At 31.1% G+C, this 143,779-nt stretch overlaps 14 protein-coding genes across 29 annotated transcripts; 5 read left to right on the plus strand and 9 right to left on the minus strand.

The window, feature by feature from the left end:
• Positions 1-2,291: 2,291 nt before the first annotated feature.
• LOC8281382 (probable disease resistance protein At1g61190) lies at positions 2,292-12,338 on the minus strand. Its single transcript, XM_002521743.4, has 6 exons — positions 12,133-12,338; positions 7,466-10,115; positions 6,855-7,337; positions 3,534-4,796; positions 3,205-3,399; positions 2,292-2,722 (listed from the first exon to the last, which is right to left on the minus strand). The coding sequence occupies exons 2-5, from the start codon at positions 10,088-10,090 to the stop codon at positions 3,310-3,312; spliced, it is 4,461 nt and encodes a 1,486-aa protein (XP_002521789.3). The 5' UTR covers positions 10,091-10,115; positions 12,133-12,338; the 3' UTR covers positions 2,292-2,722; positions 3,205-3,309.
• Positions 12,339-27,061: 14,723 nt separating this feature from the next.
• On the minus strand, positions 27,062-31,083 carry LOC125369346 (carboxymethylenebutenolidase homolog). 2 transcript variants are annotated; one of them, XM_048371367.1, is made up of 4 exons: positions 30,779-31,083; positions 29,688-29,751; positions 28,702-28,996; positions 27,062-27,854 (listed from the first exon to the last, which is right to left on the minus strand). In XM_048371367.1, exons 1-4 carry the CDS (start codon positions 30,896-30,898, stop codon positions 27,326-27,328), a joined length of 1,008 nt encoding a protein of 335 aa, XP_048227324.1. In that variant the 5' UTR covers positions 30,899-31,083; the 3' UTR covers positions 27,062-27,325. The 2 variants fall into 2 exon arrangements, with proteins under 2 accessions (XP_048227324.1, XP_048227325.1); XM_048371368.1 differs by lacking the exon at positions 29,688-29,751 and having other exon boundaries at positions 28,702-28,985; positions 30,779-31,080.
• A 643-nt stretch (positions 31,084-31,726) lies between these two features.
• On the minus strand, positions 31,727-35,270 carry LOC8281379 (putative disease resistance protein At1g50180). Its single transcript, XM_002521740.4, has 2 exons — positions 34,004-35,270; positions 31,727-33,577 (listed from the first exon to the last, which is right to left on the minus strand). The coding sequence occupies exons 1-2, from the start codon at positions 35,049-35,051 to the stop codon at positions 31,836-31,838; spliced, it is 2,790 nt and encodes a 929-aa protein (XP_002521786.3). The 5' UTR covers positions 35,052-35,270; the 3' UTR covers positions 31,727-31,835.
• Positions 35,271-35,948: 678 nt separating this feature from the next.
• On the minus strand, positions 35,949-40,265 carry LOC8281378 (probable serine/threonine-protein kinase PIX13). The gene is made up of 6 exons (XM_002521739.4): positions 39,677-40,265; positions 39,227-39,597; positions 37,946-38,081; positions 37,698-37,837; positions 37,317-37,440; positions 35,949-37,159 (listed from the first exon to the last, which is right to left on the minus strand). The coding sequence occupies exons 1-6, from the start codon at positions 39,756-39,758 to the stop codon at positions 36,831-36,833; spliced, it is 1,182 nt and encodes a 393-aa protein (XP_002521785.1). The 5' UTR covers positions 39,759-40,265; the 3' UTR covers positions 35,949-36,830.
• Positions 40,266-43,973: 3,708 nt separating this feature from the next.
• Positions 43,974-45,707, minus strand: LOC107261464. The gene has a single exon (XM_048371253.1). It carries the CDS (start codon positions 45,705-45,707, stop codon positions 43,974-43,976), a length of 1,734 nt encoding a protein of 577 aa, XP_048227210.1.
• Positions 45,708-47,594: 1,887 nt separating this feature from the next.
• LOC8281377 lies at positions 47,595-54,479 on the minus strand. 2 transcript variants are annotated; one of them, XM_015720949.3, is made up of 7 exons: positions 54,103-54,479; positions 53,915-53,983; positions 52,937-53,056; positions 52,779-52,853; positions 52,498-52,638; positions 48,816-48,957; positions 47,595-47,996 (listed from the first exon to the last, which is right to left on the minus strand). In XM_015720949.3, exons 1-7 carry the CDS (start codon positions 54,331-54,333, stop codon positions 47,839-47,841), a joined length of 936 nt encoding a protein of 311 aa, XP_015576435.1. In that variant the 5' UTR covers positions 54,334-54,479; the 3' UTR covers positions 47,595-47,838. The 2 variants fall into 2 exon arrangements, with proteins under 2 accessions (XP_015576435.1, XP_015576436.1); XM_015720950.3 differs by having other exon boundaries at positions 52,498-52,632; positions 54,103-54,478.
• Positions 54,480-56,239: 1,760 nt separating this feature from the next.
• LOC8281376 (DEAD-box ATP-dependent RNA helicase 21) lies at positions 56,240-60,046 on the plus strand. The gene is made up of 2 exons (XM_002521737.4): positions 56,240-58,690; positions 59,743-60,046. The coding sequence occupies exon 1, from the start codon at positions 56,398-56,400 to the stop codon at positions 58,540-58,542; it is 2,145 nt and encodes a 714-aa protein (XP_002521783.2). The 5' UTR covers positions 56,240-56,397; the 3' UTR covers positions 58,543-58,690; positions 59,743-60,046.
• Positions 59,779-64,333, plus strand: LOC8281375 (beta-amyrin 6-beta-monooxygenase). Of its 5 annotated transcripts, XM_015720933.3 has the most exons (5): positions 59,779-59,917; positions 62,314-62,488; positions 62,600-63,184; positions 63,587-63,774; positions 63,857-64,333. In XM_015720933.3, exons 2-5 carry the CDS (start codon positions 62,413-62,415, stop codon positions 64,160-64,162), a joined length of 1,155 nt encoding a protein of 384 aa, XP_015576419.1. In that variant the 5' UTR covers positions 59,779-59,917; positions 62,314-62,412; the 3' UTR covers positions 64,163-64,333. The 5 variants fall into 5 exon arrangements, with proteins under 5 accessions (XP_015576419.1, XP_048226632.1, XP_048226633.1 ...); XM_048370675.1 differs by having other exon boundaries at positions 62,314-63,184; XM_048370676.1 differs by having other exon boundaries at positions 59,789-59,917; positions 62,293-63,184.
• Positions 64,334-64,474: 141 nt separating this feature from the next.
• Positions 64,475-75,755, minus strand: LOC8281374 (DNA mismatch repair protein MLH1). Of its 5 annotated transcripts, none has more exons than XM_048370674.1 (16): positions 75,422-75,754; positions 75,157-75,329; positions 74,993-75,065; positions 74,573-74,707; positions 74,257-74,458; positions 73,201-73,349; positions 72,005-72,010; positions 70,963-71,032; positions 70,752-70,866; positions 68,206-68,300; positions 68,003-68,111; positions 67,410-67,575; positions 66,875-67,036; positions 66,068-66,239; positions 65,125-65,294; positions 64,475-64,756 (listed from the first exon to the last, which is right to left on the minus strand). In XM_048370674.1, exons 1-16 carry the CDS (start codon positions 75,671-75,673, stop codon positions 64,712-64,714), a joined length of 2,094 nt encoding a protein of 697 aa, XP_048226631.1. In that variant the 5' UTR covers positions 75,674-75,754; the 3' UTR covers positions 64,475-64,711. The 5 variants fall into 5 exon arrangements, 4 of the variants coding, with proteins under 4 accessions (XP_048226631.1, XP_015576417.1, XP_015576418.1 ...); XM_015720931.3 differs by having other exon boundaries at positions 72,005-72,103; XM_015720932.3 differs by having other exon boundaries at positions 65,125-65,285; positions 72,005-72,103; positions 75,422-75,753.
• Positions 75,756-76,463: 708 nt separating this feature from the next.
• On the plus strand, positions 76,464-82,994 carry LOC8281373. 4 transcript variants are annotated; one of them, XM_015720928.3, is made up of 9 exons: positions 76,464-76,881; positions 77,497-77,609; positions 77,893-78,661; positions 78,754-79,209; positions 79,511-79,702; positions 79,791-80,018; positions 81,523-81,835; positions 81,927-82,110; positions 82,227-82,994. In XM_015720928.3, the coding sequence occupies exons 1-9, from the start codon at positions 76,675-76,677 to the stop codon at positions 82,708-82,710; spliced, it is 2,946 nt and encodes a 981-aa protein (XP_015576414.2). In that variant the 5' UTR covers positions 76,464-76,674; the 3' UTR covers positions 82,711-82,994. The 4 variants fall into 4 exon arrangements, with proteins under 4 accessions (XP_015576414.2, XP_015576415.2, XP_002521780.2 ...); XM_015720929.3 differs by having other exon boundaries at positions 79,511-79,672; XM_002521734.4 differs by having other exon boundaries at positions 76,466-76,881; positions 79,511-79,699.
• A 3,593-nt stretch (positions 82,995-86,587) lies between these two features.
• Positions 86,588-90,034, minus strand: LOC8281372 (E3 ubiquitin-protein ligase RNF170). 2 transcript variants are annotated; one of them, XR_007214914.1, is made up of 6 exons: positions 89,582-90,034; positions 89,233-89,432; positions 88,652-88,753; positions 87,434-87,879; positions 86,973-87,024; positions 86,785-86,871 (listed from the first exon to the last, which is right to left on the minus strand). XR_007214914.1 is itself a non-coding variant. In XM_048371466.1 (5 exons), the coding sequence occupies exons 1-5, from the start codon at positions 89,670-89,672 to the stop codon at positions 86,756-86,758; spliced, it is 561 nt and encodes a 186-aa protein (XP_048227423.1). In that variant the 5' UTR covers positions 89,673-90,028; the 3' UTR covers positions 86,588-86,755. The 2 variants fall into 2 exon arrangements, 1 of the variants encoding a protein (XP_048227423.1); XM_048371466.1 differs by lacking the exon at positions 87,434-87,879 and having other exon boundaries at positions 86,588-86,871; positions 89,582-90,028.
• A 3,567-nt stretch (positions 90,035-93,601) lies between these two features.
• Positions 93,602-102,591, minus strand: LOC8281371 (beta-galactosidase 16). Its single transcript, XM_015720921.3, has 19 exons — positions 101,966-102,591; positions 99,906-100,001; positions 99,671-99,783; positions 99,505-99,571; positions 98,665-98,757; positions 98,403-98,546; positions 97,808-97,902; positions 97,356-97,464; positions 97,184-97,268; positions 96,311-96,429; positions 96,063-96,227; positions 95,721-95,902; positions 95,524-95,615; positions 95,298-95,407; positions 94,984-95,088; positions 94,715-94,822; positions 94,466-94,608; positions 94,045-94,393; positions 93,602-93,955 (listed from the first exon to the last, which is right to left on the minus strand). Exons 1-19 carry the CDS (start codon positions 102,122-102,124, stop codon positions 93,845-93,847), a joined length of 2,445 nt encoding a protein of 814 aa, XP_015576407.2. The 5' UTR covers positions 102,125-102,591; the 3' UTR covers positions 93,602-93,844.
• Positions 102,592-124,657: 22,066 nt separating this feature from the next.
• LOC8281370 (receptor protein-tyrosine kinase CEPR2) lies at positions 124,658-129,605 on the plus strand. 2 transcript variants are annotated; one of them, XM_048371001.1, is made up of 4 exons: positions 124,658-125,261; positions 125,390-125,456; positions 126,236-128,854; positions 129,054-129,605. In XM_048371001.1, the coding sequence occupies exons 3-4, from the start codon at positions 126,298-126,300 to the stop codon at positions 129,422-129,424; spliced, it is 2,928 nt and encodes a 975-aa protein (XP_048226958.1). In that variant the 5' UTR covers positions 124,658-125,261; positions 125,390-125,456; positions 126,236-126,297; the 3' UTR covers positions 129,425-129,605. The 2 variants fall into 2 exon arrangements, with proteins under 2 accessions (XP_048226958.1, XP_048226959.1); XM_048371002.1 differs by lacking the exons at positions 124,658-125,261; positions 125,390-125,456 and having other exon boundaries at positions 126,419-126,556; positions 126,660-128,854.
• Positions 129,606-137,442: 7,837 nt separating this feature from the next.
• LOC8281369 (serine/threonine-protein kinase-like protein CCR4) lies at positions 137,443-140,324 on the plus strand. Its single transcript, XM_048371431.1, has one exon. The coding sequence runs from the start codon at positions 137,708-137,710 to the stop codon at positions 140,045-140,047; it is 2,340 nt and encodes a 779-aa protein (XP_048227388.1). The 5' UTR covers positions 137,443-137,707; the 3' UTR covers positions 140,048-140,324.
• Positions 140,325-143,779: the final 3,455 nt, after the last annotated feature.

The following is a 143,779-nucleotide window of genomic DNA, read 5'->3' on the forward strand; positions in this document are numbered from 1 at the left end:
AGCTAATGTTTAAATAATTTAGTCCTCCATTTTTGTAAAAGATATTAATTATCTATATTTATGTTATTGTTATTTTAATTATAAATATTTTTAATATGTAAAATCTAAACTGATATTTCTTCAAAAGAAGTATTTATGTCACATTATAATAACTATGTTTCTATAACTAGCTAGAATAAATGGTTATATATCGTAAATGATGAAAACTTTTATTAATTTATTTACTAATATATTAATTATATTTATATAAATTAATATAAAAATATAAGTAATATATTATTTTTAGAATTGAAAATAGATATTTAGTTAGAAAAATAATTTATTAATAAATAAATAAATTTATATTATTTTAATTTAAAATTATTATTTAATTAGAAAATTGATATATTCTTAGTATATTAATAATTAATTGTATTAACATGTTATTTTTTTTAAATTGTGATAGCACTAGGCTTCCCCTCCTCATTTCTGAGATTCACTAAGCTTTGCTTGTGAGTTCTTTTCTTCATTTGTCTTTATTGATGAGATAAAAAGGGTCAGAATTTATTCTTAGTCTTCAGATGCGCGTAACCCTTGGATGATATTGCTATAATCATCATTTGTTGTCATCTAGGTGGCCTTGTTCTTGCACTGTGTGTTGAAATAGCAAGGATGCTGGTGTAAATTTCTTTATTCTTGGTGTAAGAGCTTTCTTATATAAATGCGATTATAACTGCTTAGCCTTGACCTAGCAAAGATGTGGGTGGATTCAACAAAGAATATTAATGAATCTATTAAGAGTATTTATAGTTGGTGGGGCCAATTTGGTGACTAAGATTAATGGATCTAGTCATTAAATAAATTATGTGTTAATATGGTGGTATGTTTATTTGTACAACGGGCTGCCAAATCAGTAAATTTTGATAGGATTTCTCTTTCTTATCGGCTGCCAAATAATAAGTTGATACTTGAAGGGAACATACATAATAAGTTGCAAGGTCGATTAGTATATTATACTATCATTTTCACTGTTTATTTTTGGACCATTATAAAAAATTCATATGATAATATTGTGATTTGGTTACCAGGATGGGCAGGAGTAAAGCTGATACTTGAAGGGAACAAGAGGAATTGATTACACATCAAAACTTTCTTGAAATTGAGATTGTTGCTGGTTTTTTAAAATGTAGTTAAAACATTGTTCTTGATGGATAAATAGCGAACTTGATGTACGTAAAATTTCCAATGTATACTTTCAGTTTGGGGGAGGAAAAAGAAATAACCAACTAGTTCATGGCTTTTCGGAATCTATCTGCCCATTCTTGGAACAAACAATAGTTGACAGATGGTAATCTTGCAGTCCAGCTGAAATCTCTTGCTTGACTGAGTATAAAAATAAATACAAATTTAAAGGTAAATCAATTTGCCCAACCTCGAGGTACAATAGTAGATGGAGGTTTTTATCTGGGAATAAGGTGCAAATAGATCTTTAAACTTTGCGGATGGGTTAAAAGGTTTTTTTTTTTTTAACCTTTTTAAACTATTTAAATTCAAAATTTATCACTTTTAGTTTGATTTAACTCTGTTTTAGGAGAATGAATTACATTCTCTATATTAAGAGAGTAAATTCAATAAAAATATAATAATAATTTATTATCTCAGATTAGATGATCTAGATTAATAACAATTTAACTAACAAATAATTATTAATTATTTTTTATTAACTCTAACTTTTTCTTTTATTCTTAAGGGAGAGCGCTATCTCTTCGAGAGATAGAGTGAGCTAAAATATTAAAATTTTGTATTAAAATTGCATAAAAAGATTAAAAGGGCCTATTTGGCCCTGCTTGTAAAATTTAAGAGTCAATTTGCATCTTATTCCTTTATCTAATATTATCTTTAGTCTGATTTTTGTACTACTCAAGTTCATTCTCTAATTTTTAATTTAATTTTCTGCTTTTGATCAATATATCAACTTCTGTAACTTAAATATTTAAAGAGCCAACGACACTTTTAATAATTTAAGGATTCAATTTTCTCTTTTTAATTAGATCAGTATTGATATTCAAACTAGTAAGCTCTTAACTCTGGAGATGAGGCTTACCATCATCAAGCCAATCACATTCAAGAAGTCATGGTTTAAATAGTAATTGCAAAATTGTGGTACTTAAGGATAAGAAAAAGATGGATAACTTAAGCATGAAATTCATTATTTTTCTTGTATATTTACTTCCAATTTTAATAATATAGATTACTTTCATTTTATTGTTTTAAGAACAATAACTTATAATTAATTAATAAATTACATATTATTTGATAAGCAATAACTCATTTTATTTTATAAAAATTAGGGGAAAAAAACCAACTTCCATAAAGAGTTCAAGTTGATGAAAAAAACCCCTTCTGGGATTACCCAAAACTTACAAAAATCTGTCGAAGTATGAGTGCCAAGAAGTATATAAAATCAGCCTGTGATCAGTAAAAGAAACCAGAATTGCAATGTAATCAGAAGATTTTACATCACTTAACCAGAATGGTAGTTTCACGTCAATCTATAACGGCTTCCACAATCAGTAACCATATCAACATATAATAGAACCATCCAATCGCATCAAATTGCACCAACATTAGCCGAAGGGTACTCCAATCAATCAATGAAATATCATGAAAGCCATAGATCACACCATAACAAAATGTTCCAGCATGTAGCATCTCTCAAGAATGGGAGGGTTTAGTAAAGATCCTGCAAAAGAACACAATTGCAATATATCCTAAGAGCACCACCATAGCCAAGTAGTCAGGTCCTCTGTGTTCAGATCATCATTTTTTGCTAAAGCATCATCCCCGTAGCAAATTTCCCACAAAAATGTGTCATTGAAAGTGTCATTTCTTACTCTTTTACGTAAAAGACCAATAGCTCTGAACTTATGTACCAGTTTTCAAAGGCTTTTTTCTGCTTTCTTTATAATCCACTCAATTGCATTTGATGAATCATTATAAATCATATATTAAAAACATACATTTAACTCTTATATATTATTTTAAAATTTTTTAGTTTAGCAATTTTATAATTTATAAATATGTCAATTACTTGCACTCCACATGCATGAAAAACTAGTATAACTTTAATGAAAAATAAGTCATTTTGTAGATATTATGTGTAACTTAAGATAAATTATTTAAATAATGTTTTATGAAAATATTATGCTACAATTAATAACTTACCTTATCTGTGGAAGTGATGTTTTTTTATCGGAGTATAATTTTCTTCATAATCAAGAAGATTGCACCTTTGCTCTTAGTTCTGAATTTTGGGATCCTGGAGAATTTCTATTTGCTCTTCACATCTACTTCATGCTTAAAAGGACCTGCCACATCCACTATATTGGCGTCCATTGCATCCTTTCCTCTTTTGGAACACTAGCACATGTTCATGAAACAAAAAGAAAACATCTTCAGAAATAAGAATATGAATGATGATGTTGTTACCACATAAATGACAAGTAAAGAATAGATCAATGATCCACAGAAGTTATTAAGAAAAAAGGTCTTACCATTTCTAGCAGAGTTGTATTAAGGTCTTTCTCTAATTGATAGTAGCGGGAATCTATTCTCATTGTCTTTAGTTTTGGTGTGATCACTGATCCATAAGAGAAAGTCCTTATTTGATGACAATGTACAAGTTTCAAGTCTTCTAACAGAGGCAATTCGACTGTGACAGAATTCTCAATGCAAAAACTCTTGAATTTGTGTAAAGATTGAAGTTCCAGGAACCTTAGTCGAGGGAATACAATTCTGTCACTTCTTGCTTCTGCTTCTAATTTCTCTTCTGCAACCATTGCTTCCACCATTTTGCACTCTATAATTCTTACTACTTCTAGCTTTACTAGAAGTTTGGCCACAGGAGGTGAAAAAAGATACTTCAAATGATCACAATATTCTATATTTATTTTTTTCAGGTTTTGAAAGGCTGAAATTTCTGGTGGTATCTTGAGCAACACATGCTTGAAATTTGGTAAAAAATCCAATCTCAGTTCTTCCAGATTATTAAAAAGTACTCCATCAGCATGGTTTTCCTCAAACAAATATATCACTTCCAACGATTGACAACTGCCCACCTCAAGTCTTTTAAGATTTCGTATCCTTTTAATGGATCTGATTGTAAATGGAGGACATGTCTCTGCGTGGCTGTAACTATGACCAAATTCACCCTTGTTCTGATATTGTACCTTTTCCTCCATCATTGCACCCACATTTTTCAATCTCAAATCTTCTAATAATGGAAATTCAACTGTTGTAGATCTATCACTGCAGAAACTCTTGAGCTTTGTTAAACTTGTAAGCTGCAAGAACCTTAATTGAGGGAAAATAATGTTTCTATGGCTTTCTTCTTCTTCTTCTTCTTCTTCTTCTTCTGCAACAATTGCTTCTATCCCATGGCACTCATCAACTATTACTTTTTCTAGTCTTACCAGAAGTTTAATCGCACAGGGTGAGAAAATATATTTTAAAGAAGAACAATCATATACATCCAACTCTTTTAGGTTTTGAAAGGCTGTGATTTCTGGTGGAATTTTGAACCATATGTGCGCTAATTTTGGTAAAAATGACAACTCCAGTTTCTCCAAAACACTGAGCATTACTCCATCAGAACGCCATTCTTCAAATGAAAATATTACCTCGAATTCATCATTCTTAAACAATGCAAGTTTATTGAGATTCCTAAGCGCTTCGATTGATTTGAATGAAAATGCACAACATGTGCCCGTGTGGTCGTAATTATGGCTAGAAGTGAACTTGTTCTTCAATAATGAAACCTATGTATAATCAAACAGTTGCCTTAATAAAATTATAATTTTATAAAATGTATTATTTACATGAAAGAAAAGAAAAAGTAAATAAAATAAAAGACACATTTCTATTATACAAGGATAGGAATATTTGCATTCCAACCCTTTATATCTATTTTTCATTTCTATTTTTGTTTTATTAAATTAATAGTTTTAGCCTTATTTAATATAGTTTCATGAAGATAATCCAAAGAGAAAACCCATTTTTATATCCCAAATTTAAAATAAAACCGAGATTCGAAGGCAAACTTACACATTAAAAACATAACCAACATGACCTTCTTCCAAGTGAATGTAATTCCTTGGAACAAAACCCACATACATGCCACCATTAACAAAAAAAAATGTGTTTGACAAAGCATTTTTTATTAGTTTAATTAATTTAAGAAACAAACATTAAGTTTTATTTAGTGATAATAATAAGTTTTAATTCCTTTGGTTGGACCTCTATTAAATGTAAGTATGCATTAGCCACATGTATATAATAATAAGAATAAATGAGAAATAACAAAGAAACTGTAGGAATTAGAGTCACATGTTTTATTTAGTGATAATCGTTTTATTAGTTACTAATGTTAATATAAAAACTATTAAAAATATTTATTATATAAATTAATACTATCATATAATTGATATTACTATATTTTAATATTAGAAATTATTATATAATTAATAAATAGTAAATATAATATTTTATAATATTATTTTCTAAAATTAGAGTCATTATTTAATTAGAAAATAATTGTGATATACTAAATAAAAAAATAATCAAAGGCATGCATTAAAGTTAAAAGTATTAATAAAAAAAATTAAAGTGATTAAAATTTTCATAAAAATTATTACTTTAAAGAACGTGGATATCAATTTCTTGTTAATTTAATAATATTAATAAATGCTTTCTATAAAAAATAAAATCATTTATATATATTTATACATGCACACAAGCACATAATGAAAGTAAAGAGCAATTTGTTAAAGTATTGTGATTACATGTCACAAAATTTATTTTTATAAAAGATTACTGTAGACAAATACATAATTAATAAAAGTAAATAAAAATTTATTTTTATTTTAATATAATATAATTAATCATTAAAATAAAACATAAAATATATGAACTAAAATGTACACCATAAAATTATCAATAATGGTACATTAATCTAGGCAAAATATTATAGATTCAAAATGTATCCACAAGAATGTTTAATATATTATATAATAAAATTTAAATAAAATCATCATTTACTAATGAAATAAACAACTATATGAAATTTATATTATTATTAATTCATTAATTATTTGTTTACCTACAAACTTAGGGCATATTTCAACACACTAAAGTTTCAAGTTAAGTTTCCTTCTTTTCATTTGTAACTCAAAATAATAAATAAAGAAAGAATATAAAAAGAGTATCTCGTGAATTGATAGTTTTATACTCAAAAGACTGTAGTTTTTTTTGTATGACTAAAATTATCATGTGATTTCATTTACTTATATTTTTACTATCTTACACATTAATATCTTTATTTCTATTATAATACTCATTTTTATAAGAAAATCACTTATTAAGTGATTTAATATATAACTAATTACATTAAACTCATAGTAATATATATATATATATATATATATATATATATATATAATATTTTAATTTTTTATTATTATTATTATTGTTGTTGTTATTATTAGAATATAAAAAAAAGTAAAACATATGGTATTTTTTATCATAAAAAAATGAATCTTCTAACTGCAAGATGCCTAACCATAATATGTGCTTTTATACTTTTTCAAAAAAGACAGTAATCATGTAGAGTCCGAGATAAAGCTAGTAAAGTAATATAGCAAAGTTCAAAAGGTAATTTATAAATTTTGAATAATTACAAATTATCGATATATATTAATTATATCGATATTAATTATATTTTTCTATTAACTCTAAAATTCTTTTTTTATCAAAAAAAGAAAAAAGAAGAAAAAAGGGTGAATACTCGCAATATATTGAAGGAAAATGCAAATACGTACCTCTGTGGGCTCTTGGCTTGACTGAAGCTGCTGATTAGAGCTTTGCCATTGAACAGTTGAGTCGACACTTGGATATATTGAAGGAAATGTCTTCATTTTGGGACAATTTCTTACCTTTAATTCATTTAGAGAGCCAAAGGAAGTATGACCGTCAGGATAGAAGGCCACTAGCTCTGGTAGTTCTGAGAAATAAATAGACATTAGCATAGGGAACACTATTTTGGTTTTTCTCTTATGGTCTTCTTCTCCTCCTGCAACTACATATTCAATTCTTTTACATCTCCGTAAAGTTAACTTTTTGAGTTGCATCAGTTGTCCTGCAATGGAAGTTGAGAAGACCACCTTCAGCAAACCACAATCCCGCAAATTGAGCTCTTGCAAATTTGGCAACTGTAGCCGATGCGATGAAAATAGTGATGGTCCGATCCTCGTCTTCTCATTTATGTGAGATGCACTTGATTGTTTAGAGATATCTGATAAAACCTGTTAAATATGATATTTCAATAACATAAAATAAATATATTTTCTATCTGTATTCATGATAATTTCAAAGGGATAAATTTAAATGGGAAGGATCTTGGTAACTTAATGAAAAGAAGATAAAGTCGTACCTTATCCTTGTGTATCCAAAAACCAATCAGCTTTGGAAGATTATACAGATACAACATTTTTAGTTGAGGAAACTCAATATCAGAATCGTCATCTTTGGAAATTATCTTCTCATCATCCTCTTCCTTTCCATAGAAAATTCCCTCAATCTCGTCGCAATACTTTATGTTTATGCTTTGGAGTTGCTTCAATCCTCTAGCCATGGACAGTGGAAAAACATATTTCATCTCATGAGATTCAAATATTCTTACATCTTTTAGTTTATAAAAGCACAGATCCTTATTCCGCAATTGTGAAGTTTCTTCTGAACCTTCATCTTCTAACTCCAAGAGACAATTCTTCAAATTGTTCACCTTTAGACCTAAAACTTCGGTGTTCCTCAGCAAAGCACTGAACCCACTTGCTAAAACATCATTCCCATCACCTTCGATGTACAACTCATTCATTGAATCTTTTCCATATGAATTGTATTTGAAATGTGTGCCTATAACAACTTTAAATCTACTTAGGTTGCTAATGACCCACTCTTTAGGAAAAACCAAGAAATTGAATACATAAATCTCCAATGCAGTTATTGGATGAGACTCCAGCTCCTTGAGGCTTGCATTTTCCTTTCCATCTTCTATCAATCCCCATGCCATGAATTTCGTACTTACATACAACTCTTCTAGATTTGACATTTTTGATAATACACCTAATGGGATGTATCTGAGGGATGACATTGAGCTCAAATTCAGTACCCTCAAATTTCTTAGTCTTCCTATTTCTATTGGCAACTCTTTTAAGTAAGAGTCCCAATCAGTTTCAATTCGAAGAATTTCTAAAGTAATTAGTGCTCCAATTGCAGATATCTCTCCATACTTCAAACGATAAAGATGCAAGGTTCGAAGTTTCTTCAAGACATCAAGTGGCTGTGGAAGTAATGGTATCTCCAAAGATAAAACTTTGAGTTCTTTCATACCTCCAAAAGAATTATTAGGTAAAGGTTGTGAATCATTCTCGCACCAGAGCTGTAAAAGTTGTAGCTTTGGACATTCCAAATCAACAAGGTGCTCGTCGATTTTTATTCGAACAAGTGAAATCGCAGTGAAATTTTTGTACCTATCCATCTCCGCAGGCCAGCTTTTCATATTAGAATTACAACACACTAGATATCCAGAGTTATCTTTGGCAATGACTATGGCGACATCACGTATCAGATCATGCATCTTGACGGATTCATATTCATCTGAATCGCCCTCAAGCAACAAAAACGATTCCTTGAGTTCATCAATAAGCGTACGAACTCTGTCTCTTGCCTGATACAAAAACTGCACGTTTTGAAACCACCCCAGGCCTATCCCATGACCAACCAAATGTTCTACAGGAACACTATAATCTTCAGGGAACAAGCAACAAAGGAAAAGTAGTGCCTTGGCTTGGTCACTTTCCAAAAGATCAATACTCAGTTTAAGTCTGGAATCCACCTCCCCCATTTCCAAGATGCCTTTCATGTTAGACGTCTTTAGCTGTAGGAGTGCATCATCCCATCTATGCTTTGGTTTGGATTTCAAAGCCTTAGCAAGAGCTACAATGGCAATAGGCAAGCCTCCACATCGATCCGCAATTTCACATGCTATGCCGACTAAATTTCCTTCAATGGAATTGCCTACCGTCACTTTGAAAAGACCTCGAGCTTCTTCTTCTTTTAAAATATCAATAAGGAAGTTCTTTTGACTTCCTATTTTAGTGCATAGATCATCCCTTCGTGAAGTTAACACAATTTTGTACCCCTTTCTGTCACCATTTAAAGGAAGTCCAATTGCTTCAAAATCCACCTTCTCCCAGACATCATCCAAGATCAAGAGCACTCTCTTGTCACACTTCATAATCCACTCATGCAGCTTACTTGCTCTTCCCACCAAAGTCTTCTCCTCAAATTGCAAACTGAACCGCTCTATAATCACATCTTGGATAGTCGAGTTTGGATTTTGAGAGACCACAGTCATTGCAACTACACCAAACAGATTTTCAGTTTCTATTCTTTTCACTAGTTTTTTAACCAGTGTGGTTTTCCCTACACCAGCCATTCCACAAATACCAATCATGCTCAGCTCATCATTCTTCAAAGCCTCCCAGACGTCATTCATAACTGATAGCCTAGACTCAAAGTCCTTGACACCTTCAAGGTTGAACGTAGATCCCAGATTTGGTTGAGGAGCATCATAGGCTACAATACCAAAATCTGGAGCGTCTCGAATCTTCTCACGAATATCCTCAGTCATCTTTGAAGCTTTCCTGCTTGATGAATAACGTGACCACGGATATTGACAACGCCCGTTCAAACACCTGTTGCTTGCTCCAGGAGTTTCCTTTTCAAAAAATTCACCGACCTTTTGGTTGAGCTTGTCTGCTTCCTCTTTCCAACGGGGTACACTAGGAATAGGAACTTTAAACTTCCGGTTAGCATCTTGCACAAATTGATCAGCTTCAACCATTTTATCATCCAGCTTCTTTCTTTCATCTTGCAGGTTCGTAATGTTACGATTGTAGTAAACCAAGTAGCCAATATGTCTTTTGATACTGATCGCCAATGATTTTCCAATTTCACTGGCACCAGAACTCACAATTGCTATAAGATACTCCATTTTTCTTTAATATCTAACTGGCCAACTGCAATACAAATAACAACAAAAATAATGATAAAATAGAGTTGAAGTAATTTCCGCTATTTATAAACATTGAAAATAATTGGTATAATATAAAAAAAAAAAATAGAAGACAAATATTAATTTCTTCTTATTTTATTAATATTTTTATCACATCGTATAATTACATTATTGCCACATTATTTAAAAGTGAAGATCTAATTAATAAAAATATAAAATCTTTCTCACACTATTAAAATCCCTAACCATAACTACATAATTCTATTATATCATAAGTAATAGGAAAGTATATGAATAATGGAAAATTTCTGAATCTTTTATTTTCGATGAATTCCGAATTATTTTTGGACATTGGTTCGACCAAATTCTACATGCGCCTTAGAATTTTGACACACACTTTTTTCTTTGAATTTATATTTATTAAAATCGATACTAAATGTTTATTATTCATTAAATATGTATTGAATATTTATTATTTAACGTTAAAAAAATATTTATATCATAATATAAATATTTGTACAATAAATTTAGTTTGACCTTTTTTTACTAACAGTAAAAAATGATTAATATTATATCTATATTATATAAATCCGTTTGAATAAATTAGTAAATATACATTAACAAAGTAATGAATATTGTGTCTACAAATAATGAATGCTTATATTAATCATAAAAATTTTAATTTTCATAAAGAATCAACATAATTCTCATATTGAAAATAGTTCATAGTAATCTAAGAAATATATAAAATTATAACTACTCAATTGACAAAAATAAATTAATGAACATATAGATTATAAATAATGAAAGGACAATTATATAATTAGTTTATATTAAAGAAAAGAAGAAAATATATCTTTTTCATTTTATAGGACCAATAAAATAGTTCAAGTTATTAATATTATTTAAATAGAAAATTAATTTTGTTGATTTGACCTGTAATTACAAATCATCAAATATATATATATATATATAGCACATGATTTCATAAAAGCATATGATTTTTCCGATCTAAATAAAGTAGGTTTTACATGAAGAAGATTTGGCTCACCATGTTCTATTCGATATATATATATATATATATATATATATATATATATATATATAACTGAAATAATATTAAAATTCTATACACATGCATGAATTTAAACTTAAATTTATAAAGATACTGATTAAATTGATTTGAAATCAATGATTTTTAAAAAAGTATTCGTATATTGTCAAAACAAAGTAATGGTCGATGTCACCACCAAAATGTGGAATCTGAAGAAGAAGAAGATGGTAGCAGAGCTTGGATCAGCTTGTAGGCTTTTGCCGCCTGCTCTTGTGACGATAAGTTTGGGCTGTAAACTATTAGTGGAATATCTTTATAATAATATTTTCTAGGTTCCGACATCTCTAGACGAGTTGTCTCTTTAATATTCTTTCTTATATTGTCTTATTTGTTTGTTAGATTAGTTTTTTTATTTATTTATGTAAATATTCTTGGTGTACAAAGAACGTTAGAATAGCTTTGTATAAATTCATGGCTTAGCCAAATTTAAGAAGACAGAATCATTCTACAAAATTTTATATAAACTCAAAACAAAAGTAAAGGATGAAAGCGAAGAACAAGAAAAAGAAAAAAAAAATAAAGAAAGAAAGAAGAGAATAAAAATTGATTCTGGTTGAAGAAGAAATGATTTAAATTACTGCATAGATGTTATTTCATATATAGTCTATTGGATCTTCATTAGAGTTCAAATCCATTTACATATGTATATCCAAACAAGAAATTTGACTCTGACCAAATCTGCATTTAAATGCAGCAAGTTTTGTTCAAACCAGATATATGCAAAAAATTCAGTTCAAAGATATATTAAGCCCTCCAACAAGTACAAAAAATAATAATAATAATAATAATAATAAAAAAAAAAAAACAATGGGGAGAACTATACATAAGTTTCACAGGGTAGAGTTAGCAGAAAATAATAAAAGGAATTTATCAAACAATAGTTATCAAGTATAGAACATAGACTTACTTGCAAAGAAAACTATTCAGACAAGATTATTGTACCGAATGGGAAATACTGAGAAAACAGAAAGCATAAGACTGTATTTGGGGAAGAAAGATGAAAGAGATCAACCACTAGAAAGAAAAGATTTTTAATGAAAATAATGAGAGTAACAAAGTCTCTTTTTAGTTTTATAATATCGAAGTCTTTGTTTATGTTTAACATTAAATAAATGTACAGCCAACTTACGTTATGATATTTCGGTTTGAAATTCCTTTTTTGCTCAACTTAAATATGATAAATCATGTTTGTTATTTTTGTTTTTAATTTTCAATAGAATGATTAATTTTTTTTAAATATTTAAAATTAAAGTTTAAAAATTAGACTATTATTTATTAAAAAAACAAATTTTAATGGTTGATAATATTTCAAATAAAATATTAAAATTTTATTTTTCCACTTAAACAAGCAAATTCTTCTCTCTTTTAGCCATTAAAATATATATATATATATATATATATAAGAGTTGGTCTGAAGTATGTTTATAATCTTTCATTTAGGAATAAAATGAGAGTAACTCGAACTTTTTTCAAATTAAGATATATATTGACCGTCTATAAATACAAAAATATGTTAGGGCAGCACTGAGGTTGGAACTGATTTCATCTGTTTGCATAGAATCAACCAATCTGATTTTTGTTTTGAAACTAAGTTATGTGAGATTAAAGAAAATACAAAGTTTAATTATTTTACTGGATTTTCTTAAAATTTTACTTAATTTCGATATTTATAATTCAAAATGAATTATATTATAATTTTAATATTATTATTTCGCTCAATTTACTCATGAAATAATTTTATTTGGTTTGTTAATTATATAGCACCACTAGACAATAATGCAAACTAACTTAATCTTCTTGTTAAATTAAAAATCGAATTAGCCTACTGGCTCATTGACTTTTTTTCTTAATAGAGAATTATGAAACCTTAATAAAACATACAATTACATTTTTAAACAATAATTGAAACAAGCAAAAATAGATTATAAAAGAAAAGAGAACATAAAATCAAAAAATATAAATGTGAAATATTATTTAGATATTGAAAATTTCATATTTATAATTCTGAACCGTGTTGATAAAAATATTTCAATTTATAAATTCGAATTTGAAAGAATTTTATTCGCTTTTTATTTTTAGTGATTTATTAACTTAAATCTCAAATTAAAAATATAATAAATTACAGTGACGCAATAATGACTGATATAAAATAGAATATAAAATAAATAAAAAAATCATGCGTTTTCATTGGTATTGAGTATTGACTTTGCATCATTGTTACGCGTAGCAGCTACATGATACTGACCACCCATAACTATAAAAATATTTATAATATTCAGCTTGATTTTTTTAGTTGCAGTATTTTAGATAAAAAAATAATTAATTATTAAAATTAATTATTAAAAATAAAAAAACTTGATATGACAAATTTCAAAAAATTAAAATATTTAACTTTAAATAAATAAGAAAAGAGAATTACATCCGAAGACTGTTCATATGAAATTTAAATTTAAATTTTTTTGTATAAAATATAAAAAATAGATAGTGGATGCAAATAACATCTATACAAAAATAAAATATAAATAAAATCATACGTTCCTCATTGTTGTTGACTTTGTATTATTTGAAACACTAGAAAATATTGAAAGAAGAAAAAAAAGGAATGTGTGGGAGGATATTACTCTGCATCAATATTATATAAATTGATTCTAAGTTTCAAGGTTGATTAGTATATTATACCGACATTTTCACTCTTTATTATCCAACCATTATAAGAAATCTCTAAAATAATAGGATAAGTTACAAATATGGTGTTTTAATTTTTTAATTTTTTTTATGTTAGCATCTAAATTATTTTTTATTTAATTAAGTGTTTAAATTTATTAAAAATATTCAATATAGTGTCTATGAATATGGTTTTTACACAGTAAATATGGTTTCTGTGATACTCTTCTTTTTTATTTTTTAAAATCTTAAGATGAATATGGAGAAACGCTAGAATATATTATAGAAAAAGATGAGATGAGAGGTCCAAAGGAACATACATGAAAGTAGAAATAATTAAGTAGTTGATTTAGATGGAAATAGTGGTAGAGTCAAGAATAAATTTAAAAAGCTAAGATTTTGCAACAAAATCAATTTTTTTTTAAATATATATATATATATTATCAATTTAAATGAATAATTGGCAAAAGGTATAGATATATTTTTGAATTTTTGGCCAAAATGTAATTAAACTTTTAAATTTTAAAGTAGTTTAATTACATCTTTAAAGTTTGAAAAATATAACAATAATATTATTAAAATTAACTCCTAATTTTAACTAATGATGATGGTGCTGATTCTTTTATTTTGTCAAAGTAAATAAAAATTATCATTATATATATATATATATATATATTATATTCCTCAAAAATTATGTTTGGTTTATAGAGTTGGAAATTGTTGGTTTCATTGTCATTTTTTAATTTGAACTATATGAATGACTTTTGCTTGACTATAATGTCTACAATATTAGAGAATTTTCAAGAGCAAGTAAAATCATTAGTTTCTTTTCAATTATATCAGTAAAATCTTATTTATCATTGATTACCGAGCATCATATGCTGAGTTATCATAATTGATAAATGACTAAGTTCAAATCCAAGAAAAACTAGAAGTCTCGAAGACCAAGTGATGATCATTCCTTTAATTGAGTAATCCGACCCGACTTAAGACTCTGTTATATGACCAAGAAGACTAATCCTAATAAAATTAAGGGATTTTACATTCATGAAGTCCTACTCTTTGTAGGATTAGGAGACTTCAATCCCTATATAAAGGATTATGGCACAACTTGACAGGTACATGCACTTTTATACACTCAATACATACTTTATCATTATAACACCTTTACTGACTTAGGCATCAGACTCGTCTGGTACTTTTTAACCATTGTTAAAGATACTCCGAAGCTCGGTCAAATCTCAAGATACTTGTTTAGAGTCGATTTCTTTGACCAAGTTATCAATTACTGCCATATGTGGGGAACATCTGAGCAAAAAAACTTTATTTTCCTACCTAATCAAGCCAAGCTAAATAACATCCAATCAGAATGAAGATCTTCTTCCTCTAGGAATTGGACATGTTGCTCCACCCCGAATTGATCTTCCTAGGATTAATCCGTTTCAAGCTTATCCTTCCCAAGTTGATCCCTTGCGAGTTAAACCTCCAGTACCAATTGGACCAGCATCATCTCAGCCTTGGAGAAGAAATCTATTCCCTAATTATTTTACTTAAAGATGTCCACCTCCTGTGAAAGACTTAGCAGTTGTATTGCAAAGCTAGATGGATCAAAAATCTCCAGCACTATTTTGCATATTACATGTCCCATGTATTTAGGAATTAGGTATGGGGTGGTTTTATTTTGCATATGTTCAATTTTCATTAACTTTCAACTTATTTTATTTACATTTATTGTAATGTTTGTGTCACGACCCCACCCGTGGGCCCGTGACCGGCACTAGGGAATGGGTAGGCGTTAGGCCACCGAAACCCGTAGTAAGCCTGACACTCACTGACTTAAACAAATCTCATCTCAAATTAATATTATTAAAGCCACAATTTATCTTAAATTACATTCTACATAAATACTTGATGCCGGAAAAACTAGGCGAGACTGGAAACTCGGAAAATTTACAACTGATACATCTACTATTATTACTCATGAGAATCTAAGATTTTACAACTTAACATACCAAATCAAATACATCACCCGATGATGAAGGAGTCAGTTCTTGAATAAGAGTCACGAGAGGACTATACGAATCAAGAAAATGAGATCACGAGAGTGAGTTAAAATCAAATAATCTAGAGACTATTGCTTCTTCTCGGAAAACATATATTATTCAAATCAGATATCAAACCATGCACGTAAATACAATCCACATTATAATCATACCATAATAAATAAATAAATAAAAATATATATTTACTTTTACGGGACGAGTGGCTCAAGAGAACCCTAACCCCAATTCTAATAGCCTTTCGGCTCTCTTAATCCAATGTGTCCGGGCGCCAGAGCAAGCTCGATCAGGGGCCTTACCTCCGACCGAACACTTGAATTCCAAATAAGCCAGAGAGCATCGCTCGATCGGGGACCTTAACTCCGGCAATCAATCGAACTCAGCCCAGAGCAATGCTCGATCAGGGCAAACAAATCCATAATAACCTTATGTCCATGATCATTACCGCAGACGCCGTCCCGATGCAACCCACCAGTGGCATGTTCTACGAAAGCCACATTTCCCAAAACGCAATCATCACATTTAATAAATATTATTATTTAATGAAATCATTCAACACATATCAAAATAAAGATTAAAAATTTAGGATAAGGCAACGTGCAATTCGTGTCGATAAAATAATAATATATGTATTATTATAACGTTACTAATAATAATATTTATATTATTTTCAATAATTAATAGTCCAGTTGAAATTATTTACGCTATGATACTAATAACCATATTATGCATAAACTTTCAAAATAGCATATTAAATCAGACTTAGCAATAGTGCAATGATTAAATGACTTTAACTCACAGGATTGGGCGACCTCCTAGCTCTGCTCCGGTGCCTCGGTTGCAGCGAGCCGAACAAACGGACAATCTAGTCACGGAAAATAATTTATTAAAACGCTGAAATAATCAGTCATTAATCCTAGGTCTAGACTCCTAGGACTGACTGTCTAAGAATCTCGACTTAGGAGAATTCTACCGAAAATTCGGCAGAACCTCCCCAACAACACGAACATTACCCCTCGTAAAAACGGGTCCAGGACCTGCCAGAAGAACACTTCAAATATCCAACAATTTAAACAACGAGAGTCGGGTCCCCAAACTTCACTATTTCCCGACTCCGCCACACAACACAAAATACGAGGCAGGCAAACTGACAAACAATTATTTTTGACTCACAAATATCATCAAATACTCAATATAATCCAATAAACATAAATTTAAAATCAAAGGATTTCCAAGATCAACGGCCAGAGAAAATTACCGAGACGCTCGGTCGACTCGCCTCCGGCTGCCGGAGTCCGATCGACGATCTGGACACACCATCGGACTCACAACGACGCGTTGATGACGATCCTTGCTTCCGATTTTTCGATCTGACACCCGATCATCCGGAGAAATTTGCGGACGATCACTGCCGTCGATTTGCAAACGGAGTCCGATCGCCACCAAACCGGTGCCATTTCGAAGCTTGAGCTGAGGAGAGTCGGGATACGTCCTCCGATCGTCCATCCTCCGCCGGAGCTCGCCGAGAAAACCAGAAAATACGGCTGCCACCACTTCGCCCGGAACTCTCCTCCCGGCCACTAAAACCGACAGCCGGCCAAAAGGAAGTTTCTCCAAGGGAGGCCGATCGCCACCGAGATCGGCCTGAAACGGCCGGAACGGCCTTCGAGAGCCGCTGCCACACGTCGCATGATTCTCACGCTTCTGGAGCTGCCAACAGACGCCGCCGGCCGGCCCGCCTCCCGGAGCTCGCCACCGACGCCTGCAGCTCACTCTCTCTCTCTCTCTCTCTCTCTTCCTCTCTTCTTCCCCGATTTTCTTTCCTTTCAATATCGACATTAGGCCCCCAAACTTTTTCTTATTACAATTTAGTCCCTCAACTTTCTTAATTACTTACAATTCCATCCATCAAAATTCCAATTTAACCCCATAAAAATAACATTATACTTTCAATCCTTATTCCAAAATAAATTTCCAATTTAGTCCTAACACACAATTAAATTAAATAATCAATTTCCAACTTAAAATTTAATACTACTAATCAATTATAATACCAATTTTTCCAAAATTCTTTTATAAAAACATCCTTTATAATTTCTTCCAAAATTTTTCAATATATAATTTTACTTATATAAATATGCATTTGGGAAAATTTTGAATAACCAAAATATAATCATTTCTCAAATAATTTACTTGAATAATTTCTTAAAATTTCAAACTAATTGGGTATAGAAAATAACTCATTTATTTTATCAATATTAAATTTTTCATTAAATCATTTCAAATTAAACCCAATAATAATGAAGCTAAAATTAACTTAAATAAAAACTCATTATTAAATATATAAAAATTTTGGGTGTTACATTCTCCCCCCCTTAAAAAAAATTCGTCCTCGAATTTTTAAAAGAAAGGGGCTACACTCTAAGACTGAAACTAATTAGGAACCTCTCATCTCCACTCGGCTTCTCGAGAACTTTTCCTTGGCAGAAACTAAACTTAATCACAAGACTCATCGACAAAACCCTTAAACAAAACTGGCGAACCTGAAAATCCGCGATCCTCACTTACTACTCCTCGGAAACCAAATCTTCACTTGCTTCCACACACTAAGGGTTCAACACGAGCAAAAGATCGCAAGTACTCTTCCTCAACTCAGACTTACAAACAACTGGATTTGACCTCAAAGAACATTACTAATACTTGGCGGCAAGTCCAACTTACATGCCACCTCACCAACCTGCCGACAAAACCAAGGGTCTCCATAACCTTATTTTCTTACCGAGCTACATCACTTATGACATAAAAGTCACCTTATGAATACATACTCTCTAAAACCAATCTCCACGTGCCCCCACTCGGGTTCGCACAAACCTTCGCCTTCACCGTCATGAGAAAAAGAACCTCCTTTTATAGACCTGGACCAACTCTAGTCTTGCCTACAATCTACTCGCCAACTTCCTTCCAAATGACATGCCCTTACACACGCAGAAAATTCTTAACATCCACATTACATCATCAACGACATAACATCCAAAAGCGTCCTTTATTATCTAACATGGGGCCTACTACGCCACAGATTCATTCTCACAGCAACTCAGCTCGTCATCCAGAGAATTCTCAAGCTAACACTATTTACTTTGAAAAATTTACTTATTTATTTACTTTATAATCATCACTGATAAAAGCTTTATTATCTTGGAAAAATACTTTTATAAAATCGTAAAACCCTTAGCCATTTCTTTATATAAAATTTTACAATATCGCGCGCCAGGGTGATGATGCCCCTATCACCAAGGGTTGCAATGCACGATGTATGATGCATGTCCTAAAATGAATTTATGCATGCTTAACAGTGAAATGTCATAATGCATTCTTACAGGACTGGGCGCAACATTGTATTTTAAAACACTTGTTCTACTTAGAAAAATAAATAATGTTCGCTTAAGTTTCTCTGGATTCTGAGCATCCGAAAACACTCCTGCCACCTTTCTTAAGCTTCTTACAATCACCAACTCAACCATAACAGCCGACATCCACTCGACTTCCCAGGCACTACCTTCGGCGCTACTCAATAAGACGATGCCTGATGCGATGACGAGGCAGTCCATGACACGACTGCAACCACGCTCTACACTAAAACTGACTGCGGTGCCCACCATCGAAACAACAATCAAAGCTTCTAAAGGCGGACTGCACTAATCACTTGAAGAAACAGCACGAGTCTATCACGCTTCAGATCTTCCCATCGCTACAAAGCTCATTCTCAGCACAGCATCCAGGACAAGCTCACAAGAAAGGGAATGACAAACTCTCTAACAGTGAAGGCTGAGACACTAGAGTCAATGAAAGCAACAAGACAAACTTGATCCTAACTCCGCAGTACCAAGAAAAATCTTAACTTAGGTCGAAGGAAATCTAAACCTAAGCTCTGATACCAACTTTGTCATGACCCCACCCGTGGGCCCGTGACCGGCACTAGGGAATGGGTAGGCGTTAGGCCACCGAAACCCGTAGTAAGCCTGACACTCACTGACTTAAACAAATCTCATCTCAAATTAATATTATTAAAGCCACAATTTATCTTAACAGCTACATTCTACATAAATACTTCGGTCTGCCAGAAAAACTAGGCGAGACCTGAAACTCAGAAAATTTACAACTGATACATCTACTATTATTACTGCGGAGAATCTAAGATTTTATAACTTAACATACCAAATCAAATACATCACCCGATGATGTAGGAGTCGGGTTACTGAATAAGAGTCGCGAGAGGACTAACAGTCACGAATCTGAAAAAACAGTAAAAATGAGACTGTCAGTCTCGAGAGTAAGTTAAAATCAAATAATCTAGAGACTATTGCTTCTTCTCAGAAAACATAGATTATTCAAATTAGTATATCAAACCATGCACGTAAATACAATCCACATTATAATCATACCATAATAAATAAATAAATAAAAATATATATTTACTTTTACGGGACGAGTGGCTCAGTAAAACCCTAACCCCAAATTCTAATAGCCTTTCACCTCTCTTAATCCAACAGGTCTGGCGCCCAGAGAGCAAGCTCGATCAGGGTCCTTACCTCCACCCTGAACACTTGAATTCCAAATAAGCCGGCCGAGAGCATCGCCGATCGGGACCTTAACTCCCAATCAATCGAACTCGGCCCTGCAGAGCAATGCTCGATCAGGGCAAACAAATCCATAATAACCTTATGTCCATGATCACTACCGGTGCGCAAGCGGTCCTGATGCAACCCACCAGGTGGCATGTTCTACGAAAGCCACATTTCCCAAAACGCAATCATCACATTTAATAAATATCATTGTTTAATGAAATCATTCAACACATATCGAAATAAAGATTAAAAATTTAGGATAAGGCAACGTGCAATTCGTGTCGATAAAATAATAATATATGTATTATTATAACGTTACTAATAATAATATTTATATTATTTTCAATAATTAATAGTCCAGTTGAAATTATTTACGCTATGATACTAATAACCATATTATGCATAAACTTTCAAAATAGCATATTAAATCAGACTTAGCAATAGTGCAATGATTAAATGACTTTAACTCACAGGATTGGGCGACCTCCTAGCTCTGCTCCGGTGCCTAGGTTGGAGCGAGCCGAACAAACGGACAATCTAGTCACGAAAAATAATTTATTAAAACGCTGAAACAATCGGTCATTAATCCTAGGTCTACACTACTAGGACTGACTGTCTAAGAATCTCGACTCAGGAGAATTCTACCGAAAATCCGGCAGAACCTCCCCAACAACACGAACATTACCCCCCGTAAAAATGGGTCCAGGACCTGCCAGAAGAACACTTCAAATATCCAACAATTTAAACAACGGGAGTCGGGTCCCCAAACTTCACTATTTCCCGACTCCGCCACACAACAATAAATACGAGGCAGGCAAATTGACAGACAATTATTTTTGACTCACAAATATCATCAAATACTCAATATAATCCAATAAACACAAATTTAAAATCAAAAGATTTCCAAGATCAACGGCCAGAGAAAATTACCGAGACGCTCAGTCGACTCGCCTCCGACTGCCGGAGTCCGATCGACGATCTGGACACACCATCGGACTCACAACGACGCGCTGATGACGATCCTTGCTTCCGATTTTTTGATCTGACACCCGATCATCCGAAGAAATTTGCGGATGATCACGGCCGTCGATTTGCAAACGGAGCCCGATCGCCACCAAACCGGTGCCATTTCGAAGCTTGAGCTGAGGAGAGTCGGGATACGTCCTCCGATCGTCCATCCTCCGCCGGAGCTCGCCGAAAAAACCAGAAAACACGGCCGCCACCACTTCGCGAACTCTCCTCCGGCCACTAAAACTGGCCGCCGCCAAAAGGAAGCTCTCTCCAAGGGGAGCTGATCGCCACCGAGATCGGAAGGCCGAACGGCCTTCGAGAGCCGGCCGCCACACGTCGCGTGATTCCGCCTCACGCCGGAGCCGCGCCCGAGCTCGCCACCGACGCTGCGTCCCTCTCTGCGACGCCCTCTCTCTCTCTCTCTCTCTCTTCCTCTCTTCTTCCCGATTTTCTTTCCTTTCAATATCGACATTAGGCCCCCGAACTTTTTCTTATTACAATTTAGTCCCTCAACTTTCTTAATTACTTACAATTCCATCCATCAAAATTCCAATTTAACCCCATAAAAATAACATTATACTTTCAATCCTTATTCCAAAATAAATTTCCAATTTAGTCCTAACACACAATTAAATTAAATAATCAATTTCCAACTTAAAATTTAATACTACTAATCAATTATAATACCAATTTTCCCAAAATTCTTTTATAAAAACATCCTTTATAATTTCTTCCAAAATTTTTCAATATATAATTTTACTTATATAAATATGCATTTGGGAAAATTTTGAATAACCAAAATATAATCATTTCTCAAATAATTTACTTGAATAATTTCTTAAAATTTCAAACTAATTGGGTATAGAAAATAACTCATTTATTTTATCAATATTAAATTTTTCATTAAATCATTTCAAATTAAACCCAATAATAATGAAGCTAAAATTAATTTAAATAAAAACTCATTATTAAATATATAAAAATTCCGGGTGTTACAGTTTGTCTTTAAAACCTTTGTATATGCGAAATTTAAAGCTCAATTATGATTAGAGAGCAATGATATATAAGTGTGCTTTTTGATTCAATTATCGAACTACTGAATGCATTATTAATTAAAATAGTTTAATATGGACTTCATGTATGAATAATTTAGTTTCTATGATTTAAGCTTAGCTAGGAGATTGAATTTGAGCTTGGTCTTGGGAGAGAATGCATCTTATTTTAATTCCTTACAATTATAAAAATATATCTTTTCTTATTAATAAGTGGAAAACTTAAAAGTCAAATTTTTATGCTCTAAATCTACTACAATGCTCTAATTAGAGTACGAGTGCAAAATGCAAAGAATTACTAAAAGTGAAAAATTTTGAGAGATAAAAAGGATGAGATGGAGTGCAAAACGCACTCATCAAGCAATTAAAGAAAAGACATGGTAAAAATGGAGCATAAAATGCATTCGCAATTAATTTTTTTTTCTAAAGGAATTATAATCTTCGATATTCTTCTTCTAAAGTTTTCTTCATTAGATTTTAAAGAGTTAAATGCTTAAGTTGTTATTAGTAAGTTATTCATATATAATGTACTTTTGTCCAATTACTTTCTTTAATAAATATTTCTTAATCTCGGTATTGTTAACTTGCATTACTTAGGCATTGTAACTTGGTTGTAATTGAGCTAGTTTTTAAATTTCTAAATTTGGTTTTTGCTTAAGGACAAGTAGAGCTCTAGTGTCGGGGAACTTTTTTTGTATAATTTTACGCATGTCTTTGAGTTAAGTTTTAATGAATTTTGAATAAATAGTTAGTATTAATTAGGAAGAATGTAGATTTACTTAGGAGTTTTATTTAAGTTGTACTTTTATTTTAGTATTCTATTTACTTAAGGTTAATTTAAGTATTTATATTTAATTTTAATAAATTTTTTTCCTTTTTTAGGAAATATTAAAAAGGAATCCTAAATGATCAAGGAAAGCTATGTCATGACTACACATGGGCGTGCTTGTGCCCATATTGCATGCTGGAAGAAGAATCGAGAAGCATGGCTTGTCATACGGTCATGCTAGAAGTCGTATCTACCTCTAAATTCTGAAGAGTATGACACACGGGTACACACGAGCGTACTTGGAATCGTGACCGTTTCTGCTCGAATCGAAAAAAATCATGAAAGCTTAGCATAGGATTACACATGGGCATGTGCCAAGCCGTGCCATAAAGTGAAGGACGTGACATGGCCGTGTTTGAAGCGGTGCTATAAAGTGAAGGAAGTGACATGGCCATGTTTGAAGCCGTGTCGAATAAAGGAGAGTTTTTTTTCAAATGAAACTTAAAAATTTAGGGCAAAATAGGGCTTTTTGAGTCTTAAATATAAAAGGGGGGATAAAATAGCTATTTTTAATAATCACCATCATAGAGATAAAATTTTTGAAGACACATTCAAGGAGATTAAGAAGATTTATGCAAAATTCAAGAGTTTGAATTAATTATTTATTTTTCTTCTTCGCTTTCTTTATTTATTGCCTCAATTATGTGACACTAAACTTTTCTTATGGTTTGGATTTGCATAGCTAGTCTATTACTTGTTTGGATCTTAATTTCCTTTAATTGAATTAATTTTTAGTCAATTTTATGAGTTGCTTTTAATTATTCTTATATTTGATTTTAAGCCTGATTAAATACATATTTGTTAGGTAAATTAGAGACAATGAAAGTTGGATGATTTTTCAGCTCATAGACTTGTAAAACTTAGGAACCTTGATCACAAAAGTAGATGAATCTTTCAGGGAGTAATAAATTGCTAAGGAAGTTAATGAACCCTAATTAATTGACGTGACCATGAAAACAGGTTGTAATTGACTTTGGTATTCTTAAATGAGCTCAAAAGAGACTTTTAGCAATTTGAGTGATTTACTCTTGATTGAGTTAATGATTTGAATTGTAAAAAAATTTTGTAATCCGAGAAATAGTTAGTAAAGCAAATCCGAGCACTAGTTTTTAATAATCAGATTCTTAAAAGAAATTATTCTAGTTTTAAGTTATCTTTTCTTGTTAGTTATTTATTCAATTACAATTATTAGATCTTGTTAGATTGTGGAAATATAATCAGGACTAGTACTTAATATCAATCTCCTCGTGGGAACGATACTTATATTCATTCTTTACTACTTGTTGCGATCGGTCCACTCCGACAATTTCATAAAACTGACCTTTGGGACTTTTTCCAAAGTCCTTGGCAACCAACTCCATAAGACATTGTCACCTTGTACAATTGGCAAGTGGACGAGATAAAAAAGCACTATGAGAGTATACTAGCTCAAACACTTGTAAGGCTCTTACAGCTACTAATTAGACCATCGAGATCGATCAGCCACCAGCAATACAAATATCGAGATAGATAAATACTCAGTCATAGAATAACCGATCTAAAAAAAGAATGGCATTCAAATCAGCATGATGAAATTGCACAATTACTAATAGGGTAAAATACTATGACCTCCCTGAGATTTATTGAAATACATGACTCGACTCCTCTAGATTGAAAAATACATTATGATACTTATATTATTTAATTCCATTAACAATTAGGCCCCTTCGTTAAAAATGAAAAGTATATTGTATTAGCATATTGTGTTTACTAACTGTATAAGGACAATTTACGTTATGTCTATGTTATATATGCTTATTTGAATGAATTAATGAATATGATTTCATTAATGATAAATATCTAATAATAAACTAATGAATATTATGCCTAAAAGTGATGAATGTTTAGATTAATCATAAAATTTTCTAATATGCATCACAAAAATAATAAAAACTTTCATAAATAATCAATATTTTCATTTAAAAATATTGAATTATATATATACAAATAATGAACATTGCAGTTTTAGATAATAAACATTAATATTAACACTAATGAATAAACATGAAATAAAATGAATATAAATATTAACTATAATGAATACTAAGTTGACAAATAATAAGTATTTAAATACAAAGAGAATTAATTATTATAGGATATTATATTTAATAGACATTATATATATAGAAAATAAATATTTTAGTAAATGAAAAAATTATTATCTATCTAGTCTAATAAAAAATTTCTAATGTGCATCACATGTACAAAAGAAATGATAATAAACATTTAATAAAATACTAATAAACATACAAAAATGGACATGCAAGATCATACTGATGAACATTTTAAAATAACATAACTCAAAATAAGATTTTTATTTAAAAATAAAGTTCAAATAAGCTCCTAAATTTTACAATCGGGGTCAAATATGCTACTTTGATATTTTTAGACTATTTTAATCGAAATTTTATCTTTTCTAATAGAAGAGTAATTTGCACTCTATGTATTAAGAAAATGAATTTAATAAAAATTAATTAAAAATAAGTTTTAAATTAAATTTAATAAACAAATAATTATTTATTAATATTAACACTAAAAATCATAAATTTCTAATGAATATTAATTATTTTTATTTTACTTTTAATCTTTTTTTATTTTAAAAGAGAAAAGTAAATTGAGTTAAAATATTAAAATTTTAAATTAAAATGATAAAAAAAAGTTAAAAATAGACCTATTTAATTCTATTTGTAAAGCTTAGGGACCTATTGAACCATTTTCCTTTTGTTTACCAAAAATATGCTACGTGTTATAAGTAGTGATAAACAGACACGTTTTTCACATTGGCCACCTCACATGCATTCCAAGTCTTGGTACTTCGGATTCATGATAGGCTTCCTTCGAGACCTCATCCCAAGTAGAATTCATTTTTACTCTAAATGACCGGGTCCAATCAGCTTTGCAAATTGTATCTAATTGCATTATATTAGAGATTTCGCGTAATTAAAAAAGGAAATATCAATAATTTATCAAATATTAATAATTTATAATAATAAATTCCAATCAATTAAGTGATTAGTTCTAGTCATTTTAGTATTAGTTAGATATTAATTTAATTCTATTAATTTAGCCCTACACTTTTTATAATTTTAAATTTTTTGATTTTATCTAAATGTTTAGTTCCAGCGCTGCAGTCCGTATTACTATTATATTTAATTAAATTTCAAAGTTTAGAATAAAGATTTCAATCTCAAGTACAATTAAGCGTCCAAATTAAATCTCAAATTGCACTTCAAAAAAAAAATATTTTCTCATTCATTTAACTTCCGCCTTAATTAAATCTATTCAATTTTTAATATATTCCTTTTACTAATGGTGCGGGGAATTTAGAAAACATCAAACTTCTCTATATATCTGTTGGCATCTTCCTCTTGCCACCAAAATAATGAATTTTTTTTTTATTGTGATTCAACATGTTCATAAACTCAATTAAAGAAAGATAACATCTTCCATGGATGATGAGATATTAAGTAAATCTTAATAGAAAATGTCTTCCTGTAAAATCAAATTACCAGTTTGCACTTGATATAAATTGACACTAACTAATAGCTTCACAAAATTAACGAATCTGATGCCTTTTATTGTTCTAAATGAACACAACATAAAAGAATTTACAGCTAGAATCCATAGAACTCTACAAGGCTGCACTTCTGCAGCCCGCCAAACTCTCCGACTCAGAGAAGACATCAGAAGCATCAAGCAGGAAATGATGGAACACTGAGGAGTACCTAAGAATGTCGCCTTCTTTGTCTGCAGTGGATACAGCAGCTCACAAGAACACCAAATAATAATAATAATAATAAACAGCTTTGTGAGCTTGCATTCAGTTTTCTAAGACCAAACCATCATACAGCCAATTTCTCATAATTACAAAAGCCTGCTCAGCATCTTTATCTTCTTCAGGGGAGTTAGGACGGTGCGCAAAGCCATGGCCTCTTCCCTGGAAAATAACTACCCTTGACCTCTGACCAATGTCCTTCTCAATATCTTTCAAGACATTGACAGAGCAAAGTGGATCACTGTTCCCTGAAATAAACAATACTGGAACCTTTATCTCAGAAGCCAGAGATGGATCCATCCTTGTCCCATAAAAAGAAACCCCAATCCCAAAACAAGCACCTTGATCTCTAGATAGCACCTCTATTACTCTGCCTCCACCAAAGCAAAACCCAATTATGCCAAGCTTCTTTGAAATCCCTGCAGCTAAAAATTCATCTGCCATCCATTTTGCTGCTGTTGCAATGTCCTTTGCAACTCTCTGGGGTTCTTGTTTTGCTATCCACTGTTCAAGCATAGCCTTTGGCCGGTCTTTTGTCCATGGATCTCCGCAAAATAAGTCAGGAACTAGAACACTGCAGTTTATTCAATACAAGTAAAATATTATGCAGGATTTGAGAGGCAGCTACAACTATAAGCATCAGGATTACAGTAATACTAATATATCTAGAGCCTCAACTAACTAGAAAACATATAAGATGTATCAACTCTTACACTACCCTGAAATAATCAAATTAATCAACCAACAGGGAAAAATACAAACTGTAATACAAGAGATCAAACAGATAAGAAAGATTCAAAACTGAGATTTTAGTGGTACTTCACTATATATGAGCGCTGAGAACGGCCTGAATAATGGCAAACAAACAATAAATACAAAATTAATCTAAAAGAAAAAAGCAAAAAGATTCTAACATGATACTAAGTTGAAAATGCAAATTTAACCAAGCAAGCAAAGAAAGATAAAAAAGAAAGGAAAAGAGGTATTACTTCTCTACTTGGTTATATTTTCCTTTCACCCATGTGGCATTACTTTCACAGGATTTCAATTTACTTTGAGTACAGTTTCTCAGCCTCATTGTGACATTATTATTTTCTCTCACCCTTTTGTTTTTTTTCTTTTCCTGCTCTGTCAAATTTCTGTTAAGCATTTTTATTTCCATTCCTCCAAAACAGTGTTGTACTCGTACATAATGAATTTGTTAATGTACTCATCCCAATCGAGTTTCCTAGTTGTTGGAAAATCTTAAACACAACTGAAGCAAATGAAACAAGTATTCTTCATTTTTAAAATTTCTGGGTAAAGCTGCCATAACTAGCATACTGAGAATCTGTGTTAAACATAGGGAAGCATAAAAAAAGTGTTAGAAGCATGGCCGGAGAATATAGATCTCCATCCATTAATCAATCAAGTAAACATACTTGTAACCATTGCAGGCAAGACGATATGCAAAGTCTCTCGTAGATGAGTCTTCAAACCCAAAAATATCAGACAAAAGAAGTACGCCAGTTCCATTATTATTTTTCACCGCCGTGAAGAGATAAGCACTGATGGTATCAACACCTTCCCCCAAAGACAGTTCCACTCCGTTGACCAATTCACATGCCTCATCATTTATGTCATCCTCAACTTTCAACAGATTACAAAAAACCTGACGGGCAACATTCTCTGTAGATGATCTCTGGGGACCCAAATTGTATTTTCTCTGTACATACACTGAAGCTTTACAGTCAAAATTTGCATACTTCCAACAAGAAGACTACGTCATTGGTAGCACTTACCAATATTTTGTAATAGCTCAAATATGAAAAGTTCCGAAAATTTCAGTAAGTAAAATCATCTAAACTGCTACCGGAAGTTACAAGTTTACCATACCATAGCAAAAATGTAAAACAATGACCAACGAAATACAATCAGTAAAATCACTATTTATATATCAATGAAAGAATAATTGCTCCACATAAAGAAGAGAAAATTGTACATTACACTGCCATTAACTTTAGATATAATTGGATTTCAAACTTGGTGTATCTAAGTAATTTCAAAATGCAATTGTGGGAAAAGAAATCAATATGGATTCACAAAAGCTTTTGAAAACAACAGCAAATGGTAGATTAGTGAAAATGTTATTTCATGATCCATTAAACTTTTAGGTTTACAGCAGCCAATAACGCACATCGCAAGTTGGTGGGAACCTAAAAGAGAGTAAATGCTTCAAGCACACTCTAGTCCACCCAAATAACATGGTCACCAGTTTCTTACTAAAATAAATCGACAAGTAGGTTAGTCTTGGAGTTCTATTGTGTTCTTATAGTGTGAAGAAGGGGAGCAGTAGATTCAACAAATGACACAGAGATTTGCATGATTAGGCAATCCTTATATCAGGAGAGCTCATCGAGATACAAACTTAAAATGCTGAGGCACCTTGCACATCCAGTAGCTTTGAGTGGCTTATAAGGTAACTTCAGACTCTACAGAAATATTTAAGAATAATTATAAGGTTTAATAGCAGAATTGTAAATTTGCATCATTCACAAAAATCATCGTTGGTAGTGAATGAATGGAATGCTATATGTGACTTCATTCACTGACGATACTTGTGTGTCTCTACATTTTGAGGATCAAATAGAGGCTCTGACCTTCTAAATTTGCAGCTCTTAGTTCTAAACAAAAGCAAATATTAAACCTCTCTCATGATGCAATTGAAGTCTTCCCTATGGAAATCATGTGGAGCCATAGAAGTCAACTTTGACCTAGAATATTAGAAGGTCAATCAACTGATAATGTTGATTCTTTCTCTATTTTTAGCATAGCACTTCTAATTTCATGGCTTGAGATACTTGATGTTTTTCCATGTATGTTCCATCTAGTAGGCAGTAATTCCTCTCAACCATTAAGCCTTCTTTAATTCCTTTCCTCCATTAGAGCATCTCTAGGCGAATGCTCCTCTACCTATTCTGTGTTACCGTTTCATTTTCAATTGGTTTTCTGTACCGTTTGAGGTATCTTTAGTTCTTTTTATGATCATTAAACGTACGAAAATCTACACTTTAGTTCTTTGCATTATCAACAAATAATCTAAGTGCTTAGTGCATACCACAGCATCACTCTATTCTCGAAAGCCATCACCTAAATCATTTGACTGTCCTACGCAATACCCAATTACAGAAACAAACTAATAATGTCTATTTCATGAACTCATAAGAAGAAAGCCTTAAAATTTGCATTTTCATTTCTATTTTATCAATAGGAGTGTGCTAAGATTGCACCTATGTTTTAAAACAATCTGAACTCTAATGTTTTTAGAAGTGGGTTTAAATTGAAGGGTTCCATTCCAGATTCAGAAATCAAATAAATAGCCAAGAAAAATTATGCCTATATAATTATATTAAAGATTAAGCTCAAAATGGGTCCAATTTTCAAGCACTAAAATCTAACTAACAGCATAAAGAAAGAATCAAACCCAAAACTGAATTTAAAAAAAGACAATGAACGTACAGAAGAAGGAAGCTGAGGAGTAAAAGAAGACGTTGAAACGAAGTGAAGACCACGGCGGTGAAGAGATGAGACGGGCCTTGTGGTGGTGGTGGTAGTAAAAGAACCGCTTATTGAACCCATACCACTTTTATTGTTATTTTCCTGTCTGAAATTAGTTTATTAGATATGGGAAGTAAGAATTTAGTTAGTAGTGGCAAAACAAAGGTAGAAACAGAAACAGAGGTCGGTTTGCAGTGCTCTGCAGGCCTCATCACCATCATCAAAATATCTTCCTCTTAATTTTTGGACATTTCTTCCAGGCCTCAGAAATAAATAAACAAATAAATAATTTGAGCATGATTATTATTATTATTAATATTCTTATTTAACAAGAATTTTATCAGGGGTTTTGAGTTAAGGATTTTTCTTTTCTAAAATCAATTAAAAAAATACTACATTTACATTTATATAGAATATTAGTATTTGTTTATATTATACATAATATATAAAAGTGTAAAATAGTAAAACTTGTATTTAAAAAGAAAATGCAATAATATGAACTTTGATTGAATGTAGAGATGCATGATGATATTTATTGTTCTTAATTAGCTTTGAAAAATGTGAATTATTCATAAGAATAGAATTCAAAGATCAATGATATTACAAATTTACGTTTATATTACTTTCTTTTATACAAAGGAAAATAATAAGAACAAATAAATTAAAATAATTATCAATAAATTAGAGTTGTCTGATATTTTTTATCAATTTTTATTCAAGCCCCTTTCCTTTTTTTCTATTTCTTTAGTTAATTATTTATTTATTTATTTATAAATAAACAAAAAAAAGTTAAATTTAAAATTTTATCTAAATTGAAATAGTTAATATGATTATACAGCTGCATTTTAAATCTCAAATTTGATATTTTAATTAAACTAAAAAAAAAAATTATTATCTCATCCGTATATATATTATAAAATATATATTTATCTATTCATCATATATGATTATTCTTGAATAAATGTAATAAGAATTTTACATGTAATTAATACCTCATTACCAATGAGAATTTCATATTCTAATAATCACAATACTGAAACAAAACAGAAGGTACGTGTTGGACTTTGTAGTAATCATCTCCTCCCTCCTCAAGTCTGGTTTTGAATGCTTTAAGCATCGATCGAATCTCCATTTCCTGAAGGCAAGTGATGAACCTTAGCCCATCAGGAACCATCTTCATAGATGTGCAATTCGAAATCTCTAAATGGCAAAGATTAGACATGGCTCCTTCTTCCACCTTCCAGTCCTCTAAGTTGGGCAAGTCACAAAGGAGCAAGGACTTCAGTTGAGGAAACCCTTTGTCAGAGCAAACCATCAATGTCCCCAGGAATGAATCCATTTGCAACCGGAGGATTCTTAAGTTCGGTAGCTTCTCCAGAGTCATCATTGGATCTTCCAGTAGCTTAGATCCTTGCAGGTTTAATTTGGCAAGGTTTGAAGAAAACTGATGGCACTCGGGTAGCTTCTCTATCTGCCCCTCAATATGCAGCTTATAAAGATTAGGACAGCCTGTTATAATTTGAACTAGTGTATAATCTTCATTGCTAACAAAGGATAGAGACTCCAAATGATTAAATGAAGTACCAGGAGATCTGAAGATCAGTCCGAAGTTCGGATCATCTATTACTAGTTTCCTGAGATTGGTCAAACTTAACAGATCTCTTATATCACATTTTTCTGCAGGAAAGTTCACTAGTGTCTGCAGGTTGCTCAAATTTGCCAACTGCCATCTATCAGAATCATCACCGCATGACTCAGGAAGATATAAATGCCTCAGTCTTTGCATCTTGCATATCACATTTGGGATTCGTACAGTAGAATTCCATGTCAAAAGGTCTAGAGTTTGCAAATACCTCAAGTTGCCTATTGCCAATGGCAGTTCATCTATATCAGTATCTCTCAGGCTCAAGAATCTCAAATGAATCAGCTTTCCAATACCCTTTGGTAATTTTCCGTTATGACCCTGAATTCCATCAAGATCTAAGACCCTGAGCAGCTGAAAGTTACTAAACAATGAATTTATTGATCCCCATTTCTCTACACGACATGCTTTTTCATGGAAATACAAAAGAGACCTGAGATGAGAATTCCTTCTGAATCTTGAGGGGACAAATCTTTTAAGGTCGCCATCAGAAAAGATAGCAAGCCTACGAAGTCTGCCAATAGACCTTTCTCCACTCAGCATAGATGAAGGAAAAGAGTAGACCGACTGATCATTTACATGCAAGTGATTAAAAATCTCAAGGAAATTTTCCTGCTTTGCTTTTGACAGGCATAGGCCTCGCATAAGATCATGCATTCGACAGGTTCTAATCCTTCCAGTTGAGCCTCTCTTTACTACCTCAACCATACACCTTTCAACCAACTCATCTAAGTAGCTCTGAGCCAGATCTTCCATAGTTTCCTCCTCCATTTCCTCATCGTGCGCACATGATATGAGTCCCTCAGCAACCCACATCCGAATCAGTTTCTTTGTGGGTATCTCATAATCTTCAGGGAAATGAGCCAAGTGAAGGAAGCATGGTTTCACCTGATATGGTAATTCATGGTAACTTACAGCTAAAACCTCAGATACACATGGTTCATGGCCTTTACCTCTCCTCAAATGTGAAACAATACTTCGGCGCACTGCATCCCACTCAAGGATGTTCTTTTTGTTAGCCAGCAGTCCTCCAAGCACAATGATGGCCAATGGCAAACCTGTACATTTGCCAACCATTTCCCTTCCCAACTTTTCCACCGGTGATCTAATTCTAAAGTCTGCAATAAGCATACATTGATGACATTATTAATTACTATCATAACAAGAATAAACAGTGAAAACAGTGAAAACAGTTCAATCAAATGACTGATGTAATGGGATAATCAATAAAAACTTCAGATTAATATACATGACAAATTAAAGAAAGAACCTAGAGAAAGAATGTATGAAAAGTTGAAGCATGATTTGTTTGGTATTGCTTTTACATTTGATTACTTGAGTAATGCTTCTAAGACTTGGCTATTTAATGTCAATGACAACCCTGCTCGAGTATGGCTTGGCTTCAAATTGTATTCTCTCATGAAAATTCAGTGGTAATTTTCTAAAATTCAGGCATCCAAATAGAAGAAAAGAGAAAATATAGCTAGAAGCTCAAATCAGTAACTTATCTGAAAGTGGAAGACTGGCTACAAACTAAAATATACCTGGATAATTACTGGCAAGAAATGCCTTCCGTTTGAACAGTTCCCAGCTCTCTTCATCATTTAAGTATCTTGGTTGGTGACGAAAACACGTCGGATCCGGAAGCAATGTAACATCTCTGATGCGAGTTGTGAGCAATATTTTGCTGCCAGACTTTCCAATTTCATATGGAAAAGCAGGACGCAGATTAGTCCAAGTCTCAGCAGTCCAAATATCATCCAAGATCACCAAACATTTCTTCTCTTGTTGGACATGATAAAGCTTCCTAGCAAGCTCGTCATCCCTTAGACTTGAAATTTCTTCCCTCTGCTCTTTTGATGGATTGATCAACTTAAACAAAATTCCTTCCCAGACATCCCTAATTTGACACTGCTGAGATATATAAGCCCAAGCAAAGGCATCAAAGTGATGCCTAACATCAGAATTATGATAAATCTTCTTAGCAAGAGTAGTCTTTCCGAGGCCGCCCATTCCGTAAATGAAAACAACATTTTTCTCACTAGCTACCAACTTCTCAACCAAAATTTCCACATCTTCTTCTAAGCCAACTGTATCTTCTTCAACAATATGTGAATATGACCGCCTTAAATTTTTCTGCCTTCCGCCCGGTAGAGAAGGACCTGAGCTTTCTCTAGGTTGTATCCCAAAAGTGTCCAAGCTTCTAGTCAGATCAGAAATCCTGGTTTTAATGTTTTGGATCTCAGAACCAACCTTGTAAAGCTCTACAGATTCTTTTGCAATAGTAGCATATCTCTTGATGACATTTACAACACCTGATCTTCCACTCCTCAAAGCAACTTTGAGAGCAAACTCTTCAATGAGATCTTCAACATCATAAGCAGCTTCTCTGATTTCAGCAACCCAATTGCGCAGAGTCTCTATATTTTCTTCATCTTGTCTTGTATCTGCATCTTTCAAGAATGATTGCATCCGTCTCAGTTCAAGCTGCATGCCAAGAACTTCTTCCGTCACTCCATCTAAGAAAGTTGCTTCTTGAATGAGCAAGTCAGTAAGTCTTAGCACTACTGTTGACACTACAGATTCAGCCATAATTCTTTTCTGTTTCTGATATGGAGAGAAGCTCTCTTGTAAGTTTGGTTAGATTCTGAAAATTTGAGGGTAGATGAGAGGAGAGTTCTACTTTGCAATTGTCAAGAAAGTATAGCAGAAAATAATCTACAGAAGAGGGAAGGAAACCTCCATAAGTCATAAAAGACAAAGCATGAGTATGAGGCCCACAATCCGTGTAGCAATAGACAGCCCAGCTCGAGTACGAGTTGGATGACAATATTGGTGGAAATATGGGGCTTTATTAATAGCAAACTTTGTTCACATTAAAGAAAAAAAATAAAGGAGAATATATGTATTATAATTAGGATTTAAATTTTTTAGCCCATCTCGAAATACAGGTCAAAAGTTCAAATCCTGACACTTTTTTTCTTGGAACTTTTGATCAAATCCTGACACCCTCTTTTTTGGGAACTTTTGATGAAAGTGCAAGGAAAAAAAGTGAGGCTCTTTGTTGATCTTTGCTCGGAAACAAGACGAAAGTGGAGGTCACAACATTTCAACACGCTTTACAGTAGAGCAAAAGAGATTTATAATAAGAAAAGTTCAATTTAAAAACCCTTTTTTTTTTTTTTTCAATTTTAAGTGCAGATACAAATGGAGATGTTTCTGAGAAACAGAATGGAAGAAATTCCGAATTTTCCCTGCCTGTTATGAGTGAGCATTTAGTTAAATTGTCACTCTTTCTTCCTTTATATTCCCCTGAATTAGGCATGACTAATTGACACAGCATATTTTGTTCATCAGTAATAGTAAGAGGACAATCACACATGTTGATCCCTATTGCTGTATATAACAAACTTTTGAGGAAAAGAAAATAAAATCTTTGCATATAGACATATTCCCATTCAATAAAAGTAAAATCAGAAGACAGCAGCATTAACAGCGCCAAATATGCATTCCATTCATAGAGTTCCTGGGAGAAATATTGGCTTGGAGGCAACTGCTTGATTGTTTAAACATATTAGAAATCTCAATCTTCCTGTCAAGCTACTTCCTTTCTTGAATCAAAACAAGCTATAGATATTTTTCTTATTAAGCAACAGCTTGTCTTTCCTTGTTGCTATCGAAAGAAATGTTAACCTAATCATCTCAATACAACAAAATGTTCACCATCCTGGGGAAGTTGCATCAGCAATGTAATGGACCGAAAGTATATGACAGTAAGACGCTATTGTATCACAATCACATACAGGTAGGAAATTCAGTAGTATTCTCAAGTCCAACGATTGTCATTCTTCGACCATGGAAGTGATCCGTTTGCATTGCTAGGTTCTCATCTCCAAGGCACAATCTATTTAGGAGGAATAAGGCAGACCCGCTAACGAATGAACAGAATTATTCATACAGACCATATATAACTTTCACCCGAGTTTATGTGGTTACATAAAACATTTCTTTTTGTATGTTTCACCTAAATAAGGAAAACTCCTAAAGTACCAAAAAACGTATTGACAATATAATTTACTATGAGTTCAATGGAACTATACGGATGTGAAACTGCACCTGGTGCTAAGTATAAAACCTAACATGTACCTCATTACTTGACAAATTGGATTTTGAATAATGGGAAACTGATTACATGATTACCTGCCAAATAAGACGCCATTCAAGCACTTGCATTATGACATTAGGGTTGCATCCACTGTATTGTTACCTTCCCTGGAAAAGTTCTTGTATGCTCGACTTAACATCTTGCTTTTGTTAAATAGAAAATGTAAGTGAAGATGTCAAGAAGCACTAGGCTGGGCAAAATTAATTTTATGCTCTATTCCTTTTATGTCGGGAAGCTTCAATCCGTTCCATTGTCTCAGCAACTTCTTTCATGGATGGCCGCAAATGAGCCTCATTATGAAGACACTTGATAGCAAGCTGAGCTATTTCTGATGCTTCACTGTAAGGATATTTTCCCTCTAACCGTGAATCCATCACTTTTTTCAGCTTTCTTTTATTTGATAGGTATGGTTTCACCCAGTTCACAAGTACTATTTGCGCTTTTGGACGTCGTTTGTCAGTAGCACGTAAGCCTGTGAGCATCTCAACCAAAACCACTCCAAAACTGTAGACGTCGCTCTTTACATACAAATGACCTATTCAATCAGCATTGCATCAAAGTTATCGAAAAGCTTAACAGAAGATGCACCTTAAGTGGCTTCAAGTGATTCAAATTTAATTAAGGTTGAAACATTTTACTAAATCACCATTTGGCCATGAGAAATTCAAATTCCATAAGAGCAAGGAAATTACCGGAGGCGATGAATTCCGGAGGAGCATAACCATATGTTCCCAATACACTTGTTTTGAGATTGGAAGTACCAGCTGCAGAGCCCAAAAATGCCAAGCCAAAGTCTGAGATTTTTGCATCATAGCACTGAAGTAAAACCAAAATGTTAGAAGAAACCTATGCTTTATGGATCTGTAAGTTAAATTTTCAGGAAAAAGAAGCAAATTTGTACATATTCTTCAATTACTTGGTCTTTATTCTCATCACCACCATGTGGTCAATTGAGAGAAAGGAAGACAAGATGACAAAGCACATTAATAGAGAGAGAATAGAGTTGATATCTTAATCATCAGATATACAATAGAATTCTTGCTAGATGGCAATATAGAGTATAAGATTTTAACCTTATCAAGCAGTACATTTGAGGACTTAAAATCTCTGTGAATTATTGGTGCATCTAGCGTGTGCATGTAAGCCAGTCCCCGAGCCATTCCTTTAGCAATTTTAAACCTCACGGTCCATGGAAGTGGCCGAAGTGAACCTTCTGCAGGAGTATACAAATGTGTCATACAAAGAACATATGAATATTATGCTTGTGGGAAAATCCTCATTTCAATCTGTGGAATGTTAAATAATGGTTATTAACTCTTACTTCCAAACAGATGGTAATTTAAGCTGCCATTTTGCACAAATTCATAGACAAGGAAGAATTTTCCACCCTCCAAACAGTATCCCAATAACTTTACAAGGTTAGGGTGAGAAAGGCTTCCCAAAATATTCACCTCAGCCTGCATTAACATGTGGGCAAAGAAAAAGCATATAATCCACACATGAAAACTCAATGTTCAATTAAATTGGAAGTGAGGTTTAAGAGAAATATTAAAATTAAAAACTAGTTCCTTGCCATTGGAAGAGGTAAAAATAGTATTGATTTTACAGATTTGGAATATCATGAATGCAGAACTATGTAATCACAATTGTCAGAATCTAACCGAAAACCAATTGGTCTTAGGTGGAGAGGCCCAGCAGCACAAGCAAATCCTCATCCACAGTTAATGTGGGATAACACCACGTTACAACACCCCACCCAGCAAAACGTGCCAGGAGCCAGGTAGGTAAAGCCGTACAGGCAGAGACCAGGCCTAGGGCAAGACAAAATCAAGCTCTGATACCATTAATGTTTTGATGGTTTATCTCTATTAGTGGTTTCAAGAAGTTCAACATTAATGTATTGTATACAACATCACATACTAGGCACTTTCTTATAACCTCACATAGAAATCATTATCTCTGCAACACTATCATCTAAAGTAGAATTCTTGGTCAACTATTCAGGGAAGACATTGACATAACAAATGCATCAATAAATGAAGCTTTCAGCAATTTGTTGCTGAGTTTGATTTCCATGAGTTTCTGTCATAAGTAACCAAATCAGAATGTGAGTTATTAATTATCAGCTGCAGAGTTTCTTTCCACCATAAAGTAGAAGAGGAAAAATTTGACATAAGGCATGCTAGAAAGACGGTAGGAGGATGTTAACAAGAGGAACTGGGAATTAGTTCTAAGAAATCTCAGAACAATATGCTAATCAAGCAATCTTTAGATGATATGGAGCCAAGCGGCCAAAGAAATGATTAAGTATTATGAATTCCTTTTTATCGAAATTCACTGTAGCAACCAACTAAATCCTCAGTAATATGTAAAGCTACTTATGACTTTAACATTATAAGAATCTGATGGAGTGGAACTCATTGCTTAGCATCTTTGGTATACCTTGAAAATATCAGGAACAAGCTAATAACAAATCAGAACAACAACCTCTACAGATGCTCTATGTTTTCTATTGATAAATTTAATATTTTGGCTAATCAATCAAGAATAGCATCATAGTGTAACACCTTAATAATAAAGAAACACAGTATATGAAGAATACCAGCCACTCCTTAAACCCTTGCCTGCTTCTGGTATCCAATGTTTTGACAGCAATGACCAATTTCTTTATTCCCTCAGATGGAACCTTCTCCTTGAGGCCACCTTTATAAACTTTACCATAACCTCCCCTACCCACAATCATATCACTTCTGAAATTGCGAGTGGCAGCCTTCAATTGTGCATAAGTGAAAACTCTCAAGTGTTCACCAGCAGTAATTCCTCCATGAGAAAGAACCTCATCAGTAATTTCCCTGGAGGATTGGTTGTTGGCCCCAAGATTGGTCAAACTGCTACTTACTTGAGATATCCATGTTGTGAAATTGGTGCTTGCCACAGTTTGCCAACTGCTGTTACTAATAGCAATAGATGCATCTACCAAATAAAGAAAAAGAAAAAAAATTTAAGCCAACATATAAAACTGTTAAAGAATGTTAATATTGTGGAAGTGTACCTTGGCTCAAATGGGAGATGGTGGTTGGCCTTGGTGGATATGGGTTTGGCTCATCAACAGGAGAACCCCAGCAAATCCCCATTGCTATTGTATCCTTTTTCTTTCCTTCTATAACAGATAAATGGAGAGAGAGAGAGATACATTGAAGACGTCGTGTTTCCTCTCTTCCCTCTCAAAAGGCAAGGTAGGAGTCAACTTTGACTTGGATAAATTGCTGTCTTTGTCCAACCACTAAAGAGAAAAATATACTCCAAATTTATTTCTTCACCTGCGGAGTATTTTCATAAGTGAAATTGCAGTAAAAGATGTTAAATCTAATCCTTTTCTTAGGATTAAAAGACATTTGAGTTCAATATTATTATTCTTCAGTTAATTAGGTTCACGTATTTATTTTAGATTCCTTAAGCAGTGGCCTAATTCCACAATCTCATTACTAAAGGCAGAGCCACAACCAGTCATGAAGCTTCTGTAAGGCAAAAGCTTCGCCTTTTACTAGTTATGCTTTACAGGCACGTCCATAAGTAACCATTAACAACCAATTCTGATGCAAAGATACTGAAAAGGAGAGATCTCTTTCTCTGTTGATTTTGCATCTGTCTGAAATTTCTGACCTCCTCTCAATAGAAGGTGCCTTCTATGTAAGAGAAGATTAAAAGCCAAGATCAATATATTTACAAGGTTTGTGAAAAATTATTTGTAGAATTATCATCCTTATTTATAAAGAAATAAGATCAATAGCTAGAACGAGATCAACTTAATTAATCCTAAAAACTAACAAGTTAATAGAATTAAATTAAGATAGAAGTGAAATTAAAGCCAAAACAATAAGCTTTAATCTCAAGAACACTCAAAAAAAACTTTTTAAGCAAAAATAAGGTTTATTATTCAATCAAAGGATGTCTTTGCCGAATTGGCTATACAACCTATTTATAGTGTTTTTAAACACTTAATAACGAAATTAAACTTTAGAATATAGTCACTTATTCGGCTGAAATAAAGTTACTATTATAAAAGAATTCTTAAATAAAAGACTTCCTAAAGAAATAAAACTTGAAGTAAAAGAAAACTCCTATTTTGACTTGGACTTGTTAAAAGAAAACTCATATTTTAACTTGGACTTTGACTTTGAATATTCAACCTTGGACTTAGGCTTTACGTTTGGACTTGAATTCAACACAAATCAGATCTGATCTTCATGTCTTTACGTTGAGCTTTAATCTATGAATGAAATACAATTAATTAAAGTTGAATCTTGATTTTCTAAGTCCAACTCGCTAACCTTGCTTCTTAAATGCATCTTGTCTATCACGTAGACCATGAAAGAACACAAGGCAGCCGTGAATCTCTTGCTTCTAGCTCGTGTGATTGGACCCTCATACTTTAATGGATCCATCCGTTGCTTGCTTGGTGTTGAAGGATCAGCCTTAATTTTATCATCCCCTCCCTCCTCGAAAGGATTCATCCTCGAATCAAGACCTTCATAAAAAAATAGAGATAAATTAGCAACATTGAATGTAGCATTAACTCCATACTCACCAGGCAAGTCAATCTTGTAAGCATTATTTTTGATGCGTTCCAACACTGGAAAAGGTCCATCTCCCCTTGGCATCAACTTGCTTTTTCTTTGGTTTATGAATCTTTCTTTGCGCATGTATATCCACGCCCAATCTCCGGGTTCAAAGATCACCTATTTTCTTCCTTTGTTGGCGTGTTTAGCATTTGCTTCATTCTTGCGCTCTAGATTAGCACGAACCTGTTAATGTAATTTAAGCACATATTCGGCCTTTTTCTTGCCATCAAGGTTAGTTTGTTCCTTTAAAGGTAAAGAAATCATATCTAAATGACTCAAAGGTATAAACCCATAGACAAACTCAAAAGGGAAAAATTTAGTTGAAGAATGCATGGTTCTATTATAAGCAAATTCTACATGCGGCAAGCAATCTTCTCAACTCTTAATGTTGCGTTTACCATAGTGCATAGTAGTTGTGATAGTGTTCTATTTACTACTTCAGTTTGACCATCGGTTTGTGGGTGATAAGTTGTTGAAAATAACAAGCATATACCTAACTTACCCCATAAAGTCTTCCAAATGTAGCTCAAAAACTTAGCATCCCTATCACTAACTATAGTGCGTGGCATACCATGTAAACGCACTACTTCTCTAAAGAATAGGTCAGCAATATGTTGTGCATCATTAGTTTTCTTACAAGCTATAAAATGTGTCATCTTTGAAAACCTATCAACAACAACAAATATGCTATCATGCCCATGCCTAGTTCTAGGTAATCCAAGTACAAAATCCATAGAAATATCAACCCAAGGTGCACTAGGTATAAGGAGAAGCATATACAAACCATGTGGTTGAAACTTAGACTTAGCATGTTTGCACACAATATAATTTACACAAAATCGCATAACATCATTTTTCATGCAAGGCTAGTAAAAGTGATCATGCAATACATCTAAAGTCTTTTAAACACCAAAGTGTCCCATCAAACCACCCTCATGTGCTTTTTTTCACAAGTAAATCACGCATAGAACAAGAAGGAATGCATAAACATTTTTTAAAGAAACGAAAACCATCATGCCTATAATACTTATCAAACGCACCTTGTTCACATGCCTTATACACTTGGCCGAAATTACTATCATCATGATATAAGTCTTTTATTTGTTCAAAACCTAGTAATTTGGCATCTAAAACAGCAATTAAAGCATACATTTTAGATAAAGCATCGTTCACTATATTTACCTTGCTTGTACTTGATGACATAATGGAATACTTCAATGAACTCACTCCATTTAGCATGTGTTCTATTCAGCTTGTTTTGACCCTTTAAGTACTTCAAGAATTCATGATCGGTGTGGATCACGAACTCTTTGCGCAGCAAGTAATGTTGCCATACTTCTAAAGCTCTAATAAGTGCATAGAGTTCCTTGTTATAAGTTGGATACTTCAAGCTTGCTCCATTCAACTTTTCGCTAAAATAGGTTATTGGTTTTTCGTCTTACATTAGAACAACTCCAATACCTATACCGGAAGCATCACAATCAATCTCAAAAGATGTATCAAAATTAGGAAGAGATAGAATAAGAGAAGAAGTAAGTTTTTATTTGAGCAAGTCAAACGCCGATTGTTGTGCTTCTTCCCAATTAAACTTCACATCTTTCTTCACTAATTCATTCAATAGTGTGGCAATGATACTAAAATCTTTCAAAAAACGCCTATAGAAGCTTGCTAGTCCATGAAAACTCTGAACTTCACTTACATTTGTGGGAATTGGCCACTCTTTGATTGCCTTCACCTTTTCTTCATCAACCTCAATTTCTTTTGCACTAACAACAAAACCAAGAAAAAAAAATTTGTTTTTGCAAAATTCGCACTTCTTGAGGTTATCAAATAGAACTTCTTTACGTAAAGTTTCAAGAACTAAACGCACGTGCTTTACATGTTCATCATAAGACCTGCTATAAATAAGTATATCATCAAAATAGACAACCACAAACCTGCCTATATAAGCACACAAAACATGATTCATTAATCTCATGAATGTACTAGGTGCATTAGTTAAACTAAACGACATGACTAACCACTCATATAAACTAAATTTAGTTTTGAATATTGTTTTCCATTCATCACCCTCTTTCATTCTAATTTGATGATAACCAATTTTTAGATCAATCTTAGTGAACACAATAGCCCCATGCAACTCATCAAGCATATCATCTAACCTACGTATAGGATGACGATATTTAATAGTTATTTTATTAATTGCATGGTAATCCACACACATACGCCAAGAACCATCTTTCTTAGGGACAAGTATAACAGGAACAGCACATGGATTTAAACTTTCCCTAACATAACCTTTATTAAGAAGTTCTTCCACTTGGCGTTGTAATTCTTTGGTTTCCTCAGGATTTGCTCTATATGCCGACCTATTAGGTATGGTAGAACCGGGTACAAAGTCAATTTGGTGCTAAATTTCATAAATGGATGGTAACCTACTTGGAATTTCGTTGGAAAACATGTCCTCAAACTCCTGCAAAAGAGACTTGAAACTTGAAGGCAAAGCAACATTAAGATCGTTAATGGTTAGAAAACTTTCTCTATAAACAAGCACAGGTATTTGTTTTTGTGACATTAAAGCTTTTCTTACATCTCTCTCTCTTGCCACAAAGCTCGCTCTTCTCTCTTTTGCACTCAACTCACCTTTTTCTTGCGCCTCACAACTTAATATTTTCTTTTTGCGCAAACTCTCTTAATCTCCTTTTTTTCTCTCTTTTATCACACCCCTCATGGTTTTCCACACAGCTCTCCTTTTGCTTGTGCACTTTTTTTTTCACGTGCACTCTCTCTCTCTCTTTCTTTTTCTTTTTCATAGGCAACAACTTTAAGTCTCATTATATGTTGGTTTTTATTAACAGTTTTTGGACTTAAAGGTATAAGAGTATAAAGTTTGTTGTGAAGTGTGAGACAATAGCAATTTGAACGCCCCTTGTAGATGACATCTCTATCGAATAGCCATGGCCTTTCCAAAAGTATATGACAAGCTTGCATTGGGATCACATCATACAATACTTCATCTTGGAACTTTTGCACACTAAACGCCACCCAAACTTGCTCTGTAACCTTGATACCTCCCGAATCATTCAACCATTGAAGAATATATGGTTTTGGATGTTTAGTTGTTGGAAGTTTCAATCGATCCACCATCATTATGCTAGCAACATTAGTGCAACTACCACTATCAATAATTAAAACACAAGGAGTTTCTCTTACCAAATAGCATGTATGGAAGATGTTCTCTCTTTGGCTTTCATCATCAGCCCCTTGTTGCATGTTCAAGGATCTAATGGTGACTCCACATAACTCACCTGAATGCCCCTCTTGCTTAGCTCCATCATCGAAATAGCAATCTTCCAATTCGGGCATTGAATCTTCATCATTTTCAACTCCACTTTCTTCTTCACTAACATACACCAATTCGCCTCCTTTTAATGCTAAAGTGCGTTTGTTCGGACATTGAGAATAGATATGTCCATAGCCTAGGCATTTGAAGCATTGGATCTTTTTGGGCTTGCCTTCTTGAGTTCGGCTTTTATTGCTTTGATCCCCCTTTGTTTCGGTTTTATTATCTTTAGACACTTCCTTTCCTTTATTTTGGGCAGAATTTGTACCTTTCCAATTGAATTTCCAATTAGAATTTATTGAAGAGGAGTTCTTGCTCTTTTGCTTCAATTGCAGCTCTATCTTGATTGCCATGTGTAGCATGTCCTCCATCTCTACATAATGCTGCAATTCAACAAAATTAGTAATATCTTTGTTAAGACCATGCAGAAATCGAGCCATAGTAGCCTCTCTATCCTCTTTTATATTGGCCCTAATCAAATCAATCTCTATCTCTTGATAATACTCCTCTACGCTCTTTCCCCCTTGTACCAAACTTTGTACCTTATTGTACAACTCTCTATAGTAATGAGAAGGAACAAAGCGTTTTCTCATTATTCGTTTCACTTCAGCCCATATTTGGATCTCCCCCTCACCATTCCTACGCCTATTACTCACTAGTTGATCCCACCAAATTGCGGCATAATGGGTGAATTCAACTACGACCAATTTTACTTTTTTCTCTTCACTATAGTTATGGCATTCAAATACTCTCTCAACCTTCTTTTCCCACTCTAGATACAACTCGGGATCACTCTTACCTTGGAAGGAAGGAATTGTAAGCTTAATACTACCCAAGTTTGAATCTACCTTATTTCTCCTATGGTGAGTTTCGGTTCTATCTCCCCATTCTTCTTCATCTCTCCACGTTCCTCTCCTTGCTCTAGACATACTTTCCTCATCTCGAAAGCTCCTACCTCTCGATTTAGATTTGATTTTTATTAGTTCATCCATCATTTCAGCATACCTATTTTCGTTATCAAGCCTTTGTCGTTCAAGTTTGGACTTTACAGCCTCCATGAATGCTCTCATATCTGGAATTCCGTGATCGGAATCTTTTGAAGAAGACTGATTAGACATGGTTTCAAGAAGATTGGTTTCTCCCTCACGTGTTTGCACTCAATCAAATAAAGAGTTTGTCTTTGTGCCCTTCAAAATTAACTCAAATTGTAAAAGTTAAAATTACAACTAACTTAATAAAATAGAATTAACAAGCTAGAACATAAATTAATTAAGCTAAAGATGAATTAGAGGAAAAAGAAAAGAAAATAACGAACTAAGAATAAGGATGAAAATAGAAGAAATAAAGAATAACAAAATGATAAAGAAGAATATAAGAAACCAAATAGGAAACAATTAAGGAAAAGTAGAATAGGAAAAAGAATTGAAAAGAGAAGGTTATGTGATATCTTCAAACCTGATTTTCTTTGGATTTTGACCTTAACCAAGTCAATCTTTTTTTTGAATCAACTCCAAATCTTGCTTTCTATACTTTTTTTTAAGCCTCACTTCGGATCAATAATTCAGATCCACACACAATTTTTTTTATATATAATAAAACACATAAAGCTTAATTTGATTGAAACGTCTCGAAGACTTTGATCAAGCAAACTAAAGGAAACGAAATAACAAAATAAAGATATCACAAACCAATTTATTTAGAACGTCTCGAAAACTTTAACCAAACAAATTGACAAAGAGAATAAGATGAAGAGAAATCTGAAAACAAAAGAGTATGTGAGTAGAAGAACAACGAAGATAACAAATACGATACGTAACCAAACCTTGTAAGCTAGCTCTGATACCAAATAATGTAAACCTTCTATGGAAGAGAAGATTACACGCCAAGATCAATACTTATAAGGTTTGCCAAAAGTTATTTGCGGAACTATCACCCTTATTTATAAAGAAATAAAATCAATAGCTATAACGAGATGAACTTAATTAATTCTAAAAATTAATAAGTTAATAGAATTAAATTAAGGTAGAAGTGAAATCAAAACTTAAACAATAAGTTTTAATCTCAAGAATACTTAAAGAAACTCTTTAAGCAAAAATAAGGTTTATTATTCAATCAAAGGATGTCTTTGCCGAATTGGCTATACAACCTATTTATAGTATTTTTAAACACTTAATAACGAAATTAAACCCTAGATTATAGCCACTTATTCTGCTGAAATAAAGTTCCTATTCTAAAAGAATTTCTAAATAAAAGACTTCCTAAAAAAATAAAACTTGAAGTAAAAGAAAACTCCTATTTTGACTTGGACTTTGACTTTGAATATTTAACATTAGACTTGGGCTTTACGTTTGGACTTGAATTCAACACAAATCAGATCCAATCTTCATGTCTTCACATTGGACTTTAATCCATGAATGAAATACAACTAATCAAAGTTGAATTTTAATCTTCTAAGTCCAACTTGCTAACCTTATCTATCACGTGGACCGTGAAAGAACACAAGACAGCCTTGAATGTCTTGCTTCTAGTTCGTGTGATTGGACCCTCATACTTCATTGAATCTATTCGTGGCTTGCTTGGTGGTGAAGGATCAGCCTTGATTTTATCATAAGGATATTTAAAAATCCAAGAAAAAAAAGGCAAGAATAATGGTTATAGTTTCTTACAAACAAATTTAAATCTCCCAGTGGGAAACAAATCTTAATATAGCAAGACAATTATCCAATGATTCTGCTGCTAATAGTTCTAGGAATAATTAGAACTTGAGTACAGCATGCTGTACAACTCTGGGTACCAAGTAAAGAATTTTAAAGTTTATTTCTTATCATTTTCTTGCCGACTAAAAGTTGAATGTAATATCTGTCCAATAAATAAGAAACTAACTAGTATTTCAGTTATTAGCATGTAGAAGTGTAGAACCAGTGAAACCCTTGCATGGGAATATGGGAGGATATTAGCAGTCAGATAAAGATTCATCTTCTGTCTTAGAAATGGTAGAAATCAAGTTACAACTTGTAAATTTCAGTTGATGAATCAATATAATCACAGTTCTTGGGGTCTATACATCATCAAGAAAAGAAAGTTACAATATTAATAGTTATACAGCTTTTTCGTTTTTTCCTGTTTCTTTTTTTTTTTTCTTTTTTTTTGGGTTGTTATCACAGCAACTGAGAGAGCCTTCTCTCTCTCTCTCTCTCTCTCTCTCTCTCTCTCTACACCATAAGACCTCACTGGAAATTTACATGCCTGCTACATTTCAAGTGATTGGATAGCAAGTTTGGCTGCCACCATGCAAATATTTTCATTAACTAATTGTAAGGAATCGTCTAGCCTTTGTAGTGTATCTTTCACATCCATTGCTTTTAGCTTCAGTTGCTGCAACTTGAACACTTCTGATTGAGTAGATCCTGTCAAAGTAAAACATCTAGATCAGTTAGCTGCTTTCTTTTTTTCTTTCATGGGAGCAGTTCATGCAATTCCAAGCACAGAATTATTCGATAAATGGATAAAGGAAGCTTTTCTAACAGATAAGTATAGGTTTCACTTCCTTGTCTAATAGAAAATGTGTACTTTTTCGCTACTTGTTAATGGCATCTGCTAGCTCATTGAACTAGAGGTGCAAACAGAGAATACAAAAGAAATCCCTGGCATGCTCCATGATTTAGACTATGTACATACATGTATAGCATAACTATTGTAGTATTTCCTTGCCAGCTAGTTTCTGCTCATGACTCAAAAAGCACCAGAACACCTAACATGATATAGGATCCCAGCCTGCTGTGCTAAGCTCAAATACTCGTTCTAAAATGCTCCAGAAACTATCGTAGTATGTTTACATTCCATCTTTCTGGATCTAAAGAAGATAGGCTCGAATATAGAAGCTAGGTATATATATGATCCCATCTATTTACCTATCTTAAAAAGCATAATTTAAAACATTATGCATTTGTCAAGTAAGTAGGCCTTACATATAGGAATATCCCAAATCAAAAGCTAGTGTCCAAGTCACTCTCAGGAAATTGCAGAACATTATTTGCTTAATCAAATGCTACCAAGAGAAGATAAAGGAAGCATATAAGCGTGCATAGAAAGTGGTACTGATAAACAAAAATGTCAAAGCTATCAATCTCATTGATTGCGTTAATCATGTGACATGTCTTTGTTACATTAAGGGATTGCCCAGTATATCTCACTCAGATAGCAGATGAAACAGATAAGACATTTGCCTGAAATAGGTTGGAGCGCTGTGAAGGATACACGCTCTGCCAGAGAAGGAATGAAAGCTTTGTCGCATTCCAAGGATGGTTCCTTTTCAGCCCATGATAGAGAATTTGCAATACGAGTCTGCAACAATGCCTCCTTAGGAGCCTATTAACATGAGATAAGTTAGCAAATAGCTCATGTAGAAAAATGGTGGTTGCATGATATACTACTTCTAAATCAGCAAATCACTATGTAATTGAGGCATTTTTCAATCAGTAATCTTAGTAATAGACACATTACTGATTAACTGTTCACCTTAATTATCTTTTCTATATGAGTTGTTAGCATAGAAAGTGAAACCATCTTACAGAGTATATAATAAAAATCCAATGTAATATGGCACGTTTGAGCATGTTCTCAACCCATAGAAGATAGAATAATATTATGAAAACTGATAATATTATGAAAACTGTCTTAATCAATGTCATGAAACCAGAAGGGTTTGAAGCCAAGTTAAGCCTCTTCCCAAAAGTCAACCCACTGCAATGAATCAACTGTTTTCCTTTATATGCTATGATACCACTAAAAATTATGCCTGAATCCAAAGCGTAAACTTTGATAATCTTACCTTTGCAAAATTCAATGCACGGCTTTGAAGATAATTTGGCCATCTTTTTCCAAGTAAATTGAATTTATACCATATAGAATACACTTATACAGATGAGCTTTTCAATAAAAAATTTCAGAAAACTAAACTATCAGTATCATATACTGCAGCAGTCCTTACCAGTCTTCAAACCTCTACCAGCTGACCCTCTTTCCACCAGCAACATTCAACAACTGTGACACTGCCATTACTTAGTACAATTTCCACATTGGCGTCCACCACTACAGTATCACTTATGCCAGAGTATTGGCAACTCAATCACAGACACTATCTGTTGCACAATTAATACACTCAAAATTTTGCCTGTCTACAGGCAAATTTCTTATGCATGTAAGACTAATTTAAATGATTTTTCTTTTTGCTTATTCCAAGAAAATATATTATATTCCCGCTGCTTTATCTATGTTTCCCTTTAACTCCGCTACAATTACCAACATGTAATTGACAGAAAATATTTCCTTCCTCTAAAAGAGTAGAAAACTGCCATTATTATTACTCCTCGTCTATGTCATTTTTTTGCCTCCCAAAAGCAGTATGAGAAGGACAGTAACTAATGCATGTTTAGCTTGGTCGTTCCATCCTACCCTTTTATGCAATACCAAGCACAAATCTCAAATCCTATGATTGACCAATAATTAAGAACACAAACCTGGCATAAGTTCGTATGTCTATTAATTACTGTAATAAGACAGTCGTACAGTTCGCTGAGTTTACAGGAAGAAGCCAACAACAAATTAATTCTTGCCATATTCACAGTTTGATTTATACTTAACACCTTCTACATCATGCGAAGAACCAAATTTACAAAACTATAACAGGCCCCAAAACCATAGTAAAAGTAAAGGGTGGCAGTAATAGAAATAGCCATGAATCTTGCTATTTTATCTTATTGTGAATTATGCCTTCATCTTTGCTGACGACTATTTTAATCATTCTTCACGGCTAAAATTAGAAATCTCTTTAAGGAATCTCACTTAATTCTCTGTAAATTCACTCAAGCAGCAACGTTCAGATTTACTCCGGAAGAATACCAATGTCCATTTGCATTGTGATATTCTCCACCATATAAACACAGTCAAGCTACTTGTAAGATTTTGAATTTTCATTTGAGAATTGGAAGAAATAGTCGATAACATCATCAAAGAATATGCAGGTTTGCAAGACAAAATTGAAAGTTGGACGAAACTGTACATAGGCCATGTCCAAAGGGGTTCAGCGATCTCAGCTTAGATGACAGGCACCTGGGGGTGTGCAAATGTATATCAATCAGAAATTCAGTCATCGTTGTGAGACTAGCTTCCTAATCATGCCTAGCCTTCCTGCCTGCGTAGAAAATTTTTGGGGCTTCATATTTGCTTCATGGGTTAATATGCTCTATGCATAGCTCTTAAATTACAATGAAGAGATAATTAAAATCATTGGCAGACAGTAAGTAAACAACCACTTAGTTCTTCAGGACAAACTAGAAATAAGAGTGTAATAGGCCACCCAGGATCACTACTGTATTGCTTGGTTCCATAAAACATGTATTAACTACAAGACTGAAGTGAAAAACGTAATCCACTGCATGCAATTCTGATTGCATGTGGATGAAGGAGCTAAAACTGCATCTGTATGCAATGCATTCCGAAAAGAAAAAGGAAAGAAAACCTATATGTGGTATCAATATTTTCAAGCACTCAAGAATGATTTGAGCAGATTCTAGTAAAAATTTAAACTAGCTCAAGCTTTAGTTTGCAGCAACCGTATGACAATGCTAGCTCTACAATGATCTTTAGAGATGTGAGATTTGGATATTTTGAGATTTATAGATGGTAAATTCCTTGATGGATAATTGGCTGACAGAGATACAAAAAAATTTGCATATACTAATTTGTGCTTTCCCAAGATGTTGGCACATCAGCAACCACCAAAATACCCTCAGTTATCTCAGAATTGGTCAAACACCATCTTCAGTTAAGCTCCAGTCATTATTCACACACAGAATTTTAAAGAAAATGACAGCAGACAAGTTAAATAGCATCTTTCCATAAAAATATGCATCTTTAGCTCTTCTTTCAACAAAAATCATGGTTAGTTAGCTATTTGATAGCATATAACCTATCATAATAAATGAAGAATACAATCTTTGCCTCTTTGTTCTCTTGTAATGTAATCAAACTGTTGCTTGAAATAAGGGACTGTTTGGTTCGGCTGATCAATACAACTAGTAGCTGATGGCTGATAGCTGGTGGCTGATAGCTGATAAATTAAACCGTTTGATAAAATTTTATTAACAGTTGAAGCTAATATGTTAAATGACTCTTGAGGGTATAATTTATTGTTAAATATATTTTATTTTATTATATTATATTCAATGATACAAATTAATAAAAATAACTTACAATAATTAAAACTATTAAAATTAATTTTCTTTAGTTCAATTGTACTTATTATTAAAATATTTATTTTCTTTAGCTCAATTGTACTTATTATTAAAATATTTATAAAAGTTAGTTTAAAAGTAGAAATTTAAATTTAAATTCTACTAATAAAAATTTCTAATTTCAAGTACTATAATTATAGATATTATAATTATTTAACTATTAAGACTAATTTCAAAATAATAATTATTTATTATAAAATATAAAAAAATCTAAAAAATCTAATTATATAATATCAACTTAAAGTAAGTTATTATTAATAAGTTTTAATAAGGATAATAGTGTCCGAATAAATAAATAAATCAAATCAGCTATCAGCTCATAAGGAAAAGCTCTAAAATAGAACTCATACAATCAGGCAGCTAATCGAGATTAAATTAGCTATCAGCTGCTGTTTTTTAAATCTTTATCACACGCTTTAATATAGCTGTTCAGTAAGAAACAGTTATCAGTTGCATCAAACCTCTGAACCAAACACCCTCTAAATAAATGCAGCAAATTCACTTAATGTAAAAGTGCAAAAAATCACAAGCGGAATAGTGAGCATGCTCTCACATGTATACACTTAAGTGCACCCTCACATACTCATAGATTTAGATAGAGAGGAGTCATTACCTTTAATTTAATTTCCAAGCTATTTAAATTGCATAGAGCTTCCTTTACTGCTGCAACTTTGGAGGTCAATTTACTTGCACTTTCAAGAACCCAGTCCTGCACCGGTATAACTTCACCTATCAAGTACGGATCTGACTGCAACTTGAAAGTGCAAAGAAGTAATTAGTTAATTTTGAGAAGCTGAGCAGAAGAATAAAGCAATAAACACATATCAAACGAAATACAAAAAGGGGGAATAAAATTTCACTTTGATGTTTTGAAGTAATTTTCAATTTACTCACTTGCAAAAATTTCGCAATCTTGACGCGACCAATTCCCCTTATGGAGACTAATGCTCCAACATCTAAACGCTCAACCTGCAAAGCACTAAAAACTAATTCTAGTTTAAAGATGTATATTAAACTTTGAGCTATAATATCAAAATTTCAAAAATCCTTACATTTTCTATTATAACCAAACAGCCATATCTAGCTGCAAAGGATGCTTCAGTTCCTGAGCTGCTAATAAGAATGGGATCCAAGACAAAATGCACAAAAAGCTTCTGCTTTCTCAATAATGACTGCAATAATGAAGGTAAGAGATAAACTACATGACTTAGGTTTCGATTATTACAATATCACTAAAGCAATTAAAAATTCTATTGCAATAAATGAAATATGTTGAGGACAAAATTTATAAATATATACACATACAAAATCTTGGCAGTCTATGAGGAGCCACAGTATTCAACCTCTTCAGTCCAACCAAACTGAGCTTGATCCAATGTTTAAGCATAGATTGATGAAGGTATTAGGACTTACAACAGTTATATGAGTCTAAACGAGAACCAGAATGAGATAATGAGTCTCTACAGAAAGCAAACATCTCCAAATCCAACAAAGCAAAAATAATGTGTACAACTCCATAATTATTAGTTTGCATTCACTCATTCATACAGAAAGAATATGTTTGGTAACACTTCAAAGGTTAGCCCGCAGAGCTGTTGAAAAATCCTGATCACAGAACATATGTTTAGAAATTATAACAAATATCTACAACTGCCCTATAACAAACTATACATTAAAAGAAATTGTGCAAACTATTTTTAAGGATCTTAGCCCAAACTTCAACCAATTGTCATGTGGTAGTCATAAAAAAAATTAAAAATTAAAAATAAAAAATATTACAAATTTCTGGAAGACCCCAAATAGATGTCAATCGGTAGAACGAAAAGAGAAATTACAACATTTCTTGGAACATTGGGTAGATTCTATAAGAACCCAAATAAGGAAACGTCTTGGAAAGAAAGGAATTATAAAGTAACAATACAAGTAATTGAAAAACATAAATGGGTTCCTCAAAGGGTCATCTCTAAAGTAACACACACAAGATATAAAAATTAAAACAACTGAATAAATAATAGAAAACTAGAAAATACCTCCTCCAGCAGGGCTAGATATCTAGCTTCGTAAAGATGCAGAGTCTTACTCTCTGAAGGAACTAGAACCTGTCAATTATAAGACATCCCCACTAAAAATTTCCACTTAACCAAGAAAACTAACCTCTCCTAATCCAAATGAACAAGTGATGTTGTTTAAAAACCAAAGACGAAATTGAAAAGCAGACCTCGCTGGTATTAAAAGGAAGAAGAGGAAGCTCGAGAGCATTTGGAGAAAAACAAGAGCGTCGTCTGATAGTACTCCAGCTAAGACTAAGTTGATGAGTGCCACTTCCATTGAAATTCACCTGTACTAATGGGTATAAAATTCGGGTAGAGAACCTATTGTTAAGAAAATGAAACCGGGTGGTCGCAGTTGCGTTACTTGAGAGACTGAGGATTGCTCCACGACAACTCATCGAAAAACAACCAGTGAATTTTTATGTGTATTTCCTTTTTGTTTCTTTTTCTCGAGCAAAGAAGAGGAGTACTGGGAGCTGCAGCAATGGGAGGAGTTTTTAACGGGCTTGCTTTATGTGGGCGTGGCTATCTGGATAATATTCGGAAGTTGTAAATTACTGAAACGCGATTGATACTGAGACGGCGTGGTTTGGCGGTCGTTTTAATCTATAAACTATTTTCAGACGTAAATAAATTTTTAAAATTAATATAAATTTTGAATAATAACAGCCATTAATTCTGTTAATAATTGAATATTTAAAATAATGGAATGAAATATAAATGACTCATTATAATTCAAAATTAAAAAAATCACAAATGATATATCAATAAATGATTGAATAATACATTAAAAAGCAAAATAAATAATTTTCACTAAAAATAGAGTATAATTACCTTTTTACCCCTACTAACCCTTCTCGTATCGTTTTTTATCTCTATTTTCTTTATAAATTTACTAAGGAATTTTTTTATTTTATTTTATTAATAAAATATTACATCCTTATTATTATATTTACAACATTAATTTTAAAATTTCAAAAAAAAAAAAGCTATCATTTTAAATTATACTATTTAAATATAACATTAATTGAATTAAAATCAATTATTTAATAAAATAAAAAATGTAAGAAATTAAATATTAAGGATTCACCAACAAACGCAAATCAACGGTATTAAAATCAAAAGCTATTAATAATTATAATAGTTTTAAACTATTAAATTAAAAGTAATCTCATAATTAAATATAAATCTAAAAATTATCACGACAATTGTAATAATCGTTCCATAAGTGGTTCGCAGTAGTTTCTCTAACCTCACTCGTTTGACTATGTTGGGACATATCACAGTTGAAGGAAAACCATTTCCATTTCTCGTCAATGCATCAAGGAATATACGAGAATCATTTGCAATTCCTTTCCTTCCAATGTACACAAACATGAACGAGAAATGAAAATGGTTGGACTATTTTGAAACTCAGGTTGGACTTCACTTTTATTTATTGGTTCAATTGAATGAACCCCTAAAGTAGCCAATGCTGTTACAATCATTTTTAAACTAATTATGCAGTCGAATATTGAAAGCCCTTCAGCTACAATTCTGTCTTTTGGCATTGTGGCATGCCAAAGAACTGCTATTGCCATTGCCACACCTTCCTCTGCACTTGCATCTTTGGCATCATGTAACAGATTCTTCATCTTCAACTAATAAGCATGCACCCGTTTGAACGCTTGTCGCATTGTTGAATTGTGTTTTATACCTTTCAGCTTATGTTCTAGCATTCAATGTCTAAGCATTCATCAGGTTTTCTTTTAGATTTTCACCCTTAATGGCATGAATACCTTTATTAAGAAATTCTTCTTCATTTAAACCCTCATCATCTCTTATTAGTAGGAGACAACTGAGTGGAAGCAAGGTGCAGGTGCCCAGTAGCCATGGACTTATTAGAAACTTGACCAAGCATCTCGTAAATCTTGCAACCATTTTTCTTAAATATCTTGAAATTTTTTTGTGCTTCTAAAATAAAATTGGTTACAAGTAAGCTAATTATCTATGCATAATAACTGCTCAACTCCTTCTATTTATTATTCGCTATTTAGGGGAATTTTGCACTTTTTAAATTCAAGTTAAGGAGGAATTTGAGGTGTTTTTAATAGAAAGATTTGTTATTAATGAAAAAAAAAAAATTCAAATGTGAGATGAAGAAATCGAACCCAAGGATGTAATTGTCCAATTTTAAAATAAAAAGGATATAAATGTAATCAGGCTAATAATACTAGTTTGAATAACTTTTAATTTAGCCTTAGCTTTCTACAAAGAAGCCTGCTGTAGTATATAGACGGTCAGGATTGTTTTAATTAATTGCAATGGTCGGTTGCAATCTCTTAAATATCATTGCCACATCCTCTGCTAACAAGCACACAGTAATATCGCCTTGAGTTTCTGGAAGCATCTGATCGAATCCTCTCTGTTCCCCTCCTGCAATTAACCAAGCGAACCCTTTCTCCAAAACCCTCACACCCACCATGAAACGCTCCATCGAAGACCCAATCGCCACCAGCAATTCCAAAAAACCAGTTTTCTTGACTAAAGAACAGCGCGAACAGTTAGCCCTCGAGCGCCGTCAAGAAGAATTTCAACAGCAAAAGCTCCGCCAGCAGCAACTTCTCTCCCAACTCCGCTCCTCCAACGACCCTAACAAATCCTCTGATTCTGACCGCCACAAGGACCGGGACCGTGACCGTGACCGTGACCGTGACCGAGACCGAGACCGAGACCGGGACCGTGAAAGGGATCGTGATAGAGAGCGTGATAGAGAGCGTGACAGAGAGCGTGAGCAAGACCGCGAGCGATCCTCACGCCGTGAGCGGGAGAGAGAAGAGGAGACGAAGTCAAGAGAGCGTGCTCGTGTAGAGAAGGTAGCTGAAAGAGAGCGTGAAAAGGAGTTGGATGCAATTAAAGAGCAGTATTTAGGGTCTAAAAAACCTAAAAAGAGGGTAATTAAACCTAGTGAAAAGTTTCGATTCTCGTTTGATTGGGAAAACACTGAGGATACATCTAGAGATATGAATTCTTTGTATCAAAACCCTCACGAGGCACAATTATTATTTGGTCGAGGGTTTCGCGCAGGTATGGATAGAAGGGAACAGAAAAAACTTGCTGCCAAGAACGAAAAGGAAATGCGCGAAGAGATTCGAAAAAAAGAGGGCGTGGAAGAGAGGCCCGAAGAGGCTGCAGCAAGAAGGCTTAAAGAAGAAGCAGCTGATTTGTATGATACATTCGATATGAGAGTTGATAGACATTGGTCAGACAAGAAGCTTGATGAAATGACTGAGAGAGATTGGAGGATTTTTAGAGAAGATTTTAATATTTCTTATAAGGGTTCCAAGATTCCTCGGCCAATGAGAAGTTGGCCTGAAAGTAAATTAACTCCTGAGCTGTTGAAAGCAGTTGAGAGAGCTGGGTATGAGAAGCCATCTCCTATTCAAATGGCGGCTATTCCATTAGGATTGCAACAACGCGATGTGATTGGTATTGCTGAGACTGGTTCTGGTAAGACTGCTGCTTTTGTTTTGCCTATGTTAACTTATATATCTAGGTTGCCTCCTATGAGTGAGGATAATGAGGCTGAGGGACCTTATGCTGTTGTCATGGCACCTACTCGTGAATTGGCTCAACAGATTGAGGATGAGACTGTCAAGTTTGCTCATTATTTGGGTATTAAAGTGGTTTCTATTGTTGGTGGACAGTCCATTGAGGAACAAGGTTTTAGAATTAGGCAAGGGTGTGAGGTTGTTATTGCTACTCCAGGTCGTTTGCTTGATTGCTTGGAGAGGCGTTATGCTGTTTTAAATCAGTGTAATTACGTTGTTCTTGATGAGGCTGATCGGATGATTGATATGGGTTTTGAACCTCAAGTTGTGGGTGTATTGGATGCGATGCCTTCGAGTAATTTAAAGCCAGAAAATGAGGATGAAGAGCTTGATGAAAAAAAGATTTATCGTACCACTTATATGTTCAGTGCTACTATGCCACCTGCTGTGGAGCGGCTTGCAAGGAAGTATTTAAGAAACCCCGTTGTGGTTAACATTGGTACCGCTGGAAAGGCCACAGATCTAATATCACAACATGTAATCATGGTGAAGGAATCGGAGAAATTCTTCAAGTTACAGAGACTGCTTGATGAAGCTGGAGATAAGACAGCAATTGTGTTTGTTAATACTAAAAAGAATGCAGACACTGTTGCCAAGAATCTCGATAAAGCGAAGTATCGTGTGACAACTCTACATGGTGGGAAGTCCCAGGAGCAAAGGGAAATTAGTCTTGAAGGCTTTAGGACCAAGAAGTACACTGTACTTGTTGCCACTGATGTTGCTGGTCGTGGAATAGACATACCTGACGTGGCCCATGTCATTAATTATGATATGCCTGGGAATATTGAAATGTACACTCATCGTATTGGACGAACAGGCCGAGCTGGAAAATCAGGTGTGGCTACCACATTTTTGACTCTCCATGACACTGATGTATTTTATGATCTCAAACAGATGCTTGTTCAGAGCAATAGTCATGTGCCTCCTGAGTTGGCTAAACACGAGGCTTCAAAATTCAAGCCAGGAACTATTCCTGATAGACCTCCTAGGCGAAATGACACTGTTTTTGCTCACTAAGAATTTTGAACATTCACCAAATGCCGGCTTCAACTCTTGTTGTAATGGTAGCTGAAGCATTGTTGATTATGGCTGCCAACAGGAACTGGCTCTTTTTCTGGAACAGAACTTTCTGAATTTTATTTATGGAAGCGCCGTCCTATAAGTGGTAATTGATGTCATTGTTTATTTTCTGTCCTGGTACAACTTCTACTCTTTAGACTGTTTAGTAAAAATAATTTCATGATAATATTAGTTGAGGAGGCCATATTTGATTTCTCACTTGGTCTTTGTTGATTGATGTGTAGTTAGTTCGCTTGGCCATATTTGATTTCTCACTTGGTCTTTGTTGATTGATGTGTAGTTAGTTCGCTTGAAGGGTTGATACTCTTTTGGTTGGCTGCTTTTTCTATCATATGCTCTTCTATCTTAATATCACATCCCAATTGATGCACATCTATATTGGCTTTTTGTATTTTCTTGTTGAATACTGCTTATGAGGCGTGATGGAGTTGAAATGCTAGCAAAAGTTTAGAACTTGATATGCATAATGATTGTAGGTTGGAACAAATTTTGTAGGTCGATCATCACAATTTTAGGCTTAGACATGTTATGGAACTCTTAGTTTTGGGTAACTCATCTCATGCTCCAATTCATTTCTTGTTAATAGAACATAGCACAATTAGTAAAAGAAATTTTTTGCTGCTCGTGCTATCAGTTAGTATTCCAATGTGGTGGGAAAGTTCTAAGTTGCAATTCTTACCCTGAATGAGACATCGAGACAGGAAGCAATAACTTTTTGGTCGGGTTGAGAAGGGCGAGGGAAAATGCCCTCTGTTACAAACTTGAAATGATCCACCAGGCATGCCATGGAAATAAAATCTTGATAATAGTTTATTCCTTGGGCATACTTTGATTTTCTAGTTGTCATTCTGAATTGTGTGGCAAAGAGGATTGTTTGAACAGTTGTGGAAAGGGAGTAAAAAAAAGAAAACAATTTTCATGTGGTTCTCATGAAAAGTAAAAGTAAAAGTAAAGAACTCCTGTATAAGTTCTCCCTTGTCATGCATAATGCAAGTTTATGGTGCCAAATGAAAGAAAAATGAGATATGGTTGTTTGGTGGTCTGGTACAACGTGAATCAAAACTGGGTCCTTGCTTTGTTGTGGGAAACTAACTCTCTTTTGAATATTTTTTGCATGAAAAATTAATGGGTTAGCAGATGTTACATGACGTTTCTGAAAGAAGAAATGGATCCTAATTTTTGAATTCCATATTGGATCTTCAAATGTACCTTTCTTCTCTTGTTCCCTTCCTGTGGTTTGGTGGTTGCTGTTGGTGGTCTGCAACGCTTTCTACGGAAGTTTTGGGAATTGCAGGTTTGCACTTTATTAGAGGTAAAATTGACACCTGAACGAACATGAACAGATTAATATATGATTTGATTTTGTAGATTTTTCTTGTAATAATGCTGTAATACTTGGAATAATTATGCTTAGTAATGGCACTGCGTCGTTCATCTCTTACATAGGTTTCTTTTTTCTTTCTTTCGATTTATTTCTGGGCAAACTCTATTATTCAATTTTTTTTGTTTTTATCTTATTGAGTTCCTCCCTTTAAAAAAATATGTCTATAATTTTGTTCTACTGAAAGAATTTTAAGCAAGTGATTTTTATAATTATGAATATTTTTAATTTATGATATAGCTTATGGTTTTAGAAATAATCCTTTTAGCTTGAGCTGGGTTTTTATTGAATTGAGGTTCGATTTGAGCAATTTTATTCTTTAGCAGCTCTAATTGAGGAACCTAACTTCAATCACAATGATAAAAGGGAAGAAACAAAGATACAATTAAAAATATTGGGAATAAGTGCTAAAAAAGGAAAGTAGATGTGGGCTCAAATGGTTATGAAAGGACTTCAAAGAATATAATTTTTATATTAGAAAGTATTTTATTAATCGACTTTTTATAGTTTGTTATTTTATTTTTTTCAATTTTATCAAAAATTAATAGTTTTATTTAATTTTTTTTTTTTTTTGTTTTTAAACTTTTATTAATAGAAAAAGTAGAATTTGAGATATTAATTAATAATGTGTATTAAAATGCATAGTGATTAAATTCACAACAGAAATTAAATAATTTGTACTTTAACATTAAAGTTGCAGATAGTGAAAAGAAAGAAAAAGATTTGAACTGTTTTTAGTTAATTTGTAGTTTTAATATAAAAATTAATAATGACATAATAAAAGTTGATGATGATGATGATGTTTAATTAGAAGTTTATATTTTTTGAATCCATGTGCAACTTCGAAGTATGTTTTTGGAGAAGTCCCATTTTAAAAATGAGTTTTTAATAAATAAAAAAAAAATCAAAGAATGCATTAAATTGTTGATAGAAGAATAGGGAAGGTGGTGATAAAATAAGTAATAATAATGTATGAGTTGTATCAGCAAACTCATCAATTGGTCAAATACATCTTTTCTCTGTCTTGAGACTCTCCAGCCGCCACCCCTATTTTCCATTCTTGAATTTCTTTTTCAAATCTTTTTTCCTTTTCATAACTCTTAATTCTTGTAACGGGGAGGTTACTTTTTGTCTCTCCCTTTTTTTTCTTTTTCTTTTTTTCTAATTAAATGCCGATCCATATAAAGAATGAGTCAAAGTTGAGGGTAGTTCATACTAACTCATCAATTTTGCTAATTTCATATTAGGGAACTACCATCAAATACAGGTCGAATTATTCATTTTCATTTTTTTTTATAAATCTCAATTTTATTTTATTTTGATTTGATTAAATTGACAAAGTCAAAAAATTCATGCAGTTTTTATTTTATATATATATGTGAATATTATAAATATTTTACATTTTAGTATTGGATGATTGACACGTATCCTATTGTTTAAAATTAATAAATATATGTCAGTTGTCTATCAACTTGTTATATATGTGAAATATACAATATGATTAAATAAGAATTTTTGTATGATGAATTTATCTTCTACTATTATTACTATTACTACAATTACTATATTTCTTACATTTTAAGCCTAATTCAAGTGGTAGAAACATTTGTTTTTAAAATAAAAGGTTTCAAGTTCGAGTCATCTCTTCCACGCTAATAAGTTTTCGTCGCTTTTATAGTTAGTGTAAGGAGATAACTACTCTTGTTATGTAGGACCATACTACTAATATTACTATATCTTTTACTTTTGAAGTCTAACTCAACTAGTAAAGATAATTTGATCTTAAAATAAAAGATTTCAAGTTCGAATTATTTCTTATGCATTTTATGACAAATGTAAGGAAATAATTACTCTTATTTTAAATTGACTCTTCCATTAATCAAAAATTCTATATTTCTTCTATGAAGATAAAAATCAATCAAATTGTAAGGTACAATTCAATTTTTTTTTCTCAAGAGCTTGTCAATCTTCTTAATGATATTATTGCTTAAACAAACTTGCATGTCGCACCCTTTGACTAAACTATGCAAATGGTAAAGAATACATTTAGAAAGTTTATGGGTATGATTTTATAATTCTGAAAATTTGTCTGCCAATTTGGAAACTGCCATTTCTCTAACCAAATATAATAATAATAATAATAATACAGGAACCATAGCCCTTTCGTTGTCTATACATAATGCCGCACCTTAGTGTGCTTATTGCTCACATTCAACTCAATACTTTGTTTTCTTCATAACATGGATAATTTATCCTTATACTTCCTCCTTATCTGTCTTTCTTTATGTATCTTTCTAATCTATAAGAGCAAACCTGCCAATCCCCAGTTTCCTCCAGGGAAAACTGGATGGCCAGTCATTGGAGAAACCCTGGATTATCTCATCAATGCAAGACATGGGGTTCCTGACAAGTTTGTAATTAAAAGAATGAAGACGTACTCACCTGATGTTTTTCAAACATCTCTTCTTGGCGACAGAATGGCTGTGTTCTGTGGTGCATCAGGTAATAAGTTTATCTTCTCCACTGGAAATAAGTTTGTCCAAGCCTGGTGGCCTCGGTCTCTGAAACAAGCTCTACTCTTCCCTGAAACTCATGATAATTCTTACAATGAAGAATCCTGTATCCTTCGCAGCTTTCTTCGTGATTTTCTCAGGGCAGAAGCATTGAAAGATTACATTCCTGTAATGGATTCTATGGCTAAAGAACACCTGGAGGCAGAGTGGCTTCCTTACAAAGAAGTGAAGGTGTTTCCACAGGTTAAAACCTATATATTTGCATTAGCTTGCAGAATGTTTATGAGCATCAAAGATCCCGTGCATGTAAAACGAGTTAAGGATCTCTTTGATGTTGTTGCTGCTGGAGTGTTTTCTTTGCCTGTAAATATTCCTGGTACGGCTTTTAACAGAGCTTTCAGAGGAGGGAAAATCATGAGGGAGGAGTTTCTAGCAATTATTAAACAGAGAAGGAGCGAGTTATTGGAGAATAAAGGCACAGAAGAAGCTGGTATGGATTTGATGTCTCGAATGCTTCTTGGTTTAGATCATGATCATCAGGAAGGTGGAACTTTGGATGAAATGAAGATTGCTAATAGGATTATGGGTTTGCTTATTGCTGGTTATGATACGACCACTATTTCACTAACAGCTATAGTCAACTATCTTGCCGAGAATCCCAACATCTATGACAAAGTCTTGAGAGGTATTCTATTTGGGAACTTTTTAAAAATCCCTAAAATTAACAAAAATAATATTATTTTTAATGTAAATTTATTTTTTTTTTAAAATATTATTTTTTACTTTTTAAAATTTACGGTATAGTTATTTTTTAGTTATTTTTCAATTGTTTTGTGGTTGTTCTTCAGTTGTTTTATCTAATAATAATCAAAGAAAAATTAAAAAGCTATAATTTTTAATATTTTACTCTAATTTAATAAAAAAAAAGATCTTAGGTATTTTTTATATTTTCCCATTCTATTTTGTACTATTTTCTTTTAAAAAAAAAGACTATAGTACCAGATAAACCTCACAGATCATACACAAACACATGCAAAGTTTCTTTTTTTTTTTTCCAGAAAAATACTGAATTGTATTCCCTTATCAGAACAAATGGAGATTGCAAAGTCAAAAATTCCAGGAGAGCTCTTGAACTGGGGTGATGTTCAAAAGATGAAGTACGCTTGGTGCGTGGCCTGTGAATCAATGAGGCTATCACCACCAGTTCAAGGGACATTTAAAGAAGTTACAACTGACTTCACTTATGCAGGCTTCATAATTCCTAAGGGATGGAAGGTACGTATTCCATTTATTACCCATAATTCACTGCTATTAATACTATCTTGAATTTTATTGGATCTATCTTATATATTTGCAGACACATTGGACTGTACATTCAACATACAAAGATCCCAAATATTTTCCGGACCCAGGAAAGTTTGACCCATCAAGATTTGAAGGGCAAGGTCCTCCACCATACACTTTTGTACCCTTTGCTGGAGGACCTAGAATGTGCCCTGGAAAGGAATATGCTCGGTTTGAGATACTTGTTTTTGTGCATAATTTGGTGACAAAGTTTCAATGGGAGAAAGTGATTCCAGATGAAAAGATCATATATATTCCAAATGTCACACCAGAAAATGGCCTACCAGTTCGCCTCCTGCCTCATCAGAATTATGAGTAGCAGAACAAAATTAACTTAACTATATATATACATGTTTATTATGCATTTCAAATTATGTAACACATGCAATATTAGGGAGGATTTAATATTGCTCATATTCTCACTATCATCAAACTGAAATAAACTGAAGCACTAACACAAGAATATTTTCAATTTTTTTTTTCGAGTTAATCTGTATGTTCATTTCCAACGCACTGACCATCAGTATGAGCTTACTTTTGTTTGATGAATTTTCACATTAGAGCTAAAAGCAGTTTAGGTTCATTCGCAGTGCAGCATAAACTTAGCTTCCAGAGATCCCAAAATGCTATATGCCAAAAAAACTAGAATGGTTAAAATGTCAGATGGCATCCAAAATCATCTACATCAGAGAGGTTCTTCCTTTACACAAATTATACACATATACACAACAGAATAAATGGTCATTATATAAAAGGCCGAAAGAACAGCAGCAGTCATACTGCACAAATACCTGTCTTCAAGTCCAGAACAAAGGAACTCGGATCTGCAAGGACTTGCATAGCTGTTCTCGAAGAGATTCATTTTCAGTTAGCATCTCTCGAAAATCCTATACAGCTTCTCCAGTGAAGCTACCTGTAGATAGCAAGGATCATGAGTACAAATGTGGACAATCATCTGGTTAAAAAAGCCACAAACAGAAATTACTAATGGGACACTAACAATAACAGTAGAAGACCAATACAAGAGATATAGACCAGCATTGCATCTAAAATATTAAATGCCTCTAAGCATTTATTGACTCAGTAATGAACCACTTAGATTTGATATTTTATGTGGTGAAAGACTAACAGGCCTGTCAGCCGCAAACTCATCTATGCATTTATTTATTAGATATGCAAAGCTCTTGCCATAACAAAGAAAATAAAATATGCTAAAATTATCTAACTTGACCATGCTAACTTGGCAAATGCAAAAAGCCAGAATGCATACAATACGCTTACCTGAATAAATGTTCCATCTGTAGCCATTGAAGTTTGTGGCTTTAAAAAGAGTCTCATAGAAGGAAACAAGACATGCTGAATTGACCATTCACGTTGAGCCCATGCAGTCTCAGCCTCAGAGAGGAGTTCATGCTCAATTTCATCCTCAACTGAAACATCACCTGTGAGCACTGAGAATAACTTAACTTTCAAGGAAAATATGGGTAAAATGTATCGCCAACAGAAGGAACAAAACAATAAAAGGAGCCTTCTTGTATTAAGTATAATGACAGTAGATAATAGATGATAAAAACCTCCATAGAGAATAATACAAAGAAGCATGCTCAGATATTTAAAGGAGCATTCACCTTTCTTTCTTTAATTATAGATTCATTATTCCGAATTTGAAGCTAAAGTCTTTTCAAGTACAGTAATCAGGAATTGGTTCCTTGGGAAACGTAGAGAAAGATGGCAGTGGAAAAGGAAAAACTTGAAGGCTTTACCAATCTTTATGCTTTAAATACCATCAATTATTCAGGATAAAGATGTTTGATCAGAATTGTTACTGCCACACACCTTTCACATGGTCCACTATTTTACAGAAACAACTCATTACAGAGGAATAAGTTCAAAACCATAGGGCAGCAATGAAATCAAGCAAAACTCATAGAGGGTCGGTGGTGTTCTGTAACTTCTCTATTAAGGAACAAAATATTTAAGCAACCGGTGCATAATATTTAAGAGGTCATGCCTTATTCACACACAAGCTACAGCACTTTGCCAACAACAATTAAATGATGAACTATTATAAGTTGACAAAATAAATTAGGATTCCAAGTCATTGCAAATTTAACTCTTGAAAAACAGTGTACAGCAGACAAGGGTAAAGGGATAGAAGCAGGTGTTATTCAAGTGCCAGATGGGACAAGTACTAGATCAATGAATTTCCTAGCAGCAGACACACCTGTAACGGTGGTGACTTCTTCAACTTCTGAATTCTTTGGAGATCTTTTCCTTTTGTAAAATTCCAAACCATCACCTGATGGATTGGGCAATAGAGGAGGATGCATAGCATAAAAGTTTCCAAGAGCAGCTGCTATTGCTTGAAAGCAGTTCTTCTCATCCTCCCAATCAACCTAAGATTTAGGAGGTCAACATAAAACTGAGTTACCTGTTCATGCACTCATATTGAAAACATTTTATGAGTATTATTTCAGAGACTTCTGTGCATGCGGCGTGAGAGCGAGATTTTATCACATGCTCTATAATAAATAACCATGAGATCTACAGGATACATTTCTTCAGAAGTCCACAAACATTTGACTTTCTAAAAATTAGCATGTCTGCCATATCCAAACGTTATGTTTTCTGTAACAACTCTCTTATGAATACTGGTTTAGAAAGTAATTTAATCCCTAGTAATTAAAATCCAAATGAAATCTCAAAATTTAGGCATGCATATCGAGGACGAAGCTTCTTTTCTTTTATTTACTTTTTCCTCTTAGAAGAAAAATGATAAAAATTGAATCTAATATATAATACATAAAAACTCACAAGACCAATTATGATTGCTTATCATGCACTAATGAACTTTGAACAAAGAGAAACATAAAACTAACAAACCAGAAAATAAAACATAAGAAAATTTTGCGTTCAATCATCAATGTTATTCGAATACATGATGTAACCATCAATTTTGTTTGCAGTTCCCAGTTTAATAAAACATGATAACAGCAATAGCAAGATATAATAGCAAAAATCTGGAACTTACGTCATTGCCCAAACAAAGTAGAAATTCAGGAATCCGGTCCATGTCAGGTGTGTACTGGTCAAGTACCACAGGAAGCCTAGACAAATTTCCATGCGAGTCAATATAAATGCTCAAATATTCATCCAGCATTTCAGCCTTTTCCTTGAGCAATTCAGTGTTCAGCTGAAGAAAATCGAGGGACAAAATAAGACATAATAACAGACAAAGCAGAAATTCTAAGAGAACAGAAACTCCTTGTAACTTTACCTAATCTAAAACCTACAACCATGCTAAAAATGAAGCTTCTATCATCCATATTAGGACAATGACAAAAAAGTGCATTAGCATGTTATTTGTATGAAACTCAGAAAAGAAAAGCAACAAAATATAAAAACTATAAATAATAAAAACTACAGCATCATCAACAACAAGAAGTATATACATATAGTTAAGAACCTCAAAAACATTCCATCAATATGAATAAAATGAAGGGCAATCAATGTTGTCAAAGGCGCTAGCTTGCAAGGGGAGAATAACAGGGAAACAAGAAAGGTACTTCTGCAATCTTCTCTTTCAAGTCATCGTTTTCACTCGCATCTGGGTCCAATTCGTCCTCTTTCAAGGCCAACATAATGAGTTCTGGCACAGGGGCTGGATTAGTTAGTTGCATAGCATTAAAATGTGCAAACCGGCGTAAAGCTTGTTGATACATAAGCTCTTTGCTGCAAATGCATAGAAACAGACATAGTCATTCAACAGTGGGAAGCAAGAAACCAAATCCCTAGATGAGTTGGCCCACATATTACAGTATTAGGGTTGCTAGATCGTAAATGCAGACTGAGACGTGGGCCTCCAATGAATCAAAAGAAAGGATAAGAAAAAGATGCGTGATAGGTAGTGTAGTAGTGCTTGTATTAATAACTTAAACAATAAACAATCAAAACAGTGGCTATTGTTAATTCCTCGGAATCAATTATTTAGGCAATGAAATAAAGAAAGAGGCCATTGATTCCAAATGTGGAATAGGAGAAACAAATATTTTCATGTAACTGTATACTACATTAAACACATGTCACTTCTCCTTCTCTCCCATACATATATTGATGAGCATGCACAGAAATCAGACAGGGCATACAGAGTTGACAGTACCTCAATTTCACTACATTTGCGAGATACAGTTGAGTATTATACTGAAGCAATGCAAAACTATCATCTGCCATTCCAATATAAGTGCACTGCCGTACAATGTCCAACAGACCTGCATAATCAGATATCAGGGGCTACTGTTGATAAATATTTGACCCAAGAAAGGATTACAATGCCAACCATAGGACATAACGGGTCAGGGATACCAGAATGACAATGGCAATCAATATCATCAATAAGCTCCTGGATGCTCGTAAGATCTGCAGTTTCCTTTGGGTTCCTTCTTTGCCTAACCGAAGACCTACAGTTTCAAAATTCTTACAAATGAGGTAATTAAATATACACATAAGCTTATTCCTTTTCTAAAACTTGAATGGAGAAAAGATACTAATGCCACCTTAGTCTCTTATTATTTACCATGATGAATAAAGAAAGGAAAAGGGAAAGGCAAATACCAACCTTTAAAGAAAAAAAAAATCCCAAGGTCAAAGGTCTTAAATGATCCTCTCCCACATTAAATCACTCTTTTGAACATTGACTATTGAAATAAGACAATCCAGAGATCTTTGTTTTTCATCATTCCTTTTGGGAAAATAATATGACCTAGAGATCTTAGTTTTTCATCACTCTCTTTGGGACTTTGGCCTGGGGTTTATTAAGGATGAAACTTCAGAGTTTTGGAATAGTTTGGTGGGAAATGGAGGTAGGTTCAGCAATCAATCATAATGAATGATTACATATCTGCTTCACAGTAAAGGTTGAAAATCTGTGAGAAGGGAAAATAAGATGAGAATAGGACTCAAAAGAAGAAAGGACAAGGGGAATCCAAGAACCAAATCCTGCTATTCTCCATTGGAGATAAATGAACAGAATCCAACCCAAAGTGAAGAGGGAAGTAATATCATCTTTTTTGACAGTGAGGTTTTTAGAAGATAAAAGAGTGGCAAAAGGGATTATTACCTTGAGTTATAGAAAATAGAAAAAAGCGCATTTTGCGAATAAATTGTAATAACTTAGAAAAGATTCATGACCAAACCAAACCTCTTCCCAAAATTAATCTCATTACCCACATTATTTTAATACAAGAAAAGAAAGATAAATTTCTGCAGGCTCTTGTGAGTATCATTAACTCCAGTAGCAAGTATTACACCCATCCCAATATGGCAATACATGCTTCTAATAACCTAATACAAAAAGGGATTGTCCGTAATGGAAATTTCAGAACCATTTTCCATACGACGACAATGTTGCATTGTACAGCATATTAGCTTCTATCTACACAGATAGAATTGGTGATGCACTTATTCATTGTAAGATTTGCAAATCACATAATAAAGCCACCCTAAACAACTTGCTCTAAATCTATTTAAAAGTGCCACCTTTACCTTTTGCTGGATAAATTACACCCATTAAATTGGTTATGTTAATAAAGCGAAGAATTTTTTACTTTAAAGAAAGGATTTGTTTTAAATCGAATTCCATGTCAAGTTTATTTTAGTTGTGCAAATTAGCACAAGAATGATGATTTAAGTTCTTCAATTACATGTATTTTGTAATTTCTTTATACAAAATCACTTTATTAACATCGTGTGCAGTCATGATTCAATAGTTTCAAACTGTTCAACTCCACGGTCAAACCATTATCACCTGACGCTCTCTTCTGACCAATTTAATAGATTGCCTACTTTGTACTGTATGATATTGATTAAAACACTCCTACATAAAGTTGATTAGCAAAATACCAAAGTTATTAGAGGTTTGATGTTTTAGAATGTGATTAAGCTCTAACTTTAAAACTTTTAGCTTTATTTTATCTTTTTTAATGCTTTGAATTTTTTCTTTATGCTTAATATCTTGAATGTAATTGATGATACTGATAGATTCAGCACTCAATTTATGGAATCACCATCTGTTACATTACACTAGCATCACTTCTTATGAATTATTAGATAACCTTTTGTTTTAGAATGTGATGATGACTGATGAGTTACTGCCCTTCCCATTTCTATTAGCATTTTGAACATCTACCGCCACCATTGCTCCCATTATTGGCTTTTCATCACAGCCGTTTCTATTGCCACTACCACATTATTAGTACCACAAGTGGCACCATTTTCTTATATCAGTCATCTGCTACAACTTTTCCAATTTCATCTATATTTATAAATTTAAATTCCAGGACTTGGTACTTTAACCACTAAGGCTTCAGCTCAAATTCACTATACAGACGTTATAATGCAGAACGTTTGGTCCCACCTGCCAATCTATGCATTTATTTCAATAGTTTTATTTGTTATTAACAGAATAAAGCACATCTGTTGGAGATGGAAGAGTAGAGAGCTCACAAACACACAGAAAACGAAGAGCAGAAACTGAGTTCTAGAAACAAAAACATTACAACTACTTTTAATTGCTGAACTGAGGCTATATATCAGTTATCCTTGCACACAACCTATACTTGCTTTCCACCAAACCCACTAACAAGATTATGGTCACATGACTGCCATAGCTAAACCAAATATGTTCTTTTTATGAATTGTAATTAACTACCTTAGTACCTAGAAAAATCTCAATAACATCTATAACATTGCATACAAAGCCATTTATTACTCTTGTAGGAGTTTCACTGTTTCAGATAATTACTATGCACTGAAAATTTAAAAAAGAAAAAAAAGAAGGAAAGGCATTTGCAGCTACTTCTTGCTACATTATTTATATAGGATTGTATGCATATACTAATTAAGACTCATACCTCACAGCACTCAAGGCAGAAGGTTTGGCCTCAAAGTAGGCATGCAGCCTTCCGGCCGGATCCAATACATCAGTTCTTATCATCTTATTCACAGGAACCTTTTGTGCTTTTGAACCTAAAATAAAATAAAGAAATATGGTTGTAGGGAGCTTCCCAAACTAACATACAAATTAACAAGATTATGTAGCCAACCAGCATATCAGTTTCATACCATTGGATGAGGGATCAACCTTCAAGTCCTTGCCTGTACCCAAAGGACAACTTGGAGAAGGATCGATAGTCTAATACATGCATGAGAGAAAAGATGCCAAGCAAGTACATAAGTTGATTGGCAATGTAAAGAGAATGGTAGAATTAGTTACTCACAGAAAATGACAACTCCAGCATAACTAGTCCCTTTAAGATATGCATTGGAACACTACATTTTTGAAAGATATCTTGAACAATATTGCAATGAAATGCTTTAAATTATAATTTCCCTGAGAATACAGAATATCTTTAGAACTTAAATCAAGCCTACTATTTTCAGATCTTTGTTAAGTTCCTAATTCTGAATAGTTGAGAAGTTAAGATGAAGCATAGATGCCACCTCCTATCCCACCACCATGAGCCACTCCTGCAAAGGGATGAAGAAGAAGAAGAAATGACCAAAAACATTCTGTATAGAGAGATCCTCCAAAGAGCCTTTCTTATCCTCTAATTTCTAAATTCTATCAACTGCATTTACTTTTTCTGAGTGAAGGAAAGTTCTGAAATGATTTAAAATAATTTAAATATTTCTTTGCCTACCTCCTCAGCAGAAACATACACTATTTTACTGAAAAAAGTTCATGTGTCTCTCACTTGACACTGCATGCATGCAGAAGGATCTGAGGATGAGCATTTGAATGAAAATTCTTAGAGTTCTGAATTTTTTTTTTCCTTTTGACATAATAGAGGGGCTTTATCTTCATCTAAACTAACCAAAGAAAATATTTCTCATGTCACTGAAATTTAATTATTTTTAGCGATAATATAGTGACTAGAATTGTGCTCAATTAGACATAATTTAGGAAAAGCTTAATCTAGTCACTGCCCACAGCATAGCACCTTAAGAAAAAAAAAGCCAACTTAGTACTCTTCTGTTGCAATTGACGCTCTGGAGGTAAGGTGAGGAAGGGATGACTATTTATAACCAGAAGAAGCATAGACTGTCACAATACAACAGCAGGCAGCATCAAGCACTGAGCTTCACCACCAAGTTCCAAAAGTACCTGTTCCTGAAATGACTTGGCCTCATTTGAGCTCCTCAATTTTGATTCAACAGCCAATTGTATCTTCTCAACAATAGTTTCTTGGTTCAGGAGGCTTACCTGCATAATAATACATGAATTCTTTGCTGCAAGAACACAACAAAATAGCTATTGAAGAAAGTCGAGGATGAAGTAAAATGCATAGTTACACTAATCACTTTATACTGGATTAAGCAGTATGTTTCATTTTCTATTATTATTAATCAAAAAGCAGGATTCCTGGATGTTGTAACATCACATAGTAAAACCTACCAGATCCAGAATGGCACATGCTTTAGGGAGTTAATCACATGTTTTCATTTACCTTCACAAATTTTGCAGTGTTGAAATATTTACTAAACACATCCTGCATTTTACATTTTACCAAACAAGAGTGGATAAAGTTCCCTCCTAGATGGTAAGACGACAACTTCAAGATGATTTTGTGTTGAAGAGTAATCACATACAACATTTTGTTCCATATAAAGGATTTTATCTTATTTTCCTACAGAATGAGTCCAATTGCAATGAGGATAACTAAATGGTATTACAATAAAGTTAAAGAAGATTGACATTACTTAAATCCAACCCCTGGCAATTTCACTTGAGGATCGAAAATAATCTGATAACAATAGTTTGACTCCAGAAAATATCTTAGATGCACCATCCACTTGCCCAACAAGACAGGATACTACACTAGATGGCCAATATGACTTAAGACCTCAATTGCACATCATGATAAAGTGACCAAACAAACTATATAGGAATAAAAAGAATTGAAATATTAAGGAGTTCTATTTATGAACAATTTAATACTCATTATCCATTAATTTTAATGGTCATTCTACTTGATATTACAATGCTTTATATTCTTATATAGTTAGTTTGGTCACTTTATCATAATGTGCATAGTGTGCTCTTCAGCACATAGTGGAAAAACTAAGAAACTAGGTCTTTAAGTAGTCTCCCTAATTATGAATAATGGATGCATTTGGCTGATAGTCTCATGTCAAGGTATCCCTTTGGTCATTCATACTGGTTTTCTTCTCAGTAGTATTCTTTTCTCTTTTGTTTTTCTTCTTACTTCTCACGCTCTTCAATGTTAGGTTCAGCAAATTTAATTGTCACATAAAGTTATTTGGAGCAGGACTTAACGGTTCAGTCCTGGAAAGAAATACCTCTCTCTTTGTTGGATGCACATTCACATCAACATGCTCAGGTGGCAACACGACTGACATATACACAAAAGGTTTTGAAGCTTTGGGTAAGGTAGCAGTATAAACAATTTCAAGAGCTCTCTTCAAAGTAGTGCATTCCACCAGTCTATCTGAAATGAAGAAAGAAGAAGATAAAGGGAAGAAAAAGTTAAGAATTTGTCTATCCATAATTGCTCAAGTGTGGTACTATGTCGACCAAATATACTTTACACCCTCATTTTTCTAGGTAAACATTTTCATCAAAAAGCACAAATTTTAAGTAATTAAAGAAAACAAGTACTTTCCCAAACACAAAACTCTTCTCTCACTTCTCTCAAAGTTCAAGCATTTCAAAACAAGTTAAGTTGATGAAATGCTTCTTCTCATCATGTGGAGTTAATTGATAAATTATTTCTAGATTTGAAAACCTGAGTCAGAAATCGAAGACAGAGAAAAGTTTTGGCTAAAACTTCTAACTTAAATTTAAGCATCTTTGAGTTTGCTAAGATATATTAAACATTGTCATTGGAATTCAATTTTAGCCATTATATGCAAAATACAAGTAGGCTTGCTACTGCCATCTATCATATGTCTTAAGAAGCAATCTGATATTCAGGAATAAATTGTTTTCTTTTTCTTCTTTTGGCGAGTGTGTAGCTTTCAAACCCACAACACCAAGGATTACCCCAAGGTATGCCAGTTGGCCCTCGGGTATTTCCAGCAATACATATTAGATTATGTACAATGAAGTTTTTTGGACCAACTAATCAAGAATTACACCTCTGCATACTGACAAAAATCAGATTAATCTGAGACACATTTGCACTCAGACAATGAACCAGAATGGTATCTCCACAAGAAGAAAACTCGAGCCAGTAATTGTTCAACTGCAAAACCACACTAATTATTCTCTGTAAATATTCTGCCACAAATAGTCTCACTTCTTTAAAAGATCCAATAAATCCAGAGAGGTGAAATGAAAATCTCTTATAAATGGAACTAGTTTCCTTTCTTAAATTTATGTAGGAAAACACATACCATTAATAAAAAGCACCATTGTTGTTTTCTTTGCAACATAATTGGAGTTTGAGATAAATCCATTCATGTCAAAATTTGAAGCTTCATCTGAGGCTTCTATCTTCATTAGGTTGCGAGCAGCTGAGGCCCCATAAACTGTTCTGATGGAGTCCAGCCTTGACGATGTTGCTACTGAGTGGATATCTGCTCTTGCAGCTCCATGCTGATTCAAGTAGCATTATAAATCATTTACATAAATAGTTCAATAGGATCTCCAGCCATGCAAATACACAGCTCCGAATATTATCAATGAAGTCTTATGAATAATGAGACAAACCTTTCTGCATGAAAAGCTCACGTTTGTGTGATGAATGGAAAAGCGACTTAGCAAGTCTACAACTTTAGAATAATCATCAGCAGAATTCTGGAGCGTCTTCCTCCGAGCAATCATGTTATAGAACAAATTCTCTACCTGATAAGACAAGGACCCGAAAGGGGTATAAAAATGCAGAAAAATAATTTGTTTTTTCTTTAAATTTCTTTTTGAAGGCTGACTTTCACATGAATTCTGCTGCCAAGTCTTCTAGTCATGAATTACGCCACTTGTTTGGAAAGTAGAAAAGCAAGAGTGCAATTCTTCAAATTCTTTCAACTTATTCAAAACTGTCATGATTTGCAAGCATTGACACCATATATCCCAAACAAAGGCCGTTAATTTCAAAATCTGAAATCAAAGTGAAAAAAATTATGCACAGACCATAATCTGAGTCCCTTTGACAGCAGCACAGGCCTTTGGTTCATGCTCCATGACACCATCTCTATAAGACACCCTGCAGAACAAATTCCGGAACTAAATTTAATAAAAAAAAAACAGAGGCATTTCATCAAACAAGTAAAATATACACACACTCGCTCACCCACCTGTAGCCATGCAACTGACCTTCAGTGATTGTAGTAACCGTAACATGAGCTACATAAGTCATACTAGCCAACGCCTCTCCTCTAAACCCCATCGACTTTATTGACTGCAAATCCTCATAAGTAGACAGTTTTGACGTCGTGTGTCTCTCGCATAGTATAGGCAAATCCTCATACTATTGAAACATAAACAATGTAACGCTATTCAGAGCAGAACAAAACAAAACAAAACCCCTTATTTTTGTTTTAGCGTTTTAGTTTGACTTACTCGAATACCATGTCCGTCATCGGAGACCTGAATAAGCTTAAGGCCACCATCTTTAACGACAACATTAATGGAAGTAGAGTGAGCATCTAGACTATTCTCCACCAGCTCTTTCACAGCCGATACAGGCCGTTGTATAACCTCTCCGGCAGCTATTCGATTCACCACTGACTCTTCCAGCCGGTGAATCTTTGGTGGCTCTTTTGTAATCGGAACTGATGATAATGGCGACGATGGTGATTCTTCTATTTCCATTGCTTGAGGTGATGCTGGTCTTTCAGTGTGTTTTCTTTTTTCCTTTTGTTCCTACTCCCTTTCTCCGGACTTCACTGGGGCCTAAGATATTAGTCATATTAATGGGTGATTAGGCCAGCCCAAGTGATAGGCCCAGCTCACTATTTTGTACAAAATCGAGAAGCGGAAAGAACGTTCTTTTGAAGGTTTATTACAAAATTCCCCTTGATGTTTTCCTTCCAAACAATTTGGTACCTATTATTTCAAAAATTACAATTTTAATTTCATTGTGCGTTGCCCGTAAAATTCTAACAGTTTTTTTAGTATACAACTAAACGCTAACTAATTTTAGATTTATAAAAGTGTACTCTATTGTAAATTAAAAAATTATGTGAAAGAAAATTTAAAACTTTATTATAAAGATTAAAATATCAAATTGTTAGCAAATTGCAACATTAGAAATATTTAGGATTTGTATTCATGAATATAAAATTAAAATAATTAAATTTTAAATATAAATTAAATAAATAATATTAGGACTAAATGTTTTGTGATTAAATTTTAAAATTTATTATGAATAAATCAATTAAATTTCTCATGAATATATAAGGATAACAAAATTTATAAATTGCATAATATTCTATATTAAGACCCTAATAACGTGCATCGTTTTAGTGATTTCTAATAAAAATGATAGTATCCGTTTTCCTATATTTAGGGTTTATTAAATATTGGTAATCAAGTTGTAAAGGTTGAGGCTTTTTGTAATTAGCCATTCTTTTGCTGGAAAAAAAAAGAAGAGAACATTCTAGAAAACCTGAAAGCCGGTAGATTGTGAGAGAGAGAGAGAGAAAACAGTTGGATTTTTAAGTTAGTTGGTTTCTGTTTGTAGTTTACGCATACTTGCATTGCATCTCCCATTTTGCGCGATTTGTTCTTCGATTGTCTCCTGTTCTACTTTAAACTTATCAACTTTATTTTGAGGTAATTTAATTATTAACAAATCAGTAAAAAGTCTGGAAATGAGGGAGCAGGAGAGGATTTCAGGAGGAGGAGCGGTGTTGAATTTTCCGGCGGATGGTGAGGAAACGATGTCGTCGTCTTCTCTTTCGCCGCCGTTAAAGGCACCTCCTCGAAGATTGAGAAGACGTCTGCTCGCAGAGCCTAAAACACCTCTCTCTGCTGAAGATATCGAGGCTAAGCTTAGAGAGGCCGATCTCCGTAGGCAGGTACATATGCGTGTATTGCTTTTTTTCTTTTTGTGGTTTTGATCCATTTAAGACTTCGAATTCGATAGTTTTTAATTAGGTTTTCATTTACTCTCTGTATTCTCTCATCAGTCGCAAGCAAAATTTTGAATTGATAATGATAGTACATAAAAAGATAATAAAAATTTGTTTGCTTGTTGCACTATGTGGTTACTTGTAGCATATGCATTTCGTAGTGTTTGGAAAAGCTGAACCTGCAACAATTCAATGCAATTCAACTAAATCCTATTTAGTTCACTTTTTCATGATTGGGAAGGCCATAGTTCTTAAAATTCATATCTTTCAACTTGATCTTGGGTTTTATAGGCATTTTGAAAGAAATGGAATCATGCCACAAACATGATTTTGCAATAATTCAATTCTTGGACATGATTGATTCCGAACAAGGCCTTTACAAGCAAGCTAATTGGTTTCTTTTTATGCTTTGGTACCTTAATTTAAAGATTTGCTGAAGAGTGCACCAAATGCTGTTATTTTATGCTTTAATATCTTAATTCCAAGATCAATAGAATAGTGCTTTTGGCATGATAATAATTGTCTTATCTATTATGAGATTTTCTGTTCCATGATGTATAGGCTAAGAGGCAAAGACCAGAGTATCTGAGGCAGAGAAGAAACATGAACAATCATCTGTATGCTAACTCAAAAATTATTCATAAGGAGGAGTACCTTTCGAGAGCATTAGCAAGGTAACTGTGTGGTTCATTACTTTTGTGTGTATGTCTGTGTGTGTTGGGGGGTGGTTTCATTTCTATCTTGTTTCCAAAATTTATTTGTCTTATATCTACTTGGCTGCTTTTATAGTATCTAATATTTTTCACCTTATCACTTTAGACAGCAAAGCTACTTCTGCAGCCCTAAACTAGAAACATGCATCATGTGATCGATGCATTAACACCAATCAAGTATTTTTCTGTAGAACTGTTGCTCTGCCAACTGATTTATTTATGATTTTGTGCTAGAATTTAATAGGTATTGGAGGCGCTTTGTGACATTGAAGAAAACTACTCTATCTTTGGCAAAAGCTTTTCTATCCATAGAGATCAATGAAGAATCAGTCAAATCAATGCCATTTGAGCAGCTTGCTCTATTTTTAAAGTCAACGACAACCCTCAAGACTGTGAAAGCTTTAGTAAAACGTTTGGAATCTCGCCTCAAACTATCACAGGTAGTCAGGCGCAGTCAATCTAGTCCAGCCAACGTTAATCACCTTCTTAGGCTTCTTACTTCCCCACATGGTAAGGGCAATTCTAGTAATACCATTGAACGAGGAGCAATAACTATCAAGTCTATTGAAGAGGAACATCAAACAATGGTAAAATTATCAAGGTATCCAGTCAGAGTTGTATTATGTGCTTATATGATAATGGGACACCCAAATGAAGTTCTGAGTGGACGGAGTGAGTGTGAGAATACCCTAGCTGAATCCGCAGTTAATTTCATCCGAGAGTTTGAGTTGCTGGTCAAAATTATAATGCATGGCCCCATTAAAACTTCTGAAGAGGCAACAACCTCTGCAATTTCAAATCAAAAGACTTTCAGATCTCAGCTGGAAGCTTATGACAAAGCTTGGTGCTCTTACCTGCATCAGTTTGTAGCGTGGAAGTTAAAGGATGCTAAATTGTTGGAGGAGGATCTAGTGAGAGCTTCCTGCCAGCTTGAACTCTCTATGCAAACAAACAAGCTGACTTTAGGAGATGATGGAGGTCTTACTCATGATATGGAGGCTATTAAAAAGCAGGTATGGCACTTGGCTTGCCTATTACTTAAGCACGCTGTCAAATTAATTTTCCCTAGGCTAATATGTTCCCCAATCATTTTGGCCAATGTTAGGTTCTTGATGAGCAGAAACTTCTAAGGGAAAGAGTACATCATATTAGTGGTAGTGCTGGACTTGAACGGCTAGAACGAGCTCTTGCTGAAATTCGGTCTAAATTTATTGGAGGCAAGAAATCTGAGAGTCATCCATCAAAATCTTCTACTGCACATGCTTCACCTTCCTGTCCATCTGGTCCTGTGGAAGGGTTATCAGATCCCATATCTGTGGAGACAAGTCATTTAGCTAAAGGTTTCAAAGGTTCAGGTGGAAAAATTCACTTGTTTGATCATTCTTTGTCAGAGAGAGAAATTGGTTTTTCCTCTCCAAAAAGTATCACCAATAACAGTCAGAGCTTTAATCCAATGTTAGTCAGTGAGAATGAATTACTTGTGAATGAAATTGTCCATGGACATCGCCATGGGTTTGCTGACGTTCTTGATGCTGTGGATAAAGATCAGAGCACTGTTAAGGTTTGTGTACAATCTTTATTGTTTCATTTTTTTATGATGATCATTCAGTGATTTACTAGCACATGGGATAGGAATGTAAAATATTCACAAGTACTTGCTTGGTTTTTGCTTTCTAGGTTAAAATTTTGTCTTTGGTTAAAATAATAGACTATGAGATACGAGGCAGCAAACCTCACAATGTTCTGCACGATTTGACCAAACTCAGTTTCTTTCATTATTTTAAATGAGTCAATGTCATGCTAGTATGTTGTACAGTGAGTAATTATCTTCTTATGTTCCTGCTTGATTTCACCTTGGACAGGCGAAGGTGAGAGAGACAATGGAGAAGGCTTTCTGGGAGGGTATTATGGAATCCATCGAACAAGATGAACCTGATTTTAGCTGGATTCTTAAACTCGTGAAAGAAGTCAGGGATGAGCTATGTGAGATGTCTCCTCAAAATTGGAGAGAGGAGATTGTTAAGGCAATCCACGTTGATAGGCTTTCGCATGTAGTTAAAATCCTATAGCTTTTACTTGTTTGCATCTATATGTTATTTCGTTTAGAGGTTTAATATTTTATGTATTGATCTTTCCTTGTAGGTACTGAAATCAGGCACTCTAGATATGGATTATCTTGGGAAGAGCTTGGAGTTTGCATTAGTCACTTTGCAAAAACTCTCTGCCCCAGCAAATGATGAGAAAATGAAAAGCTCCCACAATAAATTACTTAGAGAACTACAAGAGATATGTAAAGCCGGAGATAAATCGAGCTCCTCATTTTCCCTTTTAGCAATTAAAGGTCTACGCTTTGTCCTGCAGGAGATTCAGGTGTGTTCTGGTCTCAAGTCCTTTTCACGTACATTTCAGAAGTTAGAGTGTTGCATACTGCTTTAGATACAGGAAGTTTTGCAATGCATACATATATTATATAACTACTCCGAGCCTTGCAAAGCTGGAAGCTGTTTTCACCAGGAGCACATCTAGAGTATGAAATATACGTTACAGGTCCTAAATTCCAATAAAAATCTTCTTGTCATTGCAGTTATCATCAGCGAACCTGCTCTCTCTCTCTCTCTCTCTCTCCCTCATATTCCCTTTCTGTCTAGAGTTTCATGTTGGTTGCATGTGTTTGCCAATTATCTGCCGTCACATAATAGAATCTCCTATGATGCTTCATTGTTTCATTTAGTTGAAAGTTAATTACAATTGCACTTTAACTTGACTAGGCCATTAGATTTTCCTATATTGACTTTTAGTTTTTGTAATTAGTTTTGCTTTTGGCCTATCAAATTCTGATAGCCTTTACAGTTTTTAACTCTTGCTTAGCTTTTATAGTATTAACTGTCGACTGTCTTTTGTTTTTTTTCTTTTCTTTTTTATTTATTTTTTGCCTCAACTTGAAGTGAATTTAAAAAAAGAATTATTTTGCAATTAGATTAGCTAATCTCATCTTGGCACCAAAGGAAGGATGGAAGACAAAAATAAAATAAATCATTACATTCTGCATTTGACATGCTAACAGTAGGACATTAATGTCAGTTCAAAAACTTAATTCACTCCACTAAATTGAATTTCCGATATCTATTTCTACCTTTTGTAATTAGTCTTTTCTATGTCAAATTGTTCAAGGTTATCTCTCTTATAGTTTTAACTACCGACTTTCATTTTCTTCTTTTGTAGGATTTTAGTTTGTCATCTTGGAGCCAAATTTCTCTAATGGCTTTTGCAATTAAATCCGATATTTTTTACCAAGTGTTCTGTCCTAATATCAATATATGCCACATCTTGGACCCATTAATGATTGTGTGCCAAATTTGACATGGTAGCAGTAGAACATTAACACCATGTGTTTACCTGTGCAAAAAAGAAAAAATGAAAGACCAGGTAGTATGGACGCAACCTGCCAGTTAAAGTTTAATTTGCTATTTAATCAAAGTGCCTTTTACGCTGTAAATACCACATCAATGTCGCCAGTGGTGTGCTTTCCACAGAATCTTAGGTGACATAAAGAATTTAGTTTGACCAGTAGAATCTCCAAAATATTCAAGTTATAGGTGCAGTTTCACGTGTTACCAACTTTTTGAAAATGTCAACCTTTTCTTTTTTCATTCTAGTTTGTGGAGTGTTGAATAAAATGAAAAAAAAAAAAAAGAATATTTTGCTTTAGGGTGTTGTTAATACAAACCACCATGTGCTTTTTCCTCCAATCCAGTGCAGTTACTTTGCAATCTTTTCTTCCAGTTCACCTCCCATCACCCTCTATTCGTTTTCTGATAAATGTGTCGTCCATCTCTGCTTTACATCGTAAATAACAGCAGTGGTTTGTTGACAGGCTCTTAAGAGAGAGATCAGCAAAGCTCGTATTCAGTTTGTGGAGCCATTCATCAAGGGGTCTTCTGGTCTGGAATATCTAAGAAAAGCTTTTGCCAACAGATATGGGCTGCCAGCTGATTCTCCATCCTCTTTAATATTAACGAGGCAATGTCTGTCATCAGTTCTTCCAATTGTAGAGCAGGAGTGGAATGAGTACAGGGATTCTCTATCTGTTCTTGCAAGTGATGTAGGGTCTTCCCAAGTGCTCCCAAAAACTCTTCGAACTGGTGGCAACATTGCAACAATATCAGAAACTGGATCTCCAGCTTCAGGTTAGATTCACGACTTTATTGTGTACAATATGTGTGTGTATATATATATAGTGCCAAGGAAAATTGAACATAATTTTCATAACTTTCTCAGGTTTTGATCAACTAGAATGCAAGGGAGAAAGGATTGATACATTGGTTAGGTTCATCCTGTTGAAGCTTGTAAGTGGAATAGGAGGGCTGACTTTGGAAACTCTACCTGAGACGCTTAAACTTAATCTGTCCAGGCTGAGAGTTGTCCAATCACAATTTCAGAAAATTATTGTTGTCTCTACCAGGTTGGTTAAACGTCGGATTGTTTCATCTCCTATATATATGTAAGCATGTGTTATATTTTGTGCTAAAACAAATGTGATTCAGTTTCTTTCTGTTTGATTCATTTGTATTATTTCAGCATGCTGATCCTCCGACAAATGATTGTGACTGAGAAGTTATTGAGCAACTCTCTAGATATGGAAAATATAGTATCTGAATCAATTGAGCAACTCTCTGAGCTGTTGGATAGAGTTGAGAATGTAGGATTATCAGAAATTGCTGCTACCATAAGTGGGACATTAAATATTAGTGGCCATGTGATTGATGCTGAAAAGCTCCAAGCGAGGCAGAAGATTATGCAAAGCATGCTGGGCAAAAGCTTGCAAACGGAGGATGCTGTCTTTGTAAATGTGTCTCGATGTGTTTATCGAGCTCTGAGAGGAGCTGTTTTAGGAGGGAGTGGGTATAAGGGAAGGCAATTAGTGGTGTCAGCTCTTCAGAAGGTGGGAGCAATGGCTCTTGCAGACAGAATAATCGAAGCTGCTGAAGTTCTGATTGTGATGGCAACTATTTCCTGCAGTGTTCATGGAGCATGGTATGAAGAACTGCTTAAGAATATATAATTTGTTTTAAGACTCTTCAAATTGTATAATCGTCGATTGCCGACATTGTTAAAAAACCTAGAGCAATCTGATTATAATTCAATTCGTGATGATCTGGGCTGTGAGGGCTCTCGGCCACATAGGTAGTTCAATATGCTTATCAGCACAGGACCCTGAGATGCAAAGGATATTGAGTATTACCTGTATATATTAATGTTTGATATACATGTTTGTGTATCTGTAAAGTTACAGTGGCTATCATTTGGACCCTGATTAATAAATCATGTTGGGTCTTAGTGCTCCTACATCTGGTGCTGGAATACATTCATGTTCTTAGACACGAGATATATAAAGTAGGAAGTTAGGTACAATTGGACAAAATCAGTGGAAACAATTCCTATGCCGGAAAGGAAGTTTAGTTCAATTTTTAGAATAGCTTCGGTGCAACCTGCATACTGCAGAGCAACTGGGTTTATTACAATTTCGAGGTTGATACTTCCTTTAAGATTACTTATTTTTTAAAAGTTAAATTATAATAAGATTTTAACTCTTTGTACAAAATTGTATCCTGGTGTCTAAATAATAATGATAGTAGTTTTTTAAATAGAAATATTTTAATTATTTCAATAGTTTTAAATTAAATTATATAACAATTAGATAATATTGATTTAAATTCATATATTTGAATTTTATAAGGAGATTGTGCTAAACTTAGAAAGTCATCGCAGATAAAAAAAAATATCTATCCAATAATATATATATTAATTTTTGAGACTTGAAAATTTCTTTTAACATGAATGCGTAATTTTTGACATGTAAAATTTTTATTTTAACAAGTGTATTATTTTTGACACATAAAATTTAAATTTATGTGTAATTTTATAATTATTCTATTATATAGTGATTAATAAATTATATTCGTAATTAAATATTGACTCTAATTCTAAGTAATAGCATATTTATTATATTTAAATATTATATTAATTAATAAATAGTTACTTAATCAGATAATGATACTAATTTTATCTTAAAAAATAGCATATTAATTATATTTTAATATTATATTAACTAATAAATTAATTTTTGATTAGATGATAATTCTAATTCTAAAAAATAATATTTTAAATTATATTTGTAATATTATAATCAATAAAAATTAATTTTTTAATTATAAAATAACTTTTTAATTCTAAAAATAATATTATCAGTTATAGTATTAAGTTATACAATACTAAAATCAATTAATATATATTTTTTAAAATAGTTTTTATATTATTGCACTAATAAAATTTTAAAAAAATTTATAGACATTTAAAAATAGTTAATTTGTTATTATATTTTAATATATTGTTAATTAATATTAAAATTAAAAATTTTATTAAATTATATCTATCAACTTAATTTATAATCGAAATAATAATAACAGTCATGCAACGCACGAATAAATGACTAATTAATGATTAATTCCTTATTATACACTAAAATTAATATGTAAATTTGTACTGTTTCAAGAAAAATGTGAACTTGTTACCTCACGCCTGATACGTACACGAGCTCCTTTAACATGGAAGATATAAATATCTTAAGAAAAAAGATAAAGAAAATATAATGTGGTTTGACGTTTTTATACTTAAACTGTAATTTTTTTATGATAAAAAAATTATTTTAATTAGTTTTCTTACATTTTTACTATCTTAAAAATTAATATTTTTAAATTTTTATAATTAAATTTTAATATAATATTTATTTTCATAAAATTAAATTATATAGTACTTCTTTGTTATAAAAGAAATTACAGTTATTTAAATGCAAAAATGTCTAACCACGAAGTATTGTTATATTTTCTCCAATACTTTGTTATGCTAGAAAGCATGCCGTGAGTTGCTATTGGACAAATGTTTGTTTTAAATTATTTATTTAGTTAAAGATGCTGAATTCAGGCTTAATTAATTTCATTCTTTAGGCTAAGTGATCTCCATCAACAAGCAAGTTCAGGAATTTGAGTTCGGTTTCTTTATAAATTTCATTGGCAGGTTCGTGAATTTGGTCATTTATAAGTTTAAATGAGTTCAAGATTGATTTCATTTCTTCTTCGATTTTTAATATGGAAATAATAATTAAAACTACATTATTTAAATGAAACTAAAGTAACAATACTGGTGAAAGTAATAATACGATATAATATCTTAACACATTTAATTTTTAATTTAATATAATATATATCTAAATTTTATATCATATAAATATAAAATATTTTAATTTATTATCTTATTCTTATACATATTATATAGAATTTGTTGAGTAATATTCAGTATTTACTAATTATATGATTTTTAAACAAAAGAATAATTAAATTCCTGATATTTAAAGAATTTATATACTCTCTTATATTATTGTTATATATATATATATATATATATATATATATATATATATACATTCAAAAATCCATACATCAGATAATATTTTTTTTATTTAAATATAATAATAATTAATATTACTGAAAATTATCAGTGCAAAATTGCGGGTATCAAAACTAAATTTATATTTAAGTTAAGAGAAGTTGTTTTGCAATATAACTCAATTTGAAAACTTGAAACTTTAACTTCAAGTCTTATTATTAAAATTCAAACTCACCCTATAAAATATTTAAATTAATAAATTCAATTTGATTTCATTAATTAAATATGCTAAATACTATTGTAGAATAACAAATTGTTAATAATTAGATTAAATCCAAGCTTTTTGAGTCAATATTATACAAGAACTCGCCAATCTTTGTATGAATATGTAATAAGTTTCTTAAATAGGCCTAAAAAATAAGAAGAGTGTGTCTAAGGTAATAATAATTCATTTTAATTTTAACCTAATTATTAGCATAAACACATATATTTTAAATTTTGAGATTTTTTAACATATATTACTATATTTTGTTATATATTATTTTTATTTTGATGTGTACTTATCTTTAACACATAAAATTCAAGTTAGTATAATTTTAACATTTCTCTATTAATTTATGTGATTAAAAAATTACACTACTAATTAAATAATAATTCTAATTCTTAAAAAAAATTAATTATAATTTTAATATTATATTAAGTAACAAAAATAAATTAATAATCTAATTAGACAATGATTCTAATTCTAAAAAAATAATAATATCAATTATATTCATAATATTAATTTATATAATATTAAAAGTCAATTAATATTAAAAAATATATTATTGAACTAATAAGATCTCAAAATAATAATTTTTGAAAAAAAATACCTAAAGGTATTTAATTTATTAATATTATAAATAATTATAAAATATTAAAAATTATATTAAATTTTATTTATAAATTCAATTTACATTATTATTTATAATTAAAATAATAACAGCCATATTAACAATGACTATGCAACTCACGAATAAACATTTAGTTTAAATTATTAGATTTAACTTTTCATTATAAACTCTTTATTATTTTTATAATTATCCAAACTGGAATATTTCACATCCATCAACAAGTTGTTAGCCTGCAATTATGAGAAATTTAATTAAAATATTCAACGAAAAGATAATGTAAGTATTTAATAAAATATTCAAACAACGTCTTTAATTGTTTGTCATTTGTTGCAATTCAATAGAAAAGAAGTCTCTATTCTAAAGACAATTTGTTGGAAAAAAAAAAAAAACAGTTAAAGACCCAACTGATGTAAATTCATGAAGCAATACAGAATTTCATGTGAACGACAAAGTTCAAATTAACTTATAACATCAGCAATGGCCTGAGCCTGTCTTGCTGCTAATCAAAAGAGCTCTTTACCTGAGCCATTTTAGCAAGAACCACTGTTAGTGTGTGCACACTTCAGATACCATTTCTACCAAGAGTTCAGAGACACACACATATACTCACAGGAACAAAGAGATAGCACTTTTGTATACCGTTCAAATGTAATGATTATAATAAATCAACTAATAAAATGAAAACAAAACTGTAAGGTTCTGTACAAAGTTGCATATTTCCACTCATGAAGACATAATGGACTCCTGTTAAAAACCTGCCATCGGTATTGCCTAGCTCGAGCCTCCGTGTCGATAATATAATACTGACCGATAAATGGCAGCGACATGAAGGAAGCAAATAAGTCCTATAAGAATATCATCCAAAAGACCAACTGCACCCACCATTCCTACAGATTAAAGATCCAACAATTGGTTAGATTGCTTTGCTCTTAGTTATAAAAATGATGATAAAATAATTGAATATAAAGAGATGAGACAAGGAAGTCACCTTCTGGAATAATGTCTACAGGGCTAAGAATGTAGATGCCACTTAATATCATCTGTAGATAAACAAATCGAGTAAGAATCCGTCTATAGAATCAAGTATAACCTCAAACTAATAGTCAACCAATTAAATAAATACATAATATTTTGGTGACAGTTATATAGTCAGCCAGTTTTCATGCACATATTTCTTCACGACAGTTATATTGGTTGCGCTAACCCTGACTGACTGAAAATCTTAAGACTATTCGACACTAAACAATGCAAATTGCCAGTGGATGGATTGGTGGTTTGAGCAAGCTGCTTAATCCATTTCTTGTGCAAGCCCAAGCCTACATTTGCTTACCTTGTTTAGAAATAAAACTAAGAATTAAGGAAGAGGCTATTAGAGAAATTTAATCCCAAATTAGATATTATACAAAAAAACTGGAAATCAATAAGATACTATATAGAGGTTCGACTTACCTATACAGTACACCATATAAATGTGCAACAGAGCTGCTTGTTTTCATCCTCAAATTTTCTTGCCAAGAATCTTGTTCATTATTCCAAAGCATTTATACTTATTTACAATTACGTCATTCCGCCAAATGTGCAGCTTTATCAGCTGCTTGTGCTTTATAAGCTTTCAGCAACCAAGCCTTGCTATATGTGTCACCTTTCTCAACCTGACCCCTATGATACCATCTACAAATTCTCACTTTATAGGAAACTCGCCATTCACTTTTAAGACCAAGGATATGAAAACTTCCATAGTTGTTTGGTTACTCTGGGACAGAGTAAAAGGAATGGGCTCAACTTTCATTCTTTAACAGCTTAACAGAATCTAGAAGTTCTCTTGCTTTGGTCAACACCAAATCTATGTGACATTTCAAGCACACAAAAGCTGAGCTGGCAGCCTGCTGCTTCACCTATTCGTCATCACAATCACAAATGTTCAGCTGTCCTAGTTTTGGGATAGGCTAAATCAAGCTCATTCCTTAATTCAAAGGGTAAGAATCATCCCACATATATGAAAGTAATGCAAACTCACAAAAAAAATACGTAACCTGTAGATAACATGAGATTATGATCCATACTTTCAACTCATTTTCTTTTCATATTACATCATTGCAAAAATTTTATCTCAAAAATAAAAGACAATGTCCATAAAATTTATGACCTTGGAAAACACGATGAAAACTGAATTTTAATTACATAAAAGATACCCTCTAAAAGCAACAGCCCAAATAAACATCCAAGAGTATAGGTCTTAAAAGTGTGTTTTACACCTCTTCCCTATACACCGTTCCTTTCTTCAATCTCCCTAACTTTCTAGTTAGAATAGTAGGGTTGTCTATACATCCAAGTTTATCAATCAGCTGAACCTGCATAACACAACTAGAGCTGAAATCCTAAAACTGTTGACTGGCTGGGTGCTCATTGTCGATTTTCACAGCCAAATATTCTATTAGCTGTTAGTCTCCAGTTCATGCATATGCATACTAATTATAAGGGAGCTAAAATGGTTCAACATTTTAAGTTCCTAAAAGATCACAGAACTTCTAAAAACATATTCAGGATTATAAAATTCGTAATTTAAAAATAAAGTCAAAAGTATTTTCAAGTTTAAAGTGAGAGCCACAAAACTGCAGGCAAACCAAAAAGAAAAAGCCCACAGCACAAGTTACTAAGTTACTTAACTGCAATATAGACACGTGCCCTGATGACAAGAGGAAGTGATCTTTGAGGATCCATCAGTTCCCGTAACAACCTCCGTAGGAGAAATGGAAGGTCTTGCATTCTCTGTAGATAACAGGATACATGTTGCACAAGTGAGAATTGGATATCAGCAATTTGACGCAAGTTAAATGTGAATTTAATCTAGATGATGAAACGCAATTACACTTGCATAAATACTGATCTAAAAGCACCAATAAATAACATGCTCCTTTTCTTCTTCTTCACCATTATTTCTTTTTCACTTGGTATATGTTCATCTGTGTGATAAACTCACTGATAGCATATTGAAGATGAGAACAAGATGAAAACCTCCAACTACTAATTCGAGCAACCTATGGAATACTAGGTAGAGATTTAACTAAAAGATGAATAACACATTAAAAAGGAAAAACCATAGCAACAAATGGGACGTTTATTAGTGTTTCATTCTCTACAGTTGACATGTTAAAACTATTTAGCTCCAAAAATGGCCCTCTATAGTCAATTAAATAATAACTGCAATATGAAGCATCAAAGATGCGAAAGCATCAACATGTACAGACCTGAAAGAGGCCTCTGGAATGGCCACCAAAGAGACGATTGTAGGTTTCAACTTCTTGCAGAATCTTAGCAACCTCAGGGTATCGGCGCTCCCTTTGTGCAGCTTCACTAGGAACCAACAATGTGATTTGGCGACGGCAAAGAGGGCACTTACATGGTTGAATTGCAGAGGCGTGATGCCATACAAGCATGATACAATCACCTACACAACATTTTTATAAAAAAAAAAAAAAAAAATCTGAAATTATTTCAAAAAAAAATAGACAAAGAGTTGCACAAATTTCAGCAGTCTCTGTAAATTTTTTTCCATAAAAAAGCCAGAGAGAGAGAGAAAAGAAAAGAAAGAAATACCGCAAAACCAGTGAGAGCAATTGGCTTGACAAGGGACCTTGAACTTTCCATAGCATACCGAGCACCAATCACTGGCTGGAGGTCCGTCCATTTTCTTCTTCTTCTTCTTCTTCTTCCTTGAATACTTGCAATCCAAATTTTCAATCTCTGCCTCTCTCTTCCGCTGCAGGGTTAGGATCCTAAAGCTTAACGCCTCTTCTTTTTATTTTCTAAAACCGAAAAGTTGGCTAAAATGAATTCCTCATGAAGATATATTTGCAGTTATTTAGGGCGGTACTGTCTGATTAAAAATAGAAAATGTCACCGTTTATCCATTTTTTAAATAGTTAGAAAAATACCCATATCTTTTATTTATTTCAAAATTATCCCTCTATTTTCTGAACTACCCATCTTTACCTTTTATATTTTTCTATTTTTTTTTTGTCTTTTCAAAATTAATTTTAAATATTTTAAAAATCCTTAATATATACTATATTTTAATAAATATATATCATTTATTCTTGATATTGAAGTTGAACTTTTTTTATTTTTTAAAATTTTTAAATATCTAAAATATACTATTTGACTTTTGTCGTTCAATTTTTTTGAGTTTGTATATTATTTCATTTTAAAAAGTTTGAAATACCTAATATATATTATTTTTCATTAAATATATATATTTTGTTAGTATTCACTTTTATTTTATTAAATCTTACATTCTTTTTAACTTTTTAAAATAACTACAAAAATTATAAAATATTAATTAAATTATTTATTTAGATTTTAATATTAAACGAAATTGATATTTCATATTATTAATATTTAAATATAAATATAATAAAATTAATTTATAATTTATTTAATTTATGTTAAAAATATACCAAACATATAATTTTTTTCAATATATACTCAACATATATATTTTTTTATATTATAGCAATTTATTTCGTTTTTGAGATATGATATTCTCAATAATCTCTAAATCTTTAAATTAAGAAAATATCTTTAAAATTTATTTATTAATTAATGATATTAAAAAATTAAATAAAAAATAATAATATTTAACATATTTAGTATTTTTATAAATAAAGTTTCGGTATAAGGTGTTTTAGTAATTAAAAAAATTTATTTTGAATACTTCTATTATCATCAATTTTTACAGATATATTTGTAACTATTTTATATTTTTATGGCATTTATGAAAGAGATCTATTAAAAATTGGACTACATTATTTTTTCTAATTAAATTTTTTCAATAATATATAAATATTTTAAGTTTCTTTTCAGTCTCATAAATATATTTCAATTAGTGTTTTTAATTTAAATTTATAAATAATCACAATAAAATAATTTAATATTTAACAGTGATATCGTATTCATAATTATTATATTTGATTATATGATATAATATAATATAAAAAGTTTATATAGTCAGAAAACTTTTTAAAAAGATCTAATTACTAAAAGTAAATAATTTGATAAGAATAAATGTTCTTATATCAATGATGGACATATTTCTTCTTCTTTCATAATATTAAATATTATTTATTCTTGAAATTTGATATAATATATAAGTCAGCTTTTGTATTTTTTATTATATCAGAACTCCATTGAGTTTTAATAGAACTAACGATTACCTCTTCTGTATTAGTTGGAGAATTACACTCATAATTTAATATTACAATTTGACACTTAAACTTATTATTATGTATTAAACTTATCCAAGATTAATTTTATATCAAATTAGAATAAAAATTTATTTTAATATAAGTCAATTTTGGTGTCTAATAAAAATAATAAGCTTAATATTCTTATTTGTATATCTTATTTTTTAGCATAATTAATCATAGAAAAATTTTGAAAGTACTAAAAATACTTTTTTTGTTTAATATTAATAAATTATTATATAATTTATTTTAAATTTTAAATAAAATAAAAATTTATTATTCTTATAAGATATTAAAATTAAATTATATTAAACATGAAAATTTTATTCGTATTAATCTCATATGAATAGTTAATACAAAATTCATTTTTAACCTACGAGATTATCATGATTTTCTTCGTTAACAGTGAACTTTTCAATTTCAATATTTTTTCTATAAAAACTAATTGGTGTCTAGATTATTTCGCTATATTAAGACAGACTTTTCAGTTTATTTTTTACTCTTAAAATAGATTTTAAATAGTTTAATACTAGTATATAATAAAACTAATAATAGAATGATATTTTTAACTACAAATATTTATTTATAGTTCAAAAATATTAAACATGAAAATTTTACTTGTATTAATCTCATATGAATGATTAATACAAAACTCATTTTTAATGTACGAGATTATCATGATTTTCTTCATTGACGGTGAACTTTTCAATTTCAGTATTTTTTGTGGTGTCTAGATTATTTCGCTATATTAAGACAGACTGTTCAGTTTATTTTTTACTCTTAAAATAGATTTTAAAATAGTTTAACACTAGTATATAATAAAACTAATAATAGAATGATATTTTTAACTATAAATATTTATTTTAAGTTAATAACTAAAATTAAATTGTATAATAATTTAATGATATTATTGTAAATATAAGTAGTTTTAAAATGTTTAAACTTGTTTAAATTAAATTGTATTAGAAATAAAAAAGTTAGAGCCAAGAAAAATATATTTAATTAATTATTTTAATTAGAACTAAAATTAATTGTATTAAGAATAAGATTTTATTTTTATTTGATAATAAAATTAATTTTTGATGTATTTATTATTTGATAATAAATTTAAAAATTAAATTATAACTATAAATTATTAATTTAATTCTTCAACTAAAAATGGATGGATAATAGATAGTTTTATTAAAATTTAAGAGGATTCTAATACAATAAAAAAATATAGTGATAAACTTGTATATTAAATCAAACTCAAAGATAAATAGTGTTTAACCGTAGAGTCAATTGAGTTAGGATTTTAGATAATTGTAATTGAAATACGAAAGAAAAAAGAATATTTTTGGAAAGTTTGACTACTGACTTTAAGGATTTATTTGTATAAATATGTATTTCTTAATTAGCAAAAAGAATATCTTTGAAATAAATAGTTTTAAGAGTATATTAAATAATTGCTAATGCTTAATTATTGCCCTATCAGATATTATATCTGCTCTAATCATAGCATTATTGTTAGTTATATATAAATTAATTATCTTAAACAAAAATATTTTGAATTTGTATTTAAGTTGGTACGAGTTGTACTACTATAAATTGCAATAAAACTCAATTTGAAAACTTGAAATTCAACTTCATATTATAAATTAATTTTATTATTAAATTCAAATTCACTCAATGAAATATTTATAATAATAAATTCAATTTATTCCATTAATTAAATATACTAGTAGAATAACAAATTATTAATAATTAGATCTAATCCAAGCCTTTTTAGTTAATACTTAACACTCAAGAGCTCGCCAATATTTATACGAATACTTAATAAATAGAACTAAAAAGAATAAGAAGAATGTAAGTAAATCAATAATAATTAATTTTTAATTTAAACCTAACTATAAACATAACTTAAATTAAATTAAGTTAATGAATTTAATCTTTCACTATAAATTGACTTTTTTATATATATATTTATCCAATATATAATATTTCATTACATCTATTAAAAGATAAATCTTAAAATACCACAGTTTATAATAACTTAAATTTTGATATATTAATGTATTTATTTAATAAGAATTTATAAAATTAAATAAAGAAATTTTTTTAAGCAATTTACATAAAAAAAATCTTAGTATGTAAAATTTATAAATTTTATATAAGAAGATTGTATAAATTTTCACTGGTTAAATATAAAAGTATTAAAAAAGAATTATGTTCGTAATTCACCCATCAACAATATATAATCCTGCAATTATGAGAAATATAATTTCAATATTAGAAAAGAAAAAATAATTTATATATTTAATAAAAAAATCAAACAATGTCCTGTAACAATTTAAATTTCTTCGAATTGTTGTAGTCAATTTGTTGCACTTTAATAGGAAAGAAGTCTCTATTCTAAGGACACTTTGTTGGAAAAGAATTGAGTTAGACTCACTTACGGATGTAAATTCATGAAGTAATACAGAAATTTTATGTGAATGACAGTTCCATTAACTTATAACATCAGCAATGGCCTTACCAAAAAAAAGAAATGAAAAACAGTAAGATTTCCTGAAAACGAAATGCAGACGAGTATCCCTTGTATAAATTCATTCTTAAAATGGCTGCATGCAGATTGTTCTCATTTGCATTCTGCAACAACCAACAATGACTTTTCATTCGCAGAACATGGATCACCTCCAAAGTATTTACTTGATACAGGAATGGAACACCTCATCTGCCCCAGACATGCCTGAAAAATTACAGCACAAGGTAACAATCACAAGTCAGTCAGGAAAAGGAAACATACAGACACAAAGTGCCCAATAAAAGCATAGTCACCTTTTGAACAATGGCTTCTGAAGAAGATGAGTGACACATTCCAACAGCATAAGCATCTCCACAGGTACCTTCTGGAGTTCCATAGCTTGCAAATAATATATTAGAAATCTTGGTATTTGAAGGGCAATCTAATTTAACCCTAGGTCTTGCCTGGAGTGAGTTGTTGTTATCAGTATTAGTTCTTTTGCTCCATGAAGATACAAGAGTAAGATGAGAAGCAGTCACATGGCTGCATATTTTGGAAATTGATGCAGTGTCTACTGATATTTGAAGAGGGTTCCCACCTGATTCTTCTAATACGACTAATAGGTTGCCTTTGGGTTTGAGGAAAGATCTTGGCACATTGTACCTGTAAGAAGTAAAAGTGATTCATTCAAACCTGACAGCCCTGAAGATGGCTCCAGTATTAAAATATGCATACCATATTTGTGAAGATCCATCTGAAGCACGATATGAGGGCCAGTATCTTCCAATGCTTTGGCCATTAACCCAAGCTTCACCTTTTCCCATGGAACCAAGGTTTAAAGCGACTGGGGCATCTTCTAGAGGTGCATCAAATAGTGTCTGTCACACAAGCAATCCTGTTATAATTTGTTGAGTTATTGGAGAAAGGAACAATTTTGTATAGCACAATAGAGAAAGAAGATATGACAGATTGAATTGTTTCTACCTTATACCATGTTAATGGATTTAGGGCATTCTTTGAGAAATTTGCCCACTGGACTTGGCTTGAACCTTGATCTGTGAAAATTTGTAACTTCTCTCCAAGCAATCCTACCTGCATCAAATGATAACTTGTAAAGAATGTAGAACTAGGAAAATTTAGGAGTATGAAGGATCATTATATCATAATCCACACAACAAGAACAAAAGAATCTTAAAAGATGCATGTGAAAATCAAAGAAAGGCAATAATTAGCATCTCCAGAAGAAAATATACCTGATATCCCCATGAATAGTTGGTGAACTCCTTGTTACCCTCTTTCTCTTGAATCTTCACCTTCCTTAATCCAGCTGCTCTTCTCTCCATATATGCTCCTGAATCCTTTAAACCAAAAGCCAGAGAAATTAAACACAAGTATTAAAGAGTTAAGTAATATGTAGCATAAGATTTAAGTAACAAATTAGGCCTTGTTCCCAAGATAGACACTGTTCTGAAAGCTAGATATGAGCTGAAAGTGAAATTCATAACTTGCATGAATTTCTTTTTTCTCAGTTCAAGATACAAATGTAGAATTGGTATTGAGGTAGTACCGGCATTCCAACCATCACGCTCAGCAAGGACACATTGTTAACTCCTTCACTCAAAGATACTGTGCTTTGGAGAGTGAACTGTGGATTTTTGTGACTTCCTTGAGCATAACCTATATGATCATAGCATAAAAGCTTTGCTAAATTATCATAAATTTTGACATTGTAAAGAAAATGTTGCAAATGTTATAAAGAAGATTAAAAGAAAATTGCATTTAATTGAACCCACCTACTGCTTGACCATTGACAAAGGCATGCAGAACATGTCCAAGAGACCTCACATTGAGTACTGCCTGAGTATCAGAGGATTCTTGCTGAAATCTGTTACAAAATTAGAAAGGGTATCAAAATTACTCTTTAAACTAATGAAATACAGCAGTCTCAGGGTCAGAAATTTGAGTTCAGTACGGAAATTATTTGTTATACCTGAAAGTGTACCAAAGATAATCAGATGCGTCTTTTGTAGTACTCATTTGCTCCAGTATAGCTTCTGATTTTACTGATGTCTCATCAAAGTTAACAATTGCTTCTTGGTATTGAACCCACTTATCTTCTCCATCTAGCAACTTGCTTCTGGTCATACTTCTCGTAGTGTACTGAGTGCTTACCTGTCTCAAAAACAAATTTTCCAAGACTCTGAGTTGTGGGACAATGCAAGAAAAGTTTTCCTTTCAGAATACATGTTTGTTTCTATGGCAAAATTTAGGGTCTCCATTGCACAAGATTCTATGGTCTATAGTATATAATTTTAATTAGTATTGGCCTTGCCTTTGCAGTATTGAAGGCAACGGTCTTGCAATCAGGTAATATGCTAATAGAATTGGGGGGCAAATCATATGAAGCATTTCGAAACTGCACTGATGCTGTATTTGCAGTGTCATTATTGAGCAGAAAAGCAGCACATTCTCCTGACAACCCAGTAAACACAAAGGCCTAGATAACAAATCAAAATATTCATAAATATATTTTGTTAACCAAGTTTAGAAAAGAAAAAATGCAAGTAGTAGTGTTCATACTTGTTGCTGTTGGCCCAGAGAGATTGTAACCTGCCCTCCTGATAGTAAAGGAGTTAAACATAGCTTAATTGCAGCATGCATCTCCTTCAGATGACCCCATTTAGGCTGCCTAATCAATCCTATATTCATCATATTAAGTTGGTAGGGTAAGACATTACAGTAATAAACAATTAATTAATATTATAAAATAAAAAGTTAATAGTTCTTAGAGATAAATAAAGAAAAGTATCATGTGGTTTTACCATTGACAACTTTTATTATATATTTTTTTAAGTTAAAATGATGTATGTGGTTAAAAATAATAAAAAAATAAATATTTTACAATTGAAAAGTATTAACCGGCAATGATTTAGCTATTTTCACTATAATTGGTTATAATTATTATATTTCTCATACTTGATAATATGGGTTTAAAGTTTAATAACTCAAAATATAATTATTTAATCATCAAATTGATTTCATCGGATCAATAACTTTTTAAATCGTGATTATAAGGTCAAATAATAGAATTAGAAGTTATTAAGTTTCAAATTCAGATTATCAAATACTATGACTGATCGATTTGAATGTGGTTGAATCCTTACAAACCGAGACCCTTTTAACGATAAATTATATTTTTTTGTCGCGATTTGCAATGAGGCAGTCTTTATATCTGAAAAAAATTACATACTAATGAAATCCCATATTCCAAATTTTTATGGTAAAAATTTGATGAGGAAAATGGCTACTCGTCCTTGGTCTTATGGTCTATACCTAAAGCTCCGGTCCAAATTGTTTTAAGAGAGAATTTTTAAGACCTTTTTTGTCCTAATTTAGATTTTCATGTAGGAGCTGATTGAAAAGCTTAAAAAAATATAGAGAAAAAAAATATACCATACTCATCAATAGGTGCTTGATCATAGTAACTGGTGGGTACAAATGCAGAGGCCGTCCTTCCAAAATTGGTTCCCCCATGATACTGAAACATTTGCACCAATGCATGTCATACTTACATAGTTTCTTGAGGGGGACTGAAGTATAGACAGTGATGAAAGAAGTAAAGTACCATGTAATAGTTGACAAAACTTCCCTTCTTTGCCACTATAAACTGTGTAACCTGAAATGCAATGTCCTCCACAGATCTTATGCGTATGTTCTCCCCAGTTATTACATATCTATGAGAAATGTAATTTTCCAATTATTAGGATGAAATAGCATAGACTCTAGAATAATTTATTTATTAAAATTAGTTGTATCATACACTATATATATTATGCATCCATCGGACCAAAATCATTTTTTTTTTTGTACAATAGAATATTAGATAATTCAAGGTGAAATAAGGAATTCAGAAAAATTTAAATACATGTTAGCTAGCGAATAAAACCTTTTTAATTTAAAAATTTATACATTCAAACGAATACAAAATTTTATCGATATATAGAATTATATCAGAAGGCGGAAAAATAAGAAAAGAAAAAAAAGAAAATCAATGTACATATATATGTACTTACATACCGAGTAGTCCAATTTTCAGTCCAAATTGCAGGCTTATTTGGAGAGTTAGGCCCCACAAATGTTTCTGCACATCTCAATCCATTGCATGCATTTATCTGAAAATTTCCTTTCATTTTGATGTTGAGTAAGTATATAGAAAATTACATTTTTATTCTATAATCAGAATAGTTAATATATTAGTAAGATATGATCCATTATCCACAAGATACAGAGCATATGATTTAGCAATCTAAAATAATTGGACCGGAAGATTTAATTGATGAAACTAAAAATTAATACACAATTCAATTCGATCACATTTTAAAATTAGAAATTTTTATAAAATCAAAATTTAACCAGTTTGATTGGCCACCAATTGAATCGACCAATTATATTGATTTTATTATAAATACTCAAAACAATTTAAAATTTTGTTAAAGCAATCCGGCAGATTGAATTCATAATCGAACCCATTAGGTTTTAAAACCCTGATGTAAGTCATGGCACATAGGCAACTTCTGAAGATATTTTCTAGGGCTTGGGGGTCAGCCGAAAGACCTAGTGGGGCAGGAGAAAGCATTTAGAAGGTGAAGTTTTGTAAGAGGGAGGGACTAACCACAGGATCAGGAGCATCATTTTGTTTGCACATAACCCATGGAACGCCAGTGTTAAGTCCAACAGCCATTTGTGCAGCCCATTTCACATAAGCTGGCCCTTTCTCATGATATGCTTCTTCCACTGTCCCATACTCGTTCTCAATCTAGTGTATATATATATATGTATCCAAATTTACAGAGAGGGAAAATCATTAGATAAATACCATACTATAATGATTTCATTTATAAAATATATATGTAATACCCATCACAAATTTGAACCTGTGACAGTATGATTGGACCTCCTTGTGAAACATATAACTTTTCCGATTGCATCATTGTTACTATCTTTGTAGTAAAACCTTGCATCTGAACCTGTAATTAACAAAGGGTTTTTGTTTCTTAGAAGGTAATTAACAAAGTCTTGGAAAAAAATTGATACATGATCCAATGCGCTACACCTTTTCTTTTCTTTTATAATCTCCATTTTCCATTTCCCCTATGATCTACTAGTCAGTCTATTGATTATTAAAATTGTTTTGCTAAAATTCAAGCAGTTGTAGTAGTATATGGAAAAGAGTGCGTGCATATATTTTTTTTAATAAAAAATGCTGAATATTTCACCATTTTTTTATTTCCCGTCTTGTTCATATAATGTTGTATATAATATTTTTATTAAATTATTTTTAAATCTTAAATTATTAAAAGGTAATTTGATAAAAATATTATACATTACATTAAATGAGTAAAAATTTAGATAAATAAAGATGAATTGTATAACATTATTTATCTTTTTATATATTTAGAGAGAAAAAAATCACATACACATTTGAATATTTGAACTCTGGCCATTGAATCATTTTAATATTTTATCTTGTAATCTAATTTAAAATATTTAAATACTTATGCATGTGACTTTATTCAACATACTATTGTATTTAATTTTTTAAATATTATCATAAAATTTAAATATTTATTAAATTTAAAATAAAAATTTCAAAATTTTTGAAAAATTATAAAATTAGAATCTAAATATTTATCAAAATAAATTTAAAATTAAAATATTAAAATCACTAAATCACGTATCTAAATATGCATTCTCCTAAAAATAATTGTGAATACCTTGAAAGGCTCGTTATCGGATCGAAAAACAATGCCTGGGATGTCATGAAGCCAAAAGGGTAGACCTCTGTGACAAAAAAACAAAAACAAAAAATAACATAACTATTTCAATAACTACTGTAATAATTTGTAATTAAAGAAGGCAATACAGGAAAATAGGATTTACCCGTAGGACCATTCGCCCTGAATAAAGGGTCCAATTCTGAGGCAGACATAGAGGCCCTGTGCCTGAACTTCCTTAATAAATCTTACAATATCACGTCTTCCACTGAAATCATACTGCATTATGTAATAATTTACATGTACATTGAATAGAGATTTTTTTATTAAAAAAAAACTATCAAATTAGTGAATGAATTTAAAGTAAATGATGCATAAATTTTGTCTTTGTTAATTATCACCTGACCAGGTTGTGGCTCATGGAGGTTCCAGAAAACGTAAGTGTCTATCACATCTAGACCTCCCTCCTTGGCTTTGGCTATCAAAGATTGCCACATCTGTCAGAAGAAACCCTTAATTCTCACTATTTGATGGAAAACATATATATATATATATATAGTCAGCATTTACTAAAAAAAAGAACATTATTGAATCCTTTTGTAAGTATAAGAATATAAATTATCTAATCAATCAACCCATTTGGTAATTACTTTTTAACTTTATAATATAGTGTGTTTTTAATGGTAAAAAATAAAAATAATGCATTATAATAAGTATTATCTTCTTTATACAACTGAGACATTCTTAAAATTAAGTTATATATTTTTATTTGATAATTAAACATGTAGATGCAAGCATTATAATGAGAATTATTTTTTTATACAACCGAGACATTGTTGAAATTAAAATAAATACTTATTATCATATTAAACGTATAAATGCAAGCATTATAATGAGAACTACGAGCCAAAATAAAGAGTATTTTGATTAGTATTCTTACTTGAAATACTATTCATATCCAATGAATAAAAAAATAATTATAATTAGACACATGATCCAATGGATGCACAAGTTGATCATATGATCATTAATTAAAGAGGCCTAATTTATTCATAAAGAAATGCTGCCGGAATATCTCCCCAATGTACAAAATGGAGTACAGATCCAGTAGTTAAATAAATAGTTATATATTTCTCGTATGGACAGTCAAATGATATATATCTTAATTCGAGAGTATTCTATTAATTATTAGTTAATCTGATGCTAATTAGTAATTAAAGCTGTAAGTCAAAATTAATTCAAGAGAGCAAAGGAAGAACTCAAAGCTATAATACAGATGTATATATAAATCTAGCATGTAGGTATGACTTTTTTTCAATAACATATTTCAAGTCGAGAATTTCATAAAAATACAATTGACCCTTTTATAATTAATATATTTAGTGAATAAAAGAATTATTAAATATTAGAATTATTAATTTATTCTATTAATAAAGAATAAAAATTGAATATAAGAGAATCATTTATTTTAATATAGCATGGAAAATTATAACTTAAGATCTATATACTATGTGATATCACATATAATTGAAAGGACAAAAAATCGAAAAATAAATGAATAATGACTGTATATATTAACTGTTAACAGTTGGATTAGCATTGTGTGGAAACTTTGTTTGAGAAAGATGTATGAACATTGTTAATATATACAAAGGAGAAGAGTTAAAATTTAAATAAAAGAACAACTAGTCCACATGACAATTTCGAGGAACATATTTTACGTTAGGTAATGAATATGCAAGTGCTAAAAGATACGTGTGTATCTATGATATTGTTGACATTACATTGGATTTCCTTGTTGAGATCCCAACAACATTTTTCTTACATCTAAAAATTATATATATTGTTACTAGAAATCACAGTCACAAGTTTAAATTGATAATAGATGTATATTTTAATTGATTAAAATTTTAAATTTGAGTCTCTTTTTTGTTATTAGTAATTTTATCGTAAAACAAAAATAAATAAAACTTTTAGTGAAAATGATATATCTGTAAACGTAATTAATTAAGACACTAAAACTTCTTAGTTGAATTTCTGATTTGTTGCTAATGCATGAACTCAACTAATAGTGTGATAATTTGATTAAGAGAAAAAGAAATAATAATAACATTAAACATTACATCTATATTAAGTGTTCGACATTCACCTCAATATCTCTTTTTCATTTAAAAAAAAAAAGTAAGATTTGAATTTGACATCCAATGGTCGCACCTTACTTAGCATTAATGTAAATTTTGTAAGACAGAAAACCATTGCCGATCAAATTCGTGAATTATATTCATTAGTTTTTCCATATGTAGGGTTCTGTAATGCCAATAATCTCGTGGAAATGCAATCTCTATTACTTTATATGATTTTTCTGATTCTGCATGTTATTATTCTTCACCGGAGCAATCTCAAAAAAAAAAAAAGAAAAAAGAAAAGCTAGAAGAGTCTGGAGTTTGGACTATAAGAATACCTCAGGAGTGCTTCTTGGATAGTGAATAGAACCAGAGAAGAGTAGCTTTCGCTGTCCATCCACGATCAAAGATCTGCCGTCGTAAGTTACATCTCCGCCTCGCGCGCCGCCTGTCAGTACTGCTACTAGCACCAGCAGTAAATTGATAACTCCGGCCATGTCTATATATAATAGCAGCCAACGACTTGAATATAAGTCTCTCCTCTCCTTTGAGTCAGAGAGAGAGAGAGTGAGGCAAACTTGCTTTCTCACTGCAACTCAAGACTGAAATATATATATATATAGAGGTCTCAGTCCCGCTGCTGAAAAATGATATCTATTGAGGATGTACTTTGCATATAAGGCGATGTTTGCATGATTTTAATTAATTATTTAAATTGCTTATTAGGAAGTTGACTGGTCCATATTTTCTTTTTTCTTTTTTTTTTTTTATTTATGTTGGTAAGTTGAAGTTACTTACACCTTTTTTTATGGTAAAAAAGGTGTGAGAAAATAGAGTAATTTATCGTAACGTAAAGAAAAATAATATATACGAGTGCGTTACATTTTAATAATAAATATTAGTAATTATATGTCCATTTATTAGTTTATTGTATAGATAAAAATTTATATTAAAATTATACAAGATTTTTAAAAAAAAATATTTCTTATTATGTAGTCGATAATTAATTAATTTTCTAACAAATAAAATGATTATTAAAGTTAAAATTAATAATCGAGATTATCTAATAAATAACCGATCATTTAATTTTAGGAGTAAAAATGATAACATATGATAGATTAATCTGAACAGGAACAGGAGGGAATCTGAATATGGCTGGAAAATTTATTTGATAGATGACACACCAATTAAAGCGATTTCATTACCATTTATGTTTTTTTTACTTTGTATAATTAAAGAATTATAGACAGTAAAATAAAAAATAGATAAAAAAAGAGTATAAGGGAGAGAGAGAGGGAGCAAGAGCCGGCAGAGAAAAGGGTACAGTGTTGCACGTCAACTCCTCTCAATATATTGCATAAAATTGGGGTGCATGAGAGAATATTTAACAATGCTAAATTAATTAATATATATATATATATATTAATCAATTGAGTAAAATTGGATCAGAAACATCTTCAATAAATTATAATTAACTATTAAATAAATTACATGTATTTTAAATATTTTAAATTTAAATAAAATAAATAATATTAAAATTATAGTTATTTTATATATACACTACTTATATAATTATAAAGTACATTAAAGAAGAAAAATCCAATCCAAAAAAGCTTGACACAAGGATAAATCAAAACACTGTGTAATTAAGAATGAAGAAAGACATTGGTGAGGTGAGTCATGCATCACTTAAGGCACAAGAAAAGGCCAGCTCACCTCCAACAAAATACATACAATTTTCTTCATCAGAATCTTTATTCTTTCTTGGTAACTCCTTTATTAATTCTCATCTCATAATCTATTTGTTTCCTTTCCAAACTTTCTATTATTATTTACAATCAGTTGGCAAAAATACAGCTTAAATAAGATTTTCATTTTTTTTTTTAATTTTAGAAAAAGGGCAAAAATACAGCTCAATTGCAGAATGCATCTCCTTCAAATGGCTCCTATTCAGGCTTCCTAATATATCATAAATGAAGCAGAATAAATAAAGGGGTGTGAGGTCTTTCTCTCATAATGTTAATGCTATGTGAGATTTCTGTACATAAAAGCTATGTCTGCCTCCTCTCTGTTCTGAACACATACTGCATCCGAATTCACTTGCACAACATCTCTGGCTGGAGGTGTCAACAACAGCACCTTTTTGGGCTCTGTTTTAAGAAATGAGATTCTCTTATCATTTATGGTCCCAAAGCAGCTTGCAAATGTTTACTATTCATAAGCATACACAAAAGGACTAGAGCCCACAAGAGTGTGTGTGTGTCTTTTTATTGGACTTCGGCCCATTTGCAAGTTAGCCTAAATTGGTTAAAATAAATATAAAAAAAGCTGCTAGCCAGTGATATTAATTCTTGATCCAACGAGTGATGAAATTAAGTAGTTGTACGGGGGCAATAAAGTTTATTTTCAGAGTTGGAAGTTCCAGGATCCAATATTCTTACTTTTATGAATAATATTAAAGAATGGCTATTTTTGTTCGTATAGTTATACCTTCCATTAGCTCTTTCATGAATAAAAAAAAATTTAACGGAAGAAAAATCTATAAATTTTAACTGAGTTTGAGTTGGCTCGTTTCCGAAATGAATATATATTTTATTTTTATTTTTATTTCTTTTAAGTTCTGTTTGAAATAAAATTATATTCTGATTGCATTTTATATACAGTACAAGTTTATTTTCCTGATGGAAAGTGATGGTTGAAGTCAAATGAGTGGGCAATTCCAAAACATGAGGGTTATCTGCAAGAGTAAAAAGGGTCAATCGAGGTCTACGGACAGAAAGTGTCCGAAGACAATTTTTAAGGGTCAAATTTGGGAAGAAAATGGGTGATTAATATAAGAGAGAGAAACAAGAAACAAGAATGAGATGAGAATTTAGAGGAGACCTTCAACATGTACGTACATAGTGCTGCTCTAGAATTCCTAGCAAAAGGTCAGATGTAGTAGAAATCTTGCCAGCTCAATAATAATAATAATAATTGCATTATAACCGCTACTTAAAATATTTCATGCGTTCTTTAAAATAGTTAATAATTGTATTTACTTCAAGAGATTTGATTGATTTTTACTCTCGAATTGGTTGAAATATTGATTTTTTATTCATTTAGACTCTTAAATTTGATTATTCTATGTCTTGCTAAGCTTTTTTTTTTTTTTTTCTATTTTTCTGTTAATAACAATCAAATAATTTAAAAATTCCATTATTACGCTTTATTATTTTAGTTTATGTTTAATTCGATAATCAATTGGTATTATTCTTACTTAAATTATCATCCATATATGATTATAATATTTAATTATTTATATAAATTAAAATTATATTTGTGAATTTTATAGTTACTAAGTATGATCATTAAATTTGAGAAATAAATAGAGATTTTTAATAAAGAATAATAATATATTTATTTAATCGATAATTACATATTAATATGTAATTAGTTAAAATGGTATTAAAATTAAAATATTATTAATATTTTTTTTTAAGTTTAAATGATATTCTAGACTATGATATATTAAAATGTTTTGATAATAATAGACCAAGAGAAACCCTCTAGATTCTAAAGAATAAAATATTTCCTTTTTGCAACTATAAATTATGGATTTTGAAGAATTATAATAGATAACAAACTCATTAAATAGGCTAACTATTCTTTTCATTGAACTAACTTACTAGTACAATGATAGTTGCTGCTTACTTCCTACAAAAGAAAATCAGAAAATTAAAATTCAGAAATACAATTGAAAGGGAGTTGCTTATAAGAATGGTAGACTAATGGGGCCAACAATGCCGAACTGCAACTCCTGTGGATATTCATTTATTTTCTACCACCAGCCACCATTCCCTCCCTCTCTTCTTCGTAGAGGTCCAATGGCAATGGATATATTCAATTATTGATTACAATTATTATCAAAAAATATTCATCATAGAATAATAATACATCTAATATGAAAAAAAAAATTATATCAAAATTTATCTGCTTTTAAGAGTAAAACACTTTTACTTAATAATAGCTATATTAAAATAAATAAACAAATCAAATAAATATATATTTAAGGGTAAAAATTAATTTTATTATCCGACGTGGTATTGAACGGATGTTGCAGAGTTTAGATCTAATTGATAATGTGATCTTTGCATAGATGCATTCAATGCGATTTCCTAATTTCAACGATCCATTTTAGAAAAAAATTAGAATATTTTTAAAAAAATAATGCAAAAATCCTTTTAAAATAATAGATATTGCACCATCACATTACCTCATTTAGATTAGGACTTGCTCTACCTTCTCCACCACAATACTTAAATTATATGAAAAACGTTTCTCACCGTAACTATAAAAACAAATGGTAATATTCAAAAAGTACACCCCAAAAAGATTAAAAATAAATAAATAAATAAATGAATCTGCTCTGATATAATTATTTATGCTGATCTAGGGATCCACTCATTCTCTGTTAAAGATCTTGTCTACTATATATGGAACATGAAAGTTAAGGGATTCAGCCAATTCCCTTTTTCTTAAAAAAAATAAATAAATAAATAAATAAAAATTCCTGCTATTAATGAACTATTTCTTATACTGGAGATATTCTAAATTATTTAAAATATAATAATAAAGTGTCTCAATTTTTATTTTTTATAATTAATTTTCACAATCTCTTAAAAATATTTATAAATTAATATATTTTAGTAAGCCATTAAAATAAAAAGATGGCATGGCATTATATATTGCCATATAAACACATGACCCGACAATATGACATAAGTGTTTGTTGACTTGTGTAAGACAAATGTGAGATTATGAATTAGTCCTTTTTACCATCTTTATCTTTACATTCCTTTAGGAATTAGAGATTTGAAACTAAAGTAGGGTCTGAATTTGAATAGAATTATTTATAAAGAAGGTAAAAAGAAGAAATGGCAAAGAACCTGACCCATCCTTCATAAAAGAGAAAGGAAGGGTTTAAAAAGCAGATTAAATTTACAAGTAATGATAATTATCAGTATAATTCCAACTCTTTTTCTCATAGTGTGTTCTAATTGTGAAGTGCAAATCTTTGTTTAGGCAAGAGGAAAGTTGATCATGCTACCAAACACAAAAAGAGGAAACTTACACTGATTTGTAAGTTTTTTACAAGTTACAATATTCAATTGTAAGAAATAAAAGTTAAGACACTTAATTGTTATTTTCTAAAAAGTTCACATGCTAAAAATGTAATTATCCCATATATTACAAGTGAGGAGTAATGCTAATTTGCATTATCAAAAAAGAATTAGGTTAGGTATGGAATGCATTTGGAAGAACCCTAATCAGAAAAAACCATGATTAGTTAAGTTGGTCTATCACATGCTTAATTTTTTTAAAAAAAATAATATAAAATTTAATTCTTTTTGGAAATAATTATAATAATCTAAAGAAATATTGGTATTTGAAATTGACAATTGAAGGCAATTCTATAAAAAGAAATGGGAGAACTAATTTAAAAAGAATTAATTAAGAGAATGTCATGGAGGCATGGATTTGGAAGTGGACCGACAAAAATATATATATATGTAGCAATAAGCTAAATGGATAAATAAGCATATAAATTAAAAGTGTAGTTAGGAGGCATAAGTAAATGGATGCTTTCTTGATTAGAAGCAGATAATCATTATACCCACAATAATGCAACTCATTTCGCAAGTCTAAAAGTAGGAAAATGGGTTTTGGAGTAGAGGGTTGCTTGGATCTTAATTACTTATTTGATGTTATATCACTATTATCAAAGTACAAAAAGTATAATTTCCATAAATATTTGACTCGATTTCTTCACCACACAAATATAATTGATTTTATTTTTATATTTTTTGTCGTATTATATATATAAAAATAATTTTTTATTTTTAATTTATACCTCTAAAATTATATGCATTATAAATTAAGTTTCTTAGTTTATACAATTGAGTCCTGAAACTTTTTGATTTTATTGGCCTAATTATTTAAGTATTCCTAAGATTTTTTTATTTTTTTTACTTTTTAACATTTTTTTATATAAATCTAAATTTATATTTTTATTTCAAATCTAACATTTCCGGTGAAATTAAAGTAAATATCTAGTGAATTTTGTCTATGCGGCATCAAAAACTTGTTTTTGGTGGTGAAATTATGATTGTGGGCGGCGCCGGTGAGGATGAGAAGAAAACAAAGGTGAAAAATAACGGCATGGGTTTGTCTTTGTTATAAAACGGGGACAAATATAAAAGAGTAGGTGAAATCAGAACTGACTGCATATTGTTGATTAGATCTTCTCCTTCCTCCTCTTTCTCTTCAGGTTCACTACTGCGTATTGTCACACGTGCAACCGCCGATCCTCTGCTCTGCATCGTTGTCGTTGACTCAACCTGGCGAGTCAGAAAGCATAGTGACTCAGCAGAAGGGAGGCAGAGGTGGTCTCTCAGGGAGTAGATACAATGAGGAGAGTATTAATAAGTGAAGTATTTGGCAAGGAACAAGAACAAAGACGGTGAGGAGTTTAAGAGAGGAAGGATTCGGAAGCAGAGGCTTAGCAGCAACAATTGCATGTCTTGTATGTTTTAAGTGAAACGGTGAGTTTTGATGCTGGCTAATGAGTGCTGAGCTTCTCTATTGACAACTATGACACAGTCGTGCAACTTTCTTAATTCATACAATTGAGTACTTAAACTTCCAATTTTGTTATAATTAAAGCTTCTCTATTAACAATCATTAGACGTATGTGCATCAAATACTGTCTAAAACGCATGAACTTTTTTAATTTTACAGTTGGGCCCTCGCTTATTTATATTGTTTGAGCCCTTAGTCTTAAGTTTTATAATTGAGCCCCTAACTATTTTTCCCTTTTATTAATTGAACCCTTATTAAAAATAAAATGTAGTAGTATTGTCTAAAACGCATGAACTTCTTTTAATTTTTCATTTGGGCCCTCGCTTATTTATATTGTTTGAGCCCCTATTATGATCGAGCCCCTAACTCTTTTCCCCTTCTATTAATTGAACCCTTATTAAAAATATAGTAATATTACAAACTATGGTAGTAACAAAACATTTAATGCAATAGGAATTAAGGAAATATTTCCAATAAGAACTTTGAAACTTGAAACTTGAAACTTGAAACAATGGTAAAATAAAGTACCAACCTAGAAAGAGTTGAGGCATGCTTACTTTTAGAATTTTTTTTGTTTCATATTTTTATAAAATAATTTATTTTGTTTTTAGAAAAAAAAAAAGGGATGTTGAAATTTTAAACTAGAAAACTAATTTCAAATTTAAGTAAAAAAAGAAGATATTTAGAACTTTTCCTTGTGGTGGAAAAGAGTGAAAAATACTTATTTTGCACAAGTAATTGTATATCACATAAAGCAAAGAATATATTTGGGGCTTACACAATTTCCTTAATCCTTAGGGCTAATAAAAGTGAAAGTCTAAGAACACAATTGTACCCTAACAAAGTTGAGGGACTAAATTCAAAAGATATGCAAAATTAAGAGATCAAAATTGCATTTTGCCATTCTTATATTAGAAATATGAATAGGTAAGAATATACGAAATTCTATCATACTTCAATAGATAAAATAAATTAATAATGAGAATAGAAAAATACAAAAAAGAAAAAAAGAAAAAGAAAAAGGAAGATGGTCCCTTTATAAGATAAAAGGGAATGTTGATATATGTGATATTTACCTAACAAGAGTTCAAGATTCCTTGACTGAAATCAACGACACAGACATAAATGTGAAAGAAACCAAAGCACTTGAATTTTTTAGGCAAAATGTATATTTAGGTACCTAAATTTTAATTATTTAATTATTTTAACAATATGGTTTTTAATTTTAATTTAATAAATATCTAAACTCTGTATTTATAATCTCTTAAATACTTTTAATTTCTTATTAATCTAATAGACACATGAATTTTATTTTTTGATAACATTAAAACATGTAATACCCAATACATGTGGACATATTTGGATAAAACCACGGGTTAAAAAGTGTTTAAATATCATAAAAAATATAAGTTAAATCTATCAAGTCACATTAAAAAAATAAAAGTGTTGAAGTGACTAAATAACTAAAGTTCATGTGTCCATATATGCATTTGACCATTTTTATGGATTAAAGTGTCAATTTACCTCATAAACTTAGAGGCAATGAGTAATTAGCTCATATTTTAATTTTCTGATTAATTTACCTAATGACTTGACAAAAATGGTCAATTCAATCCAATCAAAAGATTTAATCAATACAAAAAATTAAATCATATCATTAAACTTCATACTAAATATCAATTTTATAAAAAGAAAATTATTGAGTTAGAATAAAATTATATGATATTAGGGTAATTTACTCGTATTATTTAATAAAAATAATTAAATAATATTACTAAATTTATATAAAATTATGCTTTATTTTGTTTAATATTGTCAATACTCATTTGATATACTTTTTTAATTTTTAAATTATTTATTTAATTTTTATAAATATTATAAATTATCATAATTGATAGTTATTGATAAGAATATTATCAAAAAATTTAAATATTTAAAACAAAAATAGAATCACATATCATATAAAAATTTATGATTATATAAAATAAAATAAAATAAAATAAAATAAAATAAAATAATATCGGGATATATTTTAACTCTAATAAAAATTTAAAGAGATGTAATTGTCAGTTGAAAATTAATTAACACTTTTTTTAAACCAATTAAACTAACATATCATAAATTTAACATTGCTAAAACATTCTATATCATAGTATTATTTTATATTTTGTTATATAGATGATAAATTTCATGTGATACGCGATTTTATTTTTAGTGTTAAATATTTAATATTTTTGATAATATATTTAACTAATAGTAATTTAATATTGTTATAAAATATAAATTAATATTATATAAATTATATAAATTTTAACAATTTTAAATAAAATAATTTTATAACCATCAAGTCATATTTATATGACTTAATTGTTGAACAATTAACCCACCAGTCAAATAAATGACTTAGTATTTCAGTATTCTCACCACGTGAGAATCTAGGATCGAGTCAAATACTAAAATATTATTAAATTATTTTATTATTAGAAACTAAGACTTAATATTTTTAAAATATATTATTTCATATGAGTTTGGTAATATTATTTAACTTTAAAATTTTGATTAAAAATATTATGTAATTATTTTGTTAAATAGTATGATTAAATTATGTTAAATTAAATAATTTTACTGTAATTCGATAAAAATTTATTTTTATATAATAGTATAAAGGTCAAGGATTAAAATGAACTTTTAGTATTGAGTAAATCTGTTGATTGGGTTGAATTGACTATTTAGCAAATTGGCATTTTAGCCTTTTCTTTATAGCACGCTCGATTGACGGGTCGATTCATGTAAAGAAGCATAAGAAACATTCAAAACGGGCATGCAAAAGAAAAGGCCATGGCTAGCTACATGCATCTACAAAGCAGCAGGCATGGCCCCCCATGGCTTCATCTCCAGGTTGTTTTGGCGCATGCATGAAAAGAACCCACGCATCTCTCTTAATTAATTGGATTTTTCTTCTGATATTCACTTGCCCAAGTCACGACATTTCAACTTTTCACTGATGTAAATTTTAAGGGTTTCATTTGTTTCTTTGTTTATGTATTCCAGTCATGTACGAAACCTGCTGCTGATATCTGTATCTTTCTGAACCACTCACTATGTTGATGCTCTTTCTTCAATAATTCACTCGTTGATGTTGTTGCAGTGCATATCCTCATTTGTACAAGCTTGGAATTCTTGGCTCCAATTTTGACCATACAAAAATCCAGGCTTTAGATTGAGATTGAAACTAACTTTCAGTATTTTGAATAATCATCTTTCAAAGACTGCCGAATCTGAACAGGATAGGTTCGGATCATATGAGTTGTCGGACTGAGTCAGAGAGCTCGGCACTGGACCTTATCGAATTTTCTAAATTCTAATTTGAATTTCTTTTGTTTAAATTAAAGAAGGAACTATTAAAGAAAAAGAGTTGTTCTGATTGTGAAACATATCAAATGATTATATGGAATAACTTTTATTTTCTTATTCTGTTTATACCTTATAGAATAAATGATTAATTTGCTTTAATTTCTTTAAAAGTAATCTGGTTTAAATTCATTTCACTATAATTGGATAAAAAAACAAGCAAAGATACTGGTAATTGAGCATGATAGATTGACTAATCGAATTATTAGAAAAATTAATGTAGCGATCGAGTGAAATCGATTAAAAAATTTATTTTATTTAAGAGAAATATATAAAATAAAAAATAAAATAAAAATGATAAAATCGAATGAGATATTTTAGTGCTATGAAATATATTGACTTACTAATATGAAATTTATTTAAAAAATTTATTTATTTTTTCTAAAATTTAGTTCAAGTATAATTAACTTCACACAAATTCGATTATACAGAATTATAAACTACCTTTTATTTCATTCAAAGCATATAAATTTTAGATTTATAAATAAATTTGATAAATTTTTAAATCTCAACCAAACACAATATACAAATTCTATATTATAATAAGTTATAAGTATTCTAAATCCCGTCTTAAAAATATATTTCTCTATATAGTAATTTTAATATATATATATTTAAAAAATATGTTATGCTAATGTTTTGTTTTACTATATCATGATCTTGTCTTAATATGACAAATATTAATGTGTTTTATCTCTGGTTACAATTATTTTATTTAATATAATTAAATATTAAGTCAAGAGAATAATTTTAATATTTAAATTTTTATTAAATTATAATATTTTTATAGTCATAAATTATATTTGATCACAAATTTATAACTATAAATAAATTTTACTGTTAATGTCCATCGGTAACTTTTGTTTGAAATTATTTTAGGTGTTATAAAAACAGGTTTTAGATTTTCTTTACTCTAATAAAAAAGAGTTTTTTAACATTTTTTTTGTTATAAATTACATTATCAAATCCATATTTAATTTTTTCTAGAAGAAGTTTTAAAATTAGAAAAAATAAATAAATTAACAGTTATTTTTTTTGTGGTCATCAAAAGGGTCTGCCTAGAATATATTATTGAAGGAGATAAAGAACAGTGTAGATATGAGAAATATAGATTGAAGTGATGCTTTGATAAAGAGAGCAAAAAATGAATAAATAAAAAATAAAAATGGAGAAGAATGTATAGATGTAGCTCAGCTATTTTCTAATTTATGCAAAGAAGAGTCTACAGCTGTAAGGGCACATATTATTGAGATCTTAGCCCTCAATTATTTGATGTCTCCTGCTAGTTGGTTGGGAGTCACTCCCTTAATGTCTGCCCTCATCGTCCTTTCCCTTCTGTCTACTAATTTTACCACCACCCAGTTAACCTACAATCCCATTCCCATAGCCACAATTTGAGATTTGCTTCTCTTACTTGTGATCTTCCATTTTCATGTCATTTTTCCTTCATTCCACTCCATAATGTTTATTTACTTCTGTTCACATCTAAATTTAGCACCGGTTCATATTCAGTAATTTGGTTCGGCATATTGACACAATTCATTTGATTTTTATTCAGATTTTGAAGTCTATAGACTTTCAACTTATTGCTGGATTCCTGATCGTTAGTAAATTATTTAGCTAATTAGTTTGGAGTTGGTTTAATAATTTTTAAGAATTATTAACATGTGATAGATGAAGAAGTAAGAAGATGGAAAGGCAGATAGAAAATTTCTTGAAAAATGAGAAAAAATAATATATGTGGATGAAAGATAAGAAGTAGTGTGGAAGTTAGTATAAAATATCTCTTTGTGATGTCGAATGAAAGTAGAAAAAAGTAAAAAAGTGAAGTATGAGAGTTCCATTCTAATCTATAAAGGCAAAATATGAAAGTCATCGGTACGTGCTCACAAAATGTGAAGATAATTAAAGATTAAGCCAACGATAAAGAATGCACTAGAAGTGTCACGACCCCACCCGTGGACCCGTGACCGGCACTAGTGAATGGGTAGGCTTAAGGCCACCGAATCCCGTAGTAAGCCTGAAACTGACTAACTCAATCAAATCTCATCTCAAAATTAATATTATTTAAGCCATAAATTACCTTAATAGTTACATTCTACATAAATATTTCGGTCTGCCAGAAAAATTAGGCGAGACCCGAAACTCATAAAATTTACAACTGATACATTTACTAATTACTACTGCGGAGAATCTAAGATTCACCAATTTACATACCAAATCAAATACATCACCCGATGATGAAAGAGTCGGGTTACTGAATAAGAGTCGCGAGAGGATTAACAGTCACGAATCTGAAAAACAGTAAAAATGAGACTGTCAGTCTCGAGAGTGAGTTAAAATCAAATAATCTGGGGACTATTGCATTCTTCTCAGAAAATATAGATTATACAAATCAGTATATCAAACCATGCACGTAAATACAAATCACGTTATAATCAAATACCAAAATAAATAAATAAATAAAAATATATTTCTACTTTTACGGGACGAGTGGCTCAGTAGAACCCTAACCCCAAATTCTAGTAGCCATTTTGGCTCTCTTAATCCAATAAGACTGGCGCCCAGAGAGCAATGCTCGACCAGGGACCTTACCTCCAGTCTGGTCACTTAAGCATTCAAATAAGCCGGCGCCCAGAGAGCAATGCTCGACCAGGGACCTTACCTCCGGCAATTTACTCAAATCAGCCCAGAGAGCCATGCTCGACCAGGGCAACCCATAAAAATCTGATTACATGTCCATGATCATTACCGGTGCGCACGCGGTCCTGATGTAACCCATCAGGTGGCATGTTCTACGAAGCCACATCCCCAAATCGAAATCATCACATATAATAAATATCATTGTATAATGAAATCATTCAACCATATCAAAATAACAATTAACAATTAAGAGTAAGACATCAGGCAACTCATGTGGAAAACTGATTATATTTGGTATTATTATAACATTACTATAATAATACTTATATTATCTTCATTAATTAATAATCCAGTAAAATTATTTACATTGCGATACTAATAACCAAATTAAGCATAAACTTCTAAAATAGCATATTAAAATCAAACTTAGCAATAGTGCAATGATTAAATGACTTTAACTCACAGAATTGGGCGACCTCATAGCTCTGCTCCGGTGCCTCAGTTGGAGCGAGCCGAATGCATGATCATCTAATCACGGAAAACAATTTATCAAAACACTGAAACAATCGATCATTAATCCTAGGTCTAGACTCCTAGGACTGACTGTCTATGAATCTCGACTCGGGAGAATTCTACCGAAAATCCGGCAGAACCTCCCCTACAACACGAACATTACCCCCCGTAAAAACGGGTCCAGGACCTGCCAGAAAAACACTCCAAATATCCAACAATTTAAACAACGGGAGTCGGGTCCCCAAACTTTACTATTTCCCGACTCCACCACACAGCACAAAATACGAGGCAGGCAAACTGACAGACAATTATTTATGACTCACAAATATCATCAAATACTCAATATAACCCAATAGACACAAATTTAAAATCAAAGGATTTCCAAGATCAACGGCCAGAGAAAATTACCGAGACGCTTGGTCGACTCGCCGCCGGAGTCCGATCGACGATCTAGACACACCATCGGACTCACAACGACGCGCTGACGATGATTCCCACTTCCGATTTTTCGATCTGACATCCAATCATCCGGAGAAATTTGCGGACGATCACGGCTGTCAATTTGCAAACGAAGTCCGATTGCCACGAAACCAGTGCCATCGCGAAGCTTGAGCTGAAGAGAGTCGGGATATGTCCTCCGATCATCCATCCTCCGCCGGAGCTCACCGAAAAAGCTGAAAAACCTCGGCTGCCTCCATTTTCTCTCTCCACCGGATCTTCCGTTTCCGGCCACCACTGTCGACACCGCTGCTGCCAAAACAAGGCCAAGAGCGAGAGGAGTCGATCGGCACCAAGATCAATACCGACGCCGGGCGCCAAGACGGCCGGCAAGGAAGCTTCTACCATCTTCCTCCTCGCTGGCCGCCATCGCCCCGTGGCGCCGGTAGTCGCTGCTGACGCCATGGCCAACCCCTGGCTTCCCGCCGCAGCCTCCTTCTTCTCAAGCGCTCCTCCCTCTCCCGACCTCTCTTCTCCCCCGATTTTCTTTCCTTTCAATATCGACATTTTGCCCCTGAACTTTTTCTTATTACGGTTTGGTCCCTCAACTTTCTTAATTACTTACAATTCCATCCAGTAAAATTCTAATTTAACCCCTAAACTTTCCTTTAGCCTTTCAATTAAGTTCTCAACTAATTAATTTGGGCCAAATCCGAATTATTGAAAATACACAATTACAAAAATACCCCTGACCGACATATTTATTTACAAAAATACCAAACTCACAAATTTCCATTAAAACCCCATAAAAATAACATTATACTTTCAATCCTTATTCCAAAATAAATTTCCAATTTAGTCCTAACACACAATTAAATTAAATAATCAATTTCCAACTTAAAATTTAATACTACTAATTAATTATAATAACAATTTTCCCAAAATTCTTTTATAAAAACATCCTTTATAATTTCTTCCAAAATTTTTCAATATATAATTTTACTTATATAAATATGCATTTGGAAAAATTTTGAATAACCAAAATATAATCATTTGTCAAATAATTTACTTGAATAATTTCTTAAAATTTCAGACTAGTTGGGTATAGAAAATAACTCATTTATTTGATTAATATTAAATTTTTCATTAAATCATTTCAAATTAAACCCAATAAAAATGAAGCTAAAATTAACTTAAATAAAAACTCATTATTAAATATATAAAATTTCCGGGTGTTACAAGAAGTAATTTTCAAGCTATAGATGTCCATAAATAGATAAAGACCGGTGAGAAAATTCCAACCAATTAAATATAAAACCAAAACATATCAGGATGTATAAATTTTATTTTTAAAATAAAATATCAATCTTTAATATAGCAATCCATAGCATTTAATTTCCTATACGTATAGGCTTTTATTGTTCCACAGTAATTAGGTACCTTCTGGTAAATCATTTATATGCAATCAATTCCTTAAACTTTCTAATTAGTGTTTCATTGTTACATATATTGATTTAATTCATAAGCTCATATTTACATTCATAGCCATTAGTATACAATAATTTAGTTAGGCATGAGAACATAAAAATATTTTATGGTTTCACCGTCTGATAATTTTCAGTATATGATTCTTTTCAAACAAGGTATGCAGTTAAAATTGTGAGAAAAAAGTATTTCACTATTAAAAATATCAATTCGCAAGAATTTAGCTATTTTCACTTCGATGAGCCATTATTATCATATTTTTTGTGTTTGATAATATGTGTTTAGAGCTTAATAACTCAAAACGTCATTGTTTGATTGTTAAATTGATCTCATCGAGAGCAATTTAAACTGCAATTTAACAGTCAAATTATAGAATTAGGAGTTGTTAAACTTCAAACTCATGTTATCAAGCACATGCAATGTAATAATGATGGTTGATTAAACTGAAGGTGACTGAAACCTTATGAATTAATACTTTTTAACCGTGATACAAAACTATAGAAAAAAATAATAAAAAAATAAAAGATGTATCTAAAAAATGTAAAGAAAGAAATATATAGTATTTTTTCCCTCAAATAAAAAAGCATCAAATCACAAAATAATTTTTTGAAATTTACCCATAATTTAAAATATATATAAAAGATAAATCATGGTTCAGCAAGTATGACTTTACAGTCGAGCATATAAAAGGGATAAGAAACCTAATCCCGGATTTCTTATCCAGGCTTTCTAAACATCAGAATCAGCCTATAGTCCTTCTCACCTCTACCATAAATCTTCCCATAATTTTTATGGCATCCTCATCTTCCAGAACCAACCTGCAGCCTCCTTCACTACCAGATCTTCCCTTAAAAATAATAAAAATATATAAAAATGATACTAATAAAATATTAAAAAAATATAATAATACAAGTTAAAAATATATATAAATAAAAGATTTATAGAAAGATCATAAAAATTTAAAAAGAAAAAAAGAAATTATGACCATATAATATATTTTCCGGGGTGATGCATTATTGCGATTTAGTAGAACCTTACACTCCACTTCCTATTCATTTGACCATATAATATATTTTCATTTATAATTCTGAGTTTACTTTTTCTCTTTCAAAATATTGACTTTATTATTGTTTTTTTTCGTCTCCCTAAACTGATTAGTATCTATCACTGCACACTCAAGTCCGAGTACTTATTTCCCTTTGTGACTCTAATGTCTGTCTTTTTTTTTTTAAGGACCATTTTCTTGACAATGAGATTAGAGAATGCATACACATCCAATAGAATTTTTATAAAATAATAATTTTGAGATAAAAAAATTATTATTTTATAGAAGTTATTATTTTATTATATTAATTTATCGATAAATTATTATTTATTATTTTAAAGAATAGTTAATATTTTGTACATTATTTTTTATTAAATTTATATAAAATTAATGAAAAAATTAAAAAATTTAGAAATGATTTTTAATATTCTAGATGTATGATGGACGATGGTGTATTGTATTAGAATATGAAGTGTTTCAAGTATACAATAAAATATTTATAAATAGAAATATATACTTTAACTTCATATATCAAAATATAAAAATTCATTTATATCTTCTCCTCGTGACTTCTCTAGCGTTTGTCTTTTTTATTTTAGGACCATTTTTCTTTGCAATGAGATTAGAGAATGCATATATATATATATATATATATATATATATGTTAAATAATTATAAATTTAGTGTCTTACTTTTTAATTTTTTTTATTTTAGTGTTTGAATTTTTTTGTTCAATTAAATATTTGAACCTGTTAATTTATATATATTATAATGTCTTTTACAGATTTTATAGGTTAAAATAATAATTTATTTTATTTTATACATAAAATAATCTAAATATATCCTTATTTATAATTTTTTATATTTCTTCTTTTTTTCTTATCCTTTCTCTATTTTCTATTAAATATTCTTTTAGCACTAAAAAATATTTTAAGTTTCTTTAGTTTTTATTCAATTTTAAAAAAAATTTATTCATCATATTTTGATTTCTAAAGTTTATTTTTTATGACATTTAATATTTTTTTCTTTTTTTTCTTATTATTTTAAAGTAAAATATATTTTTTACTTTTACTTTTTGAGGTGAATGCATGAAAATAGAAAAAAAAACAAGCAAATAATGTTTTCAGTTTTTATTTGAATGAATGAGAAAAATAAAATAATTTTTTTCTTTTAATCTTTTTATCAACAAATAAAATCTAAAAATAGTAGTATTGAAAATGGATAAAATAAAAAATAAAAGAAATATGATATTATTTTAAAGAAGAATATTTAAGTCAATTTACTATTTAAAATAAGTCAAATAAATATTTTGACCTGTAAAACCGGCTAGAGACACTATATTAAATATTTTTTAGGAGGTTTAAACACTTAATTAAATAAAAAAAATTAAACACGAAGATAGAAAATGCTCTATGGTATTGAAAATTTTACTTTCAATTCAAACTGAACGTACCAAATCCATAAATTAAATGATGAACCATTTTTAAATTATTATTTTCTTCTCTAATAATCTTATGTTTCTGTCTTTATAAAAGCAAATTCCTTTTGTGGAAATGAATATTGGTGATTTTGTTTTCTCTAATTTATTTGTCTTTCTATCTTAGGACATTTTTCTTGAATATATATATATATATATATATATATATATATATATATATATATATGGAAAAGGCTTTACATTATTGAAAATTCTATTTCTAATTCAAATCCAAAACAAATGATGGACTAATCCATAAATTATACAGTGAACTATTTTTGAGTTATTATCTACTTATCTAACTCATAATTTTATGTTCAAAGACTCCTTATAGAAGAGAGGTAGTATTTTATTTTTATAAGGAAAGAGTCTTCAAATGATATAAAGCTTAAACCCTTTTTATTTTTAATCAATATAGAATATAATATTATTCTATATTTAATAATTTATCTTTATAGAAAAAGCTTTTAATGGAGAGAGGTGTTCAAATTCTCTTTTACTCTTAATTAATGTAGAATGTAATTTCATTATATATTCCAGAGGAGAGGACTTTAAGTCTTATGAATGAATAATGCCAATAATTATTAACCAAACTATAGACTATACCATGACACACTCTTAATATATTATCCACTTAATTCGTAGTTTTTTTCTTTATAAAAAGAAAGCCCTCAATAAAGAAAGTTGTAATATTAATCTTTCTCCTCTGAATCTTTATTAATATGAAATGTGTTATTTTTCACTAATCATTTGGAAAAATAAATAAATTTGAGTAAAGGGTTCTTTTAGCTACCTTGACTAGGGCTGAGCACGGATCGGTCCACTTCGGTTATCTATAAATCACTAGTACCATACCAAATCTCGGTTCTTTTAAAATTAAAGGTACCAGTATCATACCAAGCATAAAAGGATCCGTACCGTATTGTACCAATTTTTACGGTTAAATACAGTTCGATTTGGTGCTATTTTTGGTTCTAAGAAATTTCAAAAAGATACAACTTTAATCTCATATTTAATCAAACACATTTAGAGAAAATATGATTACCAACCTAAAGAAAGTAGCATGAAAATCTGAATTAAAATTGCAATCACATTCTTAACAACCTGTTTTGTAATTTAGTCACTTGCAAGTATAATAATTCATTCAATGTTCAAATACAAACCATTAAAATATATGTTACTGCTAGCATAAAAATATTTTACAGATGACAATCATTAAAATAAAATATTTTTCACAGTTGTAACTAACAATCTACCCATAAAACAAATATAAAAAAGAAAAAATAAAAAAATATTCGGGATTGAACAATGACGGGACATTTATGGGCAGAGAGAGCGCTAAAGAGAAGATGTCTACGCGAACCAATTCTTGTTTCTGCATTTTTGCGAGCCAATTATGCGTGGCGCTAAAGAGGAAGACGTGTAGGCGAGCCAATTTCTTCCTTTTTCCTTTTGATTTTCTGTCTAGAAATTTGCCTTAGGGATTTTGTCTTTCTGAATTGGAAATTGAGAGGTGTAGCGGTGTGTTCTAAAGAGGAAGACGTCTACATGAGTGAATTTCTTCCTTCTTCCTTTTGATTTTCTATTCAGAAATTTGCCTTAGGAATTTTATCTTTCTGAATTGCAAAATGGAAGGTGCGGCGGTGTATTCTAAAGAGGAAAATGGTGTGCTCAAATTGTTAGGTGTATGCTTGTAGTATGTGGTAAGAAAAGATATTAGAGTTAAGTTAGTAGATAATAAATTATAAATTTAATGTTAGAGTATATATATTAGTATCAGTATACTATATGATATATTAATATATAACTTATATTTTTTTTATAGAGTATAAAGTATATTATAATATTATAGTTATTTTTAATATGTAGTATTTTTTTATTTTGATAATACTTGCTTGAATTATATAAAATGATAAATATAAAATAATTTTTTATAGAGTATAAAGTATTTTATAAAATACTATTATAGTTATTTTTAATAGGTATTATTTATATAATATAAATAATTATTAATAAATATATTTAAAAAATTCGGTTCTACGGTTTGGTCCAGATCAGTACAAGACGGATCGGTTCTAGTACGATTTTTACTAAAGAACCAGTACCATACTGTAATAGAAAAAAATTCGGATCAGTTCAATTCAGTTATAAATGTTTTTTGGTTATTTCGGTTTTGATATTTTTCGGTACGGTTATTCCGTTCGGGCGGGAATCACCGAGATTCATGCTCAGCCCTAACCTTGACAGCTATCCAAATACTAACATGAGATAAGTCCTTCGACTGTTGCCTTCAAAAACACTAGAGACATTGCCAAATATTTTAAGTTATAAATTATAAATATTTTAAATTTCGTCGTATAAAAATATTTTTTATATATAGTAATATTTACATATATACTTTTTATTTGTGTTTTTTTATCCGATATACTTAATCATTGCTTGACTTGGACAAAAATGTTATGAAAGTCGAGCTTTCTCATATATACGAGAACAAAATTCAAATAGATTGTTGTCACGAAATTTAGGTAAGATGCATATTTAGATATTTTAAAATTATTTAACTATTTTAATTTTTTAATTTAATTTAATAAATATTTAAATTTTATTTTTATAATTTTTTATACATTTTTAATTTTTAATTTAACTTAATAGATATTCAAATTTTAATTATTGATAATACTAAAGCTCCTAATACATAATACACACGGACATGTTAGATAAAGCCATATGTCAAAAGGTATTTAAATATTTTACAAAAATTATAAATTAAGATATCTATTTAATTATAGTAAAAATTAAAATATTAAAATGACTAAATAATTAAAATTCAGGTGTCTAAATATATATTTAGGTTTAAAATTAATAGGAAAATTTAGAACATAAGACTATGTTATGCTTGGATTAAAATGCATACTTTTGTAATGACTTTTTATTTTTATCTAGATCATTAAGGGAGTTTAAGTATTCTACTTTTTATTTTTTTATCTCAATGGATCAAATTATCTAGATCAATTGGAGTAAATAAAAACTTCATCTTTATTACATTTAAGCTTCGTATTTTTCCATCCATAGATATCATAATGTGATTCTAATTTTATAATTAAGTCCTAAATAATTTTAATCTTTTACAATTAAACCTAAATTAGGTGAATTAGGGTGCGGTCATAAGGGAGCCCTAGGGGCAATTATGTTATTATTCTAGTTGTAATGCTATTATAATTATATGAGAACTTAAACTTTATGTTACTACTAGTACTTAAAAATGGAGATCTAATGGCTATTGATAATAGTCTTGAATTTTATGTTACTATAATCAAAGTTTTTAAATTTGGTATATGATTTCAAATGAATACAAAATTTAATTGAGATTTATATGGAAATTTTTGGTTAAATTGCAACAACTGTTTGTATTAAGAAAGTTGAAATTGAACTAAATAGTATGTCTTTAATTAGGAAAGATTGATATATAATTAATATATCAATTAATAAGTTATATTTCTAATTATATAATGAATTATGTCCTAAAATGTGGTATATGAATTATATATTTATTACTAATTTATAGAAATACAATTAATATCTTAATGAATAATATTGGAAACAATAAAAGAATCCTAAAATATTTTGAAAACTAAAATACTGAATTTGATAATAATATCATTAATTATGTTATTTACTAAATTCTTATTATATGTATTTAATTAATTATTAACAATATATATATATATATGTATGTAGATTTTCTCAAATGAAAACTGCATTTTAAATTTTTTGAATTAAAAAAATATTAATCAAAGTAATACAATAACAAATAAGGTTCTTTAAAATAGTATTGAAAGCTTATATAGAAGATTCCTATCAAAAAGAAGAGAAAGGAAAACAATATAGAAGATTTAGAAACAGCAAATTACCTTTTACATAATTATCTTTCTATTAATTGTTTTCACAATTAATAAAGACATAAAAATGGAAAATAACTTTGAGTTGCAGCAATTTGATACTTTATTTAAATAATTTTATATCTATAAATTGAGTCTGATAATAAATTCTATTTAAAAATTTGGTTATCTCTTTATCTGAATTTATAATAATAAAGAAAAAAAAACAGGTATATGAAATTAATTATTAAAAGGTTGAGAAGAAGAAGAATTGCAGTACCTTTCTTCATATAATAGAATATGCTCAAATTTTCTTTTCAATTGTTAAATCTCAAAAGGCCTAACATTTCTACCAAATCTAAAGATCCTCTTTGGGACGGTAAAACCATGCACTTAACACTAAAAGACATTTAAATGACTTCGTGACATGACAAAATAACAAAAAAAAAAAGATACCTTTGATACCATTAAGTGAAAAGAATGATTGCTTTTCCAAAAGTAAAGATTTTGAATTTAATATTTTAAAAATCTTTTATATATAAAAAAAAAAACTGTTTCTATTGTGTAATTTATAACCAATTATACCTTTTATGAATAAGAAAATAACAAAAGAGATCATAGTTTAACATGTGAATCATAATAATTTAATTATTCTAATTTTTAGTTTAATTTAATAGATGCTTTAGAATTTTTTAGATAATTTTAACTTTTAATTTAATTTTTAAATAATTAAAATTTATCTTCTAGTAATATTTAAATATTTAAAGTAATAAATAAAAATATATTAAATAAAATTATATACAAAAATTATTTAGATATCATAAAATAATTCAAAATATTAAAAGTTTACATATATATATATATATATATATATAAATAATAACAAGACTAATTTTACTTACATTCAATATACTATAACAAGTTGAAAAATAATATACTGTAAAATCTCTATATAGTCATATATTTAAAATTAAATAAAATTTATGATTATAACTTAATAGAAATTTAAATATTATTTTTTTTAGATTTTATATTTAATATTGTTAGTAAAATGACAGAAATCAAATATAAAATATATAAATATCTCGTTATATTATATAAATAAAATAATTTTACAGTAAGATAAAATATACGTAATATATATTTTTAAGTTATATATAGAAATTATTACATAGAGTATATTTTATTAAGATAAATTTAAAAAATATATAATTTATTTCAATAAAAAATTTATTTTTATTTATAACTGGTCGAAATTGAAATCATAATTCTTTTATCACTATATAGTTGTGATTATTTCCATATAAAATATTTTTATATTTATATATGTAATAATATATAATTATTTTAAAGTTAATTAATATATGTGAATTATGTACGGTTGCCATGTCTGATGTATGGATAGGAGAAAAATAAAAAAATATTTCTCTCAAATAATAAAGAAACCGAAATGAAAACAAGAAACAAGAAAGTGATGCAACTTTCATATCCCCACTACTAATAAACGAGGGTGACTAAACGCCAATACATACAACCACACCAACTTTCTTTCTTCTCTTTCTCTTTCTCTTTCTCTTTCACAGATAATGCTCGTCTCTACTCATAATTCACTATTGCTTCTTCTCTCCAGATTCTTTTCTCATTCTTCTTCTTCTTCTTCTTCTTCTCCTTTCCTTTTCATTAACTTGTGCTTCTTTCTTCTTGTTTTATTCTCACCTCTTTTCTTTCCCTTTCTATATTTTTCATTATTATTCTTAGTTCCAATACCAACCACTTCCCTTACTTTCTTCTTTTGATTCCTATATATGCTTCTCTCTCTAAACCAACTTTTCCTGATGTACCCACTTACCCAGTAGCGTTAGTCTTCATTATTGTTTGTTCTTGCTTTCTAGTGTTTTGTTCTTGAGTTCAGTGCACCCAAGAATCCAACTTCCTTTTTTTGTCTCGGGATACAGAGCTTTCTAATTATTATTGCGTACTCCTCCTAAAAATTTGTACTTTCTTTTGTTCTACTTCTCTCATCTTACAATACGCTTCCGTTTCTTGGTAGATTCTTGTTTTCTGTTGTCGTTTACTATAACAAAGAACCAATCTTTTCATTCATCACGAGGTTTTCATTTCTGGTAATTTCTTGAATTTTGCTAAATTTCCATGTTTCTATTCTTGCCTCATTGTAAAAATGGAGGAAAGTTAAGAATCAATGTTGAAAGATTATATCTTCTTCTCATCATTGTTTATGTTCATATTTCAGACCTGCAAAAACCAACATGGAACATCAAGAAATTCAGATCCCAATTCTCACTAGCAGCTTTCTTCAGGTACGTTTTTTCATTTTGTTTCCCTTTTATTTTCTGTTTGGGTTGATGGGTCATCATTGAGACAAATTCTGTATTTGGGTTTGGTTGTTTTAAGGTATTTGATCAGCTTTCGAAAGCTACTTTCCTTTTTTCTTCTATATGTTGAAGTGATTTATAAGATGTGCTTATGATTGGTTTAATCCAGGAATTATTCATATGATTAAACAGTTGATTTTTCACAAATGTTAATTATTACTATTTAGTGGAATTATTACTTTTTTGATTAATTTGTTTTGCTTAACTTTACTTGCTATACAAACTTAAGCCCATGAATAATAATAACACCACAGATCAATGAAGCAATGACTATTTTATGAGTGACTTTAAAGTATGTACTCTCATTCCTTTTCTTCTTTTTCTTTCTTCTTATAACAATAATAGTATTATTAATAATAGTAAATATTAATAATAATCCACAGCTAAAGACAAACCTGACGTTTTAACGTCACCTTGGTCTCTTGCTTTAGTTTCTCTCTTTTGTCTGCTTGTCAACCTAAAGTCTTTTGTTATAGAAATCTTTCCTTTAAGTTAAAAAAGCTTCTTTTTGTTAATTTTTTTTTTTAAATTTGAGTTTTATATGATTGTTGAGTTGTCAAAATAGATGGGAATTGAGCATGTTCTGATCCTGTATTATGTTATCATTTTATTTGTGTGAAGTTCTACAATTTGAGTGTAGAAATTTAATGTAGTATATATGGTATTGATGCCTGGATGTTTTCTTCTGTTCATGTTATTTTCAGGATGATTGGTTTCTAGTGGCAATGATTTAAGCAGCAGCTTAGTCCTTTTTGCTTCCTTTCCAATGGCCAGAAAGTGCTTTCTTTCAGTCCAATTCCTTTCACTGCTTTCCATCCTTGTCTTTTCAGTTTGCTTGCCTTCTTTTGGTTTGAACATTGAAACTCAGGCCTTGCTTGAATTCAAAAGACAACTCAAAGACCCTTTAAATGTTTTGGGTTCATGGAAAGAATCAGAGTCTTCTCCGTGCAAGTTTTCTGGGATTACTTGTGATTCCATATCTGGGAAAGTGACAGCAATCTCATTTGATAACAAGTCCCTTTCTGGTGAGATTTCACCATCTATCTCTGCACTTGAAAGCTTGACTACCCTTTCATTGCCTTCTAATGCACTTTCAGGGAAGCTTCCTTATGAGCTTATTAATTGCAGCAATCTTAAAGTATTGAATCTTACTGGAAATCAAATGATTGGAGTCTTGCCTGACCTTTCTTCCTTGAGAAACTTGGAGATTCTTGATTTGACAAAGAACTACTTTTCAGGCAGGTTTCCGGCCTGGGTGGGAAATTTAACTGGATTGGTTGCCCTTGCTATAGGGCAAAATGAGTTTGACGACGGTGAGATTCCTGAAAGTATTGGAAATTTGAAGAACTTGACTTATCTGTTTCTCGCGGATGCCCATTTGAGAGGAGAGATTCCAGAGTCCATTTTTGGACTATGGGAGCTGGAGACACTTGATATCTCAAGGAACAAGATCTCAGGGCATTTCCCAAAATCAATTTCCAAGTTGAAAAAGCTTTATAAGATTGAGCTCTTTCTCAACAATTTGACTGGGGAAATTCCACCAGAGCTTGCAAACCTCACCCTTTTGCGGGAAATTGATATATCTTCAAATCAGTTATATGGGAAACTGCCTGAGGGAATTGGTAAGTTAAAGAATTTGGTAGTGTTTCAGATGTATAATAACAGGTTCTCTGGAGAACTACCTGCTGGTTTCGGGCAGATGCATAATCTCAATGGGTTTTCAATATATGGAAACAACTTTTCAGGGGAGTTTCCAGCAAATTTTGGCCGATTCTCACCACTAAACAGTTTTGACATATCTGAGAACCAATTTTCAGGTAGTTTCCCCAAGTTCTTGTGTGAAGGGAAGAAATTACAGTACTTGCTTGCTTTGGGAAACAGGTTCTCTGGTGAGTTATCATATTCTTATGCTAAGTGTAAAACCTTGGAAAGGTTTCGGATCAACAACAACATGATGTCTGGACAGATTCCAGATGGAGTTTGGGCATTGCCACTTGTCCTTCTACTTGATTTCAGTAACAATGCGTTCAGCGGACAGATATCCCCCAACATTGGTTTGTCTACCAGCTTGACCCAGTTGATCTTGCAGAACAACAGGTTTTCAGGCCAGCTTCCATCAGAACTTGGAAAATTGATGAATCTTCAGAAACTCTACTTGGATAACAATAGCTTCTCTGGCGAAATACCTTCTGAAATTGGTGCTCTGAAACAGTTATCATCCTTGCATCTTGTACAGAATTCATTGACAGGAGCCATACCATCAGAACTGGGTGAGTGCGCCAGACTGGTAGACTTGAATCTAGCTTCTAATTCTCTCAGTGGTCATATTCCTCATTCTTTTTCGCTAATGACCTCTTTGAACTCTTTGAATCTTTCACACAATCGACTTACCGGGTTTATTCCAGAATATTTAGAGAAACTGAAACTAAGTTCCATTGATTTGTCTGGAAACCAATTATCAGGAAGTATTCCACCTTTTCTTTTGAGCATGGGGGGTGACAGAGCATTTCTAGGGAACAAGGAACTTTGTGTTGATGAAAATTCCAAGAACATCATGAATTCAAAGGTGAATATTTGCATGGGAAAGCACAGTCAGGATCGAACAATTGGAGATAAGTTGGTGCTGTTCTCCATCATCATATCTGCCTTGGTTATTATTTTAGTTGGTTTATTACTTGCTAGTTACAGGAATTTCATTAATGGTAAAGCAGATGGAGAAAATGATTTAGAAGCGAGGAGGGACACAAAATGGAAACTTGCATCTTTCCACCAACTGGATGTTGATGCTGATGAAATATGTAATTTGGAAGAGGGAAACTTAATTGGAAGTGGTGGTACCGGAAAAGTGTATCGCCTGGAGTTGAAGAGAAGTGGTTGCACAGTGGCTGTAAAGCAACTGTGGAAAGGAGATTATCTCAAGGTTTCGGAAGCTGAAATGGAGATTTTAGGGAAAATCAGGCATAGAAATATACTGAAGCTTTATGCTAGTTTACTCAAAGGAGGATCAAGCTATCTGGTGTTAGAGTACATGGCTAAAGGCAATCTGTTTCAAGCACTTCAGAGAAGGATCAAAGATGAGAAGCCTGAATTAGATTGGCTGCAGAGGTATAAAATAGCTTTGGGAGCTGCAAAGGGAATTGCATATCTGCACCATGATTGCTCTCCACCAATTATTCATAGAGATATAAAGTCCAGCAACATCTTACTTGATGAGGATTATGAGCCCAAAATTGCTGATTTTGGGGTTGCCAAGCTTGTTGAAGTGTCATATAAGGGGTGTGACAGTAGCTCTGTTGCTGGTACTCATGGATATATTGCTCCTGGTAAGTTCCATAACAACTATCCTGTTTCCTTTCCTCCCATGTCAAACTGCACCATAAACTATAAATCTGTAACAAGGGTGATGATATTCTTCGTTTACATCCCCAAAAATGCCTAATGGATAGACCATATGCTTATGCCTTGTAGATATACGGATTGCTATCAGAATGAAGTTTTGACAGGTTTTGTTTTGCTTTTCAGAGATGGCATATACTCTTAAAGTAACAGAAAAGAGCGATGTATACAGCTTTGGCGTTGTGCTACTAGAACTAGTAACCGGCAGGAGACCAATTGAAGAGGCATATGGAGAAAGTAAAGATATAGTTTACTGGGTGTGGACACATCTCAATGACCGTGAGAATGTCATCAAGGTTCTAGACCATGAGGTTGCCTCTGAATCCCTCCAAGGCGACATGATTAAAGTCTTGAAGATCGCCATCCTTTGCACCACCAAGCTTCCCAATCTTCGTCCTAACATGAGAGAAGTGGTGAAGATGCTCGTTGATGCTGATCCTTATATTTACAGGTCTCCAGACAACAATTTGGAGAAAAATGAGAAGCTTTTCCTGTGAAGATTTTCCGTCTTGATAATAGTCTATCTTTCAGCATCCAAACTTGCAAGCAAGTGTTAGTACAAGTTTGGTAAATATATATATAATATATATATGTTTTGATTACAGGCATAAGCTGGTTTTTGTCAAAGCCATTGTTTTTTGTTTCTTTTGCAATCTAATCAGGTTTCTAGATTTTTCATTATTGTGTATAAGGTTGTCTCAAGGTTCAAGTAAATTTTGTTACCATTTGCTCTCTGGTATTCTCCTCTGTTCTTGCTGGGTCAATAATTTTTCTTCAGGGATTGGAGCAAACAACTTGCTAAAATGGATTTACATAACTGGTATTGAGCTATGATCTAGCTTATGTTTCTTTCTGGACCCAAGAAAAACAACTCTTGAGGTGGGTCTAAATTAGGAGGTTGTCTGGTTAGTGACATTTTATTTTGAGATCACCCTTCACAGAATTATCTTCATGCTACTTCCGTGGCGCTTGACAAAAGGATAATTCATAATTCCATCAAGTGTGTATATCGAAATAAATAAGGAAGTGATATGTACGAAACAGTATTTTATATTTTAAATAATTTAAAATAAATAAATATATATCTATCAATTTAGTGTATAAATAATATATAAAATATATATCTAGTCTAATTTTTTTTATCTAGTCTAAATGGGATATATACTTAAATTAAAAAAATTTCTTAATAAAATTAAAAAATTAAAAGTTAAAAAGTTTAAGTGTTTAAGATACCCTTATTTTCAAGTTTTTTTCTACTTTGATTTAGTGTTTGGTACTGAGGTTGGAAAAGTGTTTTTTCAGTTTCGAATTTTTATTTTATAATAGTTTTGAAAATTACTTTTACAAAAAGTAGGTAAATTGTTTTTCTTTTCAAAAATATGTTTGTGAAACCAGTTTATAAAAAACTAATATTATTAAATCAAAAAATTTTAAATATGCTTTCTCAACACCTAACAACGATTCCGAACACATATTTAGGATTTGTTTGATTCAGCTGTGATTACAGCTGATAACTGATAGCTAATTCATATAAATATTTGGTAAATATTATTGAATAGTTGAATTATATATAAAATATAATTTATTCTATACTATACAAATAAAAAATAAAGACTTAACTAAATAAAATAGGAATAATGATGATAATACCGAATTACTAATTGTTTTAAGAAAATATGTAGCATTTTTCCAAATTTGAGATAGTTATTTAATCAATCATATGCACTTTATATTATAAGCTACAAGTTATTTTTTTCTCTCATAAATTGAAGGTGATTTGATCCTTTAATATATTTATTTTAATTATTTTAAAAATATAAAATAATTAATAATAATATAGAGTACAAATAACTATATATTTATACTACTTTTGATGCATGACATTATTATAATTAATTATTCTTTTCTAAAAGGATGTAGAACTTTATTTTTATTATTTAAACTTCTTTACAATGGTTATTTTTATCAAATAAGGTGTTGATTGAACAACAAGTGTTCAAGCTTCAATTTGGTTATCAGCAATCAACTCTTCTCATTAGCTGAACCAAACACTTTTTTAATGATAATTCAAAATAGTTTTTTTTTAGATGATTTTAATATTTTTTTAAATTTTTTTTTAAGATTTCCTAAAATTATGAGATGGAAGAATCCGATTTTTGTAAAGTCTTTTTTCCCAAATTATAATTTTGAAATAAAAGTTCTAAAAGTTTTTGTTAAAAGAAAAGACATGAATGATTTGGAGAAGCTTAAATTAAAGTCTGTGTGGAAGAATATAGACTGTTCTTCTTTTACTTTTTCCTCATTTTTCTTTGACCCCATCTACTGTCACCCTTTAGGTGACATTTTTGACATCTAGAGACAGCATGCGATGAACAGAATTAGGGCATAATGAAGCTGACTAGAAACGATGCCGTATTTTGAGTTCAGTTATATTATAGAATTTTAATTTCGATACTCAACTCGAGTTGCTTCGAATTTTATTTTTTTAAACGATCTTAGTTCGATAAAATAATATACAAAAAGTTTTGAGATAGAAACTTAAAGAATTTTTTTATAATTTTAAAATTGAATTTGAATATATTTTCAATTAAATTAAAATTGTATATATTTAATTACGAATAAAATAGTAGACTTTAAGACTTCTCGAGCCGAGTACTAAAAGACTTAAATTCTATATAAATGGTTCAGTCAAATGTTAGGATTTTTATAATACTGTGTTCATTCCATACTAATTTGTTTTTAATCAAAATTCTTTTAATTATCAGTTTATTTTTATTTATTTAATTCAGTATTGTTTTTTTAAATATTTTATCCTTATTGTAATAGATATAATAAATTATATAATATCTATAAAGATAATTCAGTCTAATTTAGTCAATTTTTCCTTATATTAAACCTATTAAATATTTTTTTAATACAAATAAATTGCTATAAAGTAACAGTTAAATAGTTAATATGAAATTGTTTTTATCTGACAACATAACATATAGAAATGCTTTTCTTTCCAACAACTATAAAAATGTTTGATGTAAATAATAATGGTTGCAGAATATAATCAATTATTTTTCAGTTAATGTAATGCTCAATATATTAAAAAAGATATATAAAAGAAAAAAAGACTAATTGACATTTTAAACTTTTCAGTCAGAACAATATCCCCATTTTAATTTTTTGGCCGATTCAGTACATAATTTATTACTTTTAGACCATTTAAACCCTAAACCCTCTTTTCATGAAACCCATTTTCTTTTCGCTAAGTAATAAATGGCTCCAGAATTTGGAGTGAATAAGATGCTAATTCTTCTCTTATTAAAAGTGACTAATTTATTATAATAAAATTATTTAATATAATTTTAGCCCTTAAACTATTGATAAATGTAATATTTTACTATAATCTTATAAAAGCATAATTTTATATGAATTTAGAAATATTTCTTAATTTTTTTATTAAATATTAAGATTAAACTATGTTAAAATTACATACTTTTACTCTAATTTAATAATACTTCAGTTTTGGACAGTTTGATATGATATTTAAGCGAAGTTTAAAAATCAAATTGAATTTTATTGACTAAATAGTTTGATTGAGATTGAGTTTGTTTTTTACCTTAATTTAATTCTAATGACTAATAAAATATAATGTAACAATTTTTATTCATCATTAAAATAAAATATTTAACATTTCAAAAAAATATGTTTATATTGATATTACTAATTTTATACATTTTAAAGATATTTATAAGTTTAATATATTTTTTTATTTAATAAAATAAAATAAAAATCATAATCATGATGAGTTCAAGGTTTTATATTTTCTATTAATTTGTTATGGATTAAATTTTTTAACGAGAAAATTTATTAAAAATGGTTAAAGTATTTTTATTTTGGGTATGTTATTTTATTAATTTGAAATATAATTATTAATAATTAATTAGTGGCAAATATTCTTTTTTGCCATGATTAAAAGTGTTAAATAAGAAATTAGAACAAGTTAAAATATTAATTAATTACTATTTGTTAAAAAGAAAAATCAAATTATGCTGAAATTAAATTCTTTTCTCTTAATTTGATTAAAAAATTCTTATTTAGTTTGATATTTAATGTTAAATTTTAAAAATTAAATTAAATTTTTTAATTAAGTTGATTAACAATAAAATGCAACAAAGTAACTTAATAAAACTCCATAATTTAGTACTTAAAAGATGCAATTTCCGACTTTTCTTTTCTTACCCAAAAGCTCATTTCTTCTTAAATAATCTTTTGGACAATTCAGAGGGGAAAAGTGACCTTTGTCCCTATCTTATGGTACCACAAATTAGAAGTTTCTTTTATGGTACCACAAATTAGAATTTTCTTACTTACATAGAAAATAGAAAAAGAAAAAGAAAAAGAAAAACTGCCCCCAATTAAGCCCCAAATTACAAACTTTGCACCCTAAGATTAACGAATTATTATTTGGTATCACTGTCATAAGAATTTTATGTTTAGTAAAAAGTAAAATTGATATTTTTTTCTTAGAAACTTGTATAATTAATGAAATAAAATATCAATTTTGCTGAAATTTTTTACATGTATTACTTACACCTAAGAAAAGGAGTAATTTATTATTCTATTAGCACATTTTCAATTCGACGGTTATAATTAAATTTATTAAATCTAATGACTTGAAATATTTGTGACTTCGGTATTATGTGACAGAAAATCAATTTGTCAAGTAAAAACTGATGATAAAAGTGTTATACTATTAAATTATGGAGATATACATTTTTCAAAAGGATTCCACTCTCAAATTCCTATAATAGTCTTCTCTCCATTTTATTATTAATATTAAGAAGGGTCTATCTCCATCTTATTTAATTTTTTCAAAATCTATTTAAATAAATTTTATTACATATTTGATGTCTATTCAAATGGTAAAAGTGTTTGATTTTACAATTTAAAAATTTTAAATTTAAATTCTCATTTCTGCATCAAATTAGTTATCATTTTTAAAGCGATCGTAAAAAGATGACTATTCTTATTTTTTATTGTATAATTTATGACCCTTTTTATAGAAAGAAAAGAAAAGGTCGTATTACTATATCTCGATGTGTTAGAAATAAAAATAGAAAGAAAATTCTAAAATAAAGTTATTATAATTATATTTTATTCACATCATAAATATGACTACAAAATGGAGATATTAAAATTGGGGATATAGTTTTCAATTGACTGAATCCAATTGTCTAACTATGAAAAGTTGGCTAGAGATAATCTCTTGGATTCAGAGTAGGAGCTTTATTTTTTCTTATTTTATATTATTACTAATACCTGGAAACTCATAACTTTATTTAACTTCAGATATGAAATATATATATTTTACAAATTATAAACTACTAATTACCTGAAAACTGTAAGAAGAAACAAATCCTTAGTTTATCCACCATTCAACAATTAAATCAGTTTATCCAAAATGATTTATTGCAATTAATATCAATCTTCTACTTATTTTTTCATTTCATATTTCCCTTTCTTTCTTTCTTTTTTTCCTGAAAAAGTAGGATCAGAGACTTGTTATTTAACACCAACATTTACAAAATCACAGCACAAACAAGAATCAATTTTCCTGATTAAAAGAACCATTAGAAAAAGAATCACAAGGATCTCCTTAACTAGCTTTGAATGACTATAGTCAATCTAGAATCCACACCTTATTAAGTGAAAGGCAAAAAAAACTAATTTGGGTAAAGAGTTGGATAATAAAATCAAATCCCTTGTGTCTTTTTAAGTAGCAAATAAGAATGACCCAAGAATCCTTTCTTTTTTTCTTTTTTTTTTTCATTTTCAATGTCATTGGATTCACAGTCCAATGATGAAGTGTAATTTTGACAATCCCTTCTTTTTCTTTTTCAAGAATGCTGAATTCAGTATAAAAAATATATGTTCAAGATTTTCCAATTTGAGTTCCAAAATGTATCCATATGATAGTACCACACTATTGTTGTATTGAAGACAAAAACAAAATCTTCATTCTTGCAAGAGAGTTGCTAGAATCTGCCCACCTAACCCAAAAACAAAAGTCATGAGTTTCCAGAGAGAATCAACTTAACCAGTCTCTATTGACTTTAATCCAATTTATTGAGTTAACAACAAGAAAAACCTAATACTTGGCTTGCCATTTCCTTATATTATGATATAGTCTACCAAATTCAAATCCATGTCCCTATATATCTTTTTTTTGAAATCTTTGGTCTTTGATTTTATCAATACTTAAAGCATTTTATGGGTAAGTCTACAAATAAATCAATCTAACTCACTTATAAACGGTTTGATGGCTCAGCTTAATAAGAGTTCGTTTAAATATATAAACGAGTAATTTTTAAGTTCAATATGGAGATTTATTTAATAAATGAGTCTAATATAAGAAAAAAATATTTCGAACTCATTTAGTTTCGCAGTTTTTGTCACAATTACCACCACATGTAATTTTCATATTAATTTCAAGAATAATTCAGTGAAGCATTTTACATTAGTTCATGCCACACATTCTCACACACATGTGGAGGAAAAAAGAGTTCGTTTTGAAGAAGAATTATTGAAATAAACTATTGTAAGTATTATATCTGAGATAATTTTAAATTCGAATAACCTTCAATTAAAATTTTCAAACTGTATATATATTTTTAATACCAACCTCAAAAATAATGAGACAATTTTCTTTTAAAATGAAAAAAAAAAAAGAGTTTAAAAAAATACAGGAGGAAACACTGCATACATACTATAATTAATTATAGTCTTTTAAGGGGGCAATTTATTTTTAAAAAAAAAAAGAAAGAAAAAGAAAATAAATAAATAAATTAGGGCATGAAGTAATCATATGGATAATAGAACAAATATGCAATAATTTACAGTCAAATTTTGACTAAGCCTTGGTAGACTGCACCTTGCTAATTGGGGTATATAATTAATTAGAAGACTTGGTGATAGCTACTGTATAAATCTTGTTTGTAAAATGTAGAAATTTGAGGAAATGGAAGTGCATGCCTGCCACCTTTCCCTATCATGATTAGAAAATTCAACCCTCTAAATTGGTCCATGACATATGCATATGCATTCTTCGCCATGTTATTAAAGGACCCTTTTTAGTTACAAAAACAATAATTGAAGGAACTTTCCATTGAATTCTAATAAGAACATAAAATTGATGAATTTATATAAATCTATGTGAATAAAGAGAAAAAAAAAAGAAAAAAGAAAAAGAAGACTCTCTTTGATTAGTAATCTATTTTTTAAGATTTTTGGTGAGTGTGAAAAGATTTTTGATATTTGCTTTAGTTAGCAATTTATAATTTTCTTGGTTTTTCTTCAATTTTTTTCTTTTTAAATTATACATGTGTGATTAGTAAAGGTTCAAATTCTAGATTTGTGTAAGAGTAACATAGGTTTGATATATTTGGTTTGAATTCTATTATGAAGCTTTTGGAGAAATTCATCATGAATTACTATGTTTTTAATCAAATAAAACAAGAATTTTTCTAGATTTGTTTAAATTTATTATTTGATAAGTAAAAAGTGGTCTCTAGTCATAAATTTTTCTTTTCTAGAGTTTTTATTTATCTAGTTCATTATTTTAAAAGAATGATATTTTAATATTATTTATAATAAATTTATATTATCTTAAAAATTATTTCGTTGTCTTTATGTTTTTCCAAACTATTAAAATGTATAGATTTTAACTAATCTATGATTCCAAATTATACATGTTTTGAAGTTTCCAAAACAGAAATTAGAGCTTTGCATATTTAAATAAATCTGTAACTCTAAAAATACATATAAATATTTTCAGATAATATTATTACTTTAGCGTCTATAATTATAAAAGAATTACAAAAATATTATTCTCTGGTTAGAGTGAATAATCAAAAAATTTCAAGCTCCATTTATTTGTAATTCAAAAAAAGAATATTAATGATTATAAATATATATATATAATATGCAAAAATTATTAAGGCTGATATGTTAGTGTCAGACTATCAGTACGTCACAAAATATAATCTTTCATGTCCAATAATTGAATTCAATTTCAGTTGAGGTCATTCCCTTCATCCCCTCAAATAAAAAAGCATAGCACTATTTTGCTATGCCCAATATGAAGTGAAATAGAAAGAACAAATAAAAAGAAGAGCACTGAGACTCAGACTTCCCTGTAATTTTTGACTTCCTCTCTAATTTAACTATGATAATTTAGTTCAGATGAATAGGGTTCCCTGTACTCTACTGTTTATCTATGACTATAAACAGCAAGTTCTCTTATCATATCAAAGTTTCCAGAATTTCTCAGTTCAAAAAACATAAATAAAAGTTTCCAGAGTTTGGGGTTACATGCACTACACAGACACACTCAATGCCTAAGTAAATCACTAACACAAGCAAAAAGAAAGAAAAAGGAAAATAAAAATAAAACTAATACTCAGTCATAGTTATTACTAATAATAATATGAAATTTCAATCCTTGACCACACGCTCTCTCTCTCTTCCCTTCCCTCTCCTCTGTTTTCAAGTTCCTTTCAAAATGACTCAGTCTTTGGTCCTCAAATAATACTCTCTCAAAGCCGCGTTTTTCTTTGTTTCCCTTTCTCTCCTCTCTAAAATCCCCACATCCATCTCCATTCAAAATGGCCCAAAATCAAATGCATCACCTACTGCTACTACTACTATAGCCTCAGGATTCACCCTTTTCGTTTCTTGCATAATCATGAGATTATCAAGTCTCAGGACTTATTTTTATTATTTTTATTTCTATGGCTTTTCCTTTCTTTAATGTTACTCTTTCTTCCTTCTTGTTTGTTCTGCTCTTTTTTACTTCAGCTCCTGTCGTTAATCCACTATCAACCGTTGCAATTTCTGAAACTTCTAACCACACTTTAATATGTGCATTGAGGCCGAATGGTGATAGAGAATCCTTTCTAAGCTGTTCAGGTTCTCCTGCTGGAATTCAGATTCCTGTTCCTGGGCTGAATTCTAACATTTCATATTCTGGGGTTGTTGCTGGAGACGGGTTCGTCTGTGCTTTGAGTTCTTTCACTTCTTCCATTTCAGTAATGGTTTGCTGGAGATTCTCTGCTGATGGTACTAGTGTGAACTTCAAAAGGATTTATGAAGGTCAAATTATTAGAGAGTTTGAAGCGGGTAATTCCCATTATTGTGGTCTTGTTAATGCCACCAATCGCCTCCTGTGCTGGCCGTGGCAGGAATTCAACAGCTCTACCTCTGCTGCTCAGAACTTGAGCTTTTCAAGTATTGCAGTTGGTGATGACTTCGTTTGTGGGCTATCAGGATTTGGGATGATTTCTTGCCTTGGAAATAATTCTAGGGTCAATAACGAAGCTCCTCAAGGGAACTATAGCATGATTGCTGCTGGGTCTAAGCATGCTTGTGCTCTAACTCTTGATAATGATTTGCGTTGTTGGGGAGATACTGTGGGCAACATACCCCAAGACAAGTTCAAATTGTTGGCATTAGGAGAGAACCGTAGCTGTGGTTTGTTGATTAATGAAACAGTTGTTTGTTGGGGGAAAAACAATTTCAGATTGCAAGAAAGTTTGCAAGACACTTACTTTCTCCATATCGAAGCCAAGAGGAATGTTTTCTGTGGAGTTATGAAAACTAATCTTTCTTTAATTTGTTGGGGTAATCAGAATTTGGATTCCAATTTGATGGTGTTTGAGGAAGTTCTGCCTGGACCATGTAGAAGTGTCTGTCCATGTGGTATATTAGTAGGATCTGTCAGATTTTGCTCCCAAGGTCATATCTGCGAGCATTGGTACACCAACACTGTTAATCAACCTCCAGCTTCGTCTCCACCAACATTACGGCCTTTGCCTCAACCATCACCTTCAGGAGGAAGTAGTGGATGGAATGACAAGACGATAGCTTCTTTAGTGGTGGGGTGTGTGGGATGCTGTTCTTTCTTGCTATCCATTGGTTTTTTTCTCTTCAAATACTGCAAATGCAGAGGATGTAGGGTCCATGATTCAGGGCGCTTAGATGAAACTGGGGCACCCCTCGGACAAGGTCTAAGAGAGCAGCAGCCACCGCAAACCGAGCAAGCACCAGCTATTCTAGAAAAGCGCCTTAGCCAGCTGGCCAGCATGGGAAATGCTGGTCAACTGGAGGAATTCTCTTTGCAGGTGCTACTTCTAGCCACTAACAATTTCTCTGAAGATCACAAGGTTGGAACAGGCAGCTTCGGTTCGGTCTACCTCGGAAATTTAGAGGATGGCCGAGAAGTAGCCATTAAGAGAGCCGAAACATCAACCAGTAGTTCCTATGCTGTTGGAACCAAGCATCAGGAGGACAAGGACAATGCGTTCATTAACGAACTCGAATCCTTGTCCCGACTCCATCACAAGAACCTTGTACGATTACTGGGCTTCTACGAAGACAGCAATGAGCGGGTATTAGTCTACGAGTTCATGAGCAACGGCACTCTCCACGACCATCTTCACAAGGTCCAAGACTCCCCATTAATGTCATGGGCAGCAAGAATCAAGGTAGCACTTGACGCAGCCAGGGGAGTTGAGTACCTCCACGAGTACGCAGTGCCACGGATCATCCACCGAGACATCAAGTCATCCAACATTTTGCTAGACTCCTCCTGCACAGCCAAGGTATCTGATTTTGGACTATCTCTAATGGGTCCTGACGATGAGGAGTCACACTTGTCGCTCCGGGCCGCTGGCACAGTGGGTTACATGGACCCAGAGTACTACAGGCTTCAACAGTTGACCACAAAGAGTGATGTATACAGCTTCGGAGTAGTGCTGCTAGAACTACTGTCAGGCTACAAGGCCATACACAAAAACGAGAACGGGGTTCCCAGGAATGTGGTTGATTTTGTAGTGCCATATATTGTCCAAGATGAAATCCACAGAGTACTGGATTCCAGGGTGCCCCCACCAACCCCATATGAAATAGAGGCAGTGGCGTACATAGGATACTTAGCAGCAGACTGCGTAATACTGGAAGGCCGAGATCGGCCATCCATGTCAGAAATTGTAAATAGCTTGGAAAGAGCACTGGCTGCATGTCTAATGCACCCCACTTCGCTTTCGCGGTCCACCACAGGATCCTCCGCATGAGTAATTGTTTAGCAGATTCGGTTGCACCAAAGCATTCCCCACGACACGCCTAAGTGTAATGAGACAGACAGCCCGTAATTTGTAGAGTTAGTCTAGACCATTTTTGGGTTCTTTTTTCCTCCATACACACATACTTTTCTCTCCTTTTTTTTCTATTAGTTGATTGATTGGGTTGGCATTTGCCCAAAAAGTGTACGATGATGGTGTACCTACCGCAGAAAAGGTGTTGATTCTTGTTCATAATTGATAAAGTTGTACATTTACTTTTCTTGAATTATTTTATTTTATTAAATTTTGAAAGAAGCAGGTATATTAATCGAATTTGAATATTTGATTCTAATAGAACAGATTTAAAAAAAATATAACTAGATTTCGGTGACTTTATATTTAGTTTTTAATAACGTAACTGAGTTCATAAAACTAATTTAAATTCTTATAAAATTTTCTCTATGTTTAATTAGTAATTTTATTTCATTATAATAGACTATGTTACTAAATCAAATTTATTCATATAAATAGATTTTTAACCCGTAAAGTACTAATTATATTTAAAATAAATATAAATAATTAAATTTTTAAATAACTTTGGATTTGGGATAATATTTTGTAGCATCCACTCATTGGGATTCCTAAAAAGAAGCATTCAACAGAGAGGTCAAATGGGACAAATCTGTGGGAACTGAAGGATGAATGGGAACCTAATAAGAAAGAAAGACGTAGTGTCATACTTTTCCCATAGCACCAGGGTGACTTTTTTGACGTGTTTCTCATGTTTGGCGAAATTATTTATAGTTTTATTTTATAGTATGAAACAGTAGACTCAACCCTGTCATCTTAAAAGTCATAACCCTTCTCATCATTTGGGTTGCAGGGACATTGGTGAATTTTTTATCTAGTGTCCATGTATATTTTTATATAATATATTGATAAATTTTTTGTCTAGCCTCAAATTTTTTTATATAATAATATTTTTATGTATATATCGAACGGATAGATAATTAATATATATTTATTAGTTTTAAATAATTAAGGATGTATCGATTATTCAATATCAAAATGTAAAATACACATATAATCTATTATTGGTTGTGTTGTATACATCAAATTTTAAAATTCGAGGATGAATCCTTGCAACAAAGAGGAATAGTAATTCTATGAGGAAGAAAAGATTATGTTGAATAATAGCGTTTTGCAATATATATTTGTTAAGAATACATTTAGGACTGAACTGTAAATTTATATATATAAAAGTAATATTCTAAATATACTTTTTTTTTTACTTGATAAATTTTATTTAATTTTAATATTTATTTCTCTCAATTGTTAGAGTTTTAGTTCTCTTATAGCATTTTATTTTATAAGAAAATTATTCTTACCTACTCGATGATAGGTGTATAAAAGTGTCATTAAAGTAGTGAGGTGGTGTATTAACAAGATTCATTCATCTATTTATTTATTTATTTTTCAGTTTCTTGTGTCATTAACTATTCCTCCCGCCACCAAATCAATCAAGAACAAGGCTTGTGACTTCATTATTAATTTGGCTCTTTCATCTCCTTTACAAATATAAGAAATGCATATGATTGATAAGTTTCTCTTATTCTATTTGAATTATATTGTTGCTCTATTACTATAAGATTATTAGGTCATTTCCTATTTAAATTGCTTTATATGTCCATAGCAAGCAATTTAAGAGATAAACAAGATTTGCCCTCCAATACCTCTACTCTTGTGCGGCAACTAACACTAGTTGCTAAGGTAGTATCCAAATTCATAAATATTCTTTTTTACATTTTATAGTTGTTAGTTTTAGTTAAATCATGTTCGTACATTGTGAAATTGATACCAATATTGCTTTTCCAATTCCTTAGAATATAAGTCATTTTCATGTTTTTTTTTTATTCTCAGACTATTCTTTAAATATGGTAGCTCTTGCATATATATTTTTAGTAGGATTCTTGTAATTTAATAACCTATTAGTGCTTCCATTTTAAATATATATTTATATCAAATTCAATTACAAGCATATTATCAGTTGTGGTATTAAGTAACGCGTATTCTTCAGATTTTCTATGGCTTTTTTTGTTACATATTCTCTATGGCTTTATGTCCATCTCATTTCTTTCTTTGTACTTTCTCTTTCTCGGTCTTTTTTACTGCTTGGATGGAATGCGGCTTTACACCAGATGTATGACATTACATATTAGAATAATTTAAAGGCATTGAAATAACTAGAAATTTTCCATTGTCACCATTCGTCTACTCAACCAACCATGGGGTATCGATCTCTTGACTTATACTCTTTTTTTCTTTTGTCTCTGTCTCTTTTATTCTTAAAAAATCAATTAACATGATTAGACTGAATACAGAGGAGTTCATTGCTGATGGAGAAAAAGACTATTGAATTGCTAGAAAAATATAAAAGAGAACTTGCATGAAGTGAAAGATTCAAACTCAACTTTGAGGGCATGTATTTGTTGCTACTTGGAAAACTTCCTTACATATTCATCTCTATAAACCCTTATCTTGTATTAGTATATTTTTATTGAAATTATTCAATTAAGGGAATCTTGAATTGAAAAAAAAAAATCATTAAGTTTTTAATCTAGCTTTTTTTCTTTTCGGTTTTATCAATATTTTGATAATTAATTTTATTTTCAATGCTAGAATATGAATGAGACTATATATATGATATAGGAGTAAGTCTGGAAAGCCTGCAGTGTCCATTTCCTTATAGTTTTCTTAATATTTAATGGTAAAATACTTGATGGTAAAACTCAATGAATCAATGAAAACATTCGACATTTTAAACTCATACTATGACATTTAATGTATATAGTGATTTTTTTTTTCTATAATTCAGAATAAACCACATTTTAGGGTTAGGATTGGAAATGTTTTAGATTAGCAATTTAAGGAATATTAAACTGTTAGTTTCATTTTAATATTGATAAAGCCTCTTATACCATCATGAGATCAACAAATAGAACAATTTGATTCTTAAATATTTCAGTAGTTTATTACCAATTACTTCTTGCATATAAAGTAGAATAGGAAAAGTTATATTGATTATAATATTATGCTATAAGATATCTTTGAGAACTATAATGGCAAGTGAGTTTTACTTATCAGTTAGTTTCTAATGTTTCATGAATGCATAGAATATATTTTATCTGGTTATTGTTTTGTAACAGTTGTAATGTGTCTATTGGTTTTCTTTTTTTTTCCATTTTTATTAGAACTACACTTAACTTATTACTTTCATGATTTGGTTAAATATCTATAGATAAAAGTGAGAATATAAGAGTCTGTTTACTTGTAGAGAATTTTTTTCCATTTTCATTTTGTAGTTTTTAAGAAAAATAAAAACTTTTCATTTTCATAAAAAAATTATAAAAATTATAAAACATGTTTATTTTATAAAAGAAATTATTTTCTATTTATGTAACATTTTAAATATAAAGGATAGACTTGGAATAAATGAAGTGAAGACTTCTTATTTTCATTTGAAAACAAGAGACTTCTTATATAAAGAAAAACATAGAAATAAAAAAAAATTTAAATGAAAACAGAAAATAGAACTTTGTGGTATTTTTCTAAAATGAAAATAGAAAACAATTTTTTATGTTTGCAAAATTATAACTAAACTTTGAAAAACTTTTAGAAACAAATTAAATATGTTTTCTATGTTTTTCTTTGTATAAGAAGTCACTTATTTTCAAATGAAAATAA

This window comes from Ricinus communis, chromosome 2 (assembly GCF_019578655.1).
Source record: "Ricinus communis isolate WT05 ecotype wild-type chromosome 2, ASM1957865v1, whole genome shotgun sequence".
NCBI classification, from domain to species: domain Eukaryota; kingdom Viridiplantae; phylum Streptophyta; class Magnoliopsida; order Malpighiales; family Euphorbiaceae; genus Ricinus; species Ricinus communis.

Coding starts and splice junctions, on each gene's coding strand:
- LOC8281372 (XM_048371466.1), bottom strand. CDS start 89,672: ATGGACGGACCTCCAGCCAGTGATTGGTGCTCGGTATGCTATGGAAAG. Junction 87,025..88,651: donor GGGCACGTGTCTATATTGCA/GTTAAGTAACTT, acceptor GTTTATCTACAG/ATGATATTAAGTGGCATCTA. Junction 86,872..86,972: donor TGTAGACATTATTCCAGAAG/GTGACTTCCTTG, acceptor TTTAATCTGTAG/GAATGGTGGGTGCAGTTGGT.
- LOC8281378 (XM_002521739.4), bottom strand. CDS start 39,758: ATGGGGATTTGCTGGGGTTCTCCTGTTGATGAGCCAAACCCATATCCA. Junction 38,082..39,226: donor AAGGGTTTAAGGAGTGGCTG/GTATTCTTCATA, acceptor ATGTTAATGCAG/GCTGAGGTGAATATTTTGGG. Junction 37,838..37,945: donor AAATTACCATCTGTTTGGAA/GTAAGAGTTAAT, acceptor ATACTCCTGCAG/AAGGTTCACTTCGGCCACTT.
- LOC8281374 (XM_015720931.3), bottom strand. CDS start 75,673: ATGGAAATAGAAGAATCACCATCGTCGCCATTATCATCAGTTCCGATT. Junction 75,330..75,421: donor ATGACGGACATGGTATTCGA/GTAAGTCAAACT, acceptor ATGTTTCAATAG/TATGAGGATTTGCCTATACT. Junction 75,066..75,156: donor GGTCAGTTGCATGGCTACAG/GTGGGTGAGCGA, acceptor TTTGTTCTGCAG/GGTGTCTTATAGAGATGGTG.
- LOC8281379 (XM_002521740.4), bottom strand. CDS start 35,051: ATGGCTGAATCTGTAGTGTCAACAGTAGTGCTAAGACTTACTGACTTG. Junction 33,578..34,003: donor TCTTGCCAGTAATTATCCAG/GTATATTTTAGT, acceptor TGCTTATTGCAG/ACTTTAGAATTAGATCACCG.
- LOC107261464 (XM_048371253.1), bottom strand. CDS start 45,707: ATGTCTAATCAGTCTTCTTCAAAAGATTCCGATCACGGAATTCCAGAT.
- LOC125369346 (XM_048371367.1), bottom strand. CDS start 30,898: ATGGGTTCAATAAGCGGTTCTTTTACTACCACCACCACCACAAGGCCC. Junction 28,997..29,687: donor AAGGTGCCTCAGCATTTTAA/GTTTGTATCTCG, acceptor GTAAAGCTTCAG/TGTATGTACAGAGAAAATAC. Junction 27,855..28,701: donor CTTGCCTGCAATGGTTACAA/GTATGTTTACTT, acceptor AATAAACTGCAG/TGTTCTAGTTCCTGACTTAT.
- LOC8281382 (XM_002521743.4), bottom strand. CDS start 10,090: ATGGAGTATCTTATAGCAATTGTGAGTTCTGGTGCCAGTGAAATTGGA. Junction 4,797..6,854: donor CAAGCCAAGAGCCCACAGAG/GTACGTATTTGC, acceptor GATTATACATAG/GTTTCATTATTGAAGAACAA. Junction 3,400..3,533: donor ATACAACTCTGCTAGAAATG/GTAAGACCTTTT, acceptor AACATGTGCTAG/TGTTCCAAAAGAGGAAAGGA.
- LOC8281375 (XM_048370675.1), top strand. CDS start 62,413: ATGAAGACGTACTCACCTGATGTTTTTCAAACATCTCTTCTTGGCGAC. Junction 63,185..63,586: donor CTATGACAAAGTCTTGAGAG/GTATTCTATTTG, acceptor TTCCCTTATCAG/AACAAATGGAGATTGCAAAG. Junction 63,775..63,856: donor TAATTCCTAAGGGATGGAAG/GTACGTATTCCA, acceptor ATATATTTGCAG/ACACATTGGACTGTACATTC.
- LOC8281377 (XM_015720949.3), bottom strand. CDS start 54,333: ATGAGTTGTCGTGGAGCAATCCTCAGTCTCTCAAGTAACGCAACTGCG. Junction 53,057..53,914: donor ATCTAGCCCTGCTGGAGGAG/GTATTTTCTAGT, acceptor TCATTATTGCAG/TCATTATTGAGAAAGCAGAA. Junction 47,997..48,815: donor AGCGCTCCAACCTATTTCAG/GCAAATGTCTTA, acceptor TTACTTTGACAG/GATCTACTCAATCAGAAGTG.
- LOC8281369 (XM_048371431.1), top strand. CDS start 137,708: ATGGCTTTTCCTTTCTTTAATGTTACTCTTTCTTCCTTCTTGTTTGTT.
- LOC8281376 (XM_002521737.4), top strand. CDS start 56,398: ATGAAACGCTCCATCGAAGACCCAATCGCCACCAGCAATTCCAAAAAA.
- LOC8281373 (XM_015720928.3), top strand. CDS start 76,675: ATGAGGGAGCAGGAGAGGATTTCAGGAGGAGGAGCGGTGTTGAATTTT. Junction 79,210..79,510: donor AAGATCAGAGCACTGTTAAG/GTTTGTGTACAA, acceptor CACCTTGGACAG/GCGAAGGTGAGAGAGACAAT. Junction 80,019..81,522: donor TTGTCCTGCAGGAGATTCAG/GTGTGTTCTGGT, acceptor GTTTGTTGACAG/GCTCTTAAGAGAGAGATCAG.
- LOC8281370 (XM_048371001.1), top strand. CDS start 126,298: ATGGCCAGAAAGTGCTTTCTTTCAGTCCAATTCCTTTCACTGCTTTCC. Junction 128,855..129,053: donor TCATGGATATATTGCTCCTG/GTAAGTTCCATA, acceptor TTTGCTTTTCAG/AGATGGCATATACTCTTAAA.
- LOC8281371 (XM_015720921.3), bottom strand. CDS start 102,124: ATGGCCGGAGTTATCAATTTACTGCTGGTGCTAGTAGCAGTACTGACA. Junction 99,784..99,905: donor ATGAGCCACAACCTGGTCAG/GTGATAATTAAC, acceptor TACATAATGCAG/TATGATTTCAGTGGAAGACG. Junction 96,430..97,183: donor AGCACCTATTGATGAGTATG/GTATATTTTTTT, acceptor TGATGAATATAG/GATTGATTAGGCAGCCTAAA.